Raw genomic sequence first — 117500 nt, forward strand, 5'->3', positions numbered from 1 at the left:
AATGTGACGGGGGGCACCAACTCGGCAAAGACCAAGACGTGCAGTGTGTGTTTGGGAAAAATTGGACGTGCAAGGCATCCACAAATTGTCCCCTCAACCACGCCCCCCACCATCAAAAATAAGATTCTTGTTCTTGCTAATTTTCCTATGGATTAGATCTCCTTTAATGTGGTGTTTCAACTGAATGTGCACGAAACAGGGGCCCTTAAAGAAATCATAAACAATGCACCCACTGCTCCTCTGGGCTTTTTTATGGGCTTCCAGGAGCTCCCGTTGGAGCTGAGCATATTTTATTTATTTAACAAAATACCCGAGACAGCGGTTGAACACACACACACACACACACACACATACACACACACACACACACACACACACACACACACGAGTGGTCATGGTCGAATTGTTTTTTAGTAACTTTTTAATTCGGATTTAAAACAAAATAAAAATATGACAAAGAGTGATGGATGGTGAAAATAAAATGAAAACACGTGCAACTGTTAATAAGCAATAAATAGGCAGGATTATTGATGTCAGCACCAGTATAAAAGACCTGCGAAACCAACTGTAAAATTCACACATTTTTTTTGTTTTGTTGTGTTTTATATATGTGTGTATATTTTGTGAGACTGCAGCGCGTTACCTGTCAATTTGAGAAGTTTGGACACGAAACCTGAATCCAAAGCCACGTTTCGGCTGCTGACCACCAAGTTCATAAATCAGTTTCAACAGAGCAGCACGTGCAACAGGCCCATAACATGTAAAGCCTTCCCTCTCTAACACGATGGAAATCAATTACAGGCTAACACATGTTCATCAGTGGGGCAAATGTGGTGTTGATTTACATGTCTGAAGTTTGGCCTTTTTTGTTTTTTTTCAGGGGAAACTTTTTTAAGGGATTGCTGATTCGCAGATTCGACGCCATGCTATCACAGATCGATCGGAAAGGTGTCTGGATTGAGACGTATCAATGACAGATGCGCGTCCTGCTGTCAGGAGGGACTGTTGGAGTGGCGTGATCCGTCATACTGAACCTGGATACAGACGAACGCGAGTCTGACAGGCTCAATTATAACGAGAATTAAATAATAGTCAGCTGACGCGTGTGGAGGTTAAAAAAAAAAAAAAACTAAAACAAATATAATTAATTAATTAATTATAAAAACATACATGACACCTTTCATACAGGTCATGACATTCACTGGAACAACACGGTGGGTCACTGTTGACTTAGCTGATTGTTGCTGTTAATGCATTTAAGGCAGGACGAATTATTTTAATGGGGATTTTTTTAATGTTTTTATTTTTTTTTAATGAACGATTTATGAAAAATATCCGAACATATAAGACACTTTATTTTATTTGCTTTTCCTGACTTCACTATAAAAAGGATTTGGATGCCAGCCTTAAACTCCCTCCCAAAAAAAAAACCCCCTAACCCTGCTGTAAAAATGGACATGCAGTAAGACTGTCAACATTCAAGGAGAAATGAATCCTGTTTATTTGATAAGTGAGTAACATGTGCAGTGGGGAGAATAGGGTTAAAATACACAGCACCTGGAAAAGAGCACCAGCAAGCCGGATGCAAAGCTAGGAGTCTGGTGTTTATATCTTACTGATTATTTTCTGTTTGTATTATTTCTACAATTTTCTGTTAAAAATGTTTTGGGTTTGTTGTTGTTTTTTGGCAAAGCCATTGCAGAGGTGCGCCTTTTTCTTTCTTTCTTTTTTTTTTAAATTTATTTATTTTCCTGGCAGATCATGTTGTGTCATATTTTCCAATGTTTTTTTATGGTTAACACAAAACAATCACTTTTAATTATTTATTTTTTATTCATTATCATTATTTATTTATTCATTTATTTTGTACAAATCTATACTATGCTCACATCTCATACACTACTCACATCCATCCACCCACCAGCAGCGTGCTTTTTTTTTTTTTTTTTTTTTTTTCAATGGCGACATCAACATCAAATAGTAACACAACTCGGACAAACCGCGCCGAACATAAAAAAAAAAAAAAAGAAAAAAACACGGCCGCGCTCATCGAGTGAACAGAAAACACATTTCGGTCATCCACATGCGCCGGCACCGGTAAACAGAAAAAGCCACACAAACAGATCCGCTGGTAACTTTGTGAGTACAACTTTTTGGAGTCAACAGCGATAAAGAGAGTGAGGGGGCGGAACCCTGCTGAGCCCCTGCGCTGAACGACAGCCAATCGCTTCGTTCTCCTAACTGCCAGTCACCGAAATCCGTCCAATACCCGCAGTGCCATTTCTAAACTGTATTCCCCACTGTGTCCTCCAACTGTTGTATGTTCTGCCAATCGCTTGAGGACAGAGTGGGAAAAGGAGCAAGCAGAGTTAGAAGCCGGACAAAAGAACTTATAGACCCCTTATATACATATTTTCCTAATGTTTTAGAGAGCGGTGTGTGGTGGAAAAACAATTGCGGTGAGTGCGGATGGACTTGTCAGTGTAGTTATGGAACCCCCTTTAAGCAAGAGGAATCCGGCGATAAGATTAGCGGATTTGGCAGCGACTCAACCCCTTCCTCATCAGAATATGACAGGCTTCCCGGGGCTAGGGGGGCATCACCCTCTCTCCCACCATGCCCACCTCCACCCTGGGGAGCTGGGCAACGACCCCGGAGTGGCACTCACTCCATTTGGACCAGAGCACATGGCACAGACAAATGCTCTCAAACTTAGCCCATCTCAGCACATTCAGAGCCATCCCGAAGCCCAGACCGCGGCATCTTTCACTTCTGCTCAGACCACAGTTGGTTTCCCCGTGGCTCACCCCCACTCAGGCTACTCAAGCAGCAGGGACTTCATCCTCAGGAGAGAACTCTCAGCCTCTGCTATGCATGCACTTGGCGACCAGCATAGTTCCGCCTCCTCCCCTCATCACCATGGCATGTTCATCTCCCCAACAGGTGCTTATGGGCACACGGAAAGTGGGGCCCATTCACTTTTCACTGGACTTCACGACCAGGCGTCCCCAGGTGCCCACCACCATGCCCTCAACGGGCAGATGCGCCTGGGTATACCGGGGGACATCTACGGCAGGCCAGAGCACTTCGGGCACAGGCCAGAGCACTATGGACCCTCTTCTCTCCACAGCTACAACTCCATGAACCTCAATGTGAACATCGCTTCTGCTCCTCACGGAGCGGCGGGGGCGTTTTTAAGATACATGCGGCAGCCCATCAAGCAAGAGCTCATCTGCAAGTGGATTGACCAGGAGCAAAACCAGAAAAAGCCCTGCTCGAAAACTTACAGCACCATGCACGAGCTGGTCAACCACGTCACGGTGGAGCACGTCGGGGGACCGGAGCAGAGCAACCACGTCTGTTTTTGGGAGGAATGTCCGCGGGAAGGAAAGGCTTTCAAAGCGAAGTACAAACTGATAAACCACATCCGAGTTCATACGGGAGAGAAGCCCTTCCCGTGTCCCTTCCCGGGCTGTGGGAAAGTGTTCGCGCGATCGGAGAATTTAAAGATTCACAAGAGGACTCACACAGGTCAGTGCGCCTAATTGTGTCAAGCATGCATACCGCAGTGTGAAAAATATTGACCTCGTCTTGCTTGCTCGCATTCTTAAAAAAAAAGAAAGAAAGAAAGAAAGCGGACGGGCAGAGCGAGCGCGCGTAATTGCGCACAGAAGCGAGCAAAAATAAGTTGTTTTCTCGGTGACGCAATTCGCACGCAGAGAGTGTTTCGTTCCCTCTCTTAAACATACACTTTTTTTTCGACTCGCTGAGACGCATGCAGTAGGCGTGAGAGGATTAGGGTATATCATTTGGAAACCCAAAAAAAAAAAACGTGCTTACGTACATGCAGGACAGCGCTGGAACACGCGTAAATGTAATTATCCTCCGTCGTAGGACGTTTACGCAAAAAAAAAAAAAGAAGGCTCGGTTTATGTATCCACGAGCCCGTGCACATGGCTCACATGTGTCAGGGTTATTGGTTTTTACACGTCGGTTTACTGCGTGTGCTCGGCTGTGAGCTCTGCCTGGAGAGAAATCAGATCTGTCCGGATGTACTGTCCAACCATAACAACGCCGTGATGACATAGGGTTGTGCTCAGAGTCCAGGAGCCTCAGCGGGAGAACTTCTCACAAATCTCCCGAGCGTTCTGTCGAGATCTGCTGTCGGTGTTATTACACTGATTGAGACTCGTGTTTTGGCCGAGATAAAGCTCGAGTTTGGCTCTCTGCCACCAACCTGGATAGGCCCCTACACCTTATAGAGTGATGTAAAATCCCCCAGGGGAAAAAATATGTCCTCCAGCAAATAAATAAATAAATAAACAAACAAATAGCAGTCATCCGAGTGGCAGCTTGTTGCTGTCCTTGTTTTTAGCTGAAAACACGCAATGCGCCTAAATTAAGTATACATGTGCACAGGCTTTGATTTAGAAAACCAAAATGCATGCTATACATGTAAGTGTGACAGCGTGTGTGTGTGTGTGTGTGTGTGTGTGTGTGTGTGTGTGTGTGTGTGTGTGTGTGTGTGTGTGTGTGTGTGTGTGTGTGACAGAGAGAGAGAGAGAGAGAGAGAGAGAGAGAGATGAGTTATAACCACAGTCCACCACGGTACATACACGACTCCTGGTGGTCTCTTGAGTGCCCCCCTCACATACACACATACATGTAACCAGAAGGCCTAAAGGCATGTTACACGTGTTCACACAGGGACAGGAAAAAGAAATGCTTTTGGACAAGTGGGTGTGGAGTGGTGGCTGCTCTGGTGGATGTTCAGTGGAGGGGGTGACAACGAGGGAAATGAGAGAATTGTCTTTATTTAAGGTGGTGTGGTGATTTTTTATTTTTACTTCTAGTTCTGTGTGTGTGTGTGTGTGTGTGTGCGCGCGCGCGCGCGCGTGCGTGCGTACTGTGCTGTTCTGCCGCTTGACACTGACCGCATCTGTCTCCCATTTGCTCAAAAGGAGAGAAGCCTTTCAAGTGCGAGTTCGACGGCTGCGACCGGAAATTCGCCAACAGCAGCGACCGGAAGAAGCACTCCCACGTGCACACCAGCGACAAGCCTTACTACTGCAAGGTGCGCGGCTGCGACAAGTCCTACACGCACCCGAGCTCGCTGCGGAAGCACATGAAGGTGCACTGCAAGTCCCCGCCGCCCCCGTCCACCAACGTCACCTACATATCCTCCACGAACCCCCTCGGGGACCCTCTGTCGCCCGGCTCCGAGCCGCACAGGAACCGCTCGGCGAACCTCTCCCCTCAGGTCACGAACCTCAACGAGTGGTACGTGTGCCAGGGGAGCGGAGGGCCCAACCACCTGCACACCCCCTCCAGCGACGTGCCGACGTCGGACTCGGACGACGAGGACTCTTTCAGAAACTCAGACCCGAGGACAATGCTCTGATGGCCCCCGTCGACAACCCACGTCGACTGGCAGACTTGTCATCCACTCCACCCGGCGAGAGTGTTGTGTTATGAGACCCACGATGGGATGTCGACCAGTTACTGTCACTGTAGTTGTCGCTAAAAGACCTGAGCTAAAGCGCAGGTGATCCACTGGCACACTGGAGGCGAGGCAGGCCCGAGAGCAGCGTTCTCTCCCAGGTGACCCCTGACCTTTTCAAAATAAAACACTCAACACTGACATCACGACTGAAGTTAAAAGTTAGAAGGAAAAAAAAAAAAACCTACCAGTTTTTTTTCTAATAAAAAAGTGAGGCATTTTATGAATAGAACTTTTTCAATTTTTTTTTTCATTTTCTTTTTCTTTTCTTTTTTTTTTTACGAAAGCAATATGCAGGCTTTAATTAACTGCATGACTTGAGACTCAACTGGTGTGTTGAAATGACATCTTACACCTGACCTCCCATCATCCCCTTTGCAGTTTAATAACTCGCCTGCCATCAGTCACTGTCATATCTCAGACTTTTCGAGGAAAAACACAAAAGCTAAGCCCTCCTACTGCTCCTGATGGCAACACACGTTACCGGACAGAACCTAGCAGACGAGTCTCTCTTTTGTTGTGTGTATTATTTCATCTGATTTTAGAGATGTGGTACAAACTTTGATAAACCAAGTGAGGACGCACACACACACAAAAAAAAATAAGAAAAAATAAAAGAAGAAGAAATGTGGAGGCAAACACGTGAGGGTCTTAAGGGTTCTCATTTACCTTTCCAGATTTATACAATACATGTGTTTGGATGGAATTTTGTAATATTTAAGAACTATTTAAGACTATATTTTATGCAAAATACACAAGTGTTATGCTCGTTAAAGAGTACGAGTCAGTCCCTTGAGACCCTAAATGTCTACACTGACAGGCTTTGGCCCTGTAGGATTTGTATATATGTAATTGTACTGATACTTGTGAATGTTGTGTAGTTTTAATTAAGAAGAAAGAAAAAAAAAAAAGAAAAAATGTCGTTTTGTACATTGTAATTTATTTGCTGGTATCAATGTCGTACTGGAATTTACAGGAACACCAAAGAATAATAATATCAGTTTTGGTGATGCATAGTACCCTGCTGATGTTTTTTTGTTTGTTTGTTTTTTTAAGTTTTTTTTTTTCTTTTGGTTGCATTTTTTGGTTCACTTTTTTTTTCCAGTTTTTTAATTGTGGTCTGTAAAAGAAGAAAAAAACATTGACTTGAATAAGCTGTGTAATGTGAAAAGTCCCTTTCTCGCATGCCTTTTTTGTAGTGATCTGTCTTTTCTCTTTGAGGTGCATGGTGCCGTTGGACATGGTGGATTAAAAAAAAAAAAAAAGAAAGAAAAAAAAACAAGAGACATGAATCAGGTATGATTGTGCAGACCCTTGATGTTAAAAAAAAACAAACATTTACAATATAAATTTCATGCTAAAAAAACACTTAATAAAAAAACAGGACAGTTAATAATTAACAAGTGTCTAATTATTATGACCTATGAGTGAATATGGGATATTGGAGGATCCAGCTTGACCTTTGCTGTTTGTGAGACTGCTGCCTTTTTAGTAAAATCATTTTAAGGAGGCTGCGCAGTGATGTCAAACTTCACGTGAAACGCAGCCAAAGCGCTTCAAATGGAGCCATCCCTGTTCACTTCCCCCTCTGACACTTCTATAAAATCTCGGGAGCAGGCCCGACGGGCCAGAGGAGGCTGGTATAGACTAATCACTGAGCTAATGGGAAAACTTATAGCCCCCTGATGGCGCTTACCTCTGAAAGGCGCGCACACAGGCACAAAGCAGCCGAGGCATGAATCATTCATGGGAAAAATAAAAGATAAAAAGATATCTGACAATAAGCAATGCCTTGTATAGAGTGTATGAAACAAGTTCCCCCTCTTATTTCCTCCATTAAAACGCACAATCTCACTTTCAAAGAGTTGCCTGTCCAGTTTGTATAGAATTAAAACGGACCAACGCGAGTCCTGCGCCGCTTCAAAGGCTGCAGCTTCTGAGAGGAAGGCTGGCCGCTTTGACAGTCTTCATGGTGCGTTAGGATTTCTATGGCAATTGGGTTAGTGAGACGCTCGCATCTGAATGTGTCTGCTTGGAAAAAAAAAAAACAACAAAAAAAAACACTAACTGCCACTAAATGAACTCTAATCAAAGCTCAGGATGCACCTCTGTCCAACAGACAAGACATGAACTCCACTACACAGTGGGCAGGTAGAGGACGCGCACCTGCCCGGTGAGAATATGACACATTCAGAGGATAAGAAGAACACATAACTAACTAGCTAACACAAATTAAAATCTTATTAAACACACACACACACACACACACACACACACACACACACACACACACACACACGTCTTGAATATTATTCCGAGCTTCCATGCTGCAGCAATTAAGACACTTGACTCGGGTCAGCCTGGAGGATGCTGGGACTGTGGCCATAACATGCGCGCACTTAATCAGCAGTGGAGTGCGAACCATCTCGAAATATTAAGCAGAGTTTACAGGCCGATGGGGAAACAGCCACTCCAGCAGCATCAAGGAGGCTTTCTTTCTTTTTCTTTTTCTTTTTTTTTCCCCCCAACAACTGCAGGTTTGTTCAGGTTGTGTTTAAGGGGGCTTTATCAATTTTATAGCTGTCCTCTCATTTCTACAAAAAAAAAAAAAAAAAAAGGGGGAAAGAAAAAAAAACACTTTATCTGCCGCTTTTCCATTCAAAGCAGCAGCACTTGTGGGCCTCCTCTCGTTTTGTGCGTGGACTTTCTTTCTTTCTTTCTTTCTTTTTTTTTTTTTTATAGCGACAAGGGGGCCTGAAGAGGAGCCCGCTCTTGTTAGGTCCCCGTTTGGAAACAAGCGCTCAATGAATGTTACAAAATAAACACGGTGAAAAATAACCAGAGACAGTTCCTTCGGCATTAAAAGGAGGGAGACTTAATAAAAGGAGTGAAGCAGTCACCCTTCAGTGAGAAACGCTTTGAAGTAGAACTTATTATCTGAGAAATACTTTTTGGTTGTCCTAACGACGCCGCTGAATGGGAAAGGCGCTCCTTTGTCAGCGATTTGTTCTCCTTTAGTGTGATGCCCGTGGAAATCACTTACATGGGCCACCTTAACATACTGCCTGCAAATCAGTAACTGGCAGAGTCAGACATGCAGACGCCACTTTGGAGAGGACAAAGCAAAAAGTCGCAGTGAAAACGCCGCTGCTTCTCAATTGCGCCCTTTAAAGGGGTTGAATGATAATTTCTCAGACGAGCGTAGGACCAAAACAAACGCCGTCTTGTCAGACTTTACAAGCATTATCCATCTCCTGAATGCTGCGGGCACAATGCGCACACACACACACACAAAAAATGCGCTTGTGAAGTGATCATTTTGGTCACAAAAGTTAAGAGGCTCAGTTTAAGGAAAAAAAAAGAAGAAGAACAAGAACAAGAAGAAGAAAGAAAGAAAATGCAGGTCATTTGATCCGCGCACCTGCGCCTGGCGCGGGAGCGTCACCTTGACGGCAAGTCAGAGGAAAAGTGTTCAGTCCATGGAGGAGGAAAGAATGAATAATAAAAGGAGAAGAAACATTTGGTTGCGTTATCATTTTATTTTTTGTGGACAGGAAAGCAGGTGTGAGGATAACACTCCTCCTCCACCTCCACCTCCACCTCCACCCAGAAATGAAATGCAGCAGAACAGCAGCACCTTGTGACAGCTTTGGCCCGTTTTCACTCAAAAAAAAAAAAAAAAAAAAATGGAATCACACTCCTCTTGTTCCTAAATATGACAAGTGAATGATGAGAGCCGGGGGCCGCCTGGGAGGCAGAGAGAAAAGAGACAGCGTGGGTGACGGGAGAGGAGCAGAGCCGGACATTTAGTGAAGTTTTAGCCCAACATGACGAGCGGCGTGCTCAGAATCTGCCCCTTTCATTTTGATGTTGCCTGACGTGAGGAATTATGATTTTTTTTTTTTTTAATGCAGCTTTTCACCTCAAACTCTAAATGCACCTATTCAAACCCTATGAAAGGCAGGTTTAATATCAAACTTTTGCTGTAAAGTTAATACATGTTTCCGCAGGATTATTGTAAACTACAGATACACAGTAGTGTCCGAGCGTAAAGTTTGCTCCCAGTGCGCTCAGACTCTCCCTCTCTCTCTCTCTTTCTTTCTTTTTTTGAAACACAGCTTTTAACGGCCACATATTTCCTCTCCAGGCATTCTGCCAACTTTTTTGTTCCTCCCTGCCCGCTCCCTACCTGCCTACTGTCTTAAGTTTCACGATCAAGTCAGAAAACAAACGCGGTCCAGTCGCTCGCTCTCTCGAGACTCTCAGCTCCGACACTGCCTTCGGTGCTGATTTTCTTCTTCTTCTTCTTCTTTCTTTTCTTCCAACAGAAGCGAGCGCACAAACTCCTGAAGCTTTTTTCTTTTTCCCCACCCCCTGCTCTGCGAACACTCAATTTACAGTAGTCTGTAAAGGAGACAGCTCGACAGAGAGACTCAGAACTTTTTTTTTTTTCAATTCATTTATTTTTCTTCCTGATTTTTGAGTTTGGACTCATTTCCTCCTGATTCATGGTAGATGGAAGCTGAAAGAGGGGTGTGTGTGTGTGTGTGTGTGTGTGTGTGTGTGTGTGTGTGTGTGTGTGTGTGTGTGTGTGTGTGTGTGTGTGTGTGTGTGCGTGCATGTGCGTGTGCGTGTGTGTGGTGGGGGGCGAACTCAAGATTCTTTGTCCGGCTTTGACACTCTGACTGTCGGACGTGTGCAGGAGGGAATGTCGCTCCTCTCCAAGCCCGACTTCAGCAGCTGTGGTTTCACCTATAGCCCCGGTGTCTCTCCCCAAGGAGCGCGAGAGTTAAACATCTGACAGTGTGCGCGCCGGGGGGTCACTCAACTGACCTGTACTTGGTTTTTAGTTTCATAGGAACTTCATTAAATCAATTCCCAGTGAGCACTTCATGATATTTGTACTTTTTTTTTTCCTGATGACAAAACTGTATTTTTTTTTTTTTAATTTTCATTTTTCTTCTTAGTTTTGGCCTGCTCCTAAAGGTATGGTGCTGTCTTGCGGGGTTTTAAGGCGACCCTCCGATTATAATCATCATCTGCACTGAGCACTCTGTGTGCTGCGGAGGGAAATTGGTTTATTCCTGCTCTGACATTTAGACAGTGTTGTTTCAAGCTGACATTCTGTCTCAGTGGCACTGAGACAGAATGTCAGCAGTCACGACAGCTCGTCACTGTTTTTCTGTAGAAAAAAAAAGAAAGAAAGAAAGAAATTATTTTTTTTAAAAAGTTTCCCTTCTTATATTTTACCACATTTCATTGCTGAACACATTAGTCAAAGCATAACTGACATTTGTTTCTCCAAAAGAACATCTTCCAAAAACATTTGGACCCATTAACCTTCTCTGGACTTTTAAAAATGTATTTATTTGCTCTAATAAAAAAAAAAAAAAGCACCCCCCCCCAAAAAAAGAAAAACATTAAAAAAAAGAGAGAAACAAAAAAGAGATGTGCACAAAAATCCAGAAAGAACAGAAAATACCTTTATAATCAGCAATGAATTAAACAATTTTTAATTTTTTAGGCAGTAACAGGTGCAACAACACAGGCCTCTGCATGTCTGTGTGTTTGCAGTTGCACCGAGAATAAATATTTATTTCAAAAAGTGATGTGATTTTTAATTGCTCAAATAAATGGAAAGCAATATTTCATGTACCACCCTGAATTATGTCAAAAAAATGTGTGACCTTCAGATAATTATGTAATTATGGGTCATATTTATAACAGAAGCATTTTGCCCTGAAACGATCCTGACGAGCTGCCGGCCTGTGTCAGCCATAATTCTAACGCTGGACCTAAAATCTTTCCTCGACTGATTTCCTGTTGTCACGTGTATCCCGGCTGCTACTGCAGAAAGGAGCATGATACATCACTCAGAAAACCTGACATAATATCTGGTGGCTCAGTAACATCTGTGGGGGTAGAGACTTGGTGCCGGTCCAAAAGCCCCATCCCAGGACTGGGAGCCACTCCAAGGCAGTAGGTGAGGAGAGCAAGGTCGTCCACGGACAACCACATGAGCCGGGCCCTGCTACCTGGCCCTCATATAGCCCACCGGCCAGAAAGTAGAAGCTAAAGTGCAGATAAGCGTGAGCATGCTGCCCAAGTAGTCTCTGACTGAATGACAGGGCTTTCCTAAAAGCCTCTAAATGCAGGATGTAGGCTTCAGCGTACTTGGAAACTCGGGCCAATGAGGGTGGAGGGAGTAGGGACTGTATTCCCTGTCAAAGTGAAGCAGATGGACTTTTTAATGGAGGATATCTTTTGATTTGTGCCCAGGGAGGATACTGCTTAGTGACTTTAGACTGAACTAAAAGACACCACATCATCGCTGGCACATCCTGTATGGATCTGACTCTGCGTCATGTATTTTAAAATGAGCGTTCTATATTGATAAGAGCTGGGGTTTTTTGGGGGTTTTTTATGAGCACCGCAAGCACTGTTTTGTTTTTTCTTTTTTTTTTTCCGAATGAACACATATTGCACTCCCAGGCTGCGGTGCTAACCCCAAACCCTTACATTTCATAATACCTTCTACTCCTCACAGTTCACAAACTGACCTGGGATTAAAAAAAAAAAAAAAAGCAGGTTGAGGCCTCTGCTGATTTCTTCACACATCATGGATTACTTTCACCACCACATAGATAATAAAAAAAATGTCCATCCATGTATCTCCCTTCCGATTTCAACTTAACATATCTTAAAAACCTATCTATGATTGATCAAAAATGATTTCAAAAGCATAGTGCCAGTCCACCGTTTTAATCCACCCCCGCTCCTCTGGCTTCCCTTTCTTACCATCTCTTTCCCCATTGTGGGCAAAGATTGGTATCAGCGCCAGATTTGTGCAGAACTATCACGCCTGCAACATCAGAGGGCCGGCCCTGAATGCATCTGGTTTTATTGTGGAAAAGGTCAGCATTTAGAGAGGGGGAAATCATCCTATCACAGCTGGGGAGAGGGGAGTGGGGGTGAGTGAAAGGGGAAGAGTCCAGGTAAGGAGAGAGGAACTCAAGATTCGTTGCAGGTAATCGGAAAGGACAAGCACTCGTCCAGCCCAGCAGCGGATCAGCTGCTAGTCTTCCTGCTCGCGCACACAAAGAATGAATAATCTGAAGCTCTTTGCATAGTTGGACAGCTGTGAGTTCATCTCGGGCAAGACTGGTGAAGTTACCAATCATCCTCAGCTTCCAGTCTCCCCGTAGGAGCTCTAATCCAATGTGATAAGCCAGTGCACTAGCAGTAAAGTATCCAGTGTGGAGGCACCACTGCCTCCTCAACCATGCCGAGCCAAGACCTCCCTCTGACTTGGTGGAGGTGCCTGCATGGATCCCAAACATCACAAGCCCCCACACCCATTCTCTTTAACAACACCCAGGTTTGGAAATGACAGATATGGCTCTGGACGGGCAGGAGAAAATGTGGTGTCTTGATGTTTCCAACTGACCAGGGATAAGCCAGAACGGATATATGGCTGGATAGGCAATGAGATTGAGATATGGGGGTCTCCATCTGACCGAAGGCTTCAAAAGAGATGTGGTGTTGGTCCGCCGAGGGCCCCGATGAGGCTTAAGACATAAATGATTGAATACCAAGATGACCTATGGTATTAATGGTGTCCAGGAAGCAGCTCACCATCCACTTTGTTCCCCCCATCATTTAACTCACTTTGTCCTGAAGGAAACCTGCTCAGGCCCAAATTGGTGCCAGGCCTGGTTGGGATATCAATGGCATGATAGGAGACTATAGAGCATGTCGGATTTTTGATGTATCTCGATACGGCATGAGTTTTGTCTTCATCTAATTTTCCAATTCTTGGTCCAATTTGTACAAATGATGATTTTTAAGTCTCTTTCCCAACTTATGAAATGTTGTTGCTTTGGGTCCATGACCTCAAAAACCCAAAGGGGCGTTGTTTGACGAGTTCGGAAAGAGACTTCATCTCCCACACGAATTGAACCTTTAAAGGCTGCATTAGAGTAAACTGATGTAATTTTCTGAACTTACCTTACGGTCTTACCTTTACTATTAGCCGTCTTCACCCACTTAGTCGTTAGATCCACACTACTGATCATTATTGATCAAAAATGGTAATATTTTGTAACAGAACCAGCAGTCATCCGCACAGTACTGTTGTTGATACTGAGGTATTTGTTTAAAAATGATTGTGATAATTGATTTGACAACCAGTTTTGGGAGATAAAATATCTAGGTATATATCAAGTATCGTGATACAGCCTAAAAATATCAGATTATCATTTCAAGGCTGTACTGCCCGGCCCTGAGGTTCTGTTTGAGGAACAGAAACATGTTGAATCAAAGAAATCAACAACCCTCCAGTTCCACCCGAGGACATCAGCAGCTTCCTTATTAAGCCGGGCTCTTTTTCTACTCGCTGCGAAGATACTGATGACAGCCATAATGTGTCTGCCTGTCCCACAGGACACTTAGCTCTGGACTGTCCCAATCACAAGACTAATTGTATAATTAGGCCAGCTCCGTTGGGGATGGGGCACCTTTTGGCCCTTCGCAGACACTTGCCATGGTAAATGACAGTATATCTCACAAACTATCAAAGCTTATCCATCTTAGTGACACTAAACCTTGAGAGATGGCGGTATTTTATTAGCATGACTGATAGTTGGGCGGGAATCTAAAAAAACATGGGATGAAACCCTCAAGAGGGCACTTAATGTGTGGTGGTTATAAATGTCCAGTGTTTACATTCTCCGCCGTTTTTTTTTTTTTTTTTTTAGAAGCATTACTTGTTTTGTTTAAGTCTATCCTCATGTTTCATTGCAGATGTGTGAATATAAACTGTTTTCTTCCAGCCATCCGAACATGGATTCATCAGTTCAGTGGGAGGAGTGGTGCTTTTCCATCGCCACTGCACTGGTCCTGAGGAGAAACACGAGGGCCCCTCCCCTGCACCGACGCGGAGAGTCCTTATTTCCCTACTGCAGCCCCTCCTTAGATTTTCAGCATCACCATGCACATCATTATCGTTGTCAAAAGTTGTGCGCGGAGTATGAACTCTCGGTGATTTAAGGGGGGGGGGGGGCGCGAGCGGGGTGGCAGGCAGGCGCTGCCCCGGGGGGAGCCGGGAGGGAGGAGGGGGTGACGCGCAGGTGTCGGTGCCTCAGTTCTGACCGGCCGTGGCGAGGTTAGGACACCTCTCCATCCAGGAGGGCCCCATAGGCGCCCTCATTACGCGGGCCCCCGTAGCACGGAGCGGCGTGCGCATGGAGCGGAGAGGCGCGACTCCTTACGCTCAAAGTCTACCTCTCCCACCTGGCCTCTGTCTGTCTGTCACAGCTCCTATAGGGAGGACTCCCAATAGGAATTATAATAAGCATAATAACAGCCGCGTGGATGCAGGGAGACCGGACGGCTTCTGTTAATGGCGAGTTATTAGTGCCGGTTAGAGATGTCACACAAACCGAGAGCGATGAACTGAGTCATCGCTTTAAAAGTTGGATGTCGTTGCGCTAATCCTGCTCTCGGTCCGTTTCTCGAAGTTTAATAAAATAAAAAAACAAAAGAAAGAAAGATCGAACTGCTCCTCTCTGAAACCTTCGGTCATTTCCGCGGATGCGCGCTTCATATTTCTCGACGCCCGGCTGCCTGGGAAGTCCTCGTATGTTAAACGAATGAAGTTTCTCCAAACTTCCCCGCTGCACACTGTGACCGAGATCCAAAGGGCAAGTGGTGCTTCATTAACCGTATCCCCATTTACTTTAGATCCCCCCTGAGTCTCAGAGAGAGCGGATTAATGTCAATTACCTGTCATTTTGCAACACCTACAATATGTTACGTCGGCGCGGACTCAGCGGAAACACAGACACACACACACACGCACACGCACTCTGTGATTTTGTTTGCTATAGTTTTAATGATAGCAGAGAAACATCACGTTTTAATTTTGTTCCATTTGAACAAATTCACATTTCTCTCCGTTGTTTACCGGGATGCAGTCTGAATTTGGAACCGGAGCGTGGAGGCTGATTACAAACTGAGCTTTATCTGTCACTCTTTTTTTTTTTTTTTTTTTTTTTTTTTTTAGAACAGGCGCGGGCCTAATCTGCTTAAAACAAACGACCAATTAGGCGCCAAAAATAGTGTAATTGTTTCCTAAATCCCAATTAGCGGGCTGCTTGGATTACAACAACTTTTAACTATTTAACAAGCTAATGAATACAGATTAGTTAGTGATTATTTATTGTGTGTGTGTGTGTGTTTTTTTTCTTTTCTTTTCTTTTTCAATAAAAGCAGATTCGAACTAATAACTGTCACCAGCTCAGCCCGGACGTGATCTCCCCCCTGTATAATGTCCCGCCATGCATGAAGACCGCACTAAACAAGAAGCCAGAGCACCGGACAAAGAAAACACCATCAAGCTCGAGGACCAATGAGGGGTTTCTTTCACTTTTCAATCACTCCTAGTCGTGGCCGGGATTAAGAGAGGGCTCTTGACTCTCTCTTTCACACAAAACCAAGAGTGCTTGTCAGCAACTTGAAGGGAGAAAAAGGGGAGAGAATAATACGTGAGTCCAGGGTTATCGTGTTTAATTGGATTAGATGGTGTCATGTTGAAGTCCGGAGCATGACAAACAAGAGATAGACGGCCGGGATACACACGTCCCCTGTCCCGCCACGAGGATATTCAATCAGACAGACACAACATTAGAGATTTTTTTTTTTTTTCAGCTGTTTTATTTTAGAAAATAATTGATAAATGTCCCAAATCACCCGTGGAAAGAGCGCACGTCTTCTTGTGCCCTCCGTATATATTTAAAAAGAAGAAAAGAAAAGCAGGCTGAGGATGAGAGCTGTGGCGCTGGAGAGGTTCATATTGTCGGGATTGTGTTGCTGGCTGTGCGCTCCGCTCATCTGTGCGTCAAGCAGCGGCAGCAATAACAAGGTGCGCGCAGCTGTGCGTGCAGGTGCGCGGCCTCCACCTGCTCAACGGCACAGAGAGGGAGAAAGGAAAGGAGAGGGGGAGAGAGGGGGGGGGGGGGGGGGGAGAGAGGGAGGGGGGGTGGAGATCAAAAGCTTGGTTTTCGATTGTGAAGGGAAATAGGAAATTATCACCGGATTCAAGTCGGTGCGGTGCGGCTTTGTCCACCTTTCAAACGCGCAAAAGAGCGCCGAGAAACGGGTGATGAAGTTGAAGAGAAACGTCAGCGTGGATTTTGATGTTTGGTTTCTAAACTTTGACACAAACATGTTATTCCCCCAGGTGAGTCACAAAGCTCTGGGTGTCCCGACAAAGTCTGCCGGTGCTCAAACGCGTCATTTCCGAATCGAAACAAACAAACAGAACAAAACAAAACAAAAAAAAAGATGTTCGACGAAGAGAAGGGTCGCAGGGACGACCCTCAGGTATCAACAGCCCACCAGGTAGACCCTGCGGAACAAAGAGAGGGCAGAGCGGGATCAGACGCGCATCAGTGCGCGCACACGTCCCATATATCTGCCTGGAAAGTTGCGCAGACGAATTTTGTGAGAATTTGTTTCTGAGAACGTTTAATCACATTTTGCAACAGGAGAAAATGATGCAACCATCACTCTGCTTTTTTTTCCCTTCTCTCTTTTTCTTTTCTTGTTTACATTTTACAGCCTAATTAGCCGCTGGAGGCAGGTGTGAGATGTGATGTGTGTGCGGCCGCAGACCCGCTCGTTTTATGAGGTGCCGGGACTTTTTTTTCTTTCTTTCTTTCTTTAAACTGTCTGCGTCGGGCCGAGTAAACTTTTCTATTGGTCTGTCTTGTCTGGTGCGTTCAGGGGACAGCGAAGAACAACAAACAAACAACACCCAAAAAAAGGGGGGGGGGGAGTAATTAAACCGGGGATGTTAAAATGGAAGATTCGCGTCGGTTGGCCACGTGAGATTCATTGTGACGCAGGCCAGGTTACTGTTTGTACCCAAACTTTGTCATGAGGAAGTAAAAAAACAAAACAAACAAGTTGGAGGTGAAAATAATGAACTAAGCCGCAGTGACGTCGAAGTTGAAACTCCTGAGAGTCACTTCTGGTGACAGATGGATACTTGAAAAAAGAAAAAAAAAAAAAAGAAGGAAAGGAAACGAAAACAGAGATGCACAGACTTTTTGTCGCTCTGTAACGAGTCTCATTACCATGCCCCCCCTCCTCCTCCTCCTCCTCCTCCACCACCTCCCCGACACCCTTCCTCACTCCTGGCAACAGCAGACAAAGCGGGCGGGTTTTTAGTGGTCTCCGCCGGGGCCGCTCAGCCTTTGATCTGAGCCCGTTAAGGAGAAGGGAGTCTGGGGGGAGTCAGGCCGAGAGAGGAGGGCTGTAGAGGAAGGTAAAGTCACCTTACAAATACTTTTTTTTTTTTTTTTAAACTTCCTCTTTAAAAAAACAACTAGAATTTAACTAAGGAGAGAGAGAGAGAGAGAGAGAGAGAGAGAGAGAGAGAGAGAGAGAGAGAGAGAGCGCCTCTGAGGTTAGGATGTGTGAAGAAGTCGTTCTGTTCACAGGCTGCATATCATATCATATAATATGTGACAGGTAAACTCCAAAAAAAGAAGAAAAAAAAAAGAAAAGAAAAAAGAAAAGAAACCTAAACTCTGCAGGACGCACTGGAGGGCCTTCACATGATGGAGGCCTGGACCAGGTCTGGTGGCTTAGATTACATAGAGACGGACGGCGCCCCCGCCCATCACCTTCAGGACGGCCACTCTACCAGACACCCAACATCTATACTCTACACCTGTCTGCTGCCGTGCAGGAAATAATACATGTTTCCAAATTTGACCTGCAGCTGCATAAAATAACTCGCACCAGTATAAATAATAATAATAATAATAGTAATAATAATAATAATAATAATAATAATAGAATTAAACTGCAGATAAATGCACGTTTGTTTAGAGAATTCATTCAGCTGTACTTTGGTGGCATCAGAGGGATTTATGCCACAATATTGGAAATAAATTAAAAATAATAATCATAAAAAGTTGAACATGTGTGATGGTGGCTGCTGTCTCGCCGCTGCCTCGTCCCGCCCTCGGACTTGCCCTGTTTGACGGGGACATTCAGACAAAAGGCTCTCCCCTTCAAATGAAGTTAGTAATGGTCCACATGTGCCGGATCACTCAGGCAGCACAGACAGGCCGCGGTGAATTTCATATCATGCAAACACACTGAGGGGGAAGAAAAAAAAAGAAAAGGAAAGAGGAGGCAGGACATGCGCCTGTCAGCAGCGGAGGAAATAAAAGAGTCTCTGCGTTCAAAAAAAAGGAGAAGAAAGAAAACTGTCTGCTTTTTGTAGTTTTTTTTTTTTGGGGGGGGGGGGGGAATATCAAAGAAATGTTCCTTTAAAATTCTTTTTTTTTTCCCCAATCAGAATAAAGTGGGCTGATAATACTGGAGAAATACAAACACGTGTGGTCACGGATGCTCGCCTGGCAGTACAGTGTGCAGGGAAACAAAATCAATAAGGAGAAGGGAAAAAAGTACAAGCTTATTAACATAGCATGGTTTTAAATTAATCCGCCTTTTTTTATGGGCACGCTCGTTCCAAAAATAATTTACTCTTCCATTATATCTTTAATTAAAAAAAGAAGGTGCAATCCGTTTTTTTTTCTTGCAGCTGAATATTCCCAAATATCTTTTTTTTTTTTTTTTACAAATTCAATCCAATAATTCTTACTTAAGAGGGAAAGTAAAAGAAAAAAAAGACAATCTCGCTTTTAATTTAAAACCTTTAATTATTATTTTGTTGTGAAAGCAAAAATTGATGAGGGGAGGAGGAGGAAAAAAAGAGCGAGAGAGAAAAAAAAGGAAGAAGCATTTTGTTTTCTCCCTCAGGGCGGAGGTGTCCTGAAACATGACCAGCTGACTGACTCTGCCTCTCAGAGGATGGCCTGTTGGAAAAGCAGCTGAAATGGAAAAAAAAAGGAAGAAAGAAAAAAAAAAGACGACGACGATCCTAAAATATTGGAACAGAGTTAATGAGCTCCGACTAAATGTTTTCATTTTTTTTTCTGTTGATCAGCTGCTGTACTTTCGAGACGTCTCTCCTAATAGGTGAACCCTCCTCACACTGTGCTGCAGCCACAGTAACGAGCTATTTTTATTGCTGTAGAATAATCTTTCGCCTGCAATTACTTTGTCATATATTGTCATTAGAAGTCTATTAAAACATCAAGTCATTATTTGGGCATCCCCGGGCGGGGAATTAGAATAAAACCATCTCTGCCACACGGGTCCCATTTAGATTAATGGAAAAATATGTAAAACATTTCGTTTTAATTTTCCTCTGACGGTGTTTTGCATACATGCATTTTCTCCGCCTGCGCTGGTCCCTCATAATTTATGAAAGCAATCTCGACCAACACATTACCGGGCTATGAAATACTGCTCGCAGCCTAATTGATTCCCGTCACAATTTGGTGGGGTTATAATCGTGTTAATTGTAATTTACTCTCTCAGGGAATAGCGCGGAGATGTATTTAAATAAAAGCGCCGAGCGGACTGAGAAGATTGTATCAGTTCCACGCATAATAGAAATGTCATGTAGAATTACACAGCGCAGGCAGACAGGGATGCATTCCTCTAATCAACAGAGATGTCACTGAAATCTTTTTTTTTTTTTCTTTCTTTTTGGCTTTTTTCTCGACCTCAAATGTTGCCCGGCTGCAAAGTCGTCCAGAGCAAAGGATGTAGTCTGCTCCCAGGTTTTAATCAGAGGAGGGAGGGCAGAGAAAGTGTGTGGATGTTGGCGGAAATATGACAAAGAGCAGGGTTATTGGACAGAGCGAGGAGGGGTGTGGGGGGGGAAAAGGTAATATATGTGGCACACAAACGCTCAGGGGATTGTTTTGTTAAACATGGCCTGAATCATTTCCTGATCGTCCTCTGAAGAGTTGCCCTTTCTGCCTGGGCCCTGCGTGATGCCCCTGCGCTGCTTCCTCTGCTTAGAGATCTTCCTTCCTGTCTGTGCTGGGGGACACCTGTTGGCGCAGAGCAGCTCGGGAAGAAAAAAAAAAAAAAAGCTAAGTTGTCCCATCAGACTGGAACCTTCTTTCCCCAGCTGAAGTCACCTGGTGAGCCTCTGTTGAAGGCTGAGTGCTGGATATATTCCCAGCTGAGGACTTTGTGCAGTCCATTGTGCAGTTCGACTGTACTCAGAGTCAATGGGGACAGTCTAAGCTGTTTTATTAAACACTTACTGAGGGGGGGTGGGAGTGACATCTTAAAGCATTTCATGTTCTAGTTCAGCAAACACTGACAGCTTTCTTGAGTCTTAACATGTATTAATGTTTCTGTCTTTTCGTTTTAACACGCTGACGGAGACAACACTTTTTAACTCAAGCTGACGGAGACAGTGGGACTCTACATGTTCTAATTCATCAAGGAGAAAACACTTTTGTGCACTTTGTAGATTGCTTTATTTCTATCATGTATCGATACACACTGGTTGCTTTCTTTTAATTCAACATGCAGATGGGAACAAAACTCATTATCAAACATGAAATCAAACCAACACTGGCCAGGATGGGGCTCTAAATGCCCTGTCACATAACGAAGAAAACACCTTTTCATATATCTTAACATCTTCTGTTATCTATCTCTTTGATTTTTGAACGTGTGTTCACATAGAGACAAAACTTTGTCTAACAGGACATGAAACCAGAAGCTGAAGCTCTCGATCTCTTAGGAACCGCCTTTTATTTGTACTAAAATAAAGTTCACAAAGTCACAATAAAGTGCTCTGCGGTTTGATAACAATCAGCAGTCCCTTTTCATGACACAACAGGAAGACACACTAAACAATACATGATTTTAAGCAATCGGCGCACAAACATCTCTTTCAAGTGCCATAACCATTCAAGCGGGCCGGGTTCGAGAGTCCTCCAACGTCTGTCTTTAACATCCGCAGAGCCTCGCAAAATGGCTCTCCCCGAATAATGATGTTGATTTACTTAATGAAAGTCATACATAATGGCAGTTTTGTCCACCAACCTCCGGGTATAATGGTCAGAGCGGGTGAAAACAAACAAACAAGCTGAATGTGAGTTCCCGACAGAAAAAAAAAAAGAAAAAAAAAAAAGTGAGCCAGGGGTGAGAGAAATATGTGGCCAAATGCCAAAGAGACAGCTTACTGTTTTGGGTCTTTGGCTGGGGCGCAGGAGTGGTTTCGATCTTTTTGTCTGGCCTGGCCTGGCACAGACCACAGTCCTGCCCCAGACACAATAGCTCATACAGTATGGGAGAGAGAGGGAGAGAGCGAGGGAGAGGGAGAGAGATGAGTGGATGAGGTGGGGTAGGGGAGGTATGGTGCCTTTCATTACCATGGTCACCAATGGCACTATTAACCATTCAACACCCCCCCAATTATCCTCCCATCCACAGTCAGAGAGACAAAGCCTCGGTCCTGGTCTGCTGGAGCAACATGGCCACTAATCTGTCTCACTCCAACATCACACCCACTTCACTGTCTCTGGAAGTCAGACGTGCACAAGCGCTCCACAGAGCCCCATTGTACTTTTTATTCGTGACAGCACAACCGACGACTTTACTGAACTTGTCCAGGAGTTCCTTTTTTTTGTTGTTGCTGTTGTTTTCATTTTTTATTGACCGTTTAAAACCGCGGATCAAATCAAGTGCGTTTTTTATTTATTTATTTATTTTTGAAGACGCTGATAAAAAGAACAGGTGACGCTCACCTAGAAAACAACAGCAAGTTAATGTCTCCGCGTTAAATGAGAGATCAGGTGAAGAATACCGCCGCAGCATGCGCCTGTGTGCGGTGTTTATTTTCCGTACAGGTCATGGTGCGTCTGACGCCACACGCCTTCTCCATCAAGACCACAGGCTCACAGCTGCCACGGAGCGAGCTGCGTGTCTTTACTAAGGAGGCTGACACACACGAGGAGGAAAAAAAAAAGCCAAATCGTGAGTTTACGCACTTGCATCTGAAAGACTTTGATGTGTGTGAGTCAGGCCCTGGGCAGGGGGGCTGAGGCCTGACTGGAAGGGCTGGGGCCTAATGAATAGATCCTACAACAGTGGCTTGTTGTGTTTGTTTACCCTTTCGCCCAGCTGCCTGGACCGTGGAGATGGGGGAGCATTCATCATGACCTGGGCGAGATGGGGAGGCATGGGCACAGACACGCTATAGAGAGCGACATGATGGCGCACACACGGCAGAGTGCGTGCCAAGAAAGTGCCCACACAGGGCAATAATCCTCGACACTTCAAGAAGTCGCTGTTGTGCAGATTTCCTGCGTCTGAAAACATCTGAAGGTGGATCTGAGCCCTCACTCTCGCGACAATCAGGCGAACTGAATCAAAACATTGATTAAAAAAAGATCTAAATCTAAACCACAGTGTCCATAAAACCATTTTGTAAAAGCTTTTTTTTCCCCCAGAGTGCTGCTTTCGTCACGAAGCCTGCAACATTTCCAGTGTCCTCCGACCTCTCCTGGCAGGGTTCAGTTGCGTTGGTTCTTTCAGTTTCTTCTCACGGGTCGCGTTATTTCTCCGGCACCACGACGGAGAGCGTCAGGATGTTCTGCGCCTGCTTCACCGAGGGCATGTCAATCATGCTGCCGCGGAAGGTGAACGCGCCCTGAGGAGTTTTGACAACAGAGGAAAGAGCAGAAAGAGACACATCAGATATGCAGGGTGTATTCGCTTTTTAAATGTTCAAGGGTTTTGTTGACATATGAAGGAAGCAGATCACTGTACAGAAAATGGGGTTTTGAGACTTCATTAACATGTAATAATTTACACTAAATACAGTGATTTATTACAGCAAGCAGGGCGTTGAAGAAGAAGCTTCAACTCAGAAAAGGACATTTATGAATAATACATCTTCTGGTATGAAATACATCCTCAAAAAGATCAAGAAACCTCCAGTCAGACATATTCAGTCAATAGCTGGAGGTGAGAATTATGAAAAACAAGCACCTGTCGTGTTGTAAGACAAAGAGACTGACCCTGCTCACTGTTCAAACCCTCAGTCACTCACACACAGACAGAAACACACACACTCACACGCACACTCACGCACACGCACGCACACGCACACACACGCACACACACACACACACACACACACACACACACACACACACACACACACACACACACACTGCGGCAGCAGAGGGATGGGTAGGAGATGAATCCCTCGGGCGATGCTTAGTAGGAGCAGCCCTGGCATGGAGAGAGGTGTGGGCAGATTGTGTATTACCTCAGCAGATAGCCCACAGAGCTCAACACACAGGATCCAACCATGCACTAAATTAGGAACAATAATATTGTACACTTAATTGGCCCAACCCCCACCAGACCCCTCCCACACCCCACCTTTTTCCTGTGCTGTCTCTGAGTCACCCAGGGGTGTACAGTATGTATTCTCTGGAACTGAAGAGGTGTGTGAGAGGGTACGCCAGCGATCGGTCCGAGGCTCACAGACATTGTGTCATACTAGAGACAAATATTTGGCTATACAAAGGTTTTTTCCCCCGTTCTTAATTTGTGAAAGAATTTTCAAAGAATTTTTTTTTTTTTTGCAAAGTCAGTGAAGCTTACTCATAAACTCTTACTCTTACTTATGAATGCATAAAGAAGAATTCATTTTTCTGTTTAATAATTGAAGTAACATTTAAAGATCCCATCCACACTCATACAAAAAAGTCTCTGATGTATGTTTTGCAGAAAAATTATAATAATAAAAAATAAATAGTCCACTCTCAGCGTATTGGAACTGGAGTCTTCACATTTCCACACTGTGCTCCTGATTGTTAAAATCTGACTAGGACTTGCTTCCAAAATATTTGTGATGTCACAAATCATGCCTGTAGACCCGCCTCTTAAAAACAGTAAAAAAAAAAAAAAAAATCACTGAAAATTTAAGCTTTGAGCGATGAATGTGAAAATAGACTTTCAGTGTCAGACTCTGGGGAAAAAAAGAAGATTTTTACAGGAGGGGACAATCTGTTATGATGCATGGGCACACAAAACTGATTTCCTTGCAAATGATACGAGCATCTTTCAGGTGATCCATTTTGACATAAAACTCCCTTTTTGTACAAACTTCTGTCCCCATCAATTTTCTCAGAAAAGTGCAATTATGATTTGCAATTCTAGACCGAAACACTAACATGAAAGTCAGATTAAAATATTTTTTAAAGCTCTTTTGGCAAAGGATGCTGGCGTTACCTTTCCCTCCTTTTGGTGATGGTCAAACGCAGCGATGAGCTCTTTGGCCCACTGTATCCTCTCCGGACTGGGGGAGAACTCCTCCTGCACAGCCTGGATTTGCCCCGGGTGGATAACCTGCTTACCTACACAGAGACAAGGGAGCGAAACACACACAGAGAGAGAAAGTGAAATATGCTAATGACAACAGCAGGCTATCTGTGGCTTCTTGTAAAAATTAAAGACACAAGCCATTTGTTCCAGAAAAGAAGAAAAAAAAATAAAACAATATTGTCACTTGTTGCCACAGAGCTATCAATAACACGGTTTGTGCCAATTACCCTCCCTGATTATCAGAACAAAAATATATTTTTCTATGAGCAAACAGCTTTACAGAACTGGATAGTAAGAGTGAAGAAGTCTGAGAGAATTGGGAGGGATTCATCTGGTCCTGTGGGAGAGGAGCAACATCACAGAGAGGCAACGAGACACGAGAAACTAGACTAAATTGTGTGTGTGTGTGTGTGTGTGTGTGTGTGTGTGTGTGTGTGTGTGTGTGTGTGTGTGTGTTTATGAGCTCTATGGCACTGAGGTGAGTCAGGTGGCCAGCACAGGACCAGAGGACGCTGGTCATTATGAAGGACATCAACTGTCTCCTCTCTGCTCGCAGCCCTGCTGTCAAACAGAAACTCTGCTGAATGCTTTATGTGACGGAACACAGTCGAGTAAATTATTCAAAGTTGCCACGAACACCACACAGAATAAGACAAGTTACTGGCAGACCAAGCGCTAAATTCACCACTATGTTCAAACACATGGCAGACACATGTTTCATGCACCCTTATTAGAAATATTCTGTTATTGACCTGGAAAAAAAAATGAAGAAAATCTGAATAATTTGTGTTGACTATCTGCGGTCGCACACCTTTCACATGCAACCACTGCATCGAACTAAAACACAAGCCTTGCGTGGAGTCAAGGCTCCGTCTGACACAATCCTCAACCCCTCCAACCCTCCTGCTCCCGCTCCCTCTCAGTTAAATGTGGGCTGACGCCACAGACATAATCCCGTGTACATTTGCAGATCAAACTTGTAGCGATAAGTTTAAGGTTATGAAACGTCTGGTGAGAACGACGGCTCAGCAGCAGCCAGCAGGAAACTCGACACTTTAGGGCTTAGCTCTGTCGCCGACAACAAATCCTTCAAGGTGGCCGAGCGGGCGGGCTGCAAAATTTTTCGCCCAGGAGAGAGGAAGAGGAGGCGGGAATGAGGAGGAGAGGAGGAGAGGAGGAGAGGAGGAGAAGGGGGGAGGAGAGAACCCACTCCCTTCAACCGGCTCCGCTCACCCCAGTTAACCTCTGAAAAACACACACAGCAGCTACAGAATCAACGCGCTGGAGTTGAAGGCTCGAACAATTACTGATTAAGGAACACAATTCATTCAAGTGCGACGTATGATGAGCAGATACCTTTGAGGGAAATGTGCGTCCTAAGAAAATGTGACATCTGACATGTATTTGTGCGCTAATGTGAATGCGTCATGGCCTATGTGAAGCCGGAGAAACTGTAACTGCACATTCTCTGTTGGAGCCTGAGGAATCCCCAGGGCCAAGCTCGAGATTTGTGTGTGTGTGTGTGTGTGTGTGTGTGTGTGTGTGTGTGTGTGTATGTGTGTGTGTGTGTGTGTGTGTGTGTGTGTGTGTGTGTGTGTGTATGTGGTATAAGCATGTACATTGCACTCTATAAGGACTGAGGCAAGAGGAGCCTGCGTTCCCTCCTCTGCCACCTGTTTTACTTCTGGGCTGAAGATGGGAGCATGTTTCCACACTGAAATTGGCAGGCTTAAATATACTCAAAGAGGGTGTCTCTTTGACTGTGTGTGTGTTTGTGTGTGTGTACGAATGACAGAGCGAGGAAACAGACAGCGTGACTCAGGTGCCCTCAGTTACAACCCATTGGTTCTCCTAAAATGCATCATTCATGCCCTCCAGCCAATCCCGGCCTGCCATGTGGTGCCGGCGTCTCATTGGAGGATTGCTATTTAGCAAAGTGCTCTCAGGCGAATGATGGGCAGGGGTAGCCGGGGATGGAGTGAAATGTGGTCCCTGAAAGCAGAGCATTTTTTTTTTGGAGACCGTTTTCAAACGTTATTAGAGGGATCATTGGGTCTTTGCATCAGTTAGAAGGTTATAGCACATAAAACAAGGTGCGCATGAAGTGAAGCCAATTAAAATCCCCAAATAAACGACCCTCCACCCGAAAAATGATTCGACACACGTCAAGCCTCTGCGGAATTTTGCCTTACCGCTGCCCTGTTTACCAGTAAGAAGCATTGCGTGTTTGTATTTCACCAGTGTGCTCTAATGGGTGCTGGATGCGGCTTAGGTGCTGCCAAGGTCAATTACTGCAAAGGTAGAGGCTTTTGGCTGCACCGTATTATTGCTTAAGCACACTCGGGCCAGTAATAGCTACTAACTAAGATTATACAGAGTGCCCATGGCTTGTAAGCCACTAATCCAGTGCCTTGAATGGTTGTGTTCCATATCAAATCTAACCATTTATTTCATCAAGCGGCTGCTTCCATCATCAGCTTTTACTTCACATGAACAACACGTTGAGGTAATTATTATTTTTAGTAATCAATTGCTATTTGCTAAAAGAAAAAAAAAAAAACAGAATTGCCCAAAATTTTTCTAATTCCAACAGGTGCAAAGAACAGAAACCTATCATTATATCTGTATTGTATCAATTAACACGAGGCAACCAATCACAGTGCAGTGTGTACATACTTGATTGTGGAACTGTGAAAAGACAAACGTTAAATTGCTCGGGAGAAAGGTGCAAATCATCTAAGCAGAAAGGCATTTGCACATGGCTATCACTGAATAATTCAGATGTAAACACGCCGTGATGCACGCTCACACACACACACACACACACACACACACACACACACATACACACACATACACACACACACAGAACAGAGGTGTCAAATTAGGTCATCTGGAAAATCAGTTGCTGTATGAGACAGCAAGAAGCTCTCCTACAGGATGATTTGACGATGTGATGTGCAGGTCACCGGGTCAAGCCCGGAGCAGCGTGGAGAGTGTGCTCAGGGGTTTCTAAAAAAAAAAACCCACTCCACTTCGGTGTGAAAACACGACTAATTACTGAGGACATTCTGCTATTTGGTGACCACAAAGCTGACGTGATTTTTTTAAAACATAACAACACAGTAAATAAAACATTACATTAGGAGATTCAGTTCTTTTCCCCCCACTCACAGTTTACTTGGACCTGGACCACAGTGGGAAAGATGTCAGATCCTGAAATAATAAGTCTTCAAGGGATGAGAAGGCAGAATAAATATATTTGCTGCAGCGCAGGAAGAATGACTGGAATATCCACTTTGGAACAGGCTGTCCTGCCTTCTGTGGTCTGTTATGCACAGTCTGTGGGGCGCGCGCGCGTGCACACACACACACACATTCTGAAAGCGTTGCCTGGCTACAGACACACACAGGGCGCTGGTAAAGTAGATGCAACCACTCTTTGCTAATAACACCCTTTTATCATTCTTGCACATATGCGCATATTTGCACATGTGCAGGTACACACAGACACGCGGACCATTTCTAGCGGGTGAGACAGAAATGTCAAGACAAGCGTTTAAGGACCGCAGTGTTGTTCACAATTCACTTCAGCAGCACCTACAGTGATGAAAAAAAAGATGAAGACAAGCAGCCTATTGTAAGACCACGGACAATATGGTCATTTCGAGGCATTTGAAATTAACATCAAATAACACTCATTTTGAACACAGGAGGAGCAAGAGAGGGTAACAAGGGACAGGTGAGGAGTGTCTGAGCGCTGCTTTGCAACAGGAAGTGGAGTGAGGAACAGTGCAGCGGTGCAGAAATCAGAGGCATCCAGGGTGGACAGACATGTTGAGGTCAGGACTTGGACATGGGCAGATTTGAGGGACTTTACCTGTGAAGCCCATGAGAGCTCCCTCTCTGGCCTGTCGCCTCAGCCCCTCCACGTCTTTGTAGTCGATGTAGACCAGGTCGATAGCCTGCAGCCCAAATGCTTTGGTCGTCACAACCACCTTCTGCCTCGCGTAAAGGAGCTCGCTGGCATCTTTGGTTCGCGTGGCACCTAGAGGGCAAAATATGAGGCAAACACACACACCATCATGTGGGTCATTTGCTATTTAAGTCTCGGAGGGAGGTGGACGGATGAGTGAGGAAATAAGAAGCGCAGAGGATGGTGGGATGGTGAGGGTGATGATCAGATGAATGAAGGAGCCAAATGAAGCCAGGAAGGGCAATTACACTTTATAAGGTGTGTCAATATCTCCCTCTTATTTTAAGTGTCTCATATCAAACTACACAGTCAAACATGGCAGTTGAATATTTCTTTCCCATTATGATCAGTTTAGCAAACCTCTTCTGACTGTCAGATGAAATGTTTAGAGTTGGCTGATCAATCCAGTTTACTGTGTACATGTGTTTTTATATATATATATATATATATATATATATATATATATATATCTATCTATATATATATATATAAATATATATATCTAAATATATATATATATATAAATAAATAAATATAAAATATGTGTTTCTAGGTAGCTTCATTGCAATCGAATATCATCATATATCAGCAAGAGAATGGATCAGCAGTTCAGCAGCTGTTCATTTCATTTAAAAACACCTATCCACAGGTCAAACTGAATACAAAAAAACTTAGATATTCCAGAGATACAATTAATTTAAACACAGTGATTATCCACAGATCACCTCTTATTTCCAGAGAAAATATTACATTCATAGCCAGTTTTCCTTTCGCGACAGCTGTGCATCTAAAAAGACTGTACTATTCATGAGAGCCTGGTGTTAGAAAGAAATTTAAGAGCTACCTATGCTGGCACAGAAGTCATCAGAGCCAAACACCACGCCGTCATGGTGGAGACCAGCACTGGGAGCAAGTCGACGGATTTCCTCACACACTGCCTGAAAAAAAAAATGTATATGCAGGCTGAGTAACAGGGACACAGATGCAAAGAGTGAGAGAAAAATGTCAGACAGGTGGACAGAAATGCTGCTTAGTAAATATCATTACCCTCCAATAAGCCACAGTTGTTCAAATAATCTGGATTTCTGAACATCCAGTCCAGCCTGAATTCTTACTAACAACTTCCTTTCCACGATGACTAATATTAATGTACCGGCCCACCAAATATGCCCCCTGCAAACACACATACTGTACAGAAATAAAAGCAAATCGACACAGAGTTTTCAATCTCACTCGTTCCAAGACGGATAGCCAAGTCGTGATGAGAATAAAAGGTCAATCCTTTTTAGACTCCAATTCTAAACGCATCAGTACTACTCCGGGTAAACACAAACTGTGTTTTACTTTGTAAGCTCTAGTACGGCTACTTTGTAAGCGGACAACATTAATCACCGACACATAGAGATGTCAGATTTGGGTTTTTTTTTGAGAGAGGTAATGAAATGGCCCGTCTTATTGCTGAGAAAAGACGACTGACCACGAATATTAGGGAACGAGGAAAGTAAAATTGAAGAAAGAAAAAAAAAATCTGGAATGTGATTGTCTGAGTTGAAGAGCGTGAAACAATAAGAATGTGTCTCCTGCTTTTGTTGGCCTCCAAATTAATTTCACCACTAGCTGTGCCACAGCGATTTTTTTTTTTTTCGCCTGCTTGTAACCTGGGGTTCAGTCTGGGCAAAGATACAGGGTGTTCTCAAGGAAGCACACAGACGCACCCCCTGCCATCGAAACACACACACACGCGCGCGCGCGTGCACGCACACACACACACACACACACAGAAAACCACAAACAAACACAGCTACAGAATTAGAGTGGAGGAGTAAAAGACAAATCAAAAGAAGGACGGACAGCTTGTTTCTCCCCAAATGCTCCAAACCATGCCCTTTTCCCCGTGCAGCTGAAGGTCGTGCTGCACTCCAACAGGAACTGCTGTGATGCTTGCCAAAATATCATTAAGAACTTTCTCCACTATGATGATATTAAAACAGTTCTAATTAAAAAATGTCAGCGTGTCTAGAGAGGGATAGGGAGAGACGCACACAGACAGACACAGAGAGGAAACGAAAAAAAGGCTCCAAAGGCTCATTTTGAGAGACTGTCCGAACAGCTTTGAATTCCCTTTCATTTTGGACACGTGGAGCGCACTCAGCTCGCTGACACAGTCTTTAATCTGAAGTGAACAATGGACAAACAGCGAAATGTCTTACGCAGGCAGTTTTTTTTTTTTTTTTTAGGGGGGACTTGTTTGTAATTTACCTTAAAATTGAGCAGGCCCACAGCGGTTTCCACAAAGGTGACCAGGCGAACGGGTTCTGTCAGCGGCCGTCCTTTCAAGTTGTGCTGAAACCTGTCAACAAACTAAACGCACGGGGACATTCTCAGGCACGACTCATTAACAACACCCACTTTTTTCCTGAAGACAGAGAACAATAACCCTCCGAACAATCACAATAAATTAATTTGTTCTCGCTGCTTTGTACAAACACAGTCGGCGCATCCATTAGATGTTTCACACTTTGTTGTGGTGTTTGTTGTTTTTAAAAATACCTCTCAGACTTTGATTAGAATGAAATCCTTTATGTGACATTGTTTCATAATGTGCATAAACTGCTAAAGGAAACATGTTCTGGTGGAATGTATTTCTGTTAAGCAGCTGCCACTCTCAGTGGACTATAACCATCATCAGTTATATAAATGAGAAAAACAGGAAATTCGCTGAGATACTGTGTCAGAGTGAATTTAAAACTGGATGAAGAATGTTCGGCAGTAACAAAAAAGAAAAAGATAATACATAAATGACATGACACATCAATCAAAATCCACTGTCGGGTAAGAGACAGAGGAGAAAAAAAAAAAGAAATCTTAACGTGCAAAGACTCACTTGTGATACGAATCTTGACACCTTTATTACCTGCACTGTTCCCATTTCAGTCCTTATACAGACACACATCTATGAGGGTTCAAATAACGGAGAATGCGAGCACGGGAGAGCAGCAACAAAAGCGGGTGAAATGAAATATTTTACATTATCACCAGGGTTCCCCCTTCGTCTGAAGTCTTCTGCTCTACCTTCTTTCACAGGCTCTGCACAACTACAGCTTGTGCTCCCCTGAGAGCGTGCACGCATGGAAATGTGCGCACGCTCACGAGCACATGCATACACACGGCAAAAAAACAAAACAAAAACAAAGAAGAAACAAAATACCGAAAAAAGGGGAGAAGAAACAAGATTTGGGATGTCTTTGAGTGTGTTTTACTCCAACATTATTCTGTTTTGCACCCCCCCCTCCCTCCCTTCCCTCCGTGGCAGGGAACAGGGAGACTGGAGCAACAATCAGAGTGTGATGTGACACTTTGCTGAGCCCTTTATTCTGCACGACTCCTGCTAATATGCAAGCTCACCTAAGTAGGGCTTTAAAACCAAGTTTAATTCTTTGAAGACCAAAGCATTTCAATTTTTTCCAACAGACCAGTTCACAGCTAGCCCTGGACTGCCAGTGGGGTAGCCCAAATTCCCAAAATCTATCATCTGGAAACACACAAAAGCCCCCTCCGTCAGATATTTCCTTTCAAAGCCAGTCAAAAAAAAAAAAAAGAGAGAAAGAAAAAAAAAAAAGAAGAGGGCGCAAAAGCTCAGAGTAGAAATGTCTAACTCCATGTCCCCCCTTCCTCTCCTTTTTCTCGCTCCCTCTTTGACACGCCGGGAAAAAGACAGATATAAATAACCTCAGGTAGAGCGCTGCTATTTTTCTAAATGAAGAGCAAAATAACCCCCGCGCTTGCACTCACCACTCTTGTTCTCGAAAACTGAAAGAGTGGGCCTCCATTGAAGGATTTTCAAAAAATAGGGGCAATTTTAATCATCTCACCATTCAATCTCAGTTGGATAAATCATATCTGAGAGATTTGCATAAATACAAACCATCAAAGACTTTTCATCTTCAAAGAGGTTTTCAAGACCCAATAGGCTTTGTACTGTAATCATCTGAGGTCACAACCCTGTGGGAGCAAGGCTGCTATGGCAACATAAAAACTAACGCTGGGGGCTTAGCATAATATCCCCCCTCCTTCGCAAAACACAGGAAGGGGTGGGGAGGGGTGTCCGAGAGGGAGTGTGAAAAGAGGGTGTAGATAAACCTATTTCGGTGACAGAGGAAACTAGATAGATACGGGCCGTCGTGGGGGAAACCTGGCTGATATTACACGCGGAGATTACCACCAAGACGCCGCGCCACGCAAAACCCCTGACGAGGCTGAGGCGAGGCTGGGCGCAAGGCTGTTTGGATCCTGCTGGAGGAAAACAAAATGACAGCTCAATGCGACACCGCTGGATAAAGAGCCTCGTAGCCTCTCTGATTACATGTTTCTGCCCTTGTCCTGTACTCTCCTCTTCAGCTATTATACACTTTGAGGGCCTGATTTGCGCCGCATAAGAGCGACTATAGCGCCTGTTCATTGTTCCTCCGGTGCGTAGAGCAAACCATTAGCTGTCAATGGCTCTCAAAACTAGGACACTTTAAGATGGTATTCACTGCTGAATTGGGGAGAAAAGAACAGAAAAGGGAAGAAATAACACCTCTTCCTGCCATTCAGAGCCGCGCTACAAACAAGCCCTCTGACAGTTTTGCCACCCAATCATGAAAAGAGAAGGAGGGAGAGATGGAGCTAGAGAAAGGAGGCTATAGTGGGACAAGTTTCAATTAATTTTCTTCAAAAGGGGGCCAGATTAAATGTTTCCGGCCTGCTGAAGTGTTCATTTCACAGAGGGGAAGCGGAGAAAGGGATGAGGGGAGGGGACAGGAGGAGGAGTAGAGGAGGAGGAGCGGGACAGGGTGCGATTCTTTCAGTCCCACTGCACACCAAATAGTGTGGTGGGCAAAGAATGCACACGGCTCCGAATCTGTGTGAGAATTGTCCTCAGACAAAGGAGGGAGTTACGCCTGTTATAGCCCAATAAGGCCTGTCAGTCACACAAGGGGCTGGGGGAGAGGAGAAAGGCAGAGCTAAAGATTTCCACACAAAGGGAAACAAGCAAGTCCATCTTTTAGCGACAAATCAGTCTGGAGGTTCCTGTGCTAGTATCAATAAAAAAAAAAAAAAAAAAAAAAAAAGGAAAAGGGAGAAAAATAAACAAGTGAGGGGATTTACAACACAGCCTTACACGAGTGGAGACAATCGGATACATGCTTACATAGATGCATGTGTGAGGAGGACACAGAAGAAAGTTGGAGAGACAAAGATGAGATAAGACAAGCAAACGTCAACAGATCAGGGTCCCATCCGGAACTGCTGACTCACACATGCACATGCACAAACACACACTGCAAATCAAATGTGCAAACAGATTCAGTGTTTAATCATAAACTGGCACAAATAATTATAGTAATAATAATCAGAATAATAATTATGATTATCAATATTATCATTATTATTAAATTAACAATAATCATAAAACTGTGTTGCAAAAAAGAGAAATTTATACAGAACAAAACTGACTCCTTAGTTTATTGAGGAAAGGGGAGCCGGCTGAGCTGAGGGAGAGCCTTAGTGAACACCTGTCAGCAATTATACTTGGAAGAAAGAAAAGGCAGCAGGAAATAGACGTGTTCTAATTAAAACCACTAGTTAAAAACTTCCTGCTCCTGCCCCAAGACCATGTCATGTACGAATGTATGGTACACGTGTGCGTGTGTGTGTGTGTGTTATTAACACTCAGGGAAAAGTCACACCCACCTTTCTCTCCTGATAGCTTCTCTCTCTCTCTCTCTCTCTCTCTCTCTCTCTCTCTCCTCAAAAAAAAAATCTTAATCTCTTCTCTTTATCACCAAACCCTGTTCTGAGCGTTTGTGTCTTGACACACTCACGAAAGCTGAAAAAGGGAATTAAGCCTTGAAAGAAACAAAATGCTTCTGTAAACCGCTTGCCTGAAAAAACAAACAGAGCTGAAGCAGTGACAGATTTGAACAGTGAGTGCTTTTTTGAACTGCAGATCAATAAAGCACCTTTGAACTGTATTCAGAAACAAACAGTGACGGGGCAGACAGTAACCTGCTTCCTCCTGGTAAGTGAACCATATGGAGCTGATCAGAAAGGCCTTCATTAATGATGTCACTGTCTCCTGACCTTTCGGGACCTGACATCCGTACAGCGCCCCTTTATAGAGAGCCAGAGGGATGGCCGAGCCCAGACAAACACCTTTTAACTAGAGCACAGGTCCTGTTAGTGTGGACAAATTGCAAACAGTAATTTATAAGAACAACAAGTGGGAATAAGAGTACAAATGTAGATTTAATGAAAGCATAAAAAGCATAAAGGCCTCCAATTTCTGACATCAAATCCATTTATCATACATCTGTGAAGGCTTTTAGTCGGAGAGGTCCGAGATCTTTTAGCGCCAGGCAACTGGATTTGAGGGCTCACTTGATTTTGACTTTGTATCTTTAGACGTCAGTTTGCCATCTTTTCTCATACACTACAACCTCTGGGAAGGCATGTTTAAGAGAACGTAATGCAGGTCTGTGGCATATTTTCATTCATTATAGCTGGCTGGCTGAGTGCTTTCGCTCCGATTAAATTAATACTTTAGCCACAACATGACACCGTTCAAGGCAGTCTCCAGTAAGTTCCGCAGTGGCAGAAGGCACCGTTGTGTTGTTACAGAAAGCTATCGGGCTTCTGAAGTTAATCCGAAGAAATGTCATCCGTTTCTTGAGCGGCAGCCAAGAAAAACACTCCGTCTGTCCCCGAGTCCTGCCACAGGGATCGATTCCCACTTTTACTGGGAAATGGAAAAGTTTGTTATGATTGCTTTGAAGATTCCCGTGGTTTCCTCTTTCTTCATGACTTTGTGGAGGAGCACCACTGTGATTTTTAAAAGAAACCCAGAGGTGAAAGAGAGAAATGTCATGGGAATTTTTAATCTTATTTAGTTCTTGCATGTATTGCAACTTGGTGTTTTGTTTTTTTGTTTCTTTTAAGGATGTGGTTTTGAAAAGATCCCCTTTACATCACTCCATTCAGTCTTTGACGACCTTATGAAGTCTCAAGGAGCTCTTGTAAGGCGGGCAAATATTTGGAGCTTACCCACTGCACCTCCTGTGTGTCCTCCACTTTGGGCAACATGATGGCAGGAGGGAGAACCTCAGCCTGCAGGATGACCTGCAGGTCAGCTTCAGCGAAGCCGCTGGACACAGAGTTCACCCTCACACACTTCTCTGTCCGGCCCAGGTCCAGTTCTGCCAACATCCTGGGAATGGTCTCCCTGGCCTCTGCCTGTAGCACAGCAGAATGAAACACATGCAGAAATCATGACTCATTCATGAAGGAGTTAAGATTCAGAAGGGAACATTTGAAAAGCAAGCATAGTTACCGTGAGAGATGGCTAACTGAGAATAAGCTAAATACACGCATACATAAAAAAAGCTCCACTCAACATTCACCAAAAAAACGACAGCATAAATTGTCGAGGAATGCAGTAAAAATCCAATTTCCTCCGAGGAAATGTCGCTACGTATTTGATATTGACCATTAAGCAGGACCACAAAAATAAACACTGCATTACAGACACCAATAATGTGTGATCAAAGTGGGTGACGGACAAAGCAGACATCTTCTCTCTCCCTTCAGTGCAGTTTTATCTTCCAGTATTCCTCAAATCAACACAGGCTGCACACTCAACTTTGTTCTCTGAATGCAGGCATTGTATAAGCCGAGCAGGAAGAGACATGAGGAGGATGGAAAAATCAAAGGGAAGCCTACAGTCCCAACTTCTATCAGTAACACAGTAGCACACTCCGCTTTATTCAAACCAGATGCTGGGCTTTGAGAGTGGAGAGAAGCAGACGTGGAATGGGGAGAGAAGTCCGGCCAGGGAGAGGAGAGAGGCTCTCTGAGAGAAATGTGGTCTGAGTTAAGCAGCATGAGGAAACGGTAGCTTAGGAGTTGTCAGGTCAGATCAGAGGCTGAGGCCTTGAGTGCTGGTGTGTGTGTGTGTGTGTGTGTGTGTGTGTGTGTGTGTGTGTGTGTGTGTGTGTGTGTGTGTGTGTGTGTGTGAGTGTGTGTCTGGTGGAGATGCTCAAATTGGGAATTTTATTCTTTATTTTTCCAGTTTCCATGTATTCAGAATATAATAAATATATTTCAAAAGAAATATACTCTCAAACTGGTGAAGATGACATAGTATGCAGAAAGGTTTGGGAGATGATTTGTCATTAAATGAACTATGAGCAATTAAAGGGTAACTCCACCAGTTTAAAGTGTGTTTACATGTCTTGGGGAGTCCTACTGCATATGTGAGAGGTAAAGTGTTTTGTGGCTCCAGAGGAAGCTGCATGTGATCTGATAAACTACCTCCAGTAATGTTGCTCATACCCCTTTTCGATCAAGGTAAAGTGCTATTTCTGGGATAGTGTTAGTGCTATTCAAACTCAGTTCAAGCTGTGGCCCTTTGAAGAACCAGTCTGCTTTTCCACTTGCATGAGAGCCACCGTAGAGTTGCATCATTCAGTCGCTGTATACAGCTCCAGTTTCCCAGCATTGTTAGGAATGACTATTTACGAGAGTTGCTCCTGGCTTTGCTTGTCTACTTCGGCATCCAAACATGACTGATCCTCGGACCCCTGTGGCTTTGATTAGTAAAATAAAAATACTTTGAAAGTGTTCTTTATTCTCCAGTGGATGAGCTTGAACACGCTGCAAGTCTTGGTTGTTAAAAATGGTGGTCATAAGCAGTTTTAGGAAGGCGGTGGGTTTTGAAAAAGGAAGGCAAATGTGTAGAATAACACTGGTGATATCTGTGGTTCTGATGGAGCAATTTGAGTGATATCACTGGGAGAAATTTATCAGAATCCCTGCAGCTCTTTCTGGAGCCAAAAAATGGCTTTACACCACTATTTCTAGACATTCAGCAGCACTTTCCGCAACCTGTCAACATAAATTAATGTGTAAAGATTGTGCAGTTACGCTATAAAATATCGCCTTGATGGATGTGGCATCGTGAAATCTCATATTTGATGGAAACTGATCCGAAATGCTTGTGATTTACGGTAAAAAAAAAAAAAAAATAAAAAACAATTCTAAACAGGCTGGTCATTAGTACACATAACACCGAAGTCATGTGGCTGTGCATGAAAGAGAAACTGTGGACAGATACAACACGGAGAGCCCATACATCACACTCTCTTGTAAAAACTAAAGTGGACTACAGTCAACCTCGGTTCAGTTGTGTTAGATCTTATGGGGAGCCCTGAAGGGTCATGGGACAGCTTCTGAGACAAAACAGCCCTTGCTCTGATCTCCTGGAATGCAGAACTGTACTCGATATTATGAACACCCCTCCAGTATCAATAAAATATGGTATCAAAGTACATATCAAAGATTTGCTCGGATTTAATAGGGGTCACGAGCGGGCTGCACTGCTGTGTGTCATCTGTGTCTCCCTTTTGTCTCATTGAATGAGACAAGAGGGATTGTCACACCATATGACGAGTGCACTGTGATCTTTGACTCTTACTCAGATTCTGCTGTAACCTCTCTCTTACTGCCGCTCTCGTAAGCCAACATAGACCCGTAACTGTATCGTGGTAACTTAAAACGGATGGAGCGATTTACACAGCCATAATTTACTCTTCATAAACCTGCTACTTGGTGGATAAAATTCTGGCTGCTCCTCCCCCGGTTCACAGTGACTGGAGAAAACTGATCTGCCAGAATCGCTGGTTGGCTCTTATGGCAGGAGTTACCATTGATCCCTGACCAAACTAAAATAAATAGCAATCCAGGATATGATCAAAAAGCATGGTTTATAACATTCACAGATCAAACTGACTGGAGCCCCAAACTCAGCCTGATATACTAGCAGCCTGCATATATAAAATTCTTTTAATGTAACCAGAGGCCCCTCATGCAAGGATTGTCTCCTGCACTCTTCTCCTTTTGTGGCCATATTTCTGAAACGACGACGCCAGGAATGGCTGAGGAGATGGCCAGGTCACTGTGCGCCAACCTTTCTTTTATCTCCCTTTCCCTCTAAAGCGAGAGAGAGATTATTCTGCCAGACACCTTGACCCCTATGGGTGCCGCTACTCCGAGCTTGAATAAAGCCCTTTGAAAAGGAGATATTTTACATTAATGGACAGCCATCCAACAAGTTGCTTCAAAGCTCCCTCCCCAATCACCTGGTGTCCCATGGAGAGCTCGCCCCGACGTCAGCTCTATCTCCTCTTTGATTCCCTCCATCATCCTCATCATTAGAAGCTGACACACACGAGGCGGGCGGGCGGGCGAGCAGTCGGCCAGGCGGGCAGGGCCGCCGAATGCATAGATGCACACGAGAAGCTTTTCAAGTACAGAGGGGATGACCTTCCAGAGAGCGAGGTCAGCTCCTTAACACGCAGCCTGAGCCTTGACGCTCAGGATCCTACAGAGTGCTGTGTATACGTGACACAGCATGGCCACTGCCTTGTAGACACCACATCAGACTGGAGCTTCCAAAATGATGTGTGTACAGTCCACAGCGGGGACCACCTTCCCGTTCCAGCATCAGATCATGGATGGCCAGCCGCGCCGTCATGCAGCTTGAAACAAGCAACGTCAAGCATCGCCTCTGGACACATTCTGGGTCTAGACTCTAACACTCTGTACTGTCTTTCAATTTGAATTAGATCTCAGCGCTGTAGCAGTGTACTGTATATACTGGATAAGACAAGAGGACAAATAAAGAGCTCATGATATCAAAGCATGATATTAAATATGTATTAAGAAAAGGCATAAGAAGGGTTACAATTATGGCTAGAGTATCAATAGTGTGATAAATAGCAAAAAAACATAAATTGGGGTCATGGACAACATTTAAAAACAAATGGCTGTGTTCATTCTGCAAAAACAACTTGTATGCACATAACTGACAGTGCCTTCAAGCGGTGCTGTGTTTCTTTTTTAATTCTGAAAGTGTGTATGTGTGCTTTCTGTGAAAAGAGTGAGAAATCATGAGTCACAATGAGCCTAGTTGTTTTTTTTCCCATTTTCTTTTCCTTTTGAGAGCTGGCGTTTTGCGTCCTGCTGTGCAACTCACGATGCCATTTAAAATGAGCTGTAGACTATCTCAGGTGAAGGCTGCCTGCCTGAAGTGCGACTGTACACATTTGTTCATCTCTCTTTGTCAGTGTGTGTGTGTGTGTGTGTGTGTGTGCGTGTTAGCAGGTTTTCAAGTCATCGTGGATGGGTTTTGACAAGTGACACGCTGCACTCCAGAAAGCCGAAGCGAGATGACTGACTAATTCAGGCTACGTTGATAACTGAGATGTAGCAGAAGGAGATTCGGGCCTTCACTTCTGTCAGTTGGAGGCACACCGTGTTATCTGTTATCCTGTCAGGGCAGACAACAAGACATAACTAGCAGGATAGAGAAGGGGGGATTTGTAAATCGTGAAACCTGCTTGTCATTGTTGGTCAAACCTGACAGCATGAGGTAGAAAAAAACAGCTAGTTATTACACACTGTTTATTCACTTTAATTAGCCGTGAAAACAACTCATTACAGCTCTTTGGTTACAGTTCATTACAAACTGCATTGCAATGTTTTGGGGGGAAATTAATTCCCAAGGCTACATATCCATTTTGTAGGGGAAAATGGGGAAGGCTCATCATTTAGTATCTTTACAAGATATATAATCTATTCCCTGCATAATTACAATTATTTACTGAGTGTTGCTCATTAGTGATTATGCATCAGTTTTGCTGCCTAATGATTTATGTCTCATTTGCAACTCCCAGCACAGCCACCGCAACCAACAAAGTCCATCTAGACTACTCGCAACAACTAACACAGGAATAATCATGCCTAATTTGTCTCTGCATTAGCCTTCTTTGAAATTAAGGACTGATTTTAAGAGCGTGATTATTGTTAAGGAGTATTATGCAGGATTTGTTAGCTATTTGTGAACACGTTGGCCCCTCCTCCTTAGCTCAATTTGAGGGAGAGAGAGGGAGAGAAAGAGCAGCAGCAGCAGTTGAGCGCGATAGAGAGGGAACGAAAGAGAGGGCGGCATTACCAACAACAAACTTGTGAATCGGAGAATTAAAAAAAAAAAAAAAATGTGATAGTTTCATGGCAATTATATTCTAAAGCACAAATAAGCAAGCCCACACCTCCACAAAACCCTATGGATTTTGGGTAAATGCTAGCAGAGCACAGCTTCTGTCCACTGTTCACCTCCCTGCATTCCACATGGGCGTGTTGGTCAGCCTCATTGTTCGTCAAACAGACACACAGAGCTGTAGTGCTTTATACATAACAGACCAAGAGCGCTGGGCGCTATACACCACTGCCCAATAGTTGATGCCCAGAACGTCCCAAACTAAGCAAAATACTACAAATATGAAAATAATGCAATCAGAAGCCAGTTTCTTTGTAGATAGAGACATCACCACACAGTTCTTGTGGGTCGTAAGTGATGACTGATGGGGATTACCAATGAATGAGTCCAGGGGAAACCATGCATAGTATACCTTTAAAGCATATAGACAATTTACACTTGCCTCTGTTACTGAGCTCTTGAGCCTGCATGGGCTGGAGAGCATCTTTATTTCATGAGTTTATCTGGTATTCCTAAATCTAGGCTGAACTACAAGGGTTCCAAGTTGTCTAATGCAGCACTGGTTGCAAATGTGACTTGAGGCTGGTGAGTCTGTGCCAGAGGGTGATGAGTGATGTAGGAAATCTTGAATTGGTAGAACAAATACCAAGTAATAAATACATAATGAAAAATACATGGCCTAAGGCTGAAGTACAGTTGGCATGAATAATGCACAAGGCCCAACATAACTTGGAACAAAAAACACGAACTTTATGTTTGTTTGTTTTCTAAACTCTAAATATGATCCTGTGAACTGGTAGTTCATCTGGTAAAGTTAACCGCGGTGTGCCCGGGCCAACCAATGCACGTGGAATGGACGCTGAAACAGCAGAGATTATCTGGACCTTCATCAAACCGCAAGGTAAAAATCAGCAACATGGCTTAAACTGATATCCGTGTAAACTAGGAATCTGCAATTCTATCTCTGTTCTCGAGGCAGCACAAATGAGAGAGAAGCTGAACAGTGGGATGGGAAAAAGAATATTTGGAGGGATCAATGTGAGAATGGATTTCTTCCAAACTTTGGGTCATAATCAGTTCATGAGACCAAGGTGCTAATAAGGGTGAAGTTGGGAGAAAAACAAGTTCACATGTGCCTTGAGGCCCCATGTGAAAAGTCTTGACTCGAGGCCTGTACACATGCTGACAGATCAATGCTAAATGTGGTGCTTGTTAAACTTAGTGTTATTCCCATTTTTACACTGAAAACCTTTGCTAGAATAATGTATCAACCTCGAGAGCAACTCACTGTTTTGTTCTTTTTCTTTTATGTTGAACTGTTTTGATATGAGTTTATACAAACAAATGCCCTTTTTCGTCATGTATCATGTTATTTGCTCTAGCAGTCACAGAAGAGGATAACTGGAAAATGGTATTCAGATAGCTAGCTTAACATGCTCTGCTAACCGTACATAAAATTGAGTACATTTCTTAAAAAATCGTAAAGGTTTTTTTTTTTTTGCTTATTTTTTCCCCCTCTTGCGCCAACATCTGCTTCACTCCCTTTCTCCTACTCCTCCCTTCCTTTCATGTTTTCCCCTTCTCGTCACCTTCTCCATCATCACTCCTCCTACCGGGGTTACTCTCCAAGTGTTGCGTTGCGCGGCCCACGTAGCGCGGAGTGGTGCGGGCGGCAGCTCTGCCAGTGAAAACACAGGAGTGTAACAGGATAATGAGAGAGCGAAAGAGGGCCTCTCTGTTCTCTGCGTCTCAGCATTTTCCGATTCCCTCGCTTGGCCTCAGTCCTCACCCTTAACCCGCGGTATCTGGAGCCGCCGCACCAGTGTCAATTTCAAAAGACAATCAAACAACCCCAGAAAGCTGAAATGTAATCTATGATTTATATCAATATCTAAAAAGATTAGAATTCTTTATTATCTTTTAGAATCTTCCTTTAAATCCCTCTACTTTCTTTGTGCTGCGCCCACAGACAAGCCCTCTCCACTGCCAAGGAACGAATGCTAATCACAGCGCTGTCATCACTCTCCTATGTACCCTGACCTCAAGCTCTCCTATCATACCCTCCCGAGGGACTCCAATCGATACCCGACACATGACACTTAGCACACACCCACACATGCACCGTGACAGACAGTGAGGTTTGAAATGAAGGTCTTTCTGATCTGCCCGGGACAGGGCCTATTTTCTGGCTGAGCGGCTCACATCCCGTTTGTGAGTCTTGGCAGCCTGACTGGGAGTTTCTCTCAAGTCTCCCGGGTCCTCTGAGGTGTTGATCGCACGAATATACAAACACACACACGTATATACACGGATGTAAATACACACTAAATACAAATGTTCAGTATTCATAATTCAACTGGCTAACATTATTTCCCAGGAGCTTATTCTGTCAAGGGTTTAGTCATTTGAATCCACTTAAATGTAGAGCAGATCTTTCAGTGTCCTCTGGAATAACACAGTGAGCATTGAACTGGGGTCATGTATCAGTTGACAGTTGGCTGCATAATTTATGTTAAGTTGAAAATCTCTGGTGTCAGACACAGTTCATGCATAGACCGTAGCTCATATATTGACTGCACTACAACCAGATAAAGGTAATAGACCGTAATAATGTCATGCTCTCTACAAGGTGCTGTCTATTCTTCCCTCAGCTGCTCTCACTGCAACCACAAGCATCTGTATCCAGACCTGTGGCTAGCTGTGTTACTGATGGGAAGGACATGGCATAAGGTTAAACAGTTGGGGTAACAGTTTACTTTTAACTACCACATGAAAATATTTCTGATAACAAGTAAATGTGACTTTACCACTCAAAAAAGTCCATTTACAAACATAATAGCAGATGCAATTTAGGCTATAATCTCTGTCCAGGCGAGTGTTTAGGCACTTTTTCAGAATAGTCTCCATCTATACAAACAGGCCTGGAAACCCATATCACCTGAGCATTCACACGCTGGTGTAAACAGGTGGCAGACTGTCTAATCTGCAGTTGGTTGCTTAGTTGCAAAAAATACTACGAATGAAGAACAGCAATGGTGAAAATGTGAGAAAATATAATGTAGGATTTAAATGTACAAGAACTGCTAGCATAGTCAAAGAGGTCAGCAAAGGATGTATTTCGTTATTAATGTTGTCTGTATGAATTGATTTTTTTTTTTGCTGATTCTCTTCTGTGGCCTGTCCTCGTCCAAGTCACTAAAGTGGATGGCAAGCTGTGTGAGTTGGGCATCACTTAGCAATGTCTCAGTCATCCTCCACGGTCAACATTCGTCACTTTTTTATAATGTACTTGTATGAGATATTTCGTCAATGAAATGTATGCATTCTGGTTTTTTGTTGTTCTGTTCTGTACACGCAACATTTACTGCATGTTTGTCCATCCTGGAAGAGGCTCAGTGTGGCTCTTCCTGAGGGGTTCTTTGATTTTCTTTCCCTGCTACAATGGTTGTTTTCTGGAGGGTTTTCCTTACTAGGATCAAGGGTCTAAGGACAGAGGCTGTCGTTGACTTGACAGATGAACAGCCCGCTGAGGCACTGGGATTGTAATTTTGGGGTATATACTGCAATGAAATGTATATATAATTGACTCAATCCTACTGAAATGGGCATTTTCAAAAGTCTACATTTTACTTGGAACACTGAAGAAGTGTGGACCCTATAATACAACAGACCAACAATCCTGAGAGTCCGGGCGAGGTTCTCTAATGAGAATGATCTATAAATGAGTCTGGGTGGGGCTTGGTCCCATCCATTGACATAATGATATATATGTATCTTATTTTACACATATGTGCCTAGAACATTGCATATCCACAACCATCTACACTATACATGTCTATAATCAGGGTAAACAGACAGGCAGGTAACAAGTGTTTGACAGGGTAACACAAACTCACGTAAGGTTTGGACCCAAAAACAGAGCACCTGCCTAGATCGCTTCGGGTTTGGTTACTACTCTCTTGGACTCAGATGGGTTTGGATGGGAAAATGTGACCCTGACTCTGAATCACATCCGAGAACTCATAAAACTGTGAACTCCAGGGGTGGCAGGATTCCGGCTGCCGCATGGGCCCAGTAAATGCTACTGAGGGGGTAAATCAGTATCAACGGATGATATCTGCGACGGTTTAGAAACCTTCACGCAAACAAACAGTGAATAAACTCGTTGTGATCACTAACAAGTGGCCCTGCTTCTGTTGATAGCGAACACAGGACACTGGCCCCTCCGTCATGCTCGACTGACGTACAGTGGGGCTGCAGACTGTAACACGATGCTTGCGTGCTTGTGCGCACACTTCTGTGCGAATGTCTGAATGTGTGTTTGCGTCTGCGTGCGCACGCTCGCCTGTGTGTGTGTGTGTGTGTGCGTGTTTGTGTTCTGCATGTCTCGCGTACTCGTGTGCATTTGCAGGCGCGTGCTGGTGTGCGAGAGGTGCTCCCCGTCGTGTCGGCCGCGCCACCATGCCATCTGGAGAGGAAATCGAGTGTGAAGTACAGTATAGTTTGGGACCAAGCTCCGTGGCAGCGGCTCAGCAGTTAGTTCATTAGTTCCAAACTTCCAGGGATTAGGAGAGAATCTCTACGGCAGGGAGGCAGGGGGGAGTCAGGGAGGATGGAGGGACCCATGTGGGGAGGAGAGAGGGAGAGAGAGAGAGAGAAACACCAGGAGGAATACTGGACCATAGGGCACTGAGAGACAGAGAGGGAACATGAGAGAGAGAGATAAACAATCTTAACCCTGAGGACCCTGAGCGAGGGGAGATGAGCGAGAGAGAGGGACAATGGGAGAACAAGACAGAGAGGGAGAGAGGAGGAGAGAGGACAGGTGTAGCCGTCAGTTCCGCTCCGGGGTTTCAACCTGCCCTCCCTCTTCCTCCACCCCACTGATCATACAGATATGATGATATGTGTAAGAGTGTTAGAGCAGTCAGCCTTGTCTTCCCTCCCCTCTCTCCTCCTCCTCCTGCTCTCCCCTCTGGGTCTGTGGTGACAGTTAGCAAGCTCTGGGTGGCTCATACCCTTTACTCCCTTTTTCTCATCTCCCTGCCTCTTAAGCAGCCAACACTGCTGCCAAGACGGAGCGCAGACATTTTTGGAGTCAAAGCGGCAGGCAATTAAAGCAGGCACTCCTGGATTTCAATTTTCAAGGGGAGGGGGCGGGCTGACCTTCACGGCGTACCTTTTTGTCATGAATATCGTTCCCTGTTTTAAGGTGAAGGTGAGAGATAATGAAAAGAATACATTAATGAACACATAATAGGAGGGTGGTCGTGGGCAGTAGCCCCATTTAAGGCCTATCAACGCATACCCGGTAACTAACCTCGCATTTCATCTAACCCATTGTTGCCGTTGCCAAAACGACGCTTCAGGATGGCATTTAGCAAGCTCACTCTCTGCTTTGCTCTCTCTAACTAGAAAAAAAACAACACAGACATGCATTATGAGACCATTGTTCAGGACTGGCATCTCTTGGCACACACACAGTGCCGACTGTGTGGTCGTCATGGTGAATATAATGGAAGCTACTGTACACACTGTAGTGCAAACACACACTCATCACGTAAAAGCATAATCTCTCATTTCATTTATGATTTCCTTGGTTCCACAGCAGATCTCAATTTGACAATAAAAGGCAGGTAAGGAGGTGCTTTTCCTGACAGGAAATTACAGGTGAATGTTAAGAAAGCCTCCAACAAATAACTGTCAGTGCAAGTTTCCGATTCTGATTCCGATTTCCGATTTCCGTTGGGTATTTTGTGAAGTGTGAAGTACTGCTATTGTTGTATGCTATACTACATTGTTGTTAACAACAAAACAACAGCCAGCTGTCGAAACTTGTTAAGTGACAACAAGCCCAAGTAAACACTCAAAAAAAGTTCACTTGTCACACAGTTGCTCACTATCTGAACTATCACTGAGGACAGACCAAAAACGTGCAAACACTCTCACACCCTGACCATTTTTAACATACACCAGGTCCTCTCGATGACCATCCAAACTGTACCCACACATTTTAACACAAGGCCTATTAGAGTTGCAGTAACATGCTGGTTTCAAGGTACACTGTGGTATTAAAATTGACGCTTATCATACCTACTACCTTTGCTTATTTGTTATATTAACTTCTACCATAGTTTAAATATATTTTAGGTTTATATCTAATTTCATGTGTAAGGACAGAACATTAGTATATACAATTTTTGTTCAATTTCTTCTGTTTTCCTTTTGGGGTAAATATAACTGATAATAGTAATAATAACAGTGATAATAATGGGAATACCCTATATGGTGATACCGTGGGAAGCTCTCAGCACCACAGCAGCAGCATTAGTGCCCCATCAGTGTCTACTCAGGATGCGTTTGGTTCCAGAAACTACTGCAGTTCCGGGAGTGACTGCAGCTTTAAATTAATGTTAAACAATGTTGGTATGTACTCAATGCATGTCACGCCAGCCTTGTCAAATCACAAAATGTATCACGTCTCTTTTCTCACCTGATATGCATTGTCTCACTGAATAAAGCTGAATGATTGAATTAATAAATTAAGTGTAAAAACACACTTTGGACTAAGATCACATGTTTGTAGGTTAAATTTCTGATGTTAAATTCAAACAACAATGACCAAATCAGATGCGCTGGGTTTTTGCATAAATTACAATTTCCGTACTCCATATTGTGTATCTCTTGACAGGAACACCCATAAATAGATTGTAGACCTAGTCTCTAAACACACAATATTTCCTCAGTGCGGAGAATATGCTGACAAATTCAATTTAACTGTTTAGTAGCTAAAGAGGGGCTGTAAATCCTTTGCAAATATCCTCTTGTGAATGTAATAAGAATACAAATAAAGAAATGAAATTTATGAAAATTGAAATTTTGAACAACTATAATATAATATCTCTGCCGGCCTACACACACACAACAAAGACACACACACACACAACCCCCATGGATTTCCAATTGCCACAGTTGAGAAGGGAGCTGAGAGTGTGGGAAGTGAAGAAATGGTGCCAGTAGGAAAGGTGCATTTTGTTATTGAGTAAATAACTAATTTTTATATTACACAGTACAACCTAGCAGACAGATAATAGCTTACAGCATTTTTTCACACTGTGTCAGACTCTTTTAAAGCTAATATGGACGTATGGTGCCAGAGGTAAACCTGCAGAGGGATATAGTTCTAATTGTTGAGGGAATAAAATTGCCCTGTAGCTGATGCTAGTTCCCACTTTATTTTTGACAGCATATACAAGGGATTAATGCTATACTCTACAGGTACAACCAACCACATAATTGCTAACAGTGTAAAAACACCTGATGCCGCTAATAATACCTAATGTGTTATGTGAAATGAGTGGGTTGGTGAAAGGAAGAAGTGGGTTGGAGCTGGGCACTTTTGTTGAAATAAGATAGAGACATGGACCTGTCACATGTCGACAGCTCAAGAGTCCTGCATCTTGAGTTCTCCTCGAGCCTGAATGGCTGTTTCAGAGCTGCATTCCTCTCTACATTTCCTCTCGAACACATAATAAAGACAGAAGCTCTGACATCCACCAACTCCATAGCAGGGTCACAGTTTTAGCCTGTCAGTCACACAGGCCATCATCTTATTGTCTTTGTCTACTACAGGAACGGCCTCCAGCCATATCAATCATCTTTATTATCATGACTTAAAAACCTTTGTTAGTTAACTTTTTACCCGGGCCCCTTCTTTATCCCACCCTCCAATCACAATTTCATGGGCAGTTCAGCCGGGCCAATGGGGAGGTCATGTGGGCGGGAGGAGAATGCTTTTAACCTGCTGCATCTGGTGCTTTCCCGCTGCTCACCCAGTGGGACATGGTCACCTTGTTTTAAAGGACCCTGATAGGGGGGCACCACTGCCTTTATACCATCATAATGGAGTGAAATGTGCTTGTTTTAAACATCTCCCTTAGGTAGTTTTCCTTTCAGTGATTAAGACCAAGCACCTGTCTGAAGGAGGGAGATGGAATTAAAAATCATTCAAGATCACACACAGCTGTGCTTGTGTGCGTTTGTGTGCTCCTTGCCCGACCCTTTCATTCAAAGCTGCATTTCATTTATTACACGTGCGGGTGTGTGTTCATGTACCTTTTTGCTGAGGGCTACACCATCTTCACAGTCCAAGACGGCGCAGTCGACATCCAGCGAGGAGAGTTTCCTCAATTTTCGCTCATCATTGCCAGGGCAGTAGAGAACCGCCCTGCGGGGTATGTAGCGCAGCGAGGGGCCTGCAGAGTGATGGTGATGACGCCATGCTTCGGTACACAACTGCCAGGCTGCGGGCAGGAGCCAACCGCGCTCCCTGTCAACACAGATATATACATACATTAGCACACAGTGGCCCAAAAACATACGTGTGTATGCTTCATAAACATACACAACACTCAGAGGAAGTACCACCAAGGCATAAATACATGTCTTTGGCGCATACATTACTCATGAGTACATACAGCATCAATACAGGGCTAAGGGCAATGAATAATTAAAGGTTGTTGCTGCATTCATCTTCATAATATCTACAGATTTATGTTATATATGAGGTTCCAGAAGGAGGCCTCCTCCTCCAGACTAGAGCGAAAGTTTGGAAGCATTTCATTTTGGGAGTTCTGTTTGCCCTTCAGCTGTCCATTGAAGTGGATGAGAGACGCTGACCTGTGCTTTGGCTGTCTTTGTTGGGAACAAACTCACCCAAACACTGAGCCACTCATATGCTAATGTTGCCACACTGCTGAATATCTAGGCAGGGCAGAAAGTGAATGAGGAGGGGTGTCGGTCGTGGCTGGAGCTGAGTCATGGAAACTCTACAACTGTAGCTGTGGGATAGTAGTTAATGTCTAAAACAGCCATATTCTGTACCTTTATTACTACTCTGTCACAGGTACAACACCTGGCTTATAATATATACTGATTACTTAGCCACACAATGACTAAAAAAGCATGGGTACTTTAAGTTGTGAGTGTGTTTTGAAACATCAATTACAAAATTCCTCATTGCAATATCTAGTAAATGTGTGTAAAATAGTAATAGATTTAAGACATTCTCAATAGCTTTCTGAGCTGTTTTACTGATTTTTTTATTCTAAAAGGTTAATAAGCTGAAAGATTGCATTATTGCATTGTTGTTTGGCTATCAAAATAATCAATAGTCATTTTTTGGTAAAAATGTCAAAGGATTGCTGGTTTCTGCCTGTTAAGGAAAGATTTGCTGCTTGTCTTTGTCATTTATGATGGTAAAGGTTTTGTGTTTTAGACTGTTGGTTGGTGAAAGAACCAATCTGATGATGACACTTTGGGCTGTGGGAAATTGCAATGGTAATTTTTTCACAATTTGAATGAATGCCAGTCATTTTTATCAGGACCGTCAACTGATGTGGAAAAAAAAATGCAAAAAGCAACCCTTTAAATCCTCTGTTATCTTTTAACAGCACGCATGTTACATTTTCATTTTGAGTGCTTCTCTCAAATATTCTGCAGTGTCTTTGCTCTTCAAAGGATGCTTCTTAAAAGTTTAGAAAAACATTTAAAAACAAAAAGAGTTGGTAACTGTGTGACTGTGTGCTGCAGCAAACTGTAGGCGAACACATCAAGTCATTCAGATTTTCCAGCCTAACAGCCTAAAAATATAAGTTATTCACTTAGACTGCCATGCGGTGAAATGACCAGTCATTGACATGCTCAGCATCACATCTCCCACGCATGCACCCTCAAATGTGTCACAAACACATGCAGTAACATTGGCTTGTGGATCCACTCCCACACACACAATTATACACATCAATAATCATCATTGCAAACACGTTAATGATTTGTCCCTGAAACAACTGGCCCTTAGGAATGGGCCACATGTTTAGTATCAGATACAGTATATTTAAGTGCAGTAAGAAGCAGCTTCTCTTTCTGCTAATTCTGGCAGTCCTTCAAGCGATCATATTTGTGCATAGTATTCTTCTTTGCCTAAAGGAAGGCAGGAGTAAGAGAGTGAGGGGAGAGGGGTATTCCTTCTGTTGACAGAGGGGGCTGAATAATTCTTTTTTCTTGTCGTTTGCTCTCTAAAGGAGCTAAAGTCACTTCAATAGCCACTTAATCCTGTCAACTACGCATCCACATGCCCTCCAGTCCCAATCAGGCCTAATCTGCACTCAGACGCCGCAGTTGTAGCAGGCAGTTAAAAGCAATATAGGTTGCCTCCAGTATTTAAGTGCTTCCAGGTACATGGAGCCTTGTGTAGGAGGGGAACAGTATTCACAAAAGGCTTGGGGAGAAAATATGGCAAAGGCTGGAGGGAGGAATAAGGCACACCAGCATGCAAATTGCGGACCAACGAAAAGAGGTGGAGCTGACAATTTTTTCAGGGACAAAACGCTAGAAGGTCCAAATTGATATGGAAGAAAGGGAAAGACATACAGCAAAACTGGACAGAGGACGGAGGTGGGAGTGCTAAATGGAAGGGGGCAAGTGGGGGCTGTTGAGAGCTAAATGAAATTAGTCTTTTCTGTGCTAAATAGGTCACACTTAGTTACCACTTAAAACGCCAATATATTTTAATATAAGGGATGTGAAAAAAAAAAAAAGATGGTGGATGTATGCATACATGGCAAGAAAAAGTGAAACCAGGAAAGGAAGTGCAAGTGCCTAGAGACTAGACACAAAAGCAGAGGTCATTTCTTAAAAAGTCAAGTCGCTAACAGGCGATAACTATGAGACTGCATTTCAACACTTCTAAGTGTGACACCACTGAATACATTTGAGGAGGAGGCCTCAAAACAAATTCCTATGGAAGCCCTAAAGGGCCATGCATTCATACATTTTATTTCCTCCGTTTTCTGAGATATCAAGTTAATTTCGTTTGTTTTCTGGAGATGTCAAGTTATTATCTCGAAATAACAACTGAATTTTCCCGAGATAACGGGATAAGTTTCTCGAGATTTCAGGATAACAAAACTTTGTTTTCCCCGAGTGGATGATATAATTAATTAATAGGCCTGAGATTTCCATCACACACAAGTTGCATGGCACGCTGACCAATGGGTTAGCATGGCTTTAGCTATATCGGTGGCACAATCTAAGTGAGCCTGATGTCAGACCAGCTACAAGGTCCCGGGCATCTGGTATCCACGGAGATGACTGGGACCTTGTAGCAGTCTCACTTAGATTGCACCACCAATATAGCTGAAGCATTGCTAACCATCTTTTTAGATTATGCACTCTAATGTGTATATCATCTGTAACAGCAAGGCATAATCCTATTTCAACTTGTGTCAGGCCTTGATTGAAAATATATGTGACGCGGTGATCGATATGTTCCTGTACCTCTGACATTGCTACACTGAATGATGCTCCCTACAATATTTGTAATAGTTTTAATATACTACACTATCCTTTTGTTTTCTCAAGATCTCAAATTACTTATATCATTATCTCGGGAAAACAAAGATTTGTTTGTATGACTGCATGGCCCTATAGGGCTTCCATAATTTCCAGAAGTTAAACCCTTTTTTCTTTTTTAAAGAGGAGTCATATGTCCAGCCTGCTGTGTAGAGACAGGACAAAGTACAAGACTGTTTCCTGACCACAACCAAGTGTTTTTTTGTGCAGCCTTGCCACAACGTAAAACAGGAAAGTGAACATAAATCAACGTAAAGTTGGAACATAAGAAGTGTTAACATTTCAACATTTCTCGTTAAACATACATTGCCGACAATGATGCTCCTCAGTGGGTTGAGGACTGCAACAAACGTCAGAAAATTTTGAAAAATGCTTTCCGTTAATTCCCAGGTGGTGTCTTCAAATTACTTGTTTTTTTTTCCATCCGTAAGTCCAACAAGTCAATAATCCTATGTGATCCCATCATATGTGATACAAAAGGGAGCCAATCCACATGAGAGCTGCTGAAGCGAGGGAATCTCTGGCCTTTTGTCAGAATTATTTTTTTTCTTAATAGTTGCAGATTATGTTTCTGTTAATAAACTAATGTATTAATTGTTGAAGCCCTACACTGTATAACAGATGACATGATAATCCACTGTGGCATTTAAAATTCCTCTTTTGAACACAGCCAATGGTGTTTTGTTGAGGTTTTTCTGCTTACACATGAGATCATGTATTGACAGGATCTAATTCTAAATGAGTGGTGTAATTACAAGGGAAACCAATGTTGAGGCTTTAAAACAAACATAAGTGTTGCACTCCTGCTCTGCTGAAATGTCAGATACTGTTGAGCTGTGGTGCCTTTAGAGACATCATGTTTTCCAGTGTGTCGACATTTTTTCTTACTTACTAAGCCCAAAATTCCTATTAATTTTTTAAAGGCATTTGTTTTCTTTCATCTGTCATACCTAACTAACTGTAAAAAGTTGAATGCCGCACTGGAACTACTTTGTCACTACGGACCCATAATGATGTCAATGTCACTTAATGAAGTGTTTCAAAGCTAGGAACGCTGTGCTCATGAAATTGTATGCATTGTATCATACAGTGTATGTGTGTTGTAATTGTATATAGATGGCTAGCACAAATGTAAAAAAGCAAATATTTAGCACATATTTGCAAGTGTGTATTAATTGATGTACTTAAAATATACAAAAATAGTTTATTCTGGTGCAGTTTTTGCATTAGTGTTTCTACAACTATTAGATAAAACCTCAGAAGTGGTAGCTAATATTAAACATTTCAATTTTCCCATAAAAAACACACAGAGGAGCTGGACATCACAGAAAGATTCAACGCAGAGCAATGGATCGACACCATCAAATCCACACATCCCCTCCATATACGCAATCTGGATATTTTTATTTACACCATCCCACATCTGGTGGACATTTTCCCATTATTAGATCACTTTAGACTTGTGTTCTATATATTTAACAGTCCCCAAAGTACCATATGCACCTATGTTACCTCTTACTTTTCCTCTCCCCTCTTTGCTTTTCTTTTTTACATGAAAGGTTATGATAACAGAGGGCTGTGTGGCTAAATTAGCAGCTGTAAAGTGGTGGGACCTAGCCACAGTGACTATGTTTACTGGTCTGAGATCAGAGGTAAGTGTGTGTTAGTGGGTTTATATGGTGCTGGATGGGACTGGTTCTCATTAGCAGAGAGGCAGCAGTAGACCCAGCCCAATGGCACTAAAGGGGGAGGGTGGTGGGTGGGGGGTTGTTGGGGAATGTGGTAAGGATGGTGAGTTCTGTGTTTGACAAGACATGGGCCGTCTTCAGGCCCTTACATCAGTTTTGCAGACCCAACAGTGCACAGTATGTTATATTTGGACCTGCTGTCTAACAAGTAATTATCATCAACAGCCAAAAAAATATTTTTCTTATCAACTTATTTTTGTCTACAGTACATGGCACTCCTCCAGGCCGGCTGAGCAGTGTTTTTTTTTTTTCATGCAGATTTGTCAGCCTCCCTTCAACACAAGAGAGTGTCTTGGACAAAGCAGTTCACTGGTACAGAACTATCAACTGATCTTCAGTCCAACAGAATAGCCTCTGATGATCTGACACTCACTGCAAGTGTTTAACTACAATGAGGCCACCTTGAACCACATATTCTTCAACTACATATCTTCAGAACTCTCCGTCAGTGATGGACACTTTTCTCACGTTCAGTGTCCGTTTCATCCACTTATCTCTAAAATCCTGTCATGTTATCCAGATAGGTTCACCAAATATTTCTCAAGGTAACTGGTACTGGTATGTCAATATGAAATGTCAAACAAGGTAAAGATCTGGGATTTCACACCAATACACCACTGGGTAAATCTGCAGATTATGCTTCTGACATTCGGGTTCAAATATATAAAATGTAACAGAGATCATCAGAAGGTGATTAATCAGTGAATACTTATGAGCGAGATTTGTAGATCATTTGATTTGTTGATTATAAGAAAATTAATTGCAGAGCAAAAATGTCAAAAGAGTTTAGGCTTAAATGTAATTTGTTGTTTTTCTCTGACATGTTTGATCGTAAAAAAAAGACTCTTCTGATTTTGTTGGACAAAATAAGCAATCACTTTGCATAAGTTTGCACACGTTGTGATGAGTATTAACAAGTGTAGACTAAATAGTAAATCGATTTAACATGAAAATGGTTGGCAGATTAATTGCTAATGTAAAAAATTGTTTGCTGCAGCCCTAAGCTTGTTGGTGATATTGGATGGGATCCTCCAAATTTTCCTATCCTGTCTTTGGAAAAGAATTGTGAATGTGCCTGGAGAGCAGTGCAGGATGTAATGTATTGTATTCAATTAATTCATGTGAGAGATTTCGCCATATGTTTTCTCAACTTTGACAGTGGGTGTTCACTAACCTAAACGAAGGGGTTATTAACAAAACCAAGATGTTTTCTAACCTTAACTAGGTACATATTATGACACAAACACACTCTTTCTGTAACCCTAACCAACTTATATCTATGTCTACAACTAACCAAACCTTAACCAGAGTGCTTTCACGTTATTAGCATTATCAAATAGGAAACTGTTACAGTGCTTTGTTACAGTTTTAGTGACTTCAGACCAGAATTCATGATATCAGTTCATATGTAGGGCCGTTGCAAATATTGTATTGTGTCGTTTCATTTCTGAGGTCTGACATATTTTGTATGATTTGTTTTGGTTTTCATAATCTCCCTTTAAATTTTTCATTATTTGGGAGAGATTGATGATCAAGAAATTGTTTGTCCATTTCGTAATTGAACAACTGTTTAATTATCAATGCAGTAGAGCACATCAGCACTCAATTTTGGGGCTGATGCCCGTACTGATGTTGGGGTTCAAAATTCTGGTCATCATTATTATCAACCAACGTACACACCTTTTTTGTAATGATCCATCAAATGTGGTCTCAGGATATGGAAGAGTGGCAGGATATTTTAGAGCTGAATGACTGAAATGACTGAAAAGGCAAATTTGACTGAGCATTAAATAATTAGCCATTACCCCAAGCTTCCATTTTTGGAAAATGAGTTTTAAAAAAATAGTTGTCATATCAAGCACATATTGGACAACTAATATCAGCCAAATGATGCTCTAGAATTGAGGGTGTCAGTTCCATAAGAAGGAAGTCTTTTGTGATGGTTTTTATTTGTTGACAGTTTTCTTGTTTGCAATGTAATGTTATGCAACACGTTATGTTCATGTCTGACAAATGTTTCAACGCTGCAGTGGATTTCTGGGGCCTTGTGCATTCCACTTGGGCTTGGCACTTGTATCAGTATGATAATGAATAACATAACTAACTAAATGCCAAATACTAGGCCTCTTCAGCTGCCGCCTGCCACACTTTGTCCAGCAGGAACGGGAAGGATGAGGATATTAGATCTTAATAAATATTCAACTTGACATATGATCTATGACATAATATCTGGCCACTGTTGATTGTGGTCTGGCAGTCGATACTGAATTATGAATAGCCTGTTGTAATTGCTTCATTATAATGACATGATGATCGCTGTTTCCTGTAACTCTACTGGCCTCCACCTGGCAGCATAATAGCCTAATTCAGGTGGTAATATTCATCCTACCACATGAATTATAGCAGATAACAAGAGGCCCACTCCAAAACAGACCCAGACGGCAGCCTCCCTCTCAATATGTAGATTTCCACAATTATCTCCAGCATGGCAGTGCAGGCAGAAGCTGTGTCTAAAATGCACAAAATTAAAGATCTGTGTTTCTACCCCACGATAATCAGCTACTCCTTAATATGCAAACTACATTTTGAGGTCTGTGGTGCTTAAGATTCCAGATTAAATTTGCTGAAAATAAAGATGAATAAAGAGTAGGGAGGAAATCGATGTTCCCGAAGCATAAACAGGCTCTCCGTCTGCAGAAAGCTGTCTGCGGGTGGCAAATAAAATGGTCAAAAAGTCATCAATATTTACCTAGCTTTGTGTCCACCTGCCTGTCTGACACTTTCTTGTTTTTTAGAATGAAAAAGAGAGCTGAAGCATTCCCCACACACGGTCCTCCTCCCAGCATGATGCTGTATGTGTGTGTGTGTTTGTTTTTCACACTGCCTCAGGTCTGAAGACACAATTGGATGGCAGAGAAATGCTAAAAAATTAACCAGAGACACCAAAGACAGGGAAAGGAAAGAATCAAACACTTTTCTTTTACTTTTTCTCTTCTCTGCCCCCTGCCTTCTTTGCTTGCCCTCCAGCAATGTGGAGCTTGGGATGAGCAATCCGTTCCCCCCCAGATTAGATCAGCTGGGGGCTGCAGAGTTTGCTGGGGGCCGGGTCTCTCAGACAAAAGAATACTGGACCTAACATTTTGCGGATGATGACTGAATCGACTGTATTCGGATAATGTGTTAATAAACGAACAGTTAATTCAAAGTTCCGACAAACACAAGACATTCAATGTGCTCTGAGCAGTTAAGATGGCAACACCTTGTTGCCACAAGTAGCAACACTTGCTGTTGATGTGATACACTGCCATCATAAAACTCAAATGCCCTGCTCCTACATGCAGAAGAGATTATGGTTTCAGCCATTTAACTAAATTTAGCATCTCCTGTTTGAAGAATCCATTTTTTTGACCTCACTTCCTCAGATTATATCATCACTGGAGCGGCGTCTTCCTTTTCTTGCTTTAAAAAGCTAATTCCAGTGACAATGTCCCTCGCCATCAACAATACCCCTTACTCCTCCTCCCATCCTTGTCTTCTCCCCCTTTCCGGTCTCATTACTTTGGGTTTTATGCCTTAATCTACACAATGAGGATGAAGTCATGGCGGTTATCTTCAGCAGCCAATGTCTGCCTACCTGTAATCCTTCTCAAAGTCCCCGGCTTTCTCCCAGCTCACAAATCGGCACACAATGCTTTTATGCAAGGCCTCTGCCGTAATGCCCAGAGACGATGGCTGACTTTTTTCTTTTCCTTTCTCATCCCTCAACATAAAACTAGTTAAATCCCACTCCTCCTCAGAAGAAGGGAGATGTCTTTATCGTGGTCTCAGGACAGGGAAAAGTCAGAATGTAAAGGACGTCGGAGCTATCATTCTAAAGAGTTATAAGGTGGTTTGGATGACAGTTTTGTAGGAATTGCTCTGTCCAGCTATCTTCCCTGTCTGTGAAAGACAGACTCCAAAATCCACTGAAGTACAGTTCATGATGTGGATACAGTGCAGGCTACATTAGTCAGAACAAATGAATAGTAAATGCAACTTTTAATTGGGTCCAGAATAATATACTTTAGATGACAGTTAAAAAAAAAAAAAAAAAAAAATCAATGAATTCATCATTAAAAGTTAATTGAGAGGGCAGCTTAAAAAGGTCAAGCAAGTCGCTCCATTCGAGGAGGGCATAAGGGGGTTAGCTTTTAACTTAGCATTTTTATTGACTCTGGCAAAACAAAATGAGCGGGCTCTGTAGGATTGTGCACTCTGCATTGGCCATTCAGGCCTTCAGAGCCCCATTGTAGTACTTTGAAGAGAATGAAAGGAAACCCCACTGGTGGAAATGCAGTGGAACAGCCCCACAACAGGCCACAACTGTTCCCTTATGCATGAAAGGCAGGGACATAAAAGACAAGATGGACTTCTGAGGTAGGGCCAAAAACAAAGGCAACAAAAGTGCTGATCACGAGGGGATGACACGACTCGTCTCGGCAGAAGGAGCAGGGAGAAAAGGGGCAGGGGACAATAGCACTCCCGGCCAAATGACATGTTGAAGAATTGAAAAATCCACACAAGAAGTGTCTTCTCAATTCACTAAACCCACAAGAGCTGGGTGACTGTCGGCTGGCCCTGGCCAACCCAAGGGGGGTGGACTTATAACAGCCCACAGCTTTTCTCTCTCTAACTTTCTTTCCCAAATCTTTCCCTGTTTTGGCAAACAACTTGGCAAGGGCAGAGACGGACTGGGGTGACGGCTTTAGTCTGCACACACCAAACCGAAACCAAACCAAACCTAATCAAAGCGTGGTGGGTTCCGCTCCCGCAGCTTCCGTTTTGATCTGTTGGCTGTCTGTGTGTCTGATCTGTTTCTGTTTGTGTCCTAAACACAATTATGCTACTGCCTAACCTCCATGGAAACAGTCAGACGGACAAAAACATGTTTGCTCTCATTCAAAAAGCATCCTTGTTTTTAGGGACACTGTAATGACCGCTGATATTTGAGCAAATGTTTCAGAAGTCATCCTAAAAAACGCTTCGTTAATAGGAACACTTCCTGCCGATTTTTGCCCTGTTGGCTTCTAGGCTGGGAACAACTGTGTTTTTTCAATATGAGGAAGCACAGCTATGACTGTGTTTGTGATACCTTATATGGATGGCTGGGCTTAATTTAAAATCCATCCATGACATTCTGTGCACCCGAGGGAGGAATTTGCGGGAAAAGACAGCCATTTAAGAAATCAGCTTCATTTTGCATCAATGCATAATTTTGCACACAAACACACAGATTTCAGGTGTTGCATATGGAGAAAAATGCATCCTCTCATGAATAAAAAACCTACAGATCCCTCTAAAGTAAGGCCTAGCACTACTTGTTGTTGTGAGCCAAATGCTGAACAGTACACTCCACAGGTGAAGGCCCTCCTCCACGATAGCCTGAGGCCTATCCCACAATTCTTCACACATACCCACGGGCCCTTTCACTGGCCATCACCCTGTCTGATTAATGGATCGATGTGGTAATTGATTAGTGAAGAGGAGGTGGGAATAAGAACATAGGTCAAACGTCAATAATGTCCCTCTGACAAAAGGCGGAAGACGTAAAATGTACCAGTGATAGCCTGCAGCCAGACCTCTACCCATCAAAGCCCTGGCAGGGCTAACATAAAGGCCCCGGCCCATTCTCCAGCCTGCCCTGCCCTCCCTCCCCAGAGCTCCTTTTCTCTTGGTAATGCTGTCTGTTAAAGTGACAGGAACCATTCTGGGAGCTGCTTGTCAGCTCACCTTCATAAAACAAGCCATAAAGCAGCAAATAACAGGCTTATATGGCTTCATTATGCCAGCTATGCAGGATCACAGCCCTGGGCTGAGGGGTGAGGGGGGTCGTGCCGACAGCGGAAAGGCGGGGAGAATGTTGGCAGGACAGCCTGGTTCTCGTGGAGGTTTGTTGTCCCAATGGCTGTCACCATGTCCATGTTTGCTCAGGATAGAGGACCACTTGACCCCCTCTTCAACCCCGTCTTCCCCGAAATCCAAAACAGAACAAACAAAAGAGGTATGACTCACTTTGGAGATGCTATGCCAGTTCAGACTTCTTTGATTTTTCATATCCTGCTACATACACCATCCAAATTAATGTGAATTCTCAAATCAGTCCGGGAAGGTAATCATAAAATCGTAACTGTCACTTGGACATCCTTGGAAAATGTTTTTTAAAAAGTTGCACAAGCTCTAATTCTGGCTCCTCAGTGAACGTCTTTTAAACTTATAGCTAAGACTTTAAATTGGCATATTTTGGATGTGTCACAGCAGGCATGTCCTGCTACACTAAACACAAGATGTTGAAGTTTAAAGACGTTTGAAGTTGAATCATCTAACAAATATGCACAAACCAAAATAGTGCATCTGAACAGTTAAAGACTGGAGATTAGGAGAGCAGGGCCAGATGGAGCATGCATCTGCGACAGTAAACCTTTGGCCATGGCAGGGCCGGACGTGAGAGAGATTCTCATTTATTTCATGCAAATGTCTCTTGGGCCGTTTCACAAGCTGACAGTGGGGGCTGAGAGGTGGTCAATATCTCAGGTTGTCTCTCCAAAACATTTTCCCCAGTTTGTCAGAGTCAGCCGCGGGTGCCTGGCAAGAGATGTCGGCAGCGGCAATGAACGTGTGCACTTATGTGCTTGCAAGTCCTTGGCACAAATAAGGCAAATCCCTTTTCTTCCAACATAGCTAGTGATGGTCCCCCACAGACTCCGTTCTGATGGAAATCCAGCTCTTTCTCATGTTAACAGCCTAAATCTTGTTTTCAAAGAGCAACACTTAACATAGAGATTGATCTTATGTGCGTGTATGATGTGCAATCTTCACCCTACACATCCGCAATGATGAGGCTTCTATTACGGTTTCAAAGCTTCAACATGAACTATAAATAGGCTGCTGATATTAGCAAGTCAAATATGCAGCATTGAAAGCCTGCAGAACATCTGGTGGGCAAGCTTACACTATGTTCACCCAAAGTAACTGTCCCTTTATGTGCTTATCTGTCATTTGCCCACTCCCAGTCGTGTCGAGATCAGTCTCTTATCTCTTTAGCACGGCTGCGAGGCGGCAGTACAAGCTCCATCACTGTGATCATTGTATAGTTAATTGTCACCTCCATCAACATTAGCACCCTCTAACATGTTATCCAGAGGGGGGACGAGGGGGGGGGACGACTGCACGCTCTATTCTGAGGCTGACACTTGTTCTCTGAGGGGTGGAATTCGGTGTCAGGATTGCAGTGCACGGGAGAAAAGAGGCGGAGGAGAGGTGGAGATCTTTCTCCACAACTCATGTCACCGCGTCTGTCTGTAATGGCAGCAGAGGGAGAGAGAGAGGGAGAGAGACAGGGAGCCAGGGAGGATTGATTGCTGTTTACTTTTAGGCGGGCTCTCGACCAATGGCAAGGCAAAGAGTCCAGCATTCCCTTGACACTGTCATGGGTTAATTAATCCACCCCCCACCTACTCAGGCTGCTTCACATACCATATAGTGACATGACCATACATAGGTCAAAGGACACAAAATAAGCCCGTTTGGATATAAACTCCACACATACAAGGTTGGGAGGGGTTCGGTGTAAAGACAGTCAAACACACAAAAGTATGTTTACTACACGCATTTGGCACAAGGCCAGAACAATTCAAATGTGTTGCCACCGAACCATATGGATACACACATCCGGGCCTAATCTAACACACAGTGTAACACACACATACACACTCCTCACACATTCTGGCCGGCACTTGGACACACATATCCGGACTGTAAAACAGCATTGCCATCTTGAGCCCCCTGGATCACCGGGGCCATCTGACACCGTGGAGCTTGAATGCATTAAGACTGGCAAGGTGGCTGCACTTTCCATCTCAGCTAGCACAGTTACATAACCCTCCATGATATGAATGCGTTAACAGTATTAGTCCTGCAGGTGAGGACACTTCTCACTGGCTGGCACATGGTACAGCCTCGCATTTGCATAATAGATGATGTTACTGAAGCATGTCAAAGTTAATTATCTATAGAAGGTAAAATAACTCAATGCTGACTGTTATGGAAGAGCATCCAAACAGGATGCAGTATTTGTCCAAATCTAGGATGGTGTCAGTTGTGTTTAAGTCAATTCAGGATTCCTGGTTGATTCTACAGGTGTCAAGGGTCCTCTGGTGGGGAAGAAAAAAATCAACAAGAAGAGAGCATGGATGAGTGTGAAGAGGGGGTGATAAAGGATAAAGCAAATGCATTGGCTGAATCTGAAACAGAGAAAGAGAGAGAAAGCAAGGAAACAGGCATGGGCAAGCTTAGAAAACAGTCTTTTAACTTGCACTAGACGGGACAATCTGGGCTGGGGTGTGCCTGGATGAGCCCTGGATATGGATATGACTGGGACAGTAGATCAGATGGTACATCAGACTATTAGGATATTTGGCCTACGATGTGATATGTACCGCGTCTGATCTGCTGCCCCCACCCATCCACCCACCCGGGCCCAGACACAAACACGCCCCCGTACCCCTCCTCGGACCTCGGAAAAAAGTCTTGACAGATGGGTGAGCTGGAAAGATCCACTCAGGAGACCAAAACATACTAAGGCGCTGTCTGTCTGACGTTTGGATTTGGAGGGAAATGACAACCACAGAAAAACAGGACAGAGAAAAATGGACATCTGTGGCATTTGTCTTATTTCCTCTCTTGTGGGACATTATGTGTCATAAGTGAGCACAGAGTCTTTTGGATCATATTCCATTTAATTAATGAAGCCACCCCCCTCCCACACACACACACACACTCACACTTCAGTTCAGAGCTCCTCGTCTCTTCCCTGTAAGTTGCCTGTGCCCCCAAGTGGTTGAAAATGATAACTGCATCTGCTTTAAACTTAGGCAACAACTGCTTCAATAGCCGATAACATTGAAACTCGCTCATTCACCGCAAACTTTAGCTTTAAACTTCAGCTTCTCATACCAGTGTACTATTCAAGGGGTAGTGAAGAGAAGAAACTGTAAGGGAGAGGCTTCAAGATGGCGTAAGTCAAAATTTTATCTTTTTCTAACTCAAATCTATTTACAGGACTCAAGATGACTTAACATCATACTGCAGGTAGATAAAAAAGAAGAAGTGGGCATTACTCGTTTTCATGGCCGAGTGCTTGAGATCAACATGTGAACAGAAGTGCTGCTGAATACATACAAATCTGCTCTTTTGACAAATTTAGTGACTTACGAGATGTCAGAATAACATCTATATGGCCTAATAATGTGACAACAAATGGCTGAGCAATATGTTCATCTTAAATATATCAGTTTTTCTTTGTACATGCTCGGTTTTATTACTTCTTTGCTGTAATTAAATGGCAACAAAATTAATTCAAACATGAGGTCACCTTTTTAATTATTACCATGGTGCTGCGGTTTTCCCACTAATTTCAACTGGGAAAACAAAAATATTTAACCCATTTCGCGTGGGTGAGACTTTTTTTAAAAGAGGAATTTTAAGTAATAAAGCTGATGCTCCCTATAGTGTTGTAATGACAGATGCTTCATTCTTTTAACCAATAGCGATGCCTTTTGCCCTCAACTTCTGCCCAGCCCCAAGCCTTTAATTAAGACTGGCTTAGGCCCGATTGATCCTGACACACCAGGAAGTTTCTTGAAAATCTGACTGCCAAAACCATGGAAGTATTATATAGGCCACAACCCCCCATAGCAGCCCACAGCCCCTCCCCGCAGCCCACATAAAAAGGATTGTAAGCTGAAAGCCCTTTCAGTCGGTCTGGGGAACCTTACATGACTGACATACTATGTCTACACATTCTGCATTCTCCGTCCGCACTTACATGACATTTCTAATGTATGTTCGCACTTAGTCTTTGCCACAAAAAGACATGACATATCTATTACAGTAAACTGTAAAGAAAAAAAAAAAAAAAGAAAAACTACAGCAAAATGGCTCCAAATTAACGGGCTGACCGACTACCACATCATAAAACCAACAACACATTTCCTGTAGCAAAAGCTCTGATGCAAATGGGAGGCTGGGATTATCAGACTGTCAGAGCTCTGTGTGCTGCAGGTGTTGTGCACCACATGGAGAGAATTCTTGTACTGGCTTTCACCGCAACACAGCTACTGATGAATCAGTGAGCCCCATGAAAGTGCAAGGGACCCACAAACGGTGCCGTCATTTAATGGTGTTCTAGTATTTCACAGAATCAGAATACCTTGATAATGTTAACGTATGTTAATTAAATCAATGTGTGACAGTTTTCAAGAGGTTGATAGAAATTCCTAAAAGATTAAAAGAATTTTTTTAACCATTTGTAGGTCTAAGGTTTGTGGAAGAAATAAAGTTAACAAAATGCCAAGTCAATGCAAATTTTAGACAAACTGCCTCGAGTGTTCACAGTGTGAAAGAGCTTCCACATGACAACCAGAGGGGCTTGGACACGTCCAAGGCGATGTGTGAGGTGTTGCAGTTGAGGCGTGGGGTGTGTATAGTTAAAGACTTTGACCCGCTCGAGGAGAAATCCAACCAACCAGCCAAGCTGTTACCGGCAGGGGTGGACAAAACAAAAGGGAACGCTTGTACAATGTAATGCAATCAAATAAAACAGCCATTCAGTACTGCATTAGCACATACAGTATACCACAACCACGCAGCATACCGACCTGGGTCAGATAATGCGTTCCGACCCATTCACATCAACAGAAATGTTATTTTTTCCGTCAGTGTCCCACTGATGTGAAAGGATCCATGACCTTCTCCAAACATGAGCTACACAAAGTTCTGAGTTACTTAAGTCAACAATACCAGAGAAAGACTGTAATATCAATATGGTCTGTGTGTCTCTCAACAAAGAAGGTTACTCTTCTCTATTGAAAATATGCTTGAACATGTGTGTGGAACATTAGCTGTTACAATAGATCAACCTCTCTGGGAAGAATACTGATATTTCACCACAAAATAATACATTCACATTACAATACTAGAATGCCCTTTGTCCTATTCTTGGCCTCACTTTGGTAGAGGTAGAGCACATACCTCTGCCAAGGCCAAGGTCAGCCCTAATCCAATATCAATCTAAACAGCCCTGCATCATTCTAAATTTCTAAACCACATGTGATTTCTTAACCATAATTTAAGGTCACCAGATCTGGGATCTGAACAAAATGTACTCACTCATAGATACCAGCCTCGTTAATATGCACATTTTTTATCATCGCAATCCATGCATTATTCCCTGAGAAAATAACAAAAATGTAACAAACAAATAAATAAACAAATAAATAAATAAATGCCCTACCTCGCAGTGTTAAAAGAAGTGATAAAAGACAATCTCAGATCTATCCCTTTTTTAAAATCCAGAACAAAATTGTATGTGGTCTGTCTTATGTGTGTCCCTGTTGTCATACAGGTGATGCACATCAAAAGTATGATCAACAGCTTATTTGAATGCAATTTCTAGAATAAATAATGGTAATGCAACTTTGCAAACCATGGATTTGATTTACCGTTCTTGTTGTTGCAACATTGCATTTCTTTAGGTTCTCTAAGTAGTGACAGTGCTGTGCTGCAGGTTTGGTTAAGGCATAAAAACCACTTGGTAAGGGTTAGGAAAATATTGTGTTTTGGTTTACCCTATTCTGTTGCCACAAACGCGGCTGCAAACTGATGTCTTGTCAAAAATATCTGGTTTGTTGCCACTGCCGTGGCTGGAAAACGCCATTACGTCTTCTTAAAAAATATCCAGCTTACAAGCTTATCAAGCTTACAAAAGTTCAGAAATGTGGTAGTCTCTCCCATAGCAGACGCCTCACCTAGCTGTCTTGCAATTGCCATCCCTTCCTCCCCACATGAAAGTAAGCTAAAATGTATTCTGAATGTGATATGACATGCACTGTAGAAAAGATGATCTGACACATGTGAAACAGACAAATTTAATGTTTCCATGGTTTCCATGACCAAAAAATATTAACATTTGATTTTGGTGACTGGGCTCATCATTAACAAAGATGTTCCGACAGAAGAAGACTCATTTATTACTGAGCAATACCTGGAAATGCCTACTGACATTTTAACAGGCTAATTTGCATGACCTTTTTATTTTGATGTCAACAAATATTAAAGTACACATTCAAACGAAAAGGCCAACACTTTTGTTTACCACACTAAAGTAATTGAGACTCAAATCCATCCACTACAAAGCGACTGTTCTGTAGAGAGACAAAAGGTAAGAAATTGTAATCTGATGGTGAACAGAGTGTGTTGTATTGTACTGTAATATAATGTTGTATTGTGGCTGTAACAGCTGATGTAGCAAACCTTATGATGGCGTGTTAGAAGATGACACATTTTGAAACATAAACATCAACCTGACTACAAAGTGGAAAGTGGCAAGGAAAGAGCAGGACCCTAACTTGGCCTATTTCTCCATTAAGGGTGTGGTGTGGGTGGGAGTGGGCAATAACCAGTGCCCCTTCCTTCCCTTACTGGGAGGATCATGGAAACTTTTTTTTTTTTACTTGTTTGGCATCAGCACATTCCAGGACCAGAGAGATATCTCAATATATTGCTCCTAGCTTGGCAATAAAGAGGATTTATTGTAGAAAAGCAAAGCTTAATTTAAAAAATGTTACTACAGATGCTACAACAGCTGAGTGGGAGTGAAGTTCCCTTTAGGCTTATAACCTGGGGTGTAGAGCTGAAGTTTAAACTATGTTTGGTCATAAGTAAATATTGTGTTGAAGCCATTCACACAACATAAAGTGGAAATCTTTAAAAATGGTCACTACAACATTGTTTTTCCAAAAAAGCGGACAGGAGGTGATGATTTAAGTTCTTCATTTGTAATGAAAAAGTCAGCAACAACCTCCATTTTGCAATACTGTTAAAATAAATATATTTATGGTAAACGGGATAGAACTGACTGCTAATGGGTCATTATAGTAAACATGACTGCTGTATTACTGGTCCATTATGCAACTACAACATTCAGCCTTTAATGACAATTGATTTTTTATTCGTATATTTTAAAAATCAACTTTCATCCCTTTCATATATAACTACAATAACAATGCTTTTTAATTCAAAACACTTATGTCTGAGTCCAAAATTAAGTAATCCCCCTGGATTAAATTAGCCATGTTAGCCAACTGCAGGGGATCTACGAATAATGATGTCAAAGTTTATAAAGAAAGAAAGTTGATTGCTGAGTCTCATTCCCAGGTAGTCAAGAACTAACGAAGGCTCGGACTGAGCCACCAATCAAAAATGTTGGTATACAAACCTAGTGATGACACTCAACGATCAACTGTCTTTCTTATGAATCACTCCCCTTTGATGGGGCATTCTAACAGCAACTGTATTTATATAACCACAATAGCAAAACAAAAACAAAAAAATCTATTTCTGCATTATTTCAACACTTTTGTAATTTAGGCATTACCATATTGTGATTTGCGCTCAGCACATAATTTAATCCAAAGTCTTCCTTTATATATATTGAGGGTTTTGTTTAAGGATATTCCATATCTTTTTTAGGGTCCTGATGTCATAAAATATGAAGAAATACATTCGAAAACCTCAATGAAGCTTCAAATGTTAAAAAAATGACATTCTTTACAACCCTGAAGAACAAAGTTTAAAGTTATTCTTAAGTATGTCCTTTGGAAGTCCAACTATGCTTGCAGGATTGGTGAGTTTTTATCGCGACTGAAGTCTGCGTGAAGAATAAAATGTGAGTTGAATGGGAGGTTCGCTCTCCCATACTACACATAGGGCACAAAGCTAACCGAAGCTTTGGCATTGACATTACCCTCAATGGTGATTCCTGAACACAACAGCAGCGCAAGGTCAAAGTAAAACGTCAGGATAGCAGTCAAAGCAGTCCATTGCTGGGATTCAAATAGGAATAGCAGGCATCAGGTACAGGAAGTCATTAAGAAGATTCCACTTGGAGTTAGTAAAAGGTTTCCTGAACACAGTACAGAATGGGTGTTGGCATATTGTTGCTGGAAATGTCTGCTGACTGACACGGGGCATGACGGCTGACGTGCTGCAGACTGTTTTGACTGGAGTGTAGCCTAATGATCAAAGTGTTTTTGAAACGTCATGGAAATCTATATCAATCCACACAGAAATAAGATACTTCATTAAATAATTATCTATCATTTATTATCCAACTGCAAAAAAAAAAAAAATCAAGTGGTAAAAATATCCAGAACATACATTTATTTGAATTTGGACTGAAATGTTAACTCAAACTTGAAGCTCAGTAAACTAAAGATAGCTGGCTTTGGTTTTCTCTCCTGTTTAGCAGCTGGCCGCTGGCTTTGTCCCTCTCTAGAGGTCCTGTAGTAAAGCCGGACTTCAAAAGAGCCTTATCACTGTCACATTCTCTCGGAAGAGGACACAGTAATGGAGACCGGATGCACAGGCTTACACTAGGTTAGGCTAACACAAGGAGAGGAGTGAAAAAAATGCTTTGAATGTGGCCTTGTAAAGGGAAGAGCTCCTGTACAGGCCTCCCGACCTCCCCACTACACTTCCTTCCCGAGAAGTAAAGGAATGCTGTGTCAAATTTTATGAATTCGTTGGGATGTATACTTTAGCTTTTCCTTTAGCAGCTCACTCCATTTCAAAGACAATCAGGGCTTTTAGTCAATATCATCTCCTCATGTGTGGCCATGATGTGATAGTTATATTTTGTCGGATGTGAAATGTATTAAGTTCAATTTTTGATACTATTTGTAAGCAGCATTTTCTCAGTGACAGCAATTCAACATATTTGGTTCTGTAATGTGGGATACTTGCAAACCCACACACCAGAGATACACAGGAAATTGAGAACCAAAGCTGGTGCATGCACACATATTACAAAATGTAACACAATTACGCAACATCAAAGTCTGATCAGGAGATTATTACCGTGTTCCTTATTTAAACATCCTGGAGCAATGACTCATCTAAACCCACAGGCTGAAAAGGTGCACTGTGAACAGATTCACAAGTTGAGCTTCTTCTATTGCATTTTCGAAAAGTAGACGTTTCTCTCGAAAAATGCTATAATTTGCCAAATTCAGTACACAGTAGACATGATCCTCCAAAGTCTTGTTTTGTCTTTAAAGTGTCTCATAAATAAACCTCGAACTACAACGCATTTGTCTCCAAACTCCAAATGGGAGTTTGCATTTCACAAACAATGGAATCAAAATACAAATGCAAAATTAATCCATTTTTAATTTTATGTATTTCTCCTGTCCATATTTTCTTCCTCGATCCTTGCAATGGCTAGCTCGGTCTAACACAACATCCCCACTTTGACTGTGGCTTCATCCTGTATTTTCCAATTATCACCTTTTAAAGGCCAGCTGGGTGCATTCCAAACCATCGGGGGGCAATTCCATTTGCATTGCTCTGAGACAAAGTCATGCCCAAGTACTTTCATGCTAAAGTTCATAACACAGAGTCTAAAAGGACACTATTGCTGCAGCTAAAAACCTCACCGATACATTCAGGTAGATCAAACTGAGATAATGGTGCTTCTTCAAGACAACTAGACAATCTGACAGTGTTGAAGTAAGTTGGTGAACAACATCCCCAAGCTCTAAAATAACAAGTTTGCTTTATAAACACAGCGAGCAGCTTGACCCAAAGTTTCTCATTTGAGACTAATCAATGTAGCTCTCCTGTGAGTGTTCAGCTCTGTTTACAATTACAGCTCATTATGCAGATTTTATTCTTCTTTTGCCATTAACTCGATTTTTAAGCAGCCACAGGAATATTTTACATCTATTTCATTTAGGTCAATTTTCTATGCACATTGAAATTCCCCACAATCAAAGGGCCCTTCCCTCGATTTAAAATGACCACTGCATCTATGTGTGTGTGTGTGTTCATTTGTGTGTGTTTTGTTTGGAGGGGCAGTGGGGGAAGAAACTGTTCCATTTGCTTTGCACATTAATGAACACTGCCCTCTCTGCCTGCCTTTAGGCTCTCTTTCTTAATTCTGGGGCTGTTCGCTAGTGTAAACCTGTGTTTGATTTTTCCTCTCCTCTCCCTCTCGGACTGCATATAGCAGCATTTAGCTGTGAATTAATTTTCATGTTTGGATATACCCTGCTGAGGTGTGATGCCGGTGGCGCATAATCAAAATCTGCAACACTACATATGGGTAGAAAGGCCTTGTGGGTATTTTCACGGTGCAGATCTGTAGCTGGGCGGGGGGAAACTAAAAAGCAGAGAGCGGGGTCAACGGGGCAACACACAAAACAGAAGTCAGCAGTAGGACAATGGGACATTTGACACAAAAGAATAAATCTATTGTCTTATAGAAGGGTAAGGAGCAGAGGATAACTTTTGGTGTGCAGCTGTGAGTGTGTTTGTGATAATGCGCATGTCTCTGGCTATGGGACAAGACACGCACCCACAGCCACAGCTCAAACACCAGCAGCCCTTAACATGGTGTGTCTAATGCTCCTATTTAGTGTTTGGGGTGCAGCGGCGCGTGGCCTGAGGTTTTTGGGAGGGGAGCGTGGATAGCACCTAGTCTGACAGCTGTGCCCCAAACAGGAGACAAAAGCCTGAGGAAGTACCGCATCATCGAAGATGGGACTAAAAGGCGTGCCAATTTGCTTGTGGTCTGGCCGATACCGCTGTCTGATTCAGTGCACAGTCCACTTTTCACTACTCACTACTCTCATGCTGCACACTTAAACTGGGACTCTGGGCTCTTTGAACAAATTCCACTGCAAAAAGAAAAAGACAAAGCATCATGTGGTACCTTTAGATCAAAAGCAGAAACACAAACTACTAATTCATAACAGACTTTATTTCAAACAAACAAACAGAAAGAACATAGGCCACCTTTTGTGCATCAGTCTTTTCATTGGAGTTTATTTGTAATCCTTTGATAGGAGGGAGTCTCTTTGTCAATCGGGATACATCAAAGATGAGCCAACTTACCATGCTGCTTGTGTTTGTGTGTGTATGTGTGCATGTCTGCAGTCTAGTCTTTAACATCACAGCGAGGCATGTTTTTAATCTATTGATTTAATAAGCTTAGGTAGCGGGCTGTCAGCTAAACAAATGAAACAGCCGTGAGGTGACACATCTTTAGTCCTAAAAAAACTGCTTTGTGTTTGATGAACGAATAATGGAATTTACAGTCGAGGATACAGTTTAATTTCCGTGGAAAAGCAGTTAATGTATTTTCATAAACATTTTATTGTCAAACTATTTCTCAAGCTGTATGGCTCGGCGATTCAGCATTAAAATAAAAATGTGATGCTTAATGCTGTATCAAATCTCATGAAAAACCCTTCATAAATGCTAGGAATGGGCGACAAAATCAACCATCATGATATTTTTGACCAGATACCTCAATACTGATATTGCAAGCATATTGTGGGAATGACTATCAGTACTTAAACTAAACTAAAAGTATTAACTTAATGAGATTTCTAATAAATAATTATCAGTAATGTGGATATTAATACTAAGTGGGTAAAGACTAGTACTGGAACAAGTACAACGGTCTGGTGAGTTCAGAAAATGACTTTACTTTAAAACAAGGAAGTACCATATCACCAAATAATGATATCAGAATTAAAGATGATATATAGTCTCATATCACGATATATATCAGCCCTAACATGCAGGTATCTGCAACGTACACACAAAACTAATTTTGAAGTCAGAAAGTTTAAGTTTAAATCCAAATGCATTCAGCACTCCGGGCTAATTTTCGTAAATACAAACCCATTATTACCATACACAGAGACATCTCCATTCATGGTTTGCACACATATCACTAGAAGCAAAAGAGATAATAATTACTTGTTTGTTGCCACATCAGCTATTAGGTGATAATTAGGTCTAGGCGAGAATTTCAACTCTTTTAAATGGTTTGTTTGATCTGAACATGTGTTCCCAGATGGATGTCTGAGTACCCCGCATTAATTACTATTGCAAATGAAAGGCTAGTCAAGCCTGCGCAAAAACTGGATCTGATGGTTTAATGAGCAGTTCTCCACCAATCGACTAGACACAAATATTACATGGTAGTCTAGAAATGCAGTCACAGAAATACAACAGATCGCACTGAATTATCATAGGGCACACTATAAGCAGTCAGCGACCTGAGGTCAAACTATCTTTGATGTTTTCATGACTGTGGTGGATCTGAGTTTCAGTGAGAACAGATAGGGACTGTGTGCTTTACTTGGTCCCCGGCGAGGCAGATGAAACCTCAGTAAACGTGAACTGTGGATCAAGAGGTACTCACAGATGGTTGGGGTATCAATGACAAGCCTTGTTGCAAAATGGAAAACTAAATATTTAGAATACATCTGAACAGCAAAATAGGAAAACTATCCATCTCTCGCATAAAGGAACTTCCTTTATTATGCCCCTGTGTCCACACTCACACACATGCACGCACGAGCGCACGCACAGAAGTCAGGGGATTGAAATGGCTAAAAAATATCCACTGGTTTAAATTAGACCATCAAACAGCCAGCTGCTGATTTGTTTCCTGTGTGTGTGTGTGTGTGTGTGTGTGTGTGTGTGTGTGTGTGTGTGTGTGTGTGTGTGTGTGTGTGTGTGTGTGTGTGTGTGTGTGTGTGTGTGTGTGGGCGCAGAGGTTGGACGGTAGGTTGAGGGAGGGGACTAAACAGGTTTCTGACCTCCCATGGGTGCAGCAGAGTGAGTGCACTGGTGTCGGTTCACTAAAACAACAACATGTATAATGGAGGGTATTTCACAATGGAGAACCAGCTAACATTACATTTACTGACTCTTGAGTAACAACAATTATAAGTACATTGTAAATTCTACTATATTTGACTTTGAGAGGGATATTATAATATCCAGTCTCAGTTCACACTGTCTGCTGTTAAAATTAATATCACAATTATTGGAAAATATCATTTTTGCGTTGTAATTTTCATTCTTCTTAAGTTTTTTTTTTCTTAAACATGGAGAGCATGTTTGCAGACTAGAGCATCTTTGCAGCACTACAGTACTTCATTCCTAAAAAAGATTGGATATATATTGCACCTGGAAATGAATGTGACACTCTGTTTTCTCACGTTCATTTTGCACCGGCACATTTGTAAACTGCTTCTTGACATAAAACAATTTTCAGCCTTAAATGGGTAGTTGCACAGCAGGCTAAATGGCTTTTGGGCTGTTGATTTACAAAAAAAAGAAACATTCTCATGAGAAAGAAGGTTACATTACAGGCTGTTTCATAAATGTAATCATAATTGGTCTCATTCAAATATAATGTAATGAAGGGATGCATGACTTCAAAACAGTTGAGTTATTTTTTTTGTAATGATGTCTGGCACAAAGGGGAACAACAAAAAAAATGTACAGGCTGTCGGACAAATAACTATATTAAACATTGTGTCGGCCCAAGAATTTCACAATAGGTGCATCCCAACTATAACCATCTTTGAAACTGTAGTTAGAGACAATGTTGCACAAAGATTCTTTCTGGCAAGCCTTGCCACTCGGCAGCCATATTGGCAACAGCCCCAGGTGGTAATTTTGAGCTAAGACGGGGCCCCTATCTAAATCAAAGGGAGATGGCTTATGACTCCACTTATATTTGTCAAAAGTTCACAAAACTGCAATTAAAGAATCACCAGTCAAATGAGACTTAAAAAAAACACTTTTCCCCACACATCAACTGCATATGCACAGTTTCAAAAAACCAAATTCTTTTATAGCACTTGAGCAAATGTGAAATGTTTGAATGCATAATCTCACAATAACCTGGTTATAGTCTCATACCTCCCTCTTCCATGCCTATTTGACATCCTATAGCCACACCAAGTCAATCGAAACTGTTGTGAAACTGTGTACTTACTTCAGCGCAACAACAAAATTGGCTCATATGTTTCCCAATTCAGCTGAGATAAAACAGACACTTAGTTTTTGTGGAGATGTGGCAGCATATGTTTCAGACAACCACCATCTCTGGAAATATAGACTTTTCTATTCAAAATGATCAAAGTGTATTGTTTCCTTTCTTGGAACATGTATGGGTGCACTGGATTGTTTAAATGGTATTCACTGATGTCAGTGCACAAACACTTGCACCTTTTACTAAACAGTTATACATCAGTTTATGCCATTTAGCATTCATATGTCAAAAAAGCAAATGCTGTGCAACCGACTTCACAAAGAGAACTCAGAGGTTTTTATAGAATGCATAAAAAGAGAGGATATGCAATGTGAAGTGAGGCTTTCTAAGTAGATATATAATGTTAAGTAAACAAACACAATATATACATAAGAAAATCAGGATATTTCATCAAATTTGTCCACAAACAACAATATTTCCTTCTCCTGCTTCTATCTCACATTCTCCATTTTCTCCTAATATTGTCTGCTCCCGTGCACAAGCATTGAAGAGACAGGATTACTACTTACAGTATTAACCTGTTACAGTGTAAACCTAGCCAATAGCCCATCATTACTCCACGATATTATGTAGTAGCAAAGAGTCTGGCATGAGGAACAAGAGCAGACCCTCCTTAGTGAGAGTGGCTGTGTCCTTAGAGGGCTTCAGCACAGGCATTATCTTGTTGTGCCAGACAGTTCAGTAGTAAACACCCTGGCAAGGGGCCTTGTAGTAAACTCTGATGGAACTGCACAGTCGAGCTGGAGTTTTGTAGCTGTCCTGGCACGGAGATATGGGTCATGCTAGGCTGTCCTCTTGCTCACCCCGACACCAGAGCCCAAACCCTGATGAGATTAGCCGACCAGCCAGGCGCTCAGTGGTGGTAAAACACAAACACCACTGATTACGTGAACATTAAAGTCGGATCCCCTCACACTTCAGCTCGGATCCACTTGTGCTGGGTCACGAGCGGGTTAGTACGATGACTCTGCCACAATCGCCAGTGTACTGGAGATGGCACCTTTGTGCACACCACGGACGCTGTTGGATCATAGGCAAGCACAATTGTTACCCTGAGATTATGTCATCTGAGACACGAGCTACCTTCAATGGATGAAGAATGGGACAGTGAAACAGCTGGCTTCCTGGAGTCCTGACAGGAGAAAAAGTGTCAGCAAACTTATTTGTTCACGTTACAGACATATGAAGCTAAACTGGCTGCCGTTTGCTTATAATGAAATTTTTGGGGGGGTAGGTCAGTGACTGCAGTGCTTTAGCCACTGCTACTCTGTGTTAAATCACTGCTAAAAATGGGATTAGGCAGGTTGGAATGCCAGGGTAATCACTCATTCAGCAGCAGCCAGAAGAAAAGGCCTCCTTAAGGAGAAGGGGTGGGTTTTTATATAGCTGAGAGCTTTGATTACTGCCCCGTCTTAAAACCGCATCCGATGAGTAAAGACATGCACTGGTCCTCCCCCACATTTACTGGGCAAGTCGCCCTCCTGGGTTCCTGTAAATAAGTGATGTCACAGCGCTTAATGATGCCCAGACTAGACTCAGCAAGGTCCTGAAAAAAAAAAAAACACTACCAGCTTCACTACTACAGCGAGCATGCTGTCTAACCGTCATGTCAACAAAAAAAAAATAGTTTAGCACGTTTTATCGCATTCCTCCGTGGGGCTGCTGATGGTGCAGTTGAAGCTTGGAGTACTGAACACAGTTGAGTGTGATCTCTCCAATTCTGTGTAGCCAGCGAAAGTTCAACCACATTGTTCCCCTCATCCGTGGCTTGACTGCTCTGTCGCTAATGAAGATGCTCAGATGCAGCGCCCGCAGAAAAAGACACTTTCTCTGAGCGCTCTCCTGCCTTCCCCGACGCAGACTGGTAGTGACAGTTGTTTCCAGTTGCTACGTATAAAGGGCCCATCATAAAGCCCGGCTAGAGGAAACAGGATAAGCGCTTGAGCCAAGGCTGTAAAAGCTCTCTGGGAACTTGAAAGCCGCACAAATGAAGTCTGCGTCTGCCATCTGGAAACAATAAACAAACAAAACCCAGCAGCCAAACAAACACCACGAATGGCAGAGGGAGAGAAGGAGAGAGAAGGAGAGGGAGAAATGGAAGGAAACATTGAGAGTGTGAATGAGTGATAGGGAGCAGAGGGTGTCGATGTTAAAAACGTGTGCGGCATGCATCATTAGCAGACACTGATGGGGAGACAGACACAGAGACAACCCTTTGTATAAAACCTCCTTTGATGCCGGGGAGATGGCCCCGCTGTTTGAACGTGTGTGGTACCACTGAAACCTGGTTCTAATGAAGTACAGCGCTAACAGGAGGCGGCCTGTCTGCAACTTGTGCCAGTGATGTGATGAGAAGTTAGTTTCAGATATGGCAAAACACCAAGACAAACAAGTAAACTCATTCCCGCATGGCCAGATAAAACACAAAGAGGATTTATCTAATGTTCGATTGATTCACCGATACAGTCACAAGACAGTGGAGGGTTTGTGTGTTGATGATCTTCAATCATCACTGATGTTCAACATGGAGTTGTCAATAAGAAATGTCCTTACTGTCGAGAAGCTGCAAAACACTGTGGACATATATAATGGCGAGCACAAGATCGATTAAACTATGAAACTGTAGGAATATAAAAGTGAAATGAGCACAAAATATCATTCCCTTCGTATTGTACTCAAATACTACAATATTTGACCAAATCATAGGTCTGATCCAGGATTATCAAGAAATAATCTCTGTCTCGCTTTCTCTCTGTCTCTGTCACTGTCTCTCTCTCCACACACAAACACACAGATGAACACACACACCATGGGAAAATCTACCCTTATCATTTGAGTCACAAGAGCCCAGTTGCTTGTCTTGGATATTCTGTGTACACCGGACCACTAAATTAACTTCATGCTTTGGGTGCATGTAATGTGCATCCAGCCGCAGCACTGTTTGTTTAATTGCAACAGAAACTGACGATACGGCCAATAAGAGGGTGCGGCTGATTAATACCAGCATTCATCATCCGCAAGTCTGTAAAATGCCACAGCTGCCCATGTGATGACTTGCAACTACTTACTCAAAAGTCAAAAAACACTCAAAGATGGTCGATACCTTTAAAAACCTTGAATAGTTCAGTACCCCACTGATTTTCTGTCAAATGGCTTATCAATTATTTGACTTAGTTCTAAGCATTTTCTTGTTTTCTTGTTTTTGTGATTCACATGTTTTAATTTTTGTTTAGTACATTTTGCTAATATCTTAAATTGCTACTAGTTTTACCACTGACAGTTTCACTCCTGGATGCAAGAGGTCTCTCACAAGCGGAGCACAGCCTTATCATGCAGACACAGTTGTTGATGTTGCAAATTAAGTTTCCTTGTTTGTCACTCAGCAATGGTGTGGGACTGTTTAATGAGGTCAGTTTGTGTGATGAAACTTCACTTGGGACAAGAACAAATATCACAGGCTGATCTCACAAAGCACACTGTCAATACTGACACCGAGGGGTTAGACCAAGAACTGCAGTCAGTTGGCCACAGCATGGACCCATGGACTACTACAGACGGTCCCACCTATAGGTGCACATGCGCTTAAACAAACATGTTAAGGGAGAATGGCTCAGAGAACCACACACACACACACACACACACACACACACACACACATACACACACACACACACACACACACACACATTCATAACCTCCCTGCTGTGTCTGGTTAACAAACACTCTGCTATAAAAGCAGCTCTCTTACTCATTAGGGTGCTGTGTATCAGACAGGAAATGCTGGGTAAATTACACCTCATCACCCTGGAACTAGCCGAGCATCACCATGGCAATGAGCCAACCTTGGTGCCGTGAGAAGACCAAAACACCACCATGGCAGAGGAAAAAGGGGACGGGACAATTTCGCCCTTTTAACTGATATAAAGAATCTAAGTCAGTGATGGAAATGTCCTCTGTAAAGTTTCAGAGGTGTAAATTGAACCCAAATCTGTATCTATTTAATAGCCAAAACAACCCTTTTGGCCTTTTGACAGTGGAGCTGACTCCAAATCTGGAAGCAATATCCTGCCCACACACAACTCTGACTGCTACCCAATTAATGCTACATGGGCTAAACTGTACCAGCCCAACACACTCTTTATTAGAAATTGTTAGTCATGCCTACAGTAAATGCTTTAAGACAGTTCAATAAATAGAGAAACACACAGGGTTCAACTTGTCAGGACGATCAAGAGGATATTGGGTGGTCTCTATAGGGAGGTATATGTGTCATATTTACAATAAACGGTATTCACAGACACATACATAATACATAATAACCACAGCATGTAAACAGATAAAGGATCACTCAGACAACTTCAATGCAGACATGTCTGATCCCAAATAATTATTTTTGAAGCAGTTTGTATATAAGATATGGCAGTTTACTGCTTGATTAAAATGTAATGTCATTAAGAACGAAAAACATCATTAGTAATCTATACCAATAAATTGCTTTGTCAAAACATTTGACACCACGTGCTAGTCATGAAAGAGGATCATTTCATCACTGCACTTGTATTGGCTCACATCAGTAAAAAGTAAAAGCACAAGTTTCCCACTCGTGTTATCATTATAAACAGAGACTATTTCCCCAGCTTCTCATTCAATCCGACCACCACGCTCAAAATCTTAACCACATAAACCACTCGTTAGCCAAGTCCACCCCACGTTTCTAGAACAAAATTCTTTTGTTGCATTGTTCACACATTCCTCCCTGGTCGTGTTTATACAGATGCGATTCCATGTGCGCTCTGGGGTCCAAAGAAGTCCTACTCTGAAGCCAAAGATCTGCTGTTGATCAAAGTCTTCAGTGCTGGAGCAAAGGCACTTGTTTTGGTTGGGCTTTTTTTTTTTCTCCCCCCCCCCTTTCGATGGGGATACACAGTAACATATCCATCTGTCAACCGCATGGATCCACCTTGGTCGGTCGGTGCTGGGACAAGTGTAGGCCTCCCTTTCCTGCCATCCCACACTGCTCCCTCGACCACGTTTACTCAGCTGGTCACCACGCCAGCCGCCAGAGCTTTGTTTTCACACAGCAACATGTGTTACTTAATGCTCTGTAACAAATTTTCAAAGGCAAGACTAGCTGGGTCAACAACAGGTAATAGAGCGATTGATTCATTGGCTCAAAAAAGGCAAAGTGTAACAAAAATGCCCCTGTAGGCCTTGGTGAATGCATCCACAGGCAGTGATGTTGTGGTGTATACTGGAACCCCGTCATGTATTTTGCTGGTGTAGTTTAATCCAGCTGGATAAATCAGCTATGTCTCACACAGAATCTAAGAGGACAAGAGGAAAACAGGCTATTAAAAGTGGCACACACATTTTTCAAAAGACTTTAGACTTTAGTATACTGAGGCAATGGCCAAAAATATGCCCAGTAAAAAGATTAAATGAGCCATTAAATCATTTAATGAAAGCACTGGCCAACCTGCTCTCCCGTCCTCGCTTAAGAATGTGGTTACACAGTCCACATGGTTGTTTTCTTGCTTGATTGGATTATGGCCACACACCTCAAGCTCAGCTTCCACCACCAATCAATGAGGAAATGAGGTGTCAACACACTGGTGTTTATTCAACACTCATTTATTTTTCTACCGGAAGCCGAGGCCAGCTTGACCACAGACGACACCAGATGATTTAAGGGATTTTCAATGCACATTTAGAATTATTTCTCATTTCCAATGGCATTACAAAACAGGGGATTTGTCACATAAAACGGCTAATTATGTTGACAAATAAAAATCTGCCTGTGTTATTTTCATTTTCTTTAATTGCCTCCTCTTGTATAATATGGCAGTTTTAAATTGATATTAGCTAATTTTCTGTTAAATGACTAAGCTAATGCCTTTATAATGACACTTGTGTAAATATTAAGACAGTATAACATTACAGATGTATATTAAAATTATGTCTTCTCTTATTTCTAATGTCTTTTACAACTGAGAAGACGGGGCTTTTTAACTTCAGGCTGTGCGTCCATATGACCGAACTGAAGGAACTGGTAATGGGAAGACACCAGGAAGTCTGTAATGCTTCCAGTCAGCATGAAGTGCCATCAAAATAAAATTCTGCACAGTAGCTGCTGCTTTAAAACAACTGGGGCACTTGAAAATTCCCCTCCCAATTTATGCCAAATGCCACTTTATAAACATTCTAGCATGACTGCCAAGTGTCTGCGCTGCTTTATGCCCCTTCTCTTAATTGAAAACGTTATAGGGGTGCATTACACTTGGGGTTTTTATAAGCTGTGCTATAAAGCCCTCGCAGGCCCTGAGAGGGGAAACTGCCCATTAACTTATAAGGTCCAGGCCTTGGCTGACTTAATTGACAACCTCTAGGCTACTTTCATCACTTGTCGACTTCATAGCGGCAGTCAATGTTTCCTCCAGGATGCTGTTGCATCTTTGACACGAGGGTGTTTGTGACAAAGAGCAGTCTGCCGCCAATGCCAGGGCGAGGGCTCTAGGCTGTCCATAAAACAAGCACACACATTCCTCTCCTAGTTCCAGCCATCTGAGAGGGCTGCATTTAACCATGTAGCGACTGCTTCCCGGAAACACCAGCCAAATTTAGGTATGAATCCCATTAGAGGTGGACTTTGTATATGTGCGCAATATGCACACAAGTCTACACATCACATAACACACAAATCTTTTTAAACATCCAATTTATAAATCAATGAGATTAAATTTTTTTTAAAAAATGTGCTGTTTAGTGAAAAGAGGGATCATTGAGAATGAGAAAATATTTATCTTCTGATCTGTCTGCGCTATCACCGCAAGAACAAGTCAACACACACACACACACACACAAACACACACACACACACAGGAGACTGGCGTGACAGTCACTTCACCCTCTAATTTGGCAGGATCGTCAGCGCTGTGCCTCTGGAAATTCATGTGCCTTGAATTAGAGCCACATGTCACAATGTACTTGACCAGCACGGGCACATTACTAGAATATTAAACCCACTTACATTCGTTGTAACTGACAATCAAACTGTTTGAAGTTCCAAGTTATAACTCCTATGAGATTTGCGTGACAATTTGCAAAAGGTTCAAGACCACTAGGCAACTTTGACTGTAGCCATCTGTGACTGAATCTCGTGACGTAAGCTTGCAGAAATGCACACAAAACCAACGTGCCTGTGTTTTACAGCTGCAACTTTTTATTTGAAATTCAACATTCATTCAAGCTTGGGGAAATTTTTTTTACTATAATGACCTTTTGCATCTCCTACTGACCTATAAGTAAATTAAGCTTGTAATGTTATTTTCTTTGCAACAAAAGTGGAGGACAAGAGTGAGCAAAGCCATCCTGAGTGGACAATCAGGAACCTATGGCATTTTAGAAACAGTGTGCGAAAATATTTTGGGATCTTCAACGAAGATTGCAAAGATAAGGTGGTTTGTCTTCGTTCAAAGTAGGAACGACGCAAGAATCAGTTTTCATAGTGGCCAAACCGTGTAATTACACCACCAAAATTACATCTTGCCATAAGCTCACGTGGTGAAAGTAGTGTCTGTGAAACTGTGGCTATATTGTTTTTAGCCACACAACCCCCACAAACAATACGCTCTACGATCAAAATTTGAGACCTTCAGTCCAATAAAATTTGGAAAATCTAGAAGAGTCAAATGATTAAATTATTTTGTCCTCATTTAGGTTAGCAGGGCACTAAACCGGAAGTTAGCTCCCCTCTACTGCACACGCTGTATGTGCTACCCAACATGGAAGATCTGGGTATTTCCAGAGCCAGGCTTCAAAACACCACTGAGCAGCTTTCATAGAAATTAATGGGGCTCCTCCTCCAAGGCTGTGTCCAGCTTTTAATATAACGTCCTTGGTTGCATGTGTGAACAAGTCAATGTGGACATGTGACTGATATGATTCTATAGATATTTTCCGGAGTTTATACGTGTTTTTTTTTTCTTTTTTTTTTTTTATCAATGAGGGTTTAAATAACATAAATACTACTTGTGTGTGCTGCCCCAAATATAATATTTGGGGGGCTTCAAATCATCATCATACTTTACCATTTACTATAAATCATGTTTACTTCTATACTCTCTTATTATTGTAATTATGAGTCTACTTGGAGAGGAAGAATGACATCAGCCTGATGTGCTAGGATTAAAAAGTTGTAAGTCTGGAGAGGTGAACTTGTGCCTATCACAGCCTCGTGCTCACGAGATCGCATTTGTGCATACGCAGCCGGACCACTCCCTCCATACGGATGGTTTTCTCCTTGCAGATATTGCTCTATTTTCTTATCTTTTCTGGGTTTAATTGACCTTGAGGGACTCCATGTCTTGCCCTCAGTCTCTTTCCTCTTATTTGGTGCATGGCAACATCTCCTCCCTCTTCAAAAAATAATAACGAAAACAAAAACTTGACGTAAAACGCTACATGGGCTATTGGGGGAAACCTGGAGCTTTCAGTTAGGGCAGAAAAATACACAAAAACTTTAGCTGGAATAGTTTTTTCGTGCTTTATTTGCTCTGAAAATACAAAACTGATGATAATTATGTGACTTTTGCTGGGGTTTGTAGAAAACCATCATGTTACCTTATATCGGGAGAATACACTCTGTAACATCAGGCCATGGCATCTCTGTAGCACAACAATGCTTCGTTTATAATGACATGTTGTGGCAATTTTAACTGTTATGACAAGACTGCAGCTCCTGCAGCTCCTGATATTGGACTTGGCTATATTGCAATTTTGCAATTAACCCAATTTTATTTAATTTAATTGTTCAGCCTTATTTTTAGCTTCATCTGTCGTTCAAACAGACTGATTAACATCTTGTTTAAACATCACAAACTGCCTGCAGCTGTATTGTGTTCTGTGGGTGTGAGCATTTCAGCTCGAGTTTGGATTAAACAAAAGCTTTAGAGGCGCTGGCCAGGTATTTCTGAATGTTGGAGACAGTCAGATGTTAATCCCCTGCTTCCAGGCTTTATGCTAAGCTAGGCTAACATCATACTGGCTTGACAATACCATCCCTCTTTCTTCTAATTGTAGGAGATAAATCAAATAAGCACATTTTCCTACATGTTCCTTCAACTCTTCCTTGAAGTTGCAGTGTGTTGACCTCTCCTTGCCCATGTAGCACAGGCCTGTTTAGTTCAGGCTGCCACAGACTGACGTCACCTGACATTATCAGTCAGTAATATGTAGCACTGGATGATACGAATGCAACATGACATGAAGTCAAACAACAACTCTGAAATGTTTTCCATCACTGTCATTAATAATAACAATAAAAAATCACAGTGAAAACGAGATGGAACCACAATAGAATGCAAAATTAAACACATAGTTCAACGTCAGACAAGAGTAGGAAATTCATTACAAGCTACCTCCAGTCCGGCTGTGCCACACTATAAAAGTTATGTGCTTCAGGTACAGCAACACAGTAAACTGCACCTGCACCCTACAAGGTGACACCTCAGAAAGGAAAGCTTTCAATGTCAGACTCTGACACCGACACTTCCCCCAGCAGCAAGGCTTGTACTTTTCGCCCACTTTGCTGTCAGTGTGTTTGGGGTATTGGTGACTAACTTCGAGTATCTCCCCATCATCCAGAGCCACTTGACCCCAGCAGAGCACAGGCTACAGCCGTGTTCATCTTCGGAGGCAAAACTTGTCAATACAAGCAATATGCACATTTCCAGCTTCTCTAAAACACATTCAAGATTCGACAAACTAGTCTGTAGTGGCCACAAACTAGTCTGTAGTTAGTCATTTCGGCTGACAAAACGACGATGACAGAAACGTATAATGATAGGGAAACACCGTTGGCAACCTCTGAATTTCTCCCTAGTCTACAAAACAAGAGAGGAACAGCTGCCGCGGTGAAATGGAGGGATACTTATCGACTAACATTAGCTCCGTCACATTTCAACGACAGGCTTTCCAACAAGAGACAGAGCACATTTATCCGGAGTACGTATAAAAACATAAACTGACTTACTGTGGGACAAGTCGTGTCACAGATCTGCTGATGTGCGCCGCCATGTTTCCCCGGATGACGCGCCGTGACAGCAAGCACCAATTGGCTGCTGAAACCGTTGGCGAGGTTTGTGATTGGCTACAGCAGTGGAAGGGGCGGGCTCTGGAGGACTCCTCGCACATGGGGAGGTAAACAACAGCGAGCAAGTCGCCAGTGGGAGGGAGCTGCTGCAGTGGAGAGAGGAGCAAGGAGGCACGTTTCGAGATGGGAAATTAACCAGATGTGTTATTTACAGTATTGATACATTGTCATTTATTGTACAGTTTAATACAAAAGGAGTATTAGAAATGACATAGAACGATAAACAGTTGTAATCGGTGGTGGTCTGAATCAGTGATATTCTGTGTTCTCGCTACATTCTAGGATTCTTTGCCTCACAGATGGTCTCTGTCTGCAATAACTCTGGTGTCCTTCTGCTCTATGAGACAGAAGGGACAGAGACAGACCGGAGCTTGCAATGGAGAGACACAGGGGAGGAACAAGAGAGGGGAGAGATTTGAGCACAAGGCACGTCACCCCAGGAGTTCTCTCTCACAGCAGTGGCGAATTACTACCACTACCATCAGCCAGGTCCAAGTGTGTTGCACAAATGACACGCAATATTTGCCATGATTAAGTCAGCAGGGGATTTGCTCCAAATGTCAGCCATTGGGCTGTGGCTGTATTTAAATTTGTATGTGCTGCTGGACTTACTTCACTGTATGAAGGCTGCCGAGCCAAGTATATTTGGTGGCAGACCTTGGGTGGAAATAGATGAGGATGGAGTTAAGTTCCTGATGACCTTTTCATGGTCTTCAGTAGGAAATTCCCTGCATTGACATCACAGATTATATGAAAGCAAAACGAAAAATGTATTTATCTATATGTATGTGAGAAACTGTGGTTTCCCCCTCTTGCAGAGACCGGTAAGTGCACATGCATTGCCTAAACACCAGCAAATAATTATATAATATGGTAGCTCACAACCTGGGATAAATGGGGTATTCTCGCTAACATCTCTCTTGTTTTTGCTGTTTATTTTTTAATTGCTGATAAGTGACCATTCAAAATGACTAAATTTAAACAATGTGAACAAGAAGCATCAACTTTTTGCAACTCATGTAGACACACTGTAAGGGTTCTGTAACATAGGGTGGCACGTGGAGACTGTTTGGCTGTTATGGGTCAGAAGCAGAGACTCAGACTTGATGAATAGTCTGGCAAGATGGCTGCTCAAAGCAACACCGTGCCAAGGACTCACGTATTTTGAAAAAAATGAATGTTAGCTTGCCACACCTGTTCACATATTGCTTACTATGCCATGTCTGTAAAAATGGTCAGGTAATTTAATAGTCCGAGTTCTGCTGCCACCATCTGCTGGTTAAGTACGTAAGTAGGACCTCAATACTTGCTCTATATTGCAGCTGTCTGTTTATGTTACAAGGCAGAATACTCTAAAGGACAGATTTCACTGTGTGTTGTTTTATATTGAAATGCAATAAGCCTGTTTAAAGTGATTATTTACCAAAAAACAGAATGATGCTGATAATGTAAGCTAATAGATAAGGAGTGATAATAACACAGTGCATGCTTTGAATTCCTTATATATAGTCATACAGTGCTCTAAGCACACTGGGTGGCATACTACAAATGCAAAAAACAGTCTAATTCAGGCAACCACTTACATAATGTCATTATTTTACCATTATTTATTCTCCAAGTCATTTTTGTTGGATATTCATGATTATGTTTGTTTTTCCTTCTCTTCCAGAGGCCAAACACATAAAAACATATTCAACATAAATAAAGGAAATGTGAGTGATCCGCCTATGACATATTTATAGGTCATTGGTTTAGATGCACTATATCTGAAATATATCTCCGTATGCTTTCTGCTTCTCCGCTACAGTCATGATCAGATAAGAAAACTTGGATTATTTTATCTAGATTTTATCCCTTAACAAAGGGGGCTTATGTGAGCATCCATTCCTACATGGGATAAAAAATGCAATGGAGTTGGAAAATTCCATCCATGGGTTACTTGGAAACTACTTCTTTCCCTCCCCTTTCCGTTCATCGAACACAATTGTTGTCTACTAATCCAGTTTTGATAGCATTTGGCACACTTTCTTTGGATCACAGCAAGATGCTCAACTTCCATTCTGGTCTCCCCTAGGAACCTCTGAGCCCAAGAAAGCAGCCGACACCAGGTCGCGCCAGAGCAGGGGGGGTTCTCTGTATCCTCATAAAGCACAGAAAATTATTTTTTGATTCAAGTCACCCCTTGCCACATGCACACACACACTCTGACTCACACGCACAAGCAGATCGTCAGCCTGGTTTTTAATTCCAGATATATGCTGAATATGTGTTTATTCTTGTCAATCTGTTATGTTGTTAAATGTTGCAATCACCTAATGACCCCCTGTAAGGCAATAGAATATAAAATATTATGTCAAAGGCAAAAGCTTTTTCCCTTTGTCCCCCCTCTGTACTCCCTGATCCAAATGGACAATGCATCACTAGGCCTTGATGCCTCAGAAGTCTGGGTTCATTAAAATCTTGAATGAGTGCCAAAGCTGTAGTCATAGATAAAAAGAATATGAAAGGATAACGAAATTTATGGATGGCAAGTCACCACCTCACCCTGGCATTTATAATAAACAAATGGTTTCTGTTTCCAATTTAAATTTCTCATTATACTGTGACTTTTGGAAAATGTGTTTTGATTTACCAACATTTTATCTGAAAAACTGTATAATTGATTAGATTTACATGGCTCTGATTTTAATGCTGATCGCCTGCCTTCCCCAACAGCCCCCACCCGCAGCCCGACACTCACCCAAAAAAAATGATCTGAACAGCTCCTGAGGCACATTAACATCATATAAAACAAACGTACATATCAAACAGGTTTTTTTTTTCCTGATAAAATAATTGGCTTTAACCAGCATAGAAACCAATTCATCCCTTTGAAAGAAACTTCTGTGAGGCCACCACAAAAAAAGAAAAAAAAATGGTGAGATAGACTTCACAGCCCGAGTGAGATGGACATCAATGCAGTGTGCCAGCAATGGCTATATTAACCCATGGCTAAATCCCATCACACAAATGTCAGTGTATCCGTTATGAAACCATGACATTTAGATCCAAGGTCTCCATTGTGGTTTTAGAGGGAGCTGATGTTTGTCCATTCTTTGCATCCATCAAACCTGCACACAGTCTCACAGCTAACTGTACTAAACGGAGAAAGGTTAAAGATCATAAGGGCTTATGTGTGTAATTTTATTGCATAATACATAGTGTGGTTTATATAATATTTTATGGCTACCTATAATTTATACAAAAAAGGCAATTTTGGCCATCTCTTGGGTATTTTTTAAATCTGAAAAATATCTAAAAATGATTTTAAAAAAATTTAACCAAAATATTATCTAGAAATGAAGAATTAGTTAATGATAATGACAGCCAACACTTTGTTATTGGTAAAAGTTCAATTTATAGCTCATTTAAATTAAGTTGATAGTTATTTCACTGTTAACAAACAATGACATGCTTTATCAACCATAAGCAAACCATTTGTTTATTGTAAAGTTGCAACGTGTGTTTACAATACTGTTGGTTGATAAATACTGTGTTGTTCATCTATAAACATTTTGATAGCTGATAAAGCTGTGACTAATGGTTTATCAATTCCATTCCTTCATCATTCCATTGTTTGTTAACAGTAAATCAACTATTAACTAAAGTTTGAGTGACTTAATACACTTAATTCAATTACTCATGATGATTATTAAAAAATGTCACAAGATCTTCTTTGTAAAGTTTTTTCCATGAAAAAATTGCATTGTTGACAAATAACATGTTTGCAAGTTTTTTATAGCGTGCTGTCTGTCTTTGAATCATCACTTTTGTAGTTAAATTTCAGGCCATACTTCACTGTAAATTGAAACACTTACATGCTCAGCAGCTGTAATACTTCTATGACGATCTGACTAACTCCCAACTTCCCCTGCAGACCCTCCCTCAAACACCACCCCTCGCACTGCAACACACCAGGATTGGGCCGGTCTGACACATCACGTCTACTCATGAGTCATGTGTAATGAGGAGCAAAAAAACAACATTCAAGAACAGGACAATGTGTCATGAAGCTCTCATGTTAAGGGCGCAACACCTTGAAGCCACTTGGCTGAAAATCACGAGATGTTTAATTATTGCCTCCTTACATTAGCTCGGATCTTCCCCCCTCGGGCATCAGTTTGGGGGTCAGGCTATGGGGCGGTGGGGAGGAGAGGGGGCCGACACTGGTGGAGATGGTGAAGAGGAATAAAAACCCCTTCATTACCCACACTCTCTCCCTCACTCTCTCTCTCTCCTACCGACGGCAGTCCAGATCAGGAATTACAAATGATATCATGACAATTTTTCACGCTCTTCAAACCAGTGATGTTTTACCGACTCATTTGCTATGATACCTTGTTACGGATCCAGCTGTGAATCAGGGACGTGTCATGGGGCTAGAAGCCCACCTCCTGCTGAGCCTGGCCAATGACCTGGAAGGCAATAGGGGATGCCAGTGCCTGCAGCATGTGCTGCACTGACAAAGCAGCAGGGCACCGTCAAAAACCCTCTCATACAAACTTTGCAGATCACTCCGTTTTTAACAGATGAGTAAGCACTGGTGCTGACTTTTTTCCTCTGCCCTTACACACGGTTTATGGATTTCCCCTCACCAGTCTGTGGCTCTGGTTGACGCATAGCAAAGCCCGTGCCCACAAGGGGGATAGTGTAGTGGTGGATCTGGGGTGGAGGGATGCAGATAGCATGTGGCAGGGTCACTGCGCAGGTTAAGCAACAATTCAGCTGAGTGCCTGTAAAGGAAGTGGAGTATGGTTGAAGAAGACCAGCACACCAGCTAAAAAGGCCACACAATCCAGATTAAACTTTGGCCTTTGAACAGAAATTACAACATCCCCTCTTCGCATTCAGTTGTTAAGTTTTCGGACTTTAACATGAGCAAATATTTTGCAATACTCCTTTATCTCTTCTTGCAGTGGCAGATCACCAAACAGGAACATTTAGAGACATTTCTCCAAAAAACACATCAATCCCAAACAATGCGGCGTAATCCAATGAGACAAAGCAACAACTTAATCCATTCATTAATTTTTGCATTCTTCAACAGGAATTCAATGAGGTTAAGGTTGTTTGGGTTTCCAGATGAGAGCCCTCACGCAATCCCAAGCCCCGATGACTTCTGCATTACTAGAATGATGCGGCCGGGACTGATGGAGCTGAGTGTGTCAGGAGGTATTAGCCTTCACAGCCCAAAGCTGGTGGACAAAACCCGACTGCGCCCCCTGACCCAATCCACCGTCAAGTTACTGACCCAGCAATCATGGGAGAAACAGAGAGAGAGAGAGAGAGAAAGGGAATGCTATAAACACAAAAAAACATGTTGGGGAGAACCAAAGTGAGCAGAAATAGAAATGGAGAGAAAAGGCAGAGAACAAGAGAGGGAAAGACAAATACTGAGCCTTTGACTTTTCTGCATGCATGTTACCCAAATCACAGGAAATGGTTTTAAGGGCTTTTTTCCCGTTCGGTTCACTCTGATTCCCCCTCTCTCACTTCATTTAACTGAATTAATGAGCAGGTCCAGCCAGACCACGAATATTACCTTCCCTGGGCACCCGTTATTTTGTTCAGAGATTGAGCTTTTGTTGTTCAGCCACTATGATATTATAATTTTACCATAAATAAACATTTTCACTCGGGTTTGCCTTTCAGGGCATCGCCGAGACTTCTGTGGGTAGGACACAAGCTGTAGGATAGTTTATGATGCACGAATGGCGGATAAAGGTGAAAATGACGGCGCTGTTTTTTTTAATTATCACGATCTATGCCTTCTAGTGTGGTGTCACCAGTGTTCCGTTGAACTTGTGAATGAATGTTCCCATAGTACTCCTCTCAGCACTCTGACACGGAGCAAACACAGTGGGATCGTGGCCTCGCAACACGACACTGGAGGACCGAGCTACACCTACATCAGAGAGGACCTAAAGCTGTGTACACATAGTTCACCTCAGGACAGACCTGCTTACAGCACAATGTCAATGCTGGCCTCCCTCTGTGCACTCTGTTGAATGCGTCTCTGTGATGGTACAGTAGACAGAGTTCCCATTGCACGCTGCGGGCTATATATCATGTACAGGATCCAGTGTTATAGCAGTAAAAAGCGGCTTAAAATGTGGTGCATTTATTTAACTGTGAAACCCAGTGGCATGACTATGCCTGCTTATTTCCATATGTTGTACATCCCATCTGATTTATGAAATGATATGAGTTCATTCATTATTCATATTGGTTGCGGAGTTATTACCATTTCCCCGTCAGGCTTGCCACTGACACCGTAAACATTATGAAATCACAGTTCGCCCAAGGCGTTGCTGCTGCTGTGAAAAGTGGTCACAATTGACTAGTTAGCACAGGCGTGCAGTACACTGGAGACAAGCACTAAATGCCATACAAGTGACCCGTGAATTTTTAATACAAGCAAAGTGGTGACAATAAGACAAGTGACAAGGAGGGAAAAATGACTGTGGAACTGAATATTACTGAGGCATGCTCTGCTTAAAACTCTGGGTCGAGTCCTGTTATTACTGTGCCCTGAGCTAATACAGGAGCAACAGTACCATGCCCTCGATCTTAAAGGGTCCACTCCACTAATCTCACGCACTAGAGTGTGTTCACAGGTCTTGGGAAGTACTACAGTACTACTGTCTTTTGCGGCTCCAGAGGAAGCTGCATGTGATTTGCATCTAAATCTAAAGTGCCTCCAGTGATGTCACTCAGTGGCAGGTTGCATTGTGGGTGATGTTGCGCTCCAATAACTGTGTTGGTCTCACAATGGTAGTACGATAACACATGGTCAGAATCGACAGAAATACACCACGCATTCTTCTTTCCTTTCAAAACATGGCTCCTAAGCAACAGCAGGCTTTATACAACTTTTTTCACATGTGCATTAGCACTCCCCAAGACTTGTAACACACTTTAATTTGTAAAATTGGTGGAGTTACCCTTTAATGCAGTCCAGGTCCTGACTGCCATGTACCCGCATCGGGACCCCAACATGCAATCAGCAGGTCCCATCTGCAGATGTCCTACCACGATCATGAAGCTAAATTCTGTTAAAATGAATACGAATTTCACACCACAGCGGACTTAGTTGTAAGCTAATTTGTCACAGGCTTATCATGGCCTATTCATCACTGATCTAGTAATTACCAGAGTGAGCTACAGGATAACCCCCCTTTGCCCCCCTCTTTTCTCCCCCCAGCGATGGTCAGCCTGTAAAACCAGGATGTGTTGGCACCTTTATGATATAAATACTCACACACCCTGGGCATAAGAAAGCTGTCAACAGAACATTTGTTTTCCATTTTTCACCACCCAAAGCACTTCAAGCTGAGGGGGGAAAAAAGGAGACAAGGCGTTAAAAATGTACCGCAACACTAACTATTTTGCCCCTTGGTGAATTTCGGTACTTAAACAGATGGGGCTCGAATTGGTTCCCTTTTATTTAGTGCAACGGGATCGTCCGAATTTCCATTCAGCAAGCTCTCACCTCCACACATGCCTGGTTGTGGTTGGCACATGCAGAATAAAGGCATAAAACACACAAGCTGGACATGCACACGCGCTTGATTATGTATGTGTGCTCACACCCACAAACACACATGCAGACGCGCACACACACGCACACACAGCAGCTGCTATCGCTGTTCTCTCTTAATGCCCATTCATCACTAAACTTTCTGCTGATTGGAAAACACAAGTGCATGTCAAGTGAACTGAAAGACAAGGGGTGTCAGAGGTGCGTGAGCTGACCCACGCATGGAAGTAAGCTGTGATGACCCCCACTCTCCACCCTCCCCTCCACCCTACCGTAAATAGATCAAAGCACATCTGTTTCTGTGTCCAGCAGCCACACATCTATAATTGCAAACTGGCCTTAATGGCTTAGAGCGACCCATCAGATGCTAAGCAGTTTGGACACAGGAGATGCTAAAGCATATGAGCGGAGCGCAACCATCAGTAATCGCTGGACAGGGAATTCTCTGGAGCCACAGTGGCGGCTGTCTGGTCTCTAGCTGACTGAAATAGATATCACAACTTCAGCCCAGGGACGGAGGCCCTGAGGGGCCGGAGCTGACCACACAGCTGGGCTTGTGGAGCAGGGGTAGACTAGTGGTCAGAGGCAGGGGTGCCACTGGGACCAAAGATAGGTGTTGAGAAAAAGTTGTACTATTATGGGTGAAGAGGCTGCATTCACAGGACACAAGGAATTAGTTTAAAAACATAGCAGACACCTAACTTAACCTAAAAGGTTGTGTTTTTGGCAAAAGAGAGATGCCAGAACAGTTAATGGTTTGAAATGAGGTCTGGGAGAGTCCGAGCTGGTCTTGGCTGAATGGATTAAACACTGAGTGACGAGAGAAGCCTCAAGTTGGCCAGTTGTCACAGTGTGACACTGATTCGGCCTAATGAGCGTAGTGCTGTCACCGCACATCTGCCTCTCATTCACTTGTAGAATCTGGCAGACTCTGAACCTGCTGGAGTCACCGCTAGATGCTGGATCTGGAGACACCTCCACCTCGGTGCATCAGCCCACGGTTGCCAGATTACCTAACGGGAGCACCAGACAAAATAGGCTGTGCCACAAAATCAAACAACAATAACAACACACAGACATTCTGAGTCATGATTTGTCATCCACCTAGAACGACAAGGCACGTAAAGACAAGACAGACAAGCGGTAAAAAAGTTTTAATGAATAAAGTAAACGGAAATGTGATCACAGTTTTGCAGCTGTATAAAAACACTGCATTTTTAGTGTATTTACTAGCTTTAGTTTCCTTTGGATTGCAGATAAATTCTATTGATTTCTTGACTAGAGTATATTTTTTCTCAAATCATTATCTTTTCCACATCCTAGTCAACAAACCTTATTCAGTGATAAGGGTAATTTCTTTGTCATGATATAATAGGGTAAATTTGAACTTAAATGATATCCCATTTAGGTGTCTTACATGTATCCAGGAAAGCAAATGCCACATTGTTTTTGCCTCAGTTGATGAACTGTTACAGTAATAGAAGTGGAGTGTACGTGGTAGATTTGAGCCTTTCTGTTGATCAGAAGAGACAACAAGACAACGACAGAGACTGTATGTCCTGTATGTGATAATGATGATTAGGTCGTGGTGTCTCTGATCTACAGAGGACAGCAGTCCTCCCATCTGTCCTGACTCTGAAGGCGTCTCTGTAGACCGTGCAGCTACTCAGAAATTCCTCATGGGCATCCTCGTGGAAAATAGCACAAAGGTTTACTAAACATCATTGTGGCGGTGGAACCAATTATTGTTAATATACATCAAATAGCCTCAGCCGAGTCCGAGAAACAGACTGATCACTCCAATAACGGCAACTGTCAGTCTGCTCCCCACTGAAGAGAGCTGTTGAAATAATTAGTCCATGCCCTGTGAATAAAACAATAATACAACAGCCAAGATGACATCCAAAATATGCACATCGCCTCAGATGACCTGAAAACCTGCCACGGCACGAACCGTGGGACAAGGCCACGTCTTCAAACGCAGCCCCTGTCACTGGCCACAGATGAATACAAGCTTTGTTTAAGTGTAATATGTATATGTTTGGGGAACGCACTGAAGAGGAACGGTGATCAAAAATACAGCAGTTGTTGGCTCAGTTTTTGTTTGAACTTAGGTTCATTAGTTCAGATCTATGCACTCTGCCTCTACGAAGCTGTGCTAACAATTTGCTGCACCTCTGCTTCATTAATGTTTAAAACTGGCATTTAGAATATCATTTCTTATAACATGAAAACATGAAAACATAGCAAAACAGCTGTCATGTTGGTATATGTACAGTGATAACATCAGTGTTAAAGACACAACACAAAGCATAAAGTAAAAACCACCAGCTCTCGAGGATTGTTTTTTTTTTAATGCAGATCCTGAAGATGGTGCTGCTCAGCTGCATTTCTCATCTACTCGTGTTTTTGAATTTGATTTTACCAGAAGAACCATGAGCCCAAAACCACACCACATCGAAAAGGACAGTTTTGCAAGACTGGTTTCAGGTCCTGTATCCATGCTGCTTAAAAATCCCAGCGCAAGTCACTGAATCCCTACCAGCCCTAGGGGTCCTGCACTGTACTCACCTGCGGAGAGGAGTTGGTTAATTGGCACAAGTCCTTATGATGTATCACGCTGGTAATAAAGTAGTCTAAAACTAGTAGTAGTAAATAATTCAAGCTACAGATACTCACTTGTCTGTGTCTGCATCATGTGTGTTTGTTGTCAGTATGATTACGACCACCGGAGCTTGTTTGTGTTGACGACAGTTTCTGGCCCGTATTCATTATTCAGCATTCATTAGCTCAGAATACACCACTGCATGTGGATGCGGTCATGCTGCATCAACGCTGTAAATGAACTGTGCATGTAAGTTTCTAATTACTCTGTTATGTAGTATGAACACTTGTGTTAATGTTTTCCAGCTACTGTAGCTCTGTGGCTGTTACGCGAATCAAGCGCTCGGCATTCAAGTCACCTAAAATAGTCAAGTACAGAAGATACTGTTTGTGATTTGTCAAGTGGAGAGTGGTGCTTTTGAATACTGGTTCATAAGAAATGTCTGATCGAGTTTGGTTTTGTCAACACCTGAATTGATCCTTCTCTGTTTTGATCAGTTTCAGGGCATATTGATTGCTTGGACAGCGAAAACAAAGTACTTTTTTGGCCACTGCATCTACAGATGAAGGGAAATGATCAGGAGAAACATCACTGAAGACTGAAGAAAAATAATGTTCCAGTGCTTTTTTTTTTTTTTTTTTTTTTTTTTTTTTTGCTCTACACCCTCTCCTGGTTTTAATGTACTTTAAAGCTATTCTTATACTGCAGTAAGTCATTAAATGACAATAATACCATGTCTTGGTTTCCAGCAGTGGCGTAACCTGAAAAGCTTTCTGTTCAGAACTGGGCCTTCAAATCTTGATGTGTGTGTTTCATGTGCTGCATCATTTTCTTTTTGTCTGAAGCTCCAACAAAGCTTTTTCTGTCACTGTTTTTGATAAAATGCCCAAAGCTCAGGAGCAACTTCTGAGGTAGTAAAGAAATGATGCCTCTGGCACCAGTGATCAGACCACTAAAACACATTAAACTCGGTCCCTTTTCAAGTCTAAACAGTCAAGAAATCCCTATATATGCCAATCAGAGAGCTTCCCATCTGTGGGGCGCTCTTGTGAGTTGTGCATGTGTGTGATGAGCCTATTAAACGGATAAGTTTTATGTACCATGACACTCCTACATGTGGGAGAAAGTGGAATTCACAGCGTGTTCACGGGTGTGAAGTCATGAGCAGTTCAAAAGGACACCCGGCACAATGAGCTGGTGTGTGTTTTTCACAACCGGCTTCACTAGTGTCAACACTGTGACATGTCAGATTAAGCAGGAATCACGATGAACGAAAGGGGTTGTAGGCATCCTTTAAGACGCCGTCCACAGACACCTGTGACGATGCGTAACGATGCTCCCTTCACACTCACACGGCTTCACCGGGCACGAGCACACCTTTCTCCTCCTGTCACTCTAGCATCACATAAAGCATGTCGAGTGGAGCAGTGCACTGGTCTCTGTGAAGCAGAGGGTTTAAAAGTGTTGGCCGTAAAAAAAACAACAAATAGCTCATCAGTGGTAAAGGTGACAAGCGTGAAGCAAAGTGTGAACGGAGAGTCTTCACGCGAGCGTGGTGGTGGAGTGGGGGACAGGGCCTGAGCCGGGCAGGCGGCGGCTGATGCATGGGGGGAGATGGCGATGATGAGAACAGACACGAGCCACATGAGGCCCCCTGACAATGCAGGAGTCCCCTGCGGTATGTCCAGCAGTCTGCTTATGCACGCACGCACACACACACACACACACACACACACCGGGACATGTATAAATCAGGCATGCACACAAGAGCACGCAAATTTAACACTAGAGCAGTGAGTTTGACAAATAAGAGGATTACATTTCAAAAATGTGGCACACGAATGTTGAACTTAAAGGAAAAAGTGTTTCAGACCTCTAGCATAACGCTGAAACGTGTTTTTGTTATTCTCTCTGAATGGCACTTTATGATTTTCAGTTTCTGATTCGTAATGATTGCACTCCCTCTAGTGGTGTTATGTTTTACTACAGTCAACTTTAGCGGCCTGCATTGCAACTGCATACACATAAAGAGTGATTTTATTTTACCTATTTGACTTGTCTGTCCAAGATGCAGAAAAGGCAACAGAAAAAGATATAAGAACAAGATGTTGGAAATAGGAAGTTCATTATAGTCTTCCTCCTGGTTTCTTTTAGCCATCTTACATCCAGTTGTTATCATGTGTTTGGTGTGTTTGGACCAGAATGCACTTTTATCCTGCTTGGATACACCCATCCTTTACAACTGAACACTACTGAGATATGTTCTATGCACAAAATTATAGTTGATTATCTTGTTCTTAAGCTATTTAGATGCTGTGTCGTGTGTTTTCCAGACATGGTCCCATCTTTATACAACAAGATCAATTTCTTTTTCTTTGTAATGTTCCCCTGTTGTTTGAGCAATACCTATATATATATATATAGTCAATGCAATTCTATTGATAACACATACCATCTCTAAAAAATCATTATCCATCAACACACTACAACACCATTGCTTTAGTTTGGCTGCTGAATGAGTTGACAGCAGCACGGTGAAGTTGGTTTGCTACAGCAGATTTAAATTTAAACTGTGTGGGGGAAGTTTCATACACAATTCATTCTGGCAGCAAAAAACATCCCAAATTTGGTTAGGCACCGTTTGTGGAACCACGCTGGCTATTCCACACATGTCGTGGACACCAGAAGTCATTCCCAGTTTGCCTCAGCAACACACCACTGGTCCCCCTCCACCATGAGGGTGCCTTTAAAACGATATGCCTTCTGGGGTGTTCTTTTATGGGCTGCAGTTGCGCCATTGACTATTGTATAATTCTCTTCAAATCAGTTTGTTCCCCCTTCTTACCCCCCCCCCCTCCCCTTTTTCAGCCCACCCCTGACTTAACAACCAGAAAAAGGTCACATTTCTGAGAAGTGACTTCCATGCATGTTCCATGCTGGGTCGTCACTTTCAATTTCCTAAGACCTTTCATGTCACACACCCATCAACCCAGAAAACTGCAAACACACTACACACGACCACGTGTGCCATTTTCACGCTGCTGCTGTGATAAATAAAAAAGAATAATGTTGAGCAAGATGTGATGTATTCTAAGCAATCCAGCACATTTGACTTGATTACATTTATTCATTTATAAGTGGAGAGTTACTTCAGACACAACAGAGTCATTGTTGCAGTTTCAAGCTTCACACTTACAACCACAGATATACAAAATGTATCATATTCGAGGTGAAAGGAGAAGTAAAAGTAGCTCTTTGGTGGTACTCATATGTTTACATTGTCATTTTGAGACATGAGATTGTGTGAGCAGAAGTGAGAATCCCCTTCATTTCATGTCCTCCTGTGCCACTGCAGTATTTAACACTGAGAGAGCCCCAGGACACCTAGCGAGCGCTCAACAAACGACTGTCTTTTCCTTTTCCGGCACGCCGTTCAGATGATACGAGATGTTTAACTCTGGGCACAAAATTAATGGAGCATGAAATGTAGGCTGAAGTGCAGCAGGCTCCTAACCTGCAGGTGACACTGTCTACATGAAGCTCTCATTGTGGCCTAAGTGAGCTGTATTATAACCGCATTTGACTGGTGACAATTAGTGACCTTTTGCCTATCCAGCAGCCATCCATTTCAATTACACCGACCTGGAAAGCTTTAGCGGGCGAGCGAGATGAGATACAGTAGCCAGTGTATTTCCTACTTCCTTGATAGGAATGTGTGTTCCATCAAATTTGTTTGAGGTTTGAAGGAATAATAAAAAAAAAAAAAAGTCTTAATGGTTATTCAGTTGTTCGTGTCGTTCCTTTCAAGGGTCCTGGCAATGTTTACTCCGCTGAGCAATTTTTTATTTTGTTTTCCATTAATATCAGCCGATGAATGTTTTCTTAGTCCATTAGTGGATATTTTTCACATGTCAGTCTCGCAGGAGACACTGCAGTGTCTTGTCAAAATGACCACCACTCACCCCCATTTTGATGAAGTGCTTTGGGCTCTCCAGCGCATCAAAGGCAACATCCGAGCCAGTGTGGACCCTTAGCGTTCAGAACTGAAAGATACACCGGCAACACCATCTCCACCTCCCTCCTCTCAGTCTTCACACACCTTGACAATAAGAATACCTTAACATCAGAATGCTGTGTGTTCATTTTAGCTAAGAATTCAATACAACCTCACTCACGAAGCTGATTGGAAATCTTAACAGAACCCAGCATATAATTGGTACCCATCTATCGAGCATCAGTGATATTGATGAAGGGAGGTTTCTGCACAGGGCCTGAAGGATACCGACAGACATCACCCAGCCACAGTCTGTCCAACCTGCTGCTATCTGGAAAAAGATATGGAAGTATCTGCATCCATACCACCAGACTGTTGGACAGCTTCATTCCTCACTGTGAGACTCCTAAACTCCCCTTCAACACTCCATCATGAATAGTTTATTTTTCTGACTTGATCATTGTGTTTCAATAGGTCTGCATAGTGTATGTGCACGTAGCTCAGGGAATTGCAACAAAAGTTCCATTACGCGATCTTCATTGCATAATGACAAATTGATTTAGAATCTTGAATAAGTGAAACAAAAAATAAGTTGTGAGTAATTGCAAACTGAGTCGGTTTGATTTGTGTGAAGTAAAGCTGCCGCATCTTACTTTGCTGAAGCAGCCACAGTTTTACCGGTATAAGTATTCTCAGAATTTGACACCACATTGTTTTTTTTGTTTTTTTTCAGTTTACATTGTTCAAGTTTTTAATCTTTTTTTGGGGGGTAGGTAGTTGAGATGTACATATAGGTTTAAGTGATTCATCCACACATCACAGGATTGTGACAGTTTTGCACAAGCGCCAGCGATACTTCCTTCTATATCTTCCATCACCAACTTCAGGCCTGCCTGTCTTCACCTCAGCCGCACACAGAAACAGACTTGAGAAAACCTCAGAGGCAGGAACGCAATATAAAACCTCACACCTACCTATCACTTCATCTAACCTTTCAAATTCACGCTTCGCTAACTGCAAGCAGTGTTGTGTACATGTGCACAGCTTTATTGAACACTAGCCTCCGTGTGTGTCACATTACATTTGTTTCTGTCCCAGTGATCATGATTTGTGCATTTAGCCCCCAAAACGTTAGATATTGTTGTTACGCATATGCATGTGTTAGACAGCAACTTCTATGAATTTGATTCGATAACACAATCAGTACTTGCTCAATCTCACTTTCGCTATCTATCCTTTTCTCTCTCTTTATCTTTATCTCTGTCTCTCTCGCTCTCTCTCTCTCACATACACACACACACACACACAAGCACTCAGGAGGACTTCTGTAATAACGACACAGTAAGAACAGTGGGGCTTGTGCTCATCTCGTTCTGTCTTCTCTCCGGTCTGAAGGTGGCGGCACAAATCTCTAGATGTCTCGCTGACGTCACACCTAAAAACTTTATTTGTATAGAAGCCTTTTCAAGAGGTTGTTGCAATTCACTGTCCTTCACAAATGACTGACATGTAAAAGTGACAGTCCCTCCCCCCCAAATAAAAAATGCATGATTTCCCTCTCAACTGTAGTGCTATTTTTCCATCTACAGTTTGTTGTGACTTTCAGGGCTTTGGAGATATCAGCAGTAGTGATGTCTGCCTTCTCTCAAAGAAAATGGAACTAGATGACACTTGGTTTGTGGTTCTCAAAGTGCCAAATAAATACATTTAAAAACTCTACAGCAATGTCTCTTTACAGAAACATGACCTGGTTACTTGGGCTAACCCACTTCCCTTGATGTGATCAGTCTCATGTCAAAACATGTTTGTTTTTGTTTTTTTTTTACCAAACTACACCTGCCAACCATATCACTGCAGAGTAGGAAGAGTCCATCATCTACTTATGGACTAGCGTTAGATAGCTAAGGTAGCTAGCCTCTTGTCCATGATTAGGTGCATGCTTCCATGTGCACAGTGATACAGTTGCTGGGTGTAGCTGGTAGAAAGAAAATAGTTCTTATATGAAACTGCTCACAACAAGGTCATTGGTTTATGTTAAGGAACCTGGTCATGATTTCTGGAAAGAGATGTGGCTATTGAGTTTTTAAAAGGTTGATTTGAGCACCACAAGCCCAGTGCCATCTAATTCTATTACACTGGCAAGGAGGCAGACATCTCTTCGGCCAGTGTCTCCAAAACTAGGCAAGGCACACCAAAACAATTTAAGAGGATAATAGCACTACAGGTAAGTGAGCTAATATTTATTCTTTATTTTGTTTCAAACTGCAGATAATATGCGAGATTAAAATGATAATGAAGATGATAAAAGTGAAATGATGAAAACTAACAGGCATTCAAACAGCATGTGGCACTGTTTTATGAATATTTAGTAAAATACACTATTCAAAAAGAGAGGACTGTATATCAGATTTGTTTCACAATTGTCAGTGACAGGCCATGAAACAGTTTCTGCACAGTGCAATAAGTAACTACTGTGGTCACAGTATGACAAAGTTTGACAGACATGTGATGTCAAAAAGGAGAGGTGGGATTTAAACACTCAACACAGCCTTCTTAGAGGTACTTCAAGCTCATTTTACATCCACAACCACCTGACTCAGGAGTATTCACAGTGAATGAACTTGCTGGAACCCTGTCTCTTGTTGTGAGTATGTTATAATCTGATGATTTTTCTCTAGTTCAGTGCTCTCTTATTCCTTTGCACATGCACATTGTTTAATGTATAATGATTTGCAATTGACTTTGTGATCCTTTGCTCAAAATGACAGGTGGGATGGCTGTGGAAAATATCACCCTGGACGCAGCAAGGAACTCTGTGAACGACAGCGGCTGTGACGTGTTTGTTTACCAGAGAGCCGCAGTGGTCCTCTTCCCTATTTTCTACTCTGTTGTTTTCATCATCAGCGTGTGTGGCAACAGCTTGGTTCTCTATGTCATCTGCCAGAAGAAGCAGAAGTTCAACTCCACTTCCATCTATCTGGTCAACCTGGCACTGTCTGATACCCTGTTCACACTGACGCTGCCTGGCAGAATCACGTACTACATTCGCCACTATGACTGGCCCTTTGGTGACCTTCTCTGCAGACTGACCACACTTCTCTTCTTTGCAAATACCTATGCAGGTAATAATGCTCTTGGATGCCAGAGCACTGTCACATGTTTACATTTATCTTGTGTGAAAGATTTCAGCATTTACAAAGGACACAAAAAAATGTAATAAGCCAGCTTAAACTTGCTTTAAAGTTTTATACACACGAATTATATTAAGTATAAAAAGCTTTTTGACAAAAATGTAAAGGTATCAGATTGGAGACCATGGGTGGTGGAAACACCTTCTCAGTATGTGCTGTCATTTCCACCAGGTATTGGCTTCATGACCTGTATCAGTCTGGACCGATACCTGGCCATGGTGCACCCACACCGGCTGCAGTGTTTGCGGAGTGTGAGCGTGGTACGCAGGGTCTGCTGCCTGGTCTGGGCTCTGGTGTCCCTGCAGGTAGCCCCTCTGCTGTTCCGCAGCATGCTGCACGAGCACCAGGACAGACGAACCTGCATGGAGTACTTCAACTTTGATGGCTCCCGCTTCACCCCTTATCTCCTGCTTGTGGCCTGCGCCTTCTCCTTCTGCTGTCCGCTCATCATCATCATTGGCTGCTATACCAAGATCAACCTGAAGCTGCGAGCTGTGGCCAAGCAGAACTCCGTGACTGGTCGATCAAGGAGGAATCACAGGGCCAACACCATTATTCTTCTCATCCTCCTCACCTTTCTCGTATGCTTCAGTCCTTACCACCTCAACGTAATGCAGTTCATGTCGAGAAAGATACACCACCAGCCAACCTGCGAGGAACTGAGGGCCTTCAAGGTGTCTTTACAGGTAGGACCTGTTAGTTTATTTTGTTTCAAACATTCCCCACCAATTTTCCTTTTTCACAATCTATCTACCTCTCTATCTACCTACTCGCAGATTACCGTTTCCCTGATGAACTTCAACTGCTGCTTGGACCCAGTCATCTACTTCTTTGCCATCAAGACCTACAAGAAGCGGGTGCTGAGCCTCTTTAAGGACTATCTGTACACGTCTGGTGCTTCCTCCAAAATGACAGCTGAGAACAGCAGCAGCAACACCTGAGAGAAACCACAGCTGAGCTTGCAGGAGACATGCTAACAACAACCAGTGGCACAAAGAAGACCTAGTTTAAACCCAAGAATGCCTATTTTAGTCTCTTGTGTTGACACTCTTTTGGAAATGACTAACAAGTCTTTCACTTAAGATACTGTGACAACTGTCCATGTACATGTGCAGTATATGTCGATAAAAGTACAGGGAAGATCATATTTGCTAATTTGCAGCCGCTCCCACCCAAAGTGTTGAGCACGATGAATGAGAAAACTGCATACAATTTATTGTTCCCTATCTGTTAATCTTTTTTTTTTTTTTTACATCAAAGTGTATCTTATATACTGTCTTATTTGTATCGCCTTTCTTGCTCGTGTGTGTGCCATGCATTAGCAGTTTTGTCACACAGTAGTGTTCTTTCATAGTTTAAATTAAATTTTGGTTTGTCATTGTTTGTGTGTTAGAAGGTTCTTTGTTTGGTTGTGTATGTATGCAGGGTGAATGAAATGTCCTAAACTAGATACATCAGCTGAGCTTTTTTTGGTTCATCAATCTCACTTTTCTTATGATGTGTTCCATTCACATGTCACACAGCTGGTGTTTTCACATTGCAAGACGGTATCTAGTTTTAGCAGATGTCTCAAAGGACTGAAAAGATTAACTGAACAAATGTGGGCGGGGGGTGTAAAGTAGGCGGGCAGTAGCTCTTTTCTTACTCCATACCCCCCTTCTTTTAGCACCCTTGTTTGAACCCCACCTTCATTTTGAGCTCAGCTACAAACCTGCATTTGCAAGGCTGAGCTGCTATTGCATTCAAAAAAACTTCACACCTTACGAGTAACATCTTAAACGTCTTGCATCAGAAAACCACTGATGCTTTGTGTTCAATGAGAGCACATAACACCAATATAGTCTAGATGATACAAATACATAGATATTCATTCAGCAGTCAGTGCGTTTACATGACACTCAAGAAAACCGAATTACTGGGTCAGTCGGACTATGATCAGATTTTTAAGATGCATATATACACCTTAGTCTGACTAAAATCAGGCCGGATCAGATTTCTCACAGTCGGATTAAAACACCTAGATTATTCGACTGATAGTTGCATTACTCCTGCACGTGTACGTTCCATCGAATTGGATTGGATTTTGCTTTCTGTGCAGGCTCGAGACTTTTTTCGCGGGGCCGTTAGCCGGAATTAACAGGACGGCGGCGGCGGCGGCTGTCCTCTGAAATAACCGCAAGCAAGAGCGCCATCGTGCATCTAGTTTGTGTAGTTATCATGTACACCATATACGAAATGTACAAAGATGTAGCTTCTCCTCGCTCTTCATTGGCCATCTTTCTGGAATGCCGAGGCAGCTGGTGACTTAAAGAGGTCAGCCGGAGGTGGGTCTGTTACCACTAGTTGAAATGACTGCAGCGCCACCTAGTTTACCAGGGTATGACATGCTTCGGCCAGTGATTGGATTTTCTCACCAGCATGTATACTCGGACAATTGCAGTTGTCCAATTGAGTAGCATAGTTAAACTACGGCTGTAATCTGACTACGCTATGCATGTAAACACACTGAGTGTCACAAATGGGCAAACAATGACGATGAGTATGTTTTCTTTTTTTTTTTTAGCAGCAGGGATCTGTATCAGCTATGCAAATATTACATGTAAAAAAAAAAGTGATCTGAATATATACACCACAGTATCATCAGCATAAATATGTTAAATGATGTGATAATGGTAAATATTGCAGCGTAAAAGTAGAACAATGAACCTAACAGAGCCCAGATGACAAACTTCAGCACCTTCAGTGGTAATTCAATAGTAGGTTTGCGTACATTTATTCTGAAGACAGGAAGGGAGTGGTTACTTGTAGAAAGTTTGAAAGATCTGACAGATCTGAAGGCTAAGAACAGTAACCAGAGGACAGTGAGCTGTTCTAAAGGATCTAAGGATTCAGAAAAGGTAAGAGGTTGACAGAAGTTTGTAGAGATATGATTAACTTAAAATGGTAGGTGAACTTTTCCCTCGCGAGGGAACATTTAGCAGTGTTGATATAATAATCCCACTTTTCTGTGGTGTAATAAGGAGATTATAGTGGACCTATAAACCCACAGTGATGGATTCTTTGACCACCAAGGTACAGCAAAAGAAACCTTTGACACGAAAGGAATAGCCGATAGCCAACATGTTAACAGTGTGGTTTTTATACATCAAGCGCACACACACAGCAACAGCAGCGTTCGTTTTGAACCATTTTTCCGTCTACGTGATTCTTCACCCAGCTCCATGTTGCTATCCACCAGGGAAACAGTTTGACTGTTTAGCTGCTCACTATGTTTTCACACTAACTTTCTTTCTGCCTGTTGAGCGAGCGCTCTCTCTCAGTGCGCGTAGTCAGTTGAATTCAATTTATCATTCCATTCTGAAATGCCATGTGTCTTATGTGTTGTTAAGTTTTGTGGATTGCCGTGTTCTGTGAATTATAATTGATCAGCTCATTGATTTTGCTGACGTTGAGCAGCAGATTGTTCTCTGCACATCGCTCTGCAAGATTGTTGATTTTGTCCCGATATGAACTCTCATCGCATTTTGAAATGCCGCAGATGATCGTGATGTCATCAGCATATTTAGAGTTCTCGTTATCTCTTGGAGTGCAGTCATGGTTGAACAGGTTGAAGAGGAAGAGGCTGAGCACACAGCCCTAGGATGCCAAAGGGAGCATTTCTGCAATATTTTAATTTGATTTAAAAAAGAAGAGACCGTTATTAAACAAAATCAGATATGGTGGTCTGACTTTCTTTAGATTTAGACACTACTTACATCAGAATCATTGAATGTCACCAAACTCAAACAGTAGTTTTACCAGGCTTCATGGTAAACATTTAACAATCAATTATATCAATTACGAACTAATGCTTTATGTGCACTGGTTGCATTGCAATATCTTTAATGTTGTGCCAGAACACAACATCAATGATGATCCCAGCAATAAGTAAAAAGTGTTGTCACAATATGACAATGTTTGACGGACATGTGATGTCAAAAGGTAGAGGTGGGTTTTGAACACTGCACGCAACCTTTTTAGAGGTATTTCAAGTTTTGCAGCTAATTTTACATCCACAACCACCTGATTAAGGCGTATTCACAGTTCCAACAGTGAACTTGTTGAAAACCTGTCTCTTGTTGTGAATATGTTATACTCTGATGATATTTATCTAGTTCAGTGGTCTCTTATTCCTCTATTGCACACAGATTAACATTTATTTAATGGCAATCCTGAATTTGTTTGAAAGGTTTCAGCAGTTACAAAGGACAAGACAAATGTACAAGAGCTAGTTTAAAATGTAACTAATCCTTCATGCACACCAAGTATAAAAGGTTTGTAGACCAAAATTTAAAGGTATCAGATTGAAGACATGGATGGTGAAAACACCTTCTACAAAACTGTGGTATGACTTTGTAGCAGCCCATTTACATACTTTTTCGGTTATCCACTTTTATCTGTGAAATTATTCATTTTGCCATCGTCTTTAGTATGTGTTAAGCATGTGACATTTATAATTTCCACCAGGTACTGGCTTCTTGACCTGTATCAGTCTGGGCTGATACCTGGCCATGGTGCACCCACACCGGCTGCAGTGTTTACAGAGTGTGAGGGTGGTACGCAGGGTCTGCTGCCTGGTCTGGGCTCTCTGGTGTCCCTGCAGATAGCTCCTCTGCTGTTCCGCAGCATGCTGCATGAGCACCAGGACAGATGAACATGCATGGAGTACTTCAAGTTTGTACACTTCTGGTGCTTCCTCCAAAATGACAGCTGAGATCAGCAGCTGCAACACCTGAGAGAAACCACAGCTGAGCTTGCAGGAGACATGCTAACAACAACCAGTGGCACAAAGAAGAACTAGTTTAAACCCAAGAATTCCTATTTTAGTCTCTTGTGTTGACACTCTTTTGGAAATGACTAACAAGTCTTTCACTTAAGATACTGTGACAACTGTCCATGTATATATGCAGTAGATGTCGATAAAAGTACAGGGAAGATCATATTTGCTCATTTGCGTGTTGAGCACGATGAATGAGAAAACTATATACAATTTATTGTTCCATATCTGTTACATCTTCATTTTTACATGATTATATTGTATATTATACATTATGTGATACATACTTTTTTTGCCTTTCTTGCTCATGGGTGTGCCATGCAGTAGCAATAGCATCACACAGTAGTCTGTAAACAAGCCTTTGTTTAGTGTGCAGGGTGAAGGGAATGTCCTAAACTAGATGAATCAGCTAAGCTTTTTTTTAACTTGGTAACAAATGTGGTCATTAATGCAGTACAACAGCAGCTTTCACTTCCTTTGTGTTTGTGCCACGTGTCAGGACATGTGGCAGACGTTTCGGTGTGCATTAGTTGGTGTAATTACCTTCTTGTTGGATACTGGAGCTTAGTATAAGACAAATCTGGAGTGAGTTCTCTTCTACTATTAAAAACATGATTTCTAAATTATGTGACAACTTTAGGCATGTCAAAAAGAGAACATGTCACATATTTGTTTTTCACACCCACATCTGAGTTCTGTGTGGGAGTGCGTAGATGAATGCCATCACCACTTCCTCACCCACCTTTCCTGCTCCCCCTCAGAGGCCTCATTCCTGCTGGGTCCCACATCTTGTGGTGGAGCTGCTGTGTGTGTCGTACAAATCTAAGCAGGTGCACACTGTCTGTTTATAGTGCATGCCCATATTTAAATTTAACCTTTAACATTTCCTGGGTTTTTGGAAGAGCTGCCCCATGATTTTGCATAGAGAGTAATGTGCATAAATAGAGTCGTGAAGTATTAAATTGGTTTGAATGGTGATTTCTGACATGTTTTTTGAATTAGTGTGCCGTTCATTTATGTGTCAAGACACAGATTACACAAGCAGATGAAGAAAACAAATTATATGGGTTATTCTTTCGGGGTCCCTGAAAGGCAGCTGCTGAGTCAACTAGAATGGCACACTAGTAGAGCGCCCACCTCAGCCCAAGCGCAGCAGTCTCCTTCTATTATTAGACGTCTCGTTCATCTAATCCTATAACAAATTTGATTGCCCTGTATCATTCTACCTTTTAAACCTGCATAATGGTCTGCCTTAAATTGAACTCAATCATAGATACCAGCCACCCAAAGTAAGTAAGTAAGAAACTTTACATACATAAATGGTTTACTGAAATATTGAAGAATTTGATATAAAGGATTTACATCAAGCATGGAACAGTTCACTGGTTTCACCAATCTCACTTCTCTTACATCATGTGTTCCATTCACATGTCACACAGCTGGTGTTTTCCCATTGCAAGATGGTCTGTAGTTTTACCAAATGTCTCACAGTGGACTGGAACACATGTGGGTGGGCAGAGGCTCTTTTCCTAGTTCATACCCCCCTTCTTTTAGCACCATTGTTTGGACCACACCCAAATTTGAACCCCGCCTTCATTTTGATCTTGACTACAAACCTGCATCTTGCAAGGCTCAGCTGCTATTGCACTGACAAAATCCGTCCACAGACAGACATATAAACACGTGGCAAATGGTTCAAAACTGCATTTGTCCATTGCTATGATGACATACGCACATACGCACACACGCACACACACACACACTCAAAAGATAAAAACAATTGTAGCCTCACTGTGGTGTTAAGTAAAATTAACTGCACCCCTCTAACGTGAGCATGCAGTGGATAGGAAGTGCTAATTAGATCAGCTAGATAAACAGGATCTGACCCCTGTATGCCTTCACACCTTACAAGTATCAGCTTAAAGATCTGGCATCGTTGTGTTCAATTGAAGGACACACTGTACTAGTAATCCCGTCTAGATGATACAAATACATAAATATTCATTCAGCAGCGTTACAAATGGGCAACCAGTAACAAAGAGTATGCTTTTTTAAGCAGCAGGGAACTAGTTTAAAAAATACAAGAGAAAGAAAATCTGAATATATACACCACAGTATCATCAATATAAATATGTAAATCGATGTATTAAAGGTAAATACTGCAGAGTGAAATAAGAACAGGGAACCCAGCAGAGCTTTTAAAGTACCCAGATGAGAAACTTCAGCACCTTCAGTGACAATGCTATAGTAGGTTTGTGTACACTTATTCTGAAGACAGGAAGGGAGTGGTTACTTGTAGGAAGTTTGAGAGTGACACATCTGAAGGCTAAGAGCAGTAACCAGAGGACAGTGAGCGGGATCAAAGGATCCAGAAAAGGTAAGAGGTCGACAGAACTTTGCAGCAGTATGACTGACTTAACATTTTAAGTCAACTTTTCACTTGTGAGGGATCATTTGGTGGTGTTGCTATATTTACATTCACATTAAGGGCACTTTAATGCATTTTAATGCTTTTGTCTAAAGCGACTTATTTTAATTCATACACTGATGGCAGTGGCTGCCTTGAAAGGTGATGACCAGCACATCAGGAGCAGCATGGTGTTCAGAATCTTGCCCTAGGGCATTCACTTTGACCTGGGGAATTGAACAAGCTGCTGGCTCTTCCCTTAAGACACAGCCACCCTAATATTGATCCCACTTTTCTGTGGTGTAATAAGGAGGTTATAGTGGACCTATTAACCCACAGTAATAGATCATCTGTCCACCTGGGTACAGAAAAACAAACCTTTGACATGACACACATAGCTGATAGCCAACATGTGGGGGTTCTTACACATCAAGCACACACAGAGGAACAGCGGCGTTCATTTGGAACCATTTTTTTAAATCCACCAGGGAAGCAATCTGACTCTTTAGCCACTAAAAGCTCCACTAAGTTTACACACTAAGTTTCTCGCTGTGTGGGAAACTGCACAGTCCGTGCGAAAACAACCCTAACCTCAAGTGATATCATTACAATCGCACCATGCTTACACCTACCCGCCTTGTTTCCCTTGATAGACCAAACTTTGGTGTGTCATTAAAGGTTCACACAATGACATTAATGACGCTGGGCTTCTTTCACTCTGATGTCTGACATGTCTCACCATTGCTTTATGTGCTGTTGCCCCTTTAATATCAGACCTGCTTAAAAGCTGTGAGATGTTCAGGGCTCTGAGCTTAGCTGTTTGTAAAAATGTTGCTGGACTGAGAGACTTCTTTTACAGTAACTATTTAAGTAATTACTCTACTTGTTAATGATAGTATTCATTTCACTTGACTTGAAGACACAAAAGGAGTAACTTATGATTAAGTAGTTGGTAATGAATGAGACCTTACTAGTTCGGGCCACTCAGCGGCTGGTTACTTCATCAGGATTCGAACTGAACTGTTTTGGGATTGCGGGGAAATAAAATGTAGTCTTTTACCAAGTGGACTGAGCTCTGGGTCGAGTCAGAACCTTGCTTCTTAAAACACCAATTGTAATTTGACAGTTCAATTGAGTTGTGATCTTCTTGATTTCACAGAGCTGGTTTTTGGTGATGTCTATTATTTTGTGTCCGACATGACTCTCTGACACTCCTTCATTTAAAAGTGTTAGACGCGCTACAATAAAGATTAATAGTAGAGCTATTCAAGTCATAAAAATGACTGTTTTTTATATTGCAATGTTTTCCCAATATATTACAACCCTATAGCATCAGTTAGCACCTTCTCCTTGCCTCTCTCCTCAAAACCTCCCTCTATTCCAAGAGAGTGACAAAGAATTGAGACTGAAAATAGGTGAAAATTAAAAAAAAAAAATTGTATAATTAAATAGAATATTGTCACTGGAGAAAGACTGACATGAAGAAAAAAATCAGAAGATTGCCTGTGTTTTTTATTTTTCAGTGCCACTACATGTTCCAGTGCCAATTACCATTGCCAACAACTTTCTCCAATGGTTTCTCAATGCCAATGTTTCCTTTTTCAGTTCAGGATTTGTTTTAAAAGCCTACCAAATTTTATTTTTCGATGCCAAATTTCACAGTCATTGTCCTGGCTCCATAGAATCGTCTCCCCAAAGGACAGGAGATGTGTTCCGTCTCTCCTGTCCTTTTAAAAAAACCCATATTTTTATATATTTGTATTATCATTATCATTATTATATTCATCTATTATCCTTTTCCTCCTCTTGCGTTCCTGTGTTTTACATGCACGTTAAACTTGCCATGCCTCGCCTTGCCCTGTTGTACGAGTTAGCTTCACTGCTGATACACACCCATAGGTGTTTGATGGATTGCAACATCTCCTCTTCCTCAGCCTGGATAGTGTCAGTTTGTGGCTTCTCAGTCTGTCATCCACCACCTCCTCCTCTTTTTCTTACTGAGATTCTGCAGCGACGTGGTCTTTGCACTGCCTGCCAAAGTCCTTGTCTTTTGTACTACTCCTCATGAGCCCCAATGAGGCGTCATCAAGGAATGCTGGAGGTGTTGGCAGTGACCCAGAGCTGAAAAGTTTACCTGAGAAATCCCTCATTGAACATACAGACCATTTTGAGTTGCTGAAATAAAGACTCAAGTCAAATACAAAACACAACACATGTACTTGCTTTTTGTGTATGAATTGACCACCCATTCAAGGAAAACCATGAAAAAATGTTGTTTTCAGAGATGGACTGGTGGATTCAATGATTCTGATGTCTACAGCTGAGCTGATTAGTACGTGTCAACTGGTATTAGCTAACAGCAAACAACTGGTTCAAAGGGGAACTATGTGGTTTTGGAAAATAAATTCAAACAGAGAATTTACAACATTAATGATGTAACAATATAATCTCAAGGATTTTGCCAGAACACATGCAGAAGAAGGCTGATTTGCCCGAAATGTCCGTGTAGCATGAATAAACATTTTGACTTGAGTGCTGCTAACCCTTTTTATTCTTCTTTGTTTATTCACTGCAAGAGAGTTAAGCTGAGGGCCTTGTTTCTCATTTGAGTAATACAGTACATGGGTTGCTCATGGAGCTTGTAGACAAGTCAGACAAGATTCAAGGCCAGCAAAAAAGTTGGTTTAACTTTGCGCATCCCATTCAGTTCTCGCGTAGTTCCCTTCAAAACAAGAGCAAGCTTTTCTCTTAACTCTCCCCTGAGTCAGGTCGAGCTTTGGTGTCGGCCTTCCGTTATATTTCATTTTCAGCTTCATTTTCAATCGCAGGTTCAGTGAAGTAATTTTTTTACGAGAAGCTCAAGGACCATGTCGCTATTCATTCTTTGACAACTTGCTACCTGTTAGCTGATGCTAAATTTAAGTTGGCTGGTTGGAGATCAGTGCAGGCAGAGTTTTTTTTTTTTTTCTTTTATGGTAACAGTTTGTGATTGGTGAGATGTCCCCCGTTTTGTAATTTTTTAATGATGAATAGTGTGAACAGGAATAGGCTTAGCACACAGCCCTGGGATGGCAACAGTAATTCTTTATTTGACTTAAAAAAGAAGAAATATTTATGTAATAAAATCAGATATGGTGGTCTTTCTTTCTGTAGCATTAGACACTACTTACATCATAATATATCCCATCAGTGATATCAATTATGAGCCAATGCTTCGTGTGCACTGGCCTTGCTTTGGAATATCTTTAATGTTGTTCCAGAGGACAACATCGATGATGATGATACTAGTAGTACACCAGCACTAGCTGGCTACCAATAATTAGCCCAGCTGTCAACACTTCACTGAGAAGTCAGCCAAGAACAACCCTCTAGGAGTCCCAAAATACGTGATTGGACAGTTGTTTGTCTTTTGTTTTGTATTTTTTATTTTCGCATTTATTTTGTCTCCCTTCAAAAATAAAAAAAATAAAAAACATTTACTTTCCTCATGAAAACTAATGACAGCACTTTGCATTTAGTATTCACAGGTGTATACTGCCCCCTGCTTGATAACACTGGAATGCAAGACACCTTTTCTGTGATTATTTGACTTCATTCGTGTTGGCGTTGAAAATCTTCCATAGAACATTTCATATGAAGAATAAGGCGAATGTGTGAATTCAGTATCTGCTCATGACATCTATGATAAATAATGAGCAGCGCATTAAAGTGAGACATATTTCCCACATTTCTTTGGACACACCTATCTATCTATGTAGTTGCTACTATATACACTAACTGTGTGTTTATAAAGCAAGCGGGTGGCACTTCCAAGGTTGTGCATTCACAGCCGAAGCTGTTTGGTTTCCAACAGGAAATAAGCTTTGTGAGGTTTATTCATGAACGCACCTCAACTAACCCTTGACATATTTTATCTAAGGAACACATCTGTGAGTGGGTTTTTCTGTTTGATACATCACAAAGAGAGGCTGTTCAGAACATGTTCTCATCAAATCATCACATCACATCAGATACAGTGACAGCATTATAAATGAACAGACTGTATTTAAGGAACTGCTGAATCCCCCCCGAATATGAGTCAGATCTTGTTTTTCATAATTCCCCCTCATGCGTTTTTTTTTTTTTTTTTTTTCTCCAAGTGAACATTAACTGCCAGTTGATAGGGCAGGAAACTCGCAATTAATCATGTTAGATTAAAGATAAGGCTCTTCTGCCAATAGAAACACTAAAGACAGCAGATAAAGTCATTTCTTGGAAATCTTTAGAGACGTGACCGCTGCTCACTATCTTTTGTCGCACGTAAATGGAGAGACAGCAAGACAGGCACAGACTGTGATGGGGGCAGGCAAAGTTGTTGTTGTCTGTGTGGTGCCTCTTAGTTGCTAAGTACACCTGAATTTAGTCCAGTTATACAAAAACGGGATATTTGCATATTTACTTACTTTTTTTGTGGTTTCGTCGTTCAGTGCCACGCTCACCGGCATGGGTTGGTGTGTCAGATAAACTTTGCCCTTATTGACATGCAACTGCAAGTCATTGGTAAAGCCAAACAGTTATACGCACAGCTACATGGTCTGCAATACAATGCTCTGTTCTTTCCCCGAGGATATACAGTTTTATCCAAGATGTTCAATCTTGTAGATATTTTGTATTATTTCAGGTTATCTTTATTACACCTTATTTCAGACTGATTTTCATGAAACAAAATGCATGGACTTGACAGAACATCTGTCAGACTTTAACTTTTGTCAGCATCAGTTTACAATTTATTTGGAGGGAGAGTTTGCCTCAGACAGAAACATTGCTGCCATCCTGTGACTTACTGAAGTTACAGCACATGTTTTCTGTAAACAGGTGTCAAATGCAAATCTTTGCCCCATGCTGTCCTCCTTGTGCACTCTGCAAGTGTTCTTAACCTCAACAGCTTCAGTATTTTTGGCAGAGGAAGGTTTGTCAAAGATTTGTCGAGTTTAATGATCTGAAATGTTGTGTATTGTACACAGAGGAAGTGGAGGAAAAGAGTGTCTGGCCATGTGGTAAATGTGTTCCAGATTCTACCTTCAAAACTTCTTGTGTTATTAAATTGAATGTTGTACGAGTTGCTAAGCAACCTAATATGGTTTTGAACATACTGTATCGCAGTATTGAGCTCACATAGTAGTACGGGATTACATCATGACTCTGAAAACACTTCCTCTAATGATCTGAAGCTAGATCTAACTCATCTACTGTAAAAGGTCAGTGCAGACAGACACATCACACTCGATTTCAAGTGAAACATTAACATATTGACTTACATACATTGAGTTGGATTCAAGGAGAACTCTTGGCAGGAATGGAATATAAACTGTCCTTCCATAATTATAAATTATAATTGTTCATGTGTCACTTGAAACCAAGAATCTTTTTGGGATCGGCTTCACTCCCACAGAGTTTGGCATGTTGCACTGCCATACTTCTACAGCGACCAAACCAAACTGCCCTCAGTTCCTTATGTGTTTTCTGTGTATTTGGTGCAGATGGTGAGATGAGGGCTATTTAATTGGTTACAATTTGCAACCTCACTTTTAGATGCCACTGAATCCTACATACTTGAGCCATGAGTTTAAAAGGTTTATACTATTTGGGGGCTCCTACCCATGTGGGTTGACACCCCCAGTGTGCCAGTGCAGGATTCATGATCATTTTAACCTTTGAGTGACGTATATAGTCATCAGGGGACTTTGCATTGAAAGGGCTACAATTTCTATACAGTTCTTCAAATAAATATTTCAGTATTGTTTAATATTTTATATATGCGTATATACTTCTTAAACAAAATGGGGTGGAGTGAAGAGCCTACAAAACAAAAATGAGTCACCGTCTTACACCAATTTTTTTTTTTTTTTTTTTACAATAACCAGATGGTTGTAAAAATGTACCGCACTAAACATGTTAAAGATGTGTTAACATGTTCACAACTCAAACTTTTCACTGATTAAGATTAAAAAATTGAAAAAGTTGAAAATTGAAAAAGATTAAAAGCAATTGTATCGTAATTAACTGAATCTATGGTTGAAAGTTTAGAATCTTTACGTTGTGAATTCAAAGACGATCAATGAGATCCAGTCCTGTTAAAAAATCATCAGTGTAGCAGTCGGAAGTTGTTACCCAACCAATGCTGTTTTTTTCTGAAGAAGTAAGAAGAACAGCCACAGTAGTTTCCTGTATAACTTTTGCAATCTTATCTCAACCACATGCTGATCAGAAAGAGCACCAGCAGAGTCCTACTATTGGCACTTTAATGATTACCATAGTTAACACAGTTACAGCATGTTTGGTAACAGCAGGCACAGAGTGAATTCTGTGAAAGGGCTGTTGATGATCAGCTTATTGCTGTTTTCAGACGTGAAAAGGTTATCTAAAGTCAAGATTTTTTTTTTTTTTTTCCCGTGAGGAGAATGTGTCTTCGTTTGAAAGCAGAAGCTGGAGAATATTTTCATCTTGTGACTATGAAGGAAAAGCACTGCTGATTTTATGGCCTAACGCCAGCAGCGTCACGCATTAATCACACTGGAGATAAAAGGTGTAAGATCCATCCATCCATTATCTGTACATTATATGTACGCCGCTTAATCCTCTGCAGGGTCGCGGGGGGGCTGGAGCCTATCCCAGCTGACTTAGGGCGAAGGCAGGGGACACCCTGGACAGGTCGCCAGTCTATCACAGGAAGGTGTAAGATTATATACATAAATCAAATAAACACATGACAGAAAAAACTGTGGATTAAGGTGGGGACATACCAAAGCACCACCACTGCAGCACATTCAGACTGGTCATTGTTATGTTCAACCACTTCCTATTAAATCTTGGTAGGCAACATATAAATTACAGCACCAGTCGAAGGCTTCAATGGCCGTCCATGGCAGATAAATGTAAAGTGCAACACTTACAACTCAAGAGGATTTCCTTTTTGAAGTTTCTCACTCATAACTTCCTTTATCATGTACAGGATGTACTGATTAGTATCAAATGATCACAGAGCTCTGCCAGTGTCTCACAGTCTCATAGTTTTTGCAGTTTCTCTTTATTTTTTTTCATTCTTGGGGGGTGGGGGGGTGTTATCACAAAAAACACATTTGTATATATCTTGTGTATATATATTAACATCAAGAAACGGTGTCACGCCACACCAAGGGACTTTTTCCTTGGTATTAAGCCCCATTGTCTTCTATGAATAGCCATGGCAAAATACCATGTCTGGTGTCTGTCAGCGATGGGTGTGATCTGGCCGTCTGGTGCCCAGTGAGTCAGATCCACAAGGCCAGGCTGTGAGGAAGCTAAACTGCTTCCTCTGTCTCACCGCCGGACTTGTTTTGAACAAAGGAAGGTTGTAGTTTGATTTGTATTCGACTATTATTTTGATGAAGGTTCTCAGTCAGCCAGGCCATGGTAACTGTGGGCGCTGCATCGAGGTCAACTGGACATGTTTCAGTTTCTTGAAGACATTTCACCTCTCACCCAAGAGGCTTCTTCACTTCTAACCAACTGGAGGGGAGCTGCAGGCTTTCCAGTACCAGCACAATTCTTTCTGTTCCCCATCCAGTGATATATATTTATAAGTCAATACTGAGCACATTGATTAATTTCCTCTGTTTAGCTGTGTAGTAACACCTATTGTGTCTGTAAATAGAAAAACAAAATATGCAGTTAGGTGTTTATATATACACTGCCATGTGCCAATAGTGCCAGAGCTGAAAATGTATAGTGGAAACAAAATGGGCGGGAGTAATTAGAAGGTGTGAAAACCACATGGTAACAGAACTTTGCACTTGCACATGTACATTTTCAAGCGTTCAGTAATCCCTGATTCAAATATTGGGAGCAAATATGCTACTTATGTTATTATTTAGCATGATGAAACTCTTTGGTGATCACTGTCTGAGTCACATTTTCTTTGTTTTCTTTTTCTTCCAGACAACTGCATCAAGGCTTGACCACATCTTACATTTCAAATGTTCTCTGAACTTTCACACCAAAGCGTATCTGTGTTTCTATACTGTATGCTGCAACTCCTACCCCTTACACCATCAACCAGCAGCTGGTGGTTCTGGGCAGGTACATTTTCTCAAACCGTCTATCAGTGCTGTTTATCTGTGGTAGAAAATAATTATCTTGTGAAGAAGCTGTACCAGAATGAGTCATGTGTTCAATTTATTTTTTTTTTTTTCGGAAAGTCACTGAGTCTGAGCTCAAAACATCATAACAAAGGTGCTTGTGGAGCAAAGGGGAAGTTCCTCATTATTGCTGTCACTCATTTGCGTAGTCTGAAGGAAACTGATCTGAAACTGTATAAGAGTCTGAATATTGTGAATCATAAGAGGGAGTAATTGATGTGAAATAAAGAGCAGCTTTTGGCAGTAGTCTTTTCATACCAATACAACAAACTGTCTGACAAAAACAACTGTTTGGCTTTATCTGTGCAGCTGAAGCCACATCCTCCCAAGAGTGCACACATGGCATGCCATGCCTTATGAAACCTATCCTTCCCAAAATATGTCACAGATGGCTCAACACCCACGGCTTCATTAATCAAAAAGGCCAAATCAAATGTTACATACGTCAGTCCAGGGTCACATGGTGAAACTTTTTTGGGCGCAATCAGTGGGTGTTTCAAAAGTGTGCGCCTAGTGATAGAGTGATTAGCAAAAGGGAGAGAGAGGTACAGAGAGACACACACAGAGAGAGCGAGAGAGAGAGAGAGAGAGAGAGAGAGAGAGAGAGAGAGAGCAACAGGAT

General features: G+C 42.3%; 4 protein-coding genes and 1 long non-coding RNA gene across 8 annotated transcripts in view; 4 read left to right on the forward strand and 1 right to left on the reverse strand.

Moving 5' to 3' along the window:
- The first annotated feature begins 2338 nt into the window (after positions 1-2338).
- On the forward strand, positions 2339-6903 carry zic5 (zic family member 5 (odd-paired homolog, Drosophila)). The gene is made up of 2 exons (XM_037108643.1): positions 2339-3531; positions 4962-6903. Exons 1-2 carry the CDS (start codon positions 2490-2492, stop codon positions 5399-5401), a joined length of 1482 nt encoding a protein of 493 aa, XP_036964538.1. The 5' UTR covers positions 2339-2489; the 3' UTR covers positions 5402-6903.
- Positions 6904-20895: 13992 nt separating this feature from the next.
- On the reverse strand, positions 20896-84144 carry clybl (citrate lyase beta like). The gene is made up of 8 exons (XM_037110220.1): positions 84011-84144; positions 48979-49192; positions 35853-36041; positions 31026-31127; positions 29611-29704; positions 28671-28838; positions 24698-24822; positions 20896-23102 (listed from the first exon to the last, which is right to left on the reverse strand). The coding sequence occupies exons 1-8, from the start codon at positions 84052-84054 to the stop codon at positions 23007-23009; spliced, it is 1032 nt and encodes a 343-aa protein (XP_036966115.1). The 5' UTR covers positions 84055-84144; the 3' UTR covers positions 20896-23006.
- Positions 84145-84416: 272 nt separating this feature from the next.
- LOC119026106 lies at positions 84417-86781 on the forward strand. Its single transcript, XR_005077042.1, has 3 exons — positions 84417-84625; positions 85800-85842; positions 86205-86781. It is a non-coding gene; the product is annotated as an uncharacterized LOC119026106 (long non-coding RNA).
- A 9157-nt stretch (positions 86782-95938) lies between these two features.
- si:ch211-184m13.4 (uncharacterized protein LOC798560 homolog) lies at positions 95939-102839 on the forward strand. Of its 2 annotated transcripts, none has more exons than XM_037109936.1 (4): positions 95939-95992; positions 101077-101430; positions 101671-102185; positions 102276-102839. In XM_037109936.1, the coding sequence occupies exons 1-4, from the start codon at positions 95959-95961 to the stop codon at positions 102438-102440; spliced, it is 1068 nt and encodes a 355-aa protein (XP_036965831.1). In that variant the 5' UTR covers positions 95939-95958; the 3' UTR covers positions 102441-102839. The 2 variants fall into 2 exon arrangements, with proteins under 2 accessions (XP_036965831.1, XP_036965832.1); XM_037109937.1 differs by lacking the exon at positions 95939-95992 and adding an exon at positions 100898-100952.
- Positions 102840-108658: 5819 nt separating this feature from the next.
- gpr183a (G protein-coupled receptor 183a) overlaps positions 108659-117500 on the forward strand; it is a 13731-nt gene continuing 4889 nt past the window's right edge. The window contains exons 1-2 of one of the 3 annotated variants that reach the window (XM_037110936.1): positions 108659-108692; positions 116679-116819. In XM_037110936.1, coding sequence (XP_036966831.1) covers positions 116717-116819 — 103 coding nt within the window. In that variant the 5' untranslated portion in view covers positions 108659-108692; positions 116679-116716. Of the gene's footprint in view, positions 108693-116678; positions 116820-117444 lie in introns of those variants that run through there. The other 2 variants (XM_037110938.1, XM_037110937.1) reach the window with 2 other exon arrangements.

This window comes from Acanthopagrus latus, chromosome 9 (genome assembly GCF_904848185.1).
Source record: "Acanthopagrus latus isolate v.2019 chromosome 9, fAcaLat1.1, whole genome shotgun sequence".
NCBI lineage: Eukaryota > Metazoa > Chordata > Actinopteri > Spariformes > Sparidae > Acanthopagrus > Acanthopagrus latus.

What these genes read in the sequence shown, in the direction of transcription:
- zic5 (XM_037108643.1), top strand. Translation starts at nt 2,490, where the DNA reads ATGGAACCCCCTTTAAGCAAGAGGAATCCGGCGATAAGATTAGCGGAT. An exon ending in TCACAAGAGGACTCACACAG is followed by an intron (nt 3,532 to 4,961) that starts GTCAGTGCGCCT and finishes TTTGCTCAAAAG; the next exon opens with GAGAGAAGCCTTTCAAGTGC.
- clybl (XM_037110220.1), bottom strand. Translation starts at nt 84,054, where the DNA reads ATGGCGGCGCACATCAGCAGATCTGTGACACGACTTGTCCCACA. An exon ending in GTGACACGACTTGTCCCACA is followed by an intron (nt 49,193 to 84,010) that starts GTAAGTCAGTTT and finishes CTGTGTTGACAG; the next exon opens with GGAGCGCGGTTGGCTCCTGC. An exon ending in ACACACAGGAGGTGCAGTGG is followed by an intron (nt 31,128 to 35,852) that starts GTAAGCTCCAAA and finishes CCGTGCGTTTAG; the next exon opens with TTTGTTGACAGGTTTCAGCA.
- si:ch211-184m13.4 (XM_037109936.1), top strand. Translation starts at nt 95,959, where the DNA reads ATGAGGCCCCCTGACAATGCAGGAGTCCCCTGCG. An exon ending in CTTTGCAAATACCTATGCAG is followed by an intron (nt 101,431 to 101,670) that starts GTAATAATGCTC and finishes CATTTCCACCAG; the next exon opens with GTATTGGCTTCATGACCTGT. An exon ending in CCTTCAAGGTGTCTTTACAG is followed by an intron (nt 102,186 to 102,275) that starts GTAGGACCTGTT and finishes ACCTACTCGCAG; the next exon opens with ATTACCGTTTCCCTGATGAA.